We start from the raw sequence: 142,542 nt of genomic DNA on the forward strand, positions 1-142,542 counted from the left end.
CAAAATATCTTTTGTTTATATGATTGTGACTTTTTTCCCAGCTCTTGGTACTTTAAGGCAAACATAATTCTTCATGCCTAGCAGGTGTGCAGTCTTATTCCATCTGCATTCTGTTTTTTTCTTTTTCTTTTTTATTTCTAATTTGTGAGTTAAAAGGTGGCTGTTTCTCTGTGCAGAGTAAAAAGACATTTGGATAACAACCTGCAGCTGTTAAAAAAAAAAAAAAGATTATGTACCTCTGGAAAAAAAAAAAAAAGAGGGACATAATTCCCTGTTGCTTCTTCCACACCATTGTGAAAAACCCTTGCAGCTCTAGCATTAATAATTTTGTCTCAGCATTCATAGCTCTTCTGTATGTGGATGCTGAAAAGTACATCAAATCTCATACTGTCTGTTGGCACTAGCACTGGCTGAGTCTGTCTCAGAATCTGTTTCCTTTTGGGGCAAATTATTAGGTAATGCTGTAATGACTCAGTATTGCTTCTAAAGATTTGCTAGCTTTGAAGGAAGAAAAATTATAGGGATTTAATCCATTCAGTCACTTGAAGCATCAATATTATTCCTAAACATTAGGATATTTCATGAATACCAAACAGGATAAGCTTTGCAGCCTCATTGAATTGCTGGAGAGCACAAGGCTAACGATGCTGAGGTCTGTCACCACAGTGCTGAAGAGGTGCTTTCAAGGTGTCCCTGCTCCTGCTGCTTCATCAAGTCTTCAGCATTAAGAGGAGACTGGTCACCTAAATTTTCTTGGAAACCAAAAGCTCCAAATACAGAGTGCCCCTCAGCTACCAACCACAATGTAGCTCATCTCTTCTGAACTAATGAATTCTCAGTGAAATGCCATCCTCGTGTTCATTAGTGTTGCAGATTACTTTGAATCGAAACTCCCTACTGTATTTGCTTTGCACAAATACTACTACTTTGCCTAGACAAGACTGAAAGTATAGCAATCTAGCAGAGTGAGGAATGACCTTGTAGGTAGCAAGCATGAATTGGCCTCTCCAGTAAAAACATTGATCAAAAAACTGTTCTTTCATGGCCATAACTTCAGTTTCATTGTATATGTTGTGTATATCTTTTTGGTTTTTGTTTTGTTTGTTCGTTCGTTCGTTTGTTCGTTTGTTTTAGGGTGGTGAGCGAAGCAAGAAGCAGCAATTTGTCTAGTTCTGGGATTTTAACTCAGAATTTACCAATAACTAACTGGAACAGCCACCCAGGATGAAGGCTTTTTGGAAGCTCTTGCTTTACATTATATTTCTCAGTAAAGCAACATCTTGCTACGGCACATGAGAGCCCTGGTTTTATATATCTACAAATATTTAAAAATCTTCTAATCTGCCACTAAAACTTCTGTGCACATCATGACCCATCTCTAACGCCCCCCCCCCCAAAAAAAAAAAAAGTTATGTAAAAGGTGGGTACTCTTTTCTCAAAACCCTTCTGAGCTCTGTACATGTGGTTGTGCACTTGAATCAGTGTGCACATCTTTATGGCCTCCAGATCACACCTTAATAAAGACTTGGAAAAAACCTCCAGTTTCACTTCAGTTGTCTCCATGCGATAGGAAGAAGGTGAATGGGAGGTCACAGAGAGTCAGCCTGGTAAAATGCCCTAGCAAAGGATTTTCAAAATTTTGTATACAACATGCCTTTGATTCAAAGCAAAACTAACTGTCCTTCTTAAATATTTGTGCATGCCAGGGAAAAGTATTCCTTTCCTTGTTTCAGCAAAATGGACTTAATGACCATCTCTAAGTCCTTTTCAATTATATTCTATTTCGACGGTTAAATGACTTTACTAAATTACTTCTACATCAGGTGTTTTCTGTACTTGTAATTTCACAAATTGGATTCCTATCTCCTCGTGGCATTTTCTATCTAAATATTTTTTTCATGTCCATTAACAAGATTAGCTGACATGTGAGACTGAAAAAAACAATTGCAGCTGGCCAGTGCTGTGTATCTGTAGAAGAGTCTTAGAATTCACTTTCAAAAGTAAAAGGTAAGAACTGCTAACTCAGCTGCTCTTTTGTTCTCTAACAGTTACCAGGCATCCCATAATGTTAAAAAAAAAAAAATCACCTTTTTTTCCAGTCTATAGCACTCCTTTTGAAGGTTGCTACAGGCACGGCTGTCTAAAGTGTTACTCAAGTATTCATCACAAATCTACAAGATCTTAAACCTTAATAGCTGCTCTAGGGGAGAGAAGCTGCACTGGGAATAGAATTGCTTTGGGGCAACGAAGGTCAGAATTTTGGAGAAGGATTTGCAAATTTGTACATAATTTCAAGGGCATCCATCCATTTGGCGTGTTGTTTCCCAGCTAATGTCTTGATATGGGGAAAACACTGCAGGAAGGGCTCTGTTTCTGGGGTAGCGTGGGTAATAATCCTCTTCCCCTCCCAGTCTGACTCACTGATCATTCTCTTACATTTTGACAGTTGAATGAAGAGCATCCTTGTACAGAAGTGAGCATCCCTTTACAGAAGTGAGAAATCTGTAATTGGAAAAGAGTAAGCCGAGTGAGAAGTTGATTTACAAACTGCAGCATTTTTACTGTCCTGTTATTAGTACAGTTTCCTTCTCCACTAATGGGGTCAGAGCCATAGCAACATATTTCCTAGACAATTCTCTCCTTCGTCTGCATACTGGATGTTTCCACGACTTTGGAAGAAGTTCCTATAGCCCAAGAAGGAAGTCCCCGGTCCTTGGTCTCCTGATGGGTCCCATCTGTATGGGATGCTGCCCAGCAGTAGTTTCTGACACTTCTTCTGCTTGTAGGGAAATCAGTGTATTGCATTTTTTTCTGCTTTTGCATACTTGTGGGATTTGGGACTGTTACAAGGACTCATTTTAGCATTGTGCGAGAAGGTAGTCTCCCGTGAAAAGAATGTTGAAGTTACTGATTTTTTATCAGCTGTACATACGTAAGGACTAGTTAATAGCTAGCTAAGCCATGAAAAGCCAGCATGGGCTTCTGGCCAAGCTGCACCTGTTTTGGAACATAGCTCTAAAGGTATATATGGGAACTACCTGATCTATAACAAGTAGTGTATGAGTCCCAGGTCTAATTTACAGCAATTTTAAGAGGGATGGTTAATGGAAAAATCTCTTGATCTGTGTTATTTTTATTAATGCCTTAACTGAAATGTTAAAGTTGCTGCGGAGCCTTAGGTGGTGATTCATCTGAATGCAGCTGAATAATGCATCTTTTGCAGGAGTTTCCAGTTGAGGCACTTAGTGATGGTATGTCTGGAATCTCTCCGCTCCCTCCTCTCTAAAGGTTTGAAGGACAAATAATTCTGCTCCCCACCCTTTTCTGTAACCTAGCAAATACAGTGCATCCATTGTGCTGGCCAGAGGATCCAGACTAACAATAACATATTTGTTAACTGGGTTTATATATTACTGTGTTGTCTTGTTTTGTTTTTTTCCTATAAATGCTCAAATCAAGGGTAAACCTGTTGTGCTGTGCTGCCTATGAATGAAACCTGGGAGATTTTTTTTATTTTCAAGATAAAAGCCACACTGGATTTCTTTGGCCAGCAGAATCTTGCTGCCTCGGAGACACTTTAATCACAGGGACAACTGTCAGTTTCCCTGACCCGAGTTCTCTGTACAATGAGTAAGTCTGTGCTCCATGTCAGGTACCCTCATTCTCGTGGTGAAAGTCTGAAATAATGGGAACTGGGGGTAGACACGGAGCAGGCATACCCAGCAGCAAAATGATGGAGCTGGGAGAAGAGAGCAGAAGAACAATTTAATGTTCCTTTACCGTATTCTAATAGGGAGGCTCAAACCCTTGATGATACCTTAAATAATTGCTATAGATGTCATCTGGGGTTCCTTTACATGTGAACAAGCAGTCTGCACCTTGCCTCAAAGAGCCTGAAATGGGTGTATACCTAATACTTGCATAGCTTTCCAGGACAGGCCTGGAAACTTTAAAAAGTGCTGCATGCTCTTGTGTGAATGTGTCCTTAAAGCAGAGCAGGTCAGTGCAGCTTGCTGGCACCCCATTGTGCTCTGAGCAGGGTACCAAGAGGACAGGGCCTCTGGTTGGTGACGTGCAGGCTTGAGAAGGAAGAGAGGATAAAAATCCATGCACCAAAACATTCTCAGCTTCAAAAATCAGTTTTAATGTGAACAGACAAACTCAAGAAGGTGGCATCAGGCTTCTGCCCTCACAGCATAGATTTCTGACTGTGAGATTTCTGTGTGATTCCCTGAAAATATTAAAAGCCAGACAGATTGAGTATATTTCCCTCTTGAAAGAGACAGGCTTTTCATTCTTGTGCTTTCCTTGCACTGCTCCTTTGGAAGAAGCATGTATCACAGAATCCCAGAGTGGCTGAGGTTGGCAGAGCCCTCTGGAGGCCACCTGCTCCAACCCCTGCTCCAGCAGGGCCACCAGGAGCAGGCTGTCCAGGAGCACATCCAGGTGGCTTTTGAAGGTCTCCAAGGATGGAGACTCCACAGCCTCTCTGGGCAAACTGTGCCAGTGCTCTGACAGCTGCACAGAGATAAGTGCTTCCTGATGCTCAGATGGAAGTGCAACCAATTGCATATTAGCTTCTGCATCATGGTACAAGGTAATTTCAGAACCCTGAAATATAGCAAACAAAAAATCTGCATCATGAGACTCACGTTTTAACTTCAGCAATGAAGAAAGAGATGGTAACTCAACTTCTGCATGGATCCTAGATCGTCTTCTAAACTCCTGCACCTGGGTGCATCTTCAAAGAGGTGCAGGTGGTGTCCTGCATTACTTCTGCAGCCACCCAGCAGAGGAGGCCTGAACACAGGAAGAAGCTAACTGAGCTGCAAGCAGACTTGTCAAACAGGTGATAAGCTTTCCCTTGAAGAAAGGGCTAGGGTGTCAACCTCTGCAGTAATTTTAAAACTACTGTGTCGTTTTTAATGATTCTGCAAACTAACATTTAAAACCCTTGCATCACAAACATAAGAATCACTTTACTGTGCATGTTTTGTTAGAAGTGAATGGCTCAGACACACCACTAGAGGGAATAGTTTATCTGTCTTTCAAGTGAGTATGACACGGGCTCTAAGTAGCTGGGCATGGAGGATTTTTGAGGAGGAAATAAGGGTCTTTAATTCTAGTTACAAGAACACTGGAAAAAACAGGACTCCATTTCCAGAAACTCTGTTTAAAACTTAAAGTTAGTACTAATTCTAGGGGAGCAATCCAAATGTTTTGAACATGAAATAGTGTTCTGCAACTTCAGTAGCTTACTGACAAGCTAAATGAACTTTTGTGGTCTAACAGAGACTGCAAACCTCTCATGAAACCATGTTTTTCTTTAGTAAATGTCTAATTGCCTTTCTTGCTTGTTTACTTGCTTTCTTCCTTTCTTTTTGCTTCCATATACACAGTTTTCCTGTTGATGTTTACATACACATGCACATCTATACCTATGCCTCTGCATACATATGCTTTGCATATTTGCAGACATGCACGTGTATATACACAGCAGAGAAGAAACAGTCTAGGAGGTTCCTGGAGTGTGTGGAAGACAACTTCCTGACACAGCTGGTGAGTAAGCCAAGGTCACTCACACTGGGCCTTTTACTTGCGAACAGAGGACTTGTGGGTGATGTGAAGGTTGGAAGCTGTCCTGGGCATAGTGATCATGAAATAAAAGCTTTCAGTTCCTGGAAAAGTAAGGATGGGGGTTATCAGAACTGCTACCTGGGACTTCCAGAAGGCAGACTGTCCTGTTTAGGAGACAATATCCCTTGGGAAGCATTCCTGAAGGGTAAAGGAGCCCAGGAAGGCAGAGGCTCAAATTCAACAAAGCTAAGTGCTGGGCACTGCACTTGGGGCACAACAACCCCATGCAGCGCTACAGGCTGGAGGAAGAGTGGCTGGAAAGCTGCCTGGTGGAAAGGGACCTGGAGGTATTGGTCGATAGCTGGCTGAACGTGAGCCAGCAGTGTGCCCAGGTGGCCAAAAAGGCCAAGGGCATCCTGGCTTGTATCAGGAATAGTGCAGCCAGCAGGAGCAGGGAGGTGATCGTCCCCTTGTACTCTGCTCTGGTGAGGCCGCACCTCGAGTGCTGTGTTCAGCTTTGGACCCCTCACTACAAGAAGGATATCAAGGTGCTCGAGCGAGTCCAGAGCAGGGCTATGAAGCTGGTGAAGGGCCTGGAGCACAAGTCCTGTGAGGAGTGGCTGAGGGAACTGGGGTTGTTTAGTCTGGGGAAGAGGAGGCTCAGGGGAGACCTCATTGCTCTCTACAGGTACCTGAAAGTGTGGGGAGCTGGGGGTCAGCCTCTTCTCACAGATAACTAGTGATAGGGCTAGAGGGAATGGCCTCAAGTTGCGCCAGGGGAGGTTCAGGTTGGAAATGAGGAGACATTTCTTCTCAGAAGGAGCAATCAGGCATTGGAACGGGTTGCCCAGGGAGGTGGTGGCGTCACCGTCCCTGGAGGTATTCAAAAGCCGTGCAGATGTGGTGCTTGGGGACACGGTGGACCTGTCAGCGCAACGTTAGATTGGACTTGATGCCATAACGACCTTTCCCACCCAGACGGCTCCGTGCTTCCACAAGCACCGCACGCCCCCAGACCCCCCCTTACACCTCCCCGCGGCCCGGGCCCGCCCCGGGGCGGTTCCGTGTCCATGGGAACGGACGGCGGCTGGGCCCGGCTGGAGGCAGCCCCAGTTCGCGGCGGGGCCGGGTGATGGGGGCGAGACCGGGGCTTTGGGGTTTGGGCTTTGGGGGTGAGGTGGCGGCATGGGGAGCAGCCCGAGAAGCGGCGGCGGGAGGCGGGTGGGAGGCCCCGGGCTGGCCCCAGTCGCGGCGGAGAGCTGCGTTGTTGTTATAACCCGCCTTCGCTTTCCTCCCTGTCCCTGCTGCTTTAGGTCAAGTGCTCGCCGCTTGGAACTGCCCTCAGGCCTCTGCAGCCCGCCGGTGGCCGAAAACAGGAGGCCGCAGAAGGCTGTGGTATAAATGTCCCCCCTGCCCGCCGTGGTGCGGGGGGAGCAGGGCGCTGAAAAGAGTGGTGAGAAGTCATATAAGCCCGTTAGGGTGGTGTCTGACCGCTATGTCTGGCGAACTGACCGAAGGAATCATAAAGATCATCATTCGCGAAGTAGGACAAGAATGTGCTGCCAAGGGACAGGCTGTTTCTGAAACCTTGGTAGCTTTCATGGTAAGAGCAAGTGGAATGTTGTAGGGTTTTCATGAATCCAGCTGGGCGTTTTTCCAGTCACGTTCAGGTTCTGTTATGGTCAATAAAATCTCTCTCCCTATATATTGCTAAAGAAGCATATGGAATTTCCAAACCTGGCTGCTTTTAGCTTGGCAGTTCAAACCTTCTTTCAAGGCTTGCATGATGCAGGATCTTAAATTTTACATAATGTAAGTAATTCCCCCAAAGTTGCTGACGCTACCCAGAATGAATGATCATACAATCATAGAATCATAAAATAGCTCGGGTTGGAAAGGACCTTAAAGATCACCCAGTTCCAACCCCCCTGCCATGGGCAGGGACACCTCCCACCAGAACAGGTTGCCCAAAGCCCCATCCAGCCTGGCCTTGAACACCTCCAGGGATGGGGCATCCACAGCTTCTCCGGGCAACCTGAGCCAGGGCCTCACCACCCTCTGAGTGAAGAATTTCCTTGTAACGTCTAATCTAAATCTCCCTTCTTTTAGTTTAAAACTATTTCCTCTTGTCCTGTCATTATCTGACTGAGAAAAAAGTTGCTCTCCATCTTTTTTATAAGCCCCCTGTAAGTATTGAAAAGCTGCAGTGAGGTCACCCCAGAGCCTTCTCTTCTCCAGGCTGAACATCCCCAGCTCTCTCAGCCTTTCTTCATAGGAGAGGTGCTCTAGCCCTCTGACCGACTTCACGGCCCTCCTCTGGACCCATTATGATGTGAAGCAAGGGCATAAATCTTTCTCTGGTGTTAAAAATCAATAAACTTCAAATATCAACTTCATGTCAGGGTGCCAAAGCTGGAATGGCTACAGCTGAGGCTTTCAGGAGTGACTTTAATTTTGAAATGTCTCAGTTTCTGATTGTCCACATTAAGAAGTTATAAATGGGCGTTCAGTGATATTCAATATGGGGTCTTAGCAACCTCAGAAAGTATTTCATTTGTTTGAAATGCCATGACTGTGAACTTAAGGCCCTGAAAAGGCTGTAGGTCCTGAGCCTTGGGACTTTTGTGAACTCAGAGCAGGAGTTCTCCCTCATTTTTCTTCCATAGGCAGATAAACCACTTTTTATTTTTTTCTTTCTAAAGTGCAAATGAGGATTGTTTCTGAGCTTTAATAACGTTTCTTCTACCTCTTTCATAAATGAACAAAAAGGTATAATACCATAGGTGGTTCATTGCAACAGATATATTTATTCCTTGTGTATTTATTCCTCTTCCATCTATTTTGATGTTTGGTTTTTTTTTCTGTGTTTAGGTAGGGCTGGGTTTTGTAAATGGGTTTAATATGGGTTTAATATTTGGAGGAACTAGACTGGATCCCACTAGAAATGAAATAGAATCAATCTTTATGTTGTCCTTGGTGGACAACTGTTCAACTATTAATATCCTAAAAAACATTATACACTTTGGCATTTCTTCTTATAAGACGCAGCACCAGTGCAAAATATAGTCTGAATGCACGTGCAGAAAGATGGAGCTAGTTCTTTATTGATGTTGTAAGAATCAGCTCTTGATAAACTTGTATAGGAATATAAATGGTTCACAGCAATACTGTTAAGATGTTTTGTTTGTTTGCTTGTTTTTAAATAGCTAAAGGTTAACACTGTGTCTTTAAAAATACATGAGTTCAAAAGCAGTGTTAATCAAACATGAAAATTTTCATCAGATAAAAACTTATGTGGCTAGCAAGATAGCATAAATACCATTTGCAAGCATGCAAATATTTCCCTGTATGCAGAACAATATGATTTTTTTTATCCAAAGGGCAAACATTTATACTGATGCATACAACACCAACATAGAAGTCTGTAAACAAACATAATGGATTGCTATAAAATTTCGCTTAGAAAAATATATTTCCAGGACATTTTTAAAGGAGCTATATTTAAAATGTTCTTTTCAAAGTATTTCTTTACAAATAGATTTTTTTTCCACTTATGTCTGAGAAACGAAATTGAAACTAGCAACACCAGTGAAATAGACTGACTTTGTTTCATTATCAAAGATTGAAATGGAACTAAAGAATAGTAAAAATTATATTTGTTTTTAAAATTTTATCCAGTAATTATTTGCACAATTGAATAATATGAAGTATATTAGTGATCTACAGATAACAAAATTTGCAAATTCCCACTTTGAATTATAATTCTGTCATAGTTCCTTCTGTGCAGTAAATGTATAAATAATTTTCTTCTGCCTTGTGTTCCCTAAACGTTGGACCCAGTCACTGTGAACAGTTGCTCCTGCAAAGCTGTTCACTCTATCTGGAGGTCTCACAGGTATGTGGCATTCTGGCTTGCTGCAAAGAAGGGTGATTACAGGAACACGAGTTGTTGATAAATCACAAGGGGAAGTGAAGTTAACATTAAAAGACTTAAGTTTTAATTATTTCCTCTTAAAGCTGAGGAAACAGTGTCTATACCAGAGATTTTTCAGAACTTAAAAGGCTAACTGCAAAGAGTATATGCTGAGATATAAACTAATAGCTTGCTTTTGTCAATTTCTAGGTGAAAGCTGTTGTTCTGGATCCGAGAAATGAATTTAATGTGGATCAAATCCTTACAAAAAAAGATGTGCAAAATCTTACCCAGGTAATTTTGACATGATGGTGAGTGTCAGTACTTAGCTAAGACCATACCATTATTTGCTACCTGTTCCTGTACCTATAATGCCATTTTATTTTGATACCAACACTTACAAAACTCTAATGATACTTTATTATCACAGCTCTGTAGCTAAAGACTGGAATATGTGTTCTTGCATTTTAGTAAATGCCTTATACTTCATAGTATTTATTGCATGTCTAGAGAATGAAGGGAAGGGGCTCTGCTGCTGTTATGAAACCTGTCATATAGCCATGAACAGTACAGAAGGTTCTCAAGTAATTAGAAAGAATCCACTTTTCTGTCTCTCTTCTTAGCTTTGTGTTACCAGACTGCTTGACACAACAAACCCATCGCTGAGCACAATTAAGATGCAAGTTTACTTTGATATGAACTATGCAAACCGAGGTAATTTCAATACAAATAAATGTTTTAATAGAAGAAGATGAATCTGAGTTTAGGTTTTTATGATCTCTCTGTAGGGCTAATACTGATTCCCGTTAAATGACTGTTGGCAGCAAAGCAAAATAAAAATCCCTGGAAAGATGTAGTATACAGGAGTACAGTGTTTCAGTATGGATATTATAGGGAAAAAATGTGCACTGCATTTGAGAGTACATTCATCTCCTCCTGTCTGAGAGACTTATTGAACTTATTAGATCGTTTTGGAACAATTCTGTTTTCAGGCGCACAAGCTAGCTCTCTTCAGCAAGAAAAGCTTGGGCTGCACCTGCATATCTGAAAAAGAAACACTAACCAGAACTTCACTGGTATCTGAAAGAGAACCTCTTGTTCTATCAATATTGATAATTAAGAGAGATGAGTTACCTTGAACAACCACAGTTTTAACCAAGTCTGTTTTGGTCTCATCAGTGGTAACTTCATATGGTCTCGAAGTGGGAATGTGGAAGTGGAAGCAAAGTGAGATGGGGTTACAGTCTCTGCTCTGACTGTAAATTCAGACCTCAGTGGGACAGTGAGGACTGGCTGGGACACAGAAAACACAGGTCAGGCGTAGACAAAAAGTAGATATTTGAGGTGGCAGGGGGCATCATGAAAGTGTTTTCTTGTTAGCATATATTTAAAACAAAAATTATCAGAATTAGGCTCCAAAGCCTTCTGGACTCCACAAGCTCAATAACTCCAGTAAAAGGACTTCTGAGATCTTGGGTAGTGTTCAGAGTTGGGTGTGTAACTTTAGGGTGTATGCGTGTGTGTTTTAGGTATTCTGGGTCCTACTGCAATCAGGGGAGCCCAGAAAGCCAAAGTTGCTGCTTTAAGTCGGCCTGGATATTTCTCTGGCCTCTACTGACTGATGCTAGTTGTACTAATGGTTAACTCCACTGCTGTTAATTATAAAGGTATGGTGCTCTGAACATCCCTTCCACATACCTGTGCTTCAGAAACCTTAAAGTGGTAATGACTTGCACCCTCTGTATAAGCCAAATTCCAAAGAATTTAGACATCACTTTGTAACTGCCCTTCTTTCTTAGCTGAATTACTCAGAGAGCAGCATCGTGTTCTGGAGGGAAGGTTGGCTCCTCTGGTCAGAGATATCACAGACAGCCGTCCTTGCGTGCAAGATGAAATGATGAAAGTGTATCAAATGATGGTTAGCTACATGCTGCTGAGCTCTGGCCTGGGATCCCCAACAGATATTGAGGTTGTCAGGGAGGTAACAGGTCAGTAAACTCCCAGTTTTGAGATTGGACTTTTCTTACTGAAAAATAAAAGGTTACCTTCTGTTTGCTGGTCTTTAGATATAGATGTGGTAAATCGTGATGAATGCTTGCTGCCCAAACTGTCACTGCTCAACCTTGAAGTCTAAATTTCCCGTAATTTCTACTTTCTGCAGTTGTTGTTCAGGAGAGGTCATTTTTGCTTGCTTAAACGTTTTATTTTCCGATTCCTCATATTGAGGGCTTTCTCACCTTTTGTAATGGTTCTAGCTGCCTTGCAGAGTATATTCCCCCAGACAGCACTGGTTGCCTTCATCTCGCTCAGTAAGAAGGATAAAGAGCAACAGCTGAAAAATCTCTCCATGCTAGTCACAGGGATTCGATTGTTCAACAAGGAGTGTGGGAAAGGAGGAAAGGGTATTGATGACCGTAAGTATACAACTGCCTTTGGGTTGTGAATTCCCAAGTAATTGTTCCTGGCCTTCTGTGCTGGAGTGGCTCCAATAATATCCTGTCTCCCTAGATAAAACAGCTTTGACCCCGGTTCTGTAAACATGGAGGAAATGTACATATTTAGTATTTGGTTATAGGTTTCCATGTAGGCTGCTACTATTTTGCTAAAAGAGAATCCGGTGTGGTTTATGTAGAAGGATTATATGTATTAACTTGATGCACTGATTTACCTCAGCATAACTTGTTCCCTGATCCTTGGCCATTAAGTGAATTAAACGTGTAACATTTGCCTTAAAAAGCAGATAATTAAGATCTTGAAAGAACACTGTCAATCCAATTACAATCTTCTGTTGAGCAAGTGTAATGAGAATTCTTAAAAGTTGCTGGAGCATTATCTGTATTCTGATAATCTAGAGTAACCCCTTCAGATTCTTAACATGTTCTCAAAAATCTTCCAGGTTTTGAATCCTTCTGCTTGTTTAATGGTAAGAAATGTCGGTTGGTATCCTGGAATTTTTTCAAAAGCTATGTTCAGAGTAGGGCAAGACTTTCCTTTGTTACTTGTATTTTACAGATGGGGAAAGTGAGAAATAGAAATTATGCTGATTGCCTAAAGACTCACAGGAAACCCACGTCAGTGTTAGCAACTGAGTTGCATCTATTATAAAGCAAGTTTTCTCACAGTCCTTGACTTGACTGTTATATTTCCACACCTATAATTCTGACTGTTTGGAACAACTTGACTAGTAAGTCAGGTGGTTGAATCTATACACAAACAGTTGGGAATATAAGGATAGAGGTTAGAACTAAAAATTCTGTTGGGACATTGCTGTGCCCTAATACTTCACTGTAACCATTCGCTAATGATTAAAATCACTCTTTTTGTATGTATCTCGTTTATTCTATATTACCAGTGCCAGCCATTCTGAATGAAGCCATTCCATCAGCTACACGGACTGTTGAAGACAGTCTTAATACTTGCCATGTGCGAGCCCACTGTTACACAGCCTTGTTGGAATCCATGCATGAAGATCAGCAGAGACACAGGCAGCTTAGTTCTTTCCAACTAAAAGAAGCACTGTTCAATGTGAGACAATACGAGGCCTTCCTCTGCATCCTTATGGTGAGACAACATCTTGCTGGGTTTAAAAAAAAAAAGATTCAGAAATCACTGAAATCAGATTTTTCGCAGAATATGAGAACCTATATAACCTGTTATGCAGAGCTTTGTACCTAACTTGCTGGGGTTTGCTACTGTCAGACAAAAGACAAAATTAATAAATTGCTTGCTTCAGTGTGACTGTACTTCCATTTCATTTCTGGAACTTTCCTTTTTGGAGAGGTTTAATTTCATCACCAAAGATCTAAAAAAGTAGGGCCTTTCTTGGTTGTGTACTGATACTCAATCTGCTTAGATGTTGTGTAGATGATTGGAGGATATAAAGTGGGGTTCTGCAATAAAATATCTAGTAAGAAAAGCCAGGTTACCTGAAATAACAGATCTCTTCATATCTGGATAGAATTGAAGAAGTGTAATGGGAATATTTGTTTCTATTAAAAGCTGTCCCCCAAAAGAGACATGAAAGAAAAATTCTTGTTCAATCCATAAATCGTCTCAATTTTAGGCTGTAGACATCCTTAACATATAGGGAGTCATCAGAAGTCTTAAGAACACAATTTAAATTCCTGACATTTGTTTTGCTTACGAAGACCTTTTTATTTGTCTTTATTTGTCTTTTAAGAATTGCTGGGTTATGTTACAACAATTATGTTACTCTTCTGTACATCATAAAGCTTGAGAAAATGTTTCTCTTCAATATATTTTTAAAATTTCGATTCATTTCAAAAGTGTTGAGGTTTTATGTAAAAATTTCTAGTATTTGTTTGAGAGAAGTGCCTGGTCTTGTACCTGAACACTCAAGAAAAAAAATTATTTTGTTGAAAGTTAGGGTTAATTTTATTCTTTAAAATAGTTGAACAAAGAGATCAACATAAATATTTGTTACTAAATATTTCATTTTTTGACTCTCATACTTCTTACCTGAAGTACATTCTCTTTGCAGTCTGATGCAATTACAGGTGCTCAAGAAGTTGAAAAGATGAATGTGCAGTTTACAACAACAATGGAGCAGTTAAAAAACACAGTTCAGAATAAGGTTTCTGTAGATACCAAAGAAGTTTTTGTAAGTATTTTGAATGGAAAGCTTATTTGTTTTTAGTTGTAAAAAGAAAAAATAATGATAATACTTTACAGGTGTGTTTTTGCATAGTTTGCTTTAAGAAAAAGGCTGCATTATTTTCTCTTTCATAACAGCACTCCTGGTAGTTTTTCAAGGGGTGACTAAACTATCAGACTTGATCTCAAGGTACAAGGAAAGCAAGGTACAAAATGGAGGGAAGGAATTAAATACTATTTTTCTCTAAGTGTCTTGGGTTGCTTGTCGGTATTTGTAGAATTACAGTGATATTTTCCTGTTTTGTTTAAGTATTCTCTCCTGTTTCCTGCAGAAACTGTTAGAACATGTTGATAACAGCACATCAGAATGTGATTGCTTTGAAATCCTTTCAGATAGCAATTCCTGCAATTACAGTATGGCTCCTTGGTAACATTTTTCTAAAGATATTGGATTACTGTGATATGGATTTCAGTCTCTTCGCCCTTCCTAGTAATTGCTGAATCCATTGGCCAGTTTCAGTTGAACTTGTCAGAGCCCAGAGCTCTCAGAATATGTCATTTTCTGCAAGTTCTCTGAAAAATAAGTAATTGGACAGACACAATTAGAGCCCCTTTAAGGGCTCTGCAGTGGGAATGCCACAGTTACGTGTCCAGCCAGCCGTCTGGGCAGTGAGCAGACACGTACGTATGTCTGTGCAATCCATGTTCTGTACTTGGTTGGTGGTTACAGGACATGGGAGGAAGAGAGAATGAGTGATGTGAACTGTAAGCATTTAAAGAAGGTGCCTCCTTACACCATGAAAACCTGGGATTAGTGTGATGGCATGATAAAAAGGATATGGGAGAGAAATACGTCAGAAAGTAGGCTTCCATAAATTTGCTTTTCTTGGAAGAGCTCCTTACTTTGTGTGATGTGCCTACCATTTTAATTCCGCGTAGGGAGCTGCTGAACTAGCATGCCCTTTATACATATGGTAGGTTTTATTTCATCCTTCAGAACAAATAATTAGAAAGCAAAACAAAGCTTGATGTGGAGGAGGGAGGAGGGAAGATCATGCCCCATCTACTTACTCAGAGTATTTTTTGCACTTCCTTTGAGGGTATCTGTGCTGGAAACTCATGGCAATGGCACTTTGAGGTACATCTCAGGTGTGATCTGACACTTCAGCTTATGTTTGCTTGTGATTTTATAAGCCTGATGTTCTTGTTTGGAGGACATTTACCTTGCTCACTGAGCTGCTTAAAGCAGTTTTTTTCTCTCCTTCTGTATCTTCATGAGGCTTAAGTGCCTGATACACACTTTAGTATAGTGATAAAGACAGAGGGAAGAGATGAGTAGGCTTTTCTCAGAGGCATGTGAGAGAAGAAATCCCAGTTTAGGTTCTTTGACTTCCTCAGGAAAAGCCTGTTTCTTCCCCGGGATGATGGAAGGAGCCTAGGAAGATTCAGTTCACTGATCTGAATTTAACCTTTCTGAATACGCATTACCCTTCTCCCTAGAAGCTGTCTGCTCTTGGCTGCTTCCTGGACTGTATTTGTACCAAGCCTTTGTTTTAGTAAACATAGTAGATTTCATTAATACTCTTTTAATCCTTTTTTTTTTTTTCTAGTAAGAATGGTTTTGGTCTTGCTTCCTTTCCTTTCGTTTCTTCAATTTTTGTACCCATAACTTTTCCACAGCATTAGAGATGCTGATGAATTCCAGAGCTAACTCTTTTGACCATTCATGTAATAATGTTGGGAACATAAAATACAGTGCTGTTGGCATGCATTTCAGATTTGTTGAGCCTCTTCCCGTAAATGCTGTGTACTTAAAGGCAACAGGGTGCATTTAATATCACTATAATTAAGCATTTATACTCAAAGCTGAGGATCTTCTTTGGTAGGTGAGTACACGTTTATGTCAGCATTGATGCTGGGAATGGCAGCTTCCAGTTTTGTCCTAAACCCTGCACCTCTCCGAGGCTGGATGTAGGTGCCTGGACCTGTGTGATGGGAATTCCACTTTCAAATCCCCAGGCTTCCCCTGGGGTTTTGGGGTGCTGAAGGCCTTGTAGGTCAGCTTTGTTCCTATTAGGGATTGTTGTGCACAGCATTGGGGTTATGTTGCAGACATAAAACAATTCTAGACTTCAGATAGTTTTCTTTATTTTATAGCCTCTCTTTGTTGCAATTTATAACGTGTGGGCTGGATTTCAGAATGAGATACTACTCCTGAGCTTTCTCACAAATATGACTAACAATCTGCAACAGTTCTTGGAAACACAATCACAGCTTTTTCCTGAGGAAGTGCTGACATCTCTTCTTGAAGGAGTGACTGTGAAGAGTGATGAGGAAAGGATAAGAGAAACCATGGGTACTGAAAGTTGCTATTTTTTGTTTGTTTTCTTTAACATCTCAAGATGTTACGATTTAAATTTTACATACAGAAGGAACTACACACTGATTTTTTAATAATTAAAATCTCCACTGTAAATTAAAATGCAGCCTTTGTAGTGTGTGGATTTATTTTTCATGTACAGTTTGGGCTCTAATATATAAAACTAAAATATTTCTGGTGGCTATAAACATGCCTTATAAAAATTCAGAATTGTCAGAAGAAAGAATACTTCTAAGATATTTTTTTAAGTTTCTTAAGTTTATGACTTCTTACACCTTTCAGAACTTCTGAAGTGAATGGAGGAATAAAAAGAGCTAAATAATGGGGCTTTATTTTTTTGCTGGAAGTGTGTTTCTGTAAAGATGCTGTCCCTAATAACCACGTTGTACTCAAGGAGATTTATAATGTGTGAGTGGGTGAAACCAGAATGGGACCATATGATATTACCTTCCTCTTTTGTCCTGTTTCCAAAGAAAACTAATGCTTTTAACAAAGGATCCTGAGGACTGACTTTTCAGTCCTTCAGGACTGGTTCCTTAAGATCTTTTCTAAGGTAGGTCTGAAGTTTGAGAAGATAATAGTAATCAGGTTATCCTGTAACATGGTTATATTGTAAACATCAGATGTTTTGTTAATGAAATCCTTCCTTTGTTAAATCATTTCTTAGGAACAAGAGTAAACGTTTCTGATTTCGAGAACCAAGAATGGCTTTTTCCAGAGACTACTGCTGATTTTGATCAGTTGCTAATCCAGTACCGTGGTTTCTGTGCACATGCAATTGGTGTAAAAGGCCTCACCCTTCCAGGTATGCTTTGTAGTTAGATCTTCTCCTTACTTCACGTGTACACAAGTACAAGAGGAGATGTGAAGATGTTCTGAATGCGTCCTCTTTTTTGTCAAAACTGGAGTACTGTAATTTCATGTGTGTAATTTTCACTCCCAGATAAACTTATTTCCCCCGTTGAAGTATTTTTCTTTAAAAAATACCAGATGAACTGCCCAAAATAGAAGGTAGGAGGGCTTCAAGAGAAAGTAGGCATGAACAAGCAGAGGCAGAGACGAAATGGGTTGGACAAATGTTTCCTTCTGCTATTTGTGCATCTGTATAACCTACACTGCAACTGAATGCAGGTTTGTTTATTGTTAATGTGTTTTCATACAGTCATCTGTAAATGGTCCTTCCTTCTATTTTGTGTATCTGTGTGCTGAAACACACCCGTTCATGCCTACATCATACATGCCTACATACATACTTAAGCAGTGGATATAAAATACCAAAAGTCTTCTCTGAATAGAATAGTGCAAAATTGCACTTGGTGGTCAACTAATGGTAGGATTTTATTTGGTCTGATATAGGATCATTTTTCTTGAAATCAAGTCTTATTTCAAATTTTTCTATTTTCTGTCTTCCAGTGTTTTATAGAACCTATCCATATAGAACTATTTTAAACCTACAGGAGGCTGGGAGGAAAATGTGGCCGCTTCTTGGCATTATTAAAAAAAAGTGTATGTTTTAATGGCATTGTAAATATATTACATTTACTTAGTATTGTGCATGAGAACAGCTGTCCTGGGTTAGACTGAAGGTCTCTCTAGTCTTGCTTCTGATCATGAGAAATCATGTAGGAATGGTCCTTCCTTCATCATATCCTTCCCTGTTCTAGCAGTCAGTAGTTATGGGATTACTTCAGATAAATGTTGTGTTTTCACCTTTCTGTTCAATAGTCACTGATAGAGGTTTTTCATTTATCTAATTGCTTTTTGAATCCATTCAGAGTTCGCCATGGGATATTCTGATAGTTAAAAGTCCCACAATTGTAATTATGTATAATATGAAAAAATACCTCTTTCTGAGCTGGATTTAAGCTCTGGCTTGGTAATTTCATCACAGCTCATGCTTTTTCTATTAGGAAAATCAGCAAACAGTCATTTATATATCAGAACTTCTGCATGCAATTCATGGTTTTCTAATCCTGAATCGTGTTATTTCTCTTTGGTTGCTTCTTTTTAATACTGGAGACAACTATTTCTTTAACCCTTCCTTCTGTGAAGAGTATTTAAAGCCTCTGATAACTCCCAGCTCACTTCATTTTAATTTTTTTATTTTAATGGGTTGAAACAAAATGTACTATAGCAAACATAGCATATAGGGTTTTATGTTTTTTTTCTTCCCCCCGTTTGTGTCCTACTAATTCCTGACGTTATTTGAGCATTTCTTGATTGCCACTGAATAGTGCTATTTAATATCTTCAAGGCACTGTCTGTGATAATTCTAAGTCTTTCCTAGACAATGGCAGCTGAAAGAGTCATTCATTGTATGTGAGCTCAATTTATGTTTTCCTCAGTAAGTTATTTTGCCATTATTGAGTTTTAATTTTCTCTGTTAATTTGTTGTCCAGCTTCTCAGCTGCCTTCGCATAATTTCAGTGTTATGCCCCTTGGTATAAATTGATTGCTGATCTGCAATCTGGTATTTGTTGGAGATTATAGGGGAAACATTTCTGGATATGGACGTTTGTTTTTATGCTTTTGCTGTAGGTGTTCTCACAAACATGGAGTCTAATCTAGATTAAGGTATACTGGATGTAAACTGATCAAAAGCAGTTGTATTGGCCTAAAGGAATATACTTTTCTGTATTTAAAAAGTATTTCAGGGCTGACTTGAGGGAAACATTTTTAATCAAGATCATATGTCTTTTGTATTGGATATCAAACTGTTTACTATTTTATTTTGTTTCTGTTTTGTTTTGTTTTGTTTCCCTAGGAAATCCTGCTATTGGAATTTTGAAGCACAAGGACAGATGCTATGTGTTCAGTTCCAAAGAATCTGCATACATTTTTGCTCAAGATCCAGATACGTTCATTCAGCTGAACATAGAAAAAGCAAAAGAACATGCAGAGTTAATTCATCTGCTCGAGCTTCACCATCAGTTTGAATACCTTGCTCCATACACACAGGTACACATCGCTCCTGCCTCTTGCTGAACAGCTGTCGGATCACTGGTTGATCTGTCCTTTCCAGAACATAAAGAGAACAGACGATACCCGGGAGTATAATAATCTGCCTATCATACAGAACATCTGATGGTCCGTCTCTTCCAGACCTTTGTGGTGTAGATAGCAGCATAAGGGGAAAATGTTTCTTCTCGCTTTGTCTCTTCCTAGGAGAGTATGTAGAGCCAAAGGATTATGGCAGTGATGAAAACTGCTCATCCTTATCCTGGGAAGATCTCGTGTCTGATGTTTCTTTTCCCCATTATTGCAAAACTAGCTTAAAGGGACAGTAAGTAGATATAATAGAAGATGAACCAGACTAGAGCATTAACTAGAGCTTTAGCTCAGGAGTTCATCAGCATGTGCTGGATGAGCAAGTAGTGATATCTGGGGACAGGATTTATGGAATGTATTGCAGAACGAAAGGGGGCTCGTTAATAATGAATGTGACAGTGCTACAATGTGAAATCCAAAGGCTTGATTTTGATGTGTAGATTTTCTCTGTGACACATTGTGAATTCTAAATCCCTAGCTATGCAAAGTACGTAGTCTTGAACTGACCCTCGGTGAGAAAGATATGGTTTATATCCTACCTCTGGCAGAGATGTAGGCATTTCTCCTGATTATTATTTATGATTTTTAGTCTGTTCACGAAGATGAGATGCCTGCCTCATAAAATACTGCCTATGGAGGTGGGATCCCTTTTTTATCAAAGTCCAATGATTAAGCACTTACCCAGGACGGGGGAGTCTGAAATTCAGCTGTGGCATCTGCCTAAAGGGTTTTCTGTCAGAAATTAAATTAAACAAATTCTGACTGGTTTCTTTTCTTTATAGCGGGTTCAGGGGAACAAAAATATTGTTGAACGTAAAAATCGTTACCTGCTTGCAATTTACAGGTTTGCAGGTTTCTATTTGCTTTTAAGAACACGCGTATCCATATTCTGTCTTTGATGCCTGTATTCTCCTCATTAATGCCTTGCTTGTTGGCTTTTTTCCCTCTATCCAGGCAAGAAGTGCAGACAAACGTTTGATGAAACCAACCACAAAATGTGACAGCAGCACTCAAACTGATACTCACATCTTGCCTCCGTCTATTGTGAGGTCCTATGAATGGAATGAGTGGGAACTGAGAAGAAAAGCTATAAAATTGGTTTGTATTGTTACTACCAGATTTTCACGTGTCAGATAACAAAGTTCAGACTAAATTATTACAAAGTATTGTACTTTGCAGCATGAGTCTAAACTTACCCAAAGATGCATGCCTTTGTTACAACTGATCCAATCAGTTTTTTCCCCATTTTTTGAGCAGTGCTTCCACTGCTAAGTCTATTCATTCTTAATTTTTCAGTTGCCTTCTTTAAGTGATAAGTTTAATGATTAGCACTGAATTTTAAAGTTGTTTCTCTACACTCAAATTTAACAGTTTGAAGATATTGCTATATAAATTGTTTTTTATATTTTTTATTATTATTATTTGGTTTTAAACGGGGTTGCAGAAGGGTTTGTATCAAGCACAACTTTATTGCAAGATGAACAATTTATATTAATGTCAACGTCAAGTAAGAGGAGAAACAATGTAGTAACTGGCAGGCAGAACAGTTAGGAATACCTTTGAATGTGGTTCACCCTGCAGAAGCTTTCTTTGAACAAACTTATCCACCCCTGGAAGAAATCAAAGCATGAGGCTTTTTTCTTTTTTTGGCATAGTGAAGTAGTTTTCATTTTATCTTGAATCCTCACGTTTGCTAAAACCAACTCATTGGGTTTTATTTGAAAGTGAAATTCCCCTCTTTCATGTACGACCAATCCAGATATGTAAGAAACAGAGCAAATAGCTTTTCTGTTGTATATGTAACCCAGAGGAAATGGTTGTTATATATAAATCATGATGATTTGCTGTTGGATTGGAAATCACAGTCCCACAGAGGGTTGGCGACATACATAAAAGCTTCTAAAGTAACAGCGTATATTTAAAAAGCTGCTTACTAGGAGCTTTTCTTTTCCCAGCACATGCGGTTGTTAAGGTATAGCACTCGATTTTCACAATTCAATCAAAATGAACTTGTTTGTGTAGGTAATGTTGCAGTTACCAACAATAACTGGACACAGAATGCTGCAGGGAGGTGGGGTTTGGTTTGTTTTTGTGAACAGATGCATATGGAGGCCTGTGGTCTGCTGTGAGGCCTGTTTCTTTTCTGTCCTTCTTCTCGCCATGAACTTTCTAACATTATAAAAGGAAACCAAAATTTTTAGAGTGGGATTTTTGACAGTATTAGCTGGTTTACAAAGGCTTGTAAGCAATAGGTGTTAATGAGGTATATAAAAAGAAGCCAAGTGGCCTAGCTTAAAGCCTCACTTTGCTTCTCTAATGGACAGAAGTACATAAATAAGTGCTAAGACGTGTTCAGTGGTTATGCTTATCTTTAGCATAAGCAAAGGTGTATGTTTTCTAAGAGTTGAGCTTGAAGAGTTTACAAGCAATTTTGTAGCTCGTTAGTTTGAAATGTTTAGAGACAAAGTACTCGGGGTGTCTTAACATCAGCTGTCTGTATGGGAGATTGGCGATGCGGAGTTGAAACAAAAAATACAAGGCACGTGCAAAAGCATTTGTCTGTACCGACTATGCTGAATTTGTAATATGGAGCTGATAAAACATTTAGAGCCAAAGTGCTGAAATAACAGACGCAGCTTACCAATGCATCAGTAAATTTGATGCTATTAGGGGGGCAACGGACATATTTGCAGGTTTTCACAGAGTCACAGACTTGTAGGGGTTGGAAGGGTACAGGATAAGCTCAGAGGCCTTGGGTTTCTTTTCTGTTGTTTATACTTAGCCAGAAAACTTGAAGTATTAAAATAGGACTTTTTAAGAAGACTTATTTGATGTTAGCAGTAAAATTTTCAGCTCACATTTGCTTCTCTGTACAAGCATACAGTATTCCTTGCAATGGCACTCACTCAGCATTCACTCATTTTAATTGTCAGCAAAACCCTTTATTGGGGGGAAAAAAAAAAAAAGGAAAATAAGTAACAAAATACTCTTTCTTTCCATCACATCTTTTCTGTAAATTCATTATTGTTTTTTCTGTATTTTCCTGTGACACAGTGCGTAAGATTCAGTTGTAGATTAAGATACCAAACTATGTCTACATGTAGGTACTTAAACTTCCATTACAGTCAGTATTGATCTAACTAGTGGAGTCTGGAGAGTGTTTTGGCTTATCCTAATATGAACACCCAATTTCAGGCCAACTTAATCACTCCACAGACTTGGACTTCAGACTCCAGTTACGGGACTGCACACTGGGGACTTCCTCACTTACATGTATGGGTCAGAATCCCACCACATGAGACTGTATTTTGTGTATTTCAGTGATAACGTTATGTCAATACAATTTAAAGTGGTTTGTGTCATTGCTGACATAGAAGAAGGAACATACATTTTGTTGTTTTAAGTGCTCACTTGGTAATATTAACACTTCATAAGTGCTTTTGTTGTATCTACAGCAATTGCTATGATTAAAGAGAGCTTTATTATTACTATCATAAATTACCTATCTTGTGCCACTTGCCAAGGGGCTAACAAGTAATGTCTTGAAAGAAGGCATTTTTTCCTTTTATGTGATACTCTGTGACACCAACCACCAAATCTCATCATGTTTGGTAGAAACCAAAGGCTAGATCCTGTAGTTTAGTTGTCCACAATGTTTGGGATCCTCAGATTTGTTTTAGGTTGCAGATACCAGGAGATTAATCCGCCTTCCATCACATTCAGTGAACTTTCCAGTTGATTGAAATAAATCTGAAACATTGGCAGAGCTTAACATGAAAATCACATTTCATTCTAACAAAACAAAGTCTTCAGCATTTAACAAAATTTGAAGCACAGTTACCAAAGAAAAACATGGAAACAACAGGAGCCTGACTTAAAATTTTAAAATTCTGGGGCTGCATACGATTTTGTTCACAGATTCTGTTAGTTTCAGGGGATAGTTTCAATGAATTTAGGGTAGGATGAAGTGTGCAGCGTTGCAGGTTTGTGAAGCCCACAGAGGTACAATATGTAAATGCAGAGTGTGTAACACCTAAGTGCTAAAATGTTCAAACAAAATTTTGCTTAATGTGATTCTTTCTGTGTCTTTAGGCCAATTTGCGTCGCAAATTAACTCATGCCATGCAGACTGATCTCAGCCATCTGAGAAGGGAGAACTCCACCCAAGTGTACTTGCCAAAAGATGTCAGCACCCAGACTAAGCATGATAACTCAAGCAATGTACCCAGACCACAGGTTTTCTTGGCAGGCCTCCGAGGAGGATCATCTGCTGCTACTCATATGGTCAAAGTGGACTTAACAAGACCAATAGATGAAACCTAATTGAAAAGGAGAAACCTAAAGAAATATACTAAATACATACAAAAATCCCAACATATATCTGAATCAAGTTACCAAAAAATTTTACTATGTCTGATTCCAGGAGCAGTTGACTAATTTCATTTGTCTTACTTGCTAGGGCTGCTAAATGGCATTAAGTGATAGAAATGATGAGCCTGAAACACACAGAGTTTAAAAAGCAATTTAGAGTGAAGATGTGCCTGAAAACTTAACTTAAACTAACATTTAAATGTGTAGTGTGGGTCAGGGATTTTCTTGATCTTGTAATACAATGACTGCTTGCTGAAACACTACCATTAAGAGACGTGGCTTTGGTACATGAAAAGCATAACGTTAGACTCATCGCTTTTATGAGATGCAGGGCCCATCCTGCAGCTCCTACAGAGGCATAATTCTCATTGGTATGAAGTAAAACCGATCCCTAGAGAGTCATCCAGATGTCACAGATCTGCCCACAGAGCATAATTGTCCAGAAGGTAAAACCAGCAAGATGAAATGGGTTTAGGTTCTTGGGCCTGTCCATTCATGCTGCTGCTAATGTCTTTCCAAGTAATGGGCCTTATGAGCAGAGGCTAGGGCAGGGGGCTGAATCTGTCTGGGATGGCTCTGGCAGCCATTTGAGGTCTCCAATAATTTGTGTTCATTGGCTAAAACGTGTGCTTACCAGCACACAGCAAACAGTAGGAACTTCAGGCATGTTTTTAAAGCATTATTTCACTTGTGTTTAAAAAAAACTAAAGCACAACAGGAACAGGTTTTTATCTCTATTTCATTGCAGCACTGAAATATGTGCCAGGTCTGTTAAGCTCAACAGCAGCTATTATTTCTCTTTGTGAAAAGCTGAATCACTTGAGTTTTAAAATCTTCTCAGACAAAGTAGGGAATACATTAAAACAGAGATGCTTTTCACAACAACAAAAAGCTCCACCAGTTACTTTCTGCAAATTATCCTGATGCACCTGTGTGACTGCATGGGATTGGCTAAGGTTTTTAACTCTCCTTTTGGTCAGGTGCGCCATGGTGCATCATGGTTTCCTAGGCCATTGTTATACCAGCTTGTGATAATGAAGCGTGGAGATTCGAGCTGCTACGTGACTTTTCTGTGGCGTTGTGCAGGATAACATTCTCTTTTTGTTTAACTGTCCAAGGTGTACTTGGCTTCACTTCTTAAAGTTAAACATCTGGGACTAATCCACAAGGTATTACCAAAAATAATCAAAAAAAAAAAAAAAAGATCAGAAGGGGAGTGCATATAAAACTTAGATAAACTATTTCTACTAGCTGATTTCTCCCTTTTGTAAAAAAAAAAAAAAAAAAAAAAAAATCAGTAGCAGCCAGATATGCTGCTCCTCCAGGTTTTTCAACGATGAGCTGGCACTGATTTTCAGATTTATTAATGAATACATGAGTGCTATTAATTGCAGCTTTTTTAATTCAGAGAAGGTATCCTGTTGATGGTAAATGCAGTGCTTTTTGTTCTGTACATTTTTATCATCATTTGCTTTGAACCTTTTATGTTAAAGTTCTTACCTTGAATCAATGAGCTGGTATTTTGAGAATATATAAATACACTTATATAAAAGAAAACTGATGAGTGAAAATTGTTTTCATTCTTTTACATTTGTGGAAGCTATGGCAGTATTGTGAAATAGTGGGGAATACGACTGTAATTTCAGATTTGACACAGCAGAAACACGTCAATATGGAAAAGTTTACTACTGGCAGTGACAAAGAGGCGTGTGAGACTGTCCCTTCCTGGGTGTTTACTACCATTAAAATAGTTCAGGAAAAAAAAAAGGAGAGATTATTTTTCAGAATGGCTTTATTCATGTGGGAGGGGTACAATTTGCAGTTCATGCCCATTTGAACTTGAGCTCGTCTTTACTTGAATCTCCCCTTCTTTTCAACAGCTCTTCCTGGTGCAACAGTGAGTGTGCTTATGATGGAAAGATCGTGCAAGACCTAGCCTTGTAGCCAGCAGTTTGGTACTGAAGTGCAGTGTGTGCAGCTATCAGGCTTCAAGGTTATTCAAAGGGTAGCTCATCACAGCACACTGGCACCCTTTGCATTTACAGCTGTTTTTTTTTTGTGTGTGTTTTGATGTTGTTTTTCCTTTAAGATTGTGCTGTTTGGGGAGCACAACAGAGATATGTAGAAAGCAAGAGATACACAGATTGCAGCCTAACAGTTCACTCGAATTCCTTAAGCTTTACTCCATAATTTGCATGCATAAATTCAGTCATTGAAATCACGTGGTGGCTGCTGCACAGATTATAATATCGCTCCATTTCCACGTCCTTCAAACCTCCTCAGCCTCCAAAGCAATGCATCTAACACAGCCTCTCTCCTCCTCAGTGCGCTGTTTAGTCGTAGGCAGCCGCTACCTGGTGAGGCCCCCTGGGACCTGAACGAAGTCTCCACGCTGTGTCTGCTGCAGACCCAGGGGGGCTTTTCAATGTTTTCCCTCTTGCCATCATTGCAGAGCAACAAACTAGCTGGGTAGAGGTTATGAGGGGAAGAAAATGTGTAACAGTGTATACGTTCAGTAAGTACAAATTAGAAAACACGGTTCACAGTGTAATAGGAACATTCCTAAAACCACTGTCTTGTCCTGGTGTGGGCTTCCCTCTTGCCATAACCTTGGTGGAGAGGGCCCTGCCACATGCCTTGCAGCATCCAGTCCTCATTTTGGTGCTTTCCTTCCACCTCAGGACGAAAAGGGATGCGCTGGTGTGAGGTGATGGAGTCCAGTGGGCACGGGTGCTTCATTTGCCTGTCTGCACTTGGCACCAGTGGGACCGCACCTCACGTGCTGTGTTCAGTTCTGGGCCCCCCACCACAAGAAGAACACTGAGTTACTTGAACAAGAGATCTGGTGACGGGACTAGAAAACAAGGGTTACGAGGAAGGAACTGGGGCTGCTTGGTCTGGAAAAGAGGAGGCTGAGGGGAGACCTCATCGCTCTGTGCCACTGCCTGGAAGCAGGTTGTAGCGAGGAGGGTGTCGGTCTCTTTTCTCAGGTGACAGGACAGGAGGCAACGACGGCCTCGTGCTGTGCCAGGGGACGCTTGGCTTGGGCACAGGGAGAATTTCCTCACCGAGAGGCTGCCGGGCACTGCCGCGGGCTGCCCGGGAGGTGGTGGGGTCCCACCCCGCAGGTATTTCAGAGCCGTGTGGCGTGGCACTGAGGGACGTGGTTTGGGGTGGATTTGGCCATTAGGTGGTGGTTGGGCTGGATGCTCCCGAGGTCTGTGAGGTGATTAATTTTCTTATTTTTCATCCCGTTACCCGGGAAGCGAGGTAAGCGAGCCCTTCCTTCAGCCTAGCGCTGCCTCCCCCGACACGCTTCACACACTTCCCACCACCGTGCTCGAGGCGGGTGCCTGCTACGGCGCTTTTCGTTTATTTATTTTATCATTTAAGGCACCAAAGCGGCCAACGAGCCGGGAACCCCCCCCCCGCCACCACCGCTCCTCCCGCCCTCTCCGGGAGGACGCTCGGGGCGAGGCGCTGCTCCGACTCGATGGTGAAACGCGGAAGCGGGGCGCGGGGCGCTCTAGGCCGGCTCTGCGCTCTCTATGGTGCGATGGGACCGGCACCATGTCGGCTGCGAGGGGTGAGCGCGGCTCGGGGACGGGACGGGACGGGACGGGACGGGACGTGGGGGGGGGCAGCCCCAGCCCGCCCCCGCCGCCTGCGCTCCCCCCCCGCTCCCGCTGCGGTGGGCGCGTCTGGCTGGCGGAGGGGGGCGCGGCGGCGGGCGCGACCACCGCGGGCGCGGGGGGGAGAAGGGGGTGGAGGTGAGGTCGTGTGGGGAGGGGGAGCTGTGAGGGCGCCTGAGGCGGGTGGAGGCGGGCCGCCATCTTGGGGACCCCCGGGGGCTGCCATTTTGGGGCGGGGGCTGCCCTTTGGGGGCCCTTTGCTGAGTGGGGGCACGCAGCTCTTCCCTTTTTATGAGTGGTTGTCATAGGCAAAAATTTAATTTTATATAGCACTGCTTTGACTTAACATCTTACAGGCTTAAAAAATGTAAATCCCCACAGTTGCACTAATGCTGCTGTGGTGCTAACAACCACTGCTAGGAAGCACGTTTTTGTTACATACATGTCTATATCTGTTTCCTCGATTCACCTGATTTAAATAAAGCTGGGCTGGGTTAATTTTACCTCCCAGTTATGCCCTGAAATTCCCCCTGCCCCCCTCCCCTAACACAAGTCTAACTTAATTTAAAACCATCTGACAGCTGCAAGTCACTTCTAAGCGTCGTTACTCCAAAAACTAATTGGCTCTGCCTTTTAAACGTGGTTACTGACGTGGGTGAGATGTTATCTGTAAGGAAGCACTAATTTATGTGATTAGAGGAGCAGGAGGTATTAACCGTACCTTGCAGTAGCGTTATGCAAGAGAAGGCAGCGCTGGCTGGAAAGAAAAATGAACCAAAACATCGCTTGCACTGGATTCAGCAATTCATTCCCATATTAAATGAACAAAGTTATTACAAAACTGCCCGGCGCTCATCTGTTAGCTCATCTCCTAATCAGCAAAGGAACATAAACTTATCCTAAAGAAATGCAGCTTAATTGATACATTCAGAACATGATGGATGATGCCCCAAAAGATGCTGCAGAAAGACCAGCGTGCACCCATCGGGTGCCGTATTTAACAAGGATATTTTACTGCCACTAGTCCTGGGACAAGCCAGCTCCTAAACTGTGCAGAATAGCATCGGTCCAGGCCAGAACCATTACCAGAATTGCAACAGTGGTAGGAGTAGAGAAGATGCAGGGGCTGCACGGATGGTAGGTAGTCCTTGTATGGTTCAATTTACTCAAATAGACATAACCTTTCTACAGTGAATAATTTTTCAGGAAAGCCCTTTGTGTGAAGTCACTGTTCTGAGCAAACTTCTCATACTAACTTTGCTGGAAAATAAGGCTGAGAAAAATGCTGCCTTATTTATCAAGATTTGCAAGATGGATTCCCTGCCTTGCTGGTACTGAACACTTCCCCTCTCTTTGTTCCTACTAGACTGCCAGTGCTCTTCGTGCCAGATTTCAGTGTAGTATGTGGAGAGGACAGGCTGCCGTTCCAGAGTAAGCACATACTGTCACCTTAAGGGTAGGAAAGCACAGAAAGACAAATATTAGTGTATGGGTAGTTTTTCTAGAACAAAGGATTGCTATTAGGGCAAGAGGATGGCTTTTTGTCAAAGATCTGGAGCTTTTGTACAGTCTTTTTTGAGAAGAGATTTTAAGATTTATCTTAGACTTTTTATATGAAACATTTCACAATGCTGAAATTATTGTACGCTGCTGCAGTAGCCTTTGGCACGGTTCTGTGGCTGTAGGACACCCTGTTTCAGTTCTTAAATTAAAGTGAAGGGCATGCTAAGTTGATATCTTGTTTTCTTTCAGAAAATGTCAGCTTACTGTTCAAGTTGTACTGCCTCACTGTGATGACCCTGGTTGCTGCAACATACACAGTAGCGCTGCGGTACACGAGGACAGTGCAGACAGAACTCTACTTTTCTACTACAGCCGTGTGCATCACCGAAGTTATGAAGTTATTCTTGAGTGTGGGCATCTTGGCTAAGTAAGTATGGGAATGCTAATCAGCATTTTGGAAATGAATCCCCACTTTTAACCTCACGCTCTCAGTTACTGAAGTGCAGATAGGTGTGAGGGCATGGCTGGGTACGCAGGCTGCAGAAGAGTCGTTTTAGTGCGGGTTAGAGCTTGTGAGTCCTCATCTGAAACTACTTTGTAAACAGCTCGATATTCAGGTGTGTCCTTTCTGCATATTTTCTGTATTCATATGCCTTGGAATAGGCTCAAAGTGTCAGCATGGGTTATCTACAGCGTTTTGAGTCTTTTAGAGTATTGGCGTAGGTGAAAGCCTGACTGAGCCGAGTTATATACAATTGTAATGTTCCTACATGTAAATTTTCCCAAACAATGTTATGGAAAGACATTTTGCTGTCTCCAGTATCCCAGGGAGTCAAAGCTGAGACCCTCTGGTAACCATGAGAATTTCTGTAATCCCACTTTGCCACCAAGAACTGTAATTCAAATCCAGGCGTGAGCATCTGAAGAAGTAGTGAGGCTGTCAATCTGCTGTCTTACCTCTCGGTTTCCCTGTGCTACACCCGTCTTTGGAAGGGCCTTTATTCTCTGGATTCTTCCAAAGCCCAGTTCTTGCTGTTTTGGTAGAATTTGTTCTTTCAGGATCTCTGTGTGTCTTTGTGGCTTTTTATACATCAGAAGGCCGTCTGTTTTGTGCTAGAGGACTGTGAAGTCACATGGTGTGCCTCTTTTTCTTTTTTATCAGATCTTTTCTTCTTAACATCAAAATGGTGGTTTAGTTGCTTTAGAAATGAACCAGTATTTGAATTTGTAGGGCCACTGTGGCAACCAGCCTTCTGTTTAACTTTCATTAAAAATGGCGCTGTGGTTCTCACAAGGTTGTGGAAAGCGCAGATCTTGACCCAGTCTGCTTTCTGGAGACGTCAGCAGCCCACGTTTCTGAACAGTGAAGGGTCTGTGGGTGGGATTTGGTAACTTCCCACATTTGTGGGACCGAGACTGCCCATAGCCTACCAGAGGGGTGTAGTTCCAGCAGGGTAAGCGGTGGGTCTGTAACACTGTGTTTCCTTGGAATTGCAAATGGTCTTTTCTGACTGAAATAATTAAAAAGGCAGTTGCTTTTGTCTCAGGAGTTTTTTAGGACATCCCCGCACTGCCAAAAATCTGTGTAACCTGCTACCTGGCCCTTGCCAGTAGTCAGCAGTGGATGCTTAGAAGCAAGAGGGCAAGCACAGGCTCCCCTTCCCTTGCTTGGTGGCAGATGCTCACGGTTTCCCAGCCTGGAGGCTGCGTGCGTACTGTGGCTGTAGCTCCTAATGATTCTGCCCTCTGCAAGACTGTGCAGGTTCCTTTTGAATTGTTAGTCCCTGTTGTGCCTGTGAAATGAGTTCTGCAATATAATTACACGGTATATATGGAAAAAGTGCTTCTTTTATGAACACTTTCCTTAGCAATTTCACTGTATTCTGTCATCGTGTATTGAAAAACATCATGAATAACCTTTCCCTCTTCGGATTTACCACTCTTGTTTTCACATCTCTGCAGATCCTTTTTTTTTTTTTTTTTTCACCACTCATTTCTTTCCTAAGCCAGGAGTCTTATCTAATTTTTTTCTGAGATCATCCTAGTGCCCTTCTCAACAGCTTTGCCAGTATTACTGCATTCCTTGTGAAACAGGATCCAGAGCTGCATGCAGCATTCAAGGTGTGAACGTGCTGTGGCATTATGCTGAGAGGTAACGGTGCAGAAAGCACCTGGCTGGGTGTCAGTTCCTCTCCTAAGGATCCCTGACAGCTCTTTTCTCTGAGCACAGCTGAGCCTCGAGCTGACGTGCGGGAAAGCTGTTCGCATCCTCTTCCCAAGTGCCTAGAACTAGTTTAGAGATGGTTGCTCTCTTTTGGGTTTGTCATCTCCTATGGTTATTTCACTTTTTTTGACAATTGAGTTTTGTTTGCCACTTAAAATGGGATTGATCTTACCTGCTGAGCTTTTTGAAGGTTAAAATATCTATTCTGATCCGGTCAGCTTTTAAAAAACTTAAGGAGTTGTTTTCTCCATAGTTAAGGGAGAGAGATGGGCACCACCAGACAGCATTCATCAGGCCTTGCTCACTCCTTTTGGGTAGGATGTCTCACGTGCTGGTGGGTCTGGAGGCCGTCCTTTGCTGCCCGGATAACTGAGCTGTTTCTCAGGTGGCAGAAGACCTGGTGAGTTCTGCTGGGTGTAGCGAGGGACCCTTTCAGCAACGACTGAAAGTTTTCTTTTGGACACCACATATAATTCAGTATAATCAGCACATTTTGCCAGTATCCTAGTAATCTTCCATTTTAGATCACTTATGAATAGGGCAAACAGTGCGAGTTCCAGCGTGGTTTTCCTGCAGCGTCTGCCTGACGGCTTCCTCCAGTTTTAGACTTCTATCCTGCCAAGGCAAGGTGCCTTTGTAGCTTAATAGCCTGTTAAAAAATAAAATACAATCATTTGTTCACTACGGTTGGATACGTTTCACTACCTTTTCTTTTTGAAGCAGCCAGTACCGATTACTACAACATACAGGATACTGAAGTATGACACTCGGGCTGTTCCGGCTGCAGAATTTGTTTTCTTGCACATTCTTCTGTTACGCCTTCATTGTGTTTACCTTTTGGGTTTCTCCTGCAAAGCATATTGAATGAGTGAATGAATGCCAGAAGATTTCCTTTCCAAAAGGAAGGTTACAATAGTTGAAGCTGTGTAATTATTTATTCAGCCGTACTGTTACGGGAAAAGACTCAACTTCTCATATTTATTTGAAGTCCAGCTCGCCATTTGGCAATTACGACATCCAGATTCTTAGATGGTACATAATTTCTTAGCAATGGGTAAAGAAAAGTTCGTTTGCAAACTCCAGTTTTAACTTTGGCTTTTTTAACAAATGAGTTGCAGAACTGATTCTTATTGGTATCCATCAACTGTTCAGACCAATGTAGAAACAGAATATATTTTTAAGTCAAATGTAGATTTTAAGTCAAATGTAGATAAACATCAAGAATGCTGAATTCAAGCTAAATGTTTTTTTTATTTTCTTACTTATTTTGCTGTGTATGTCTGGGCAGCTTATTTTGCAGTATAAGCTATACACAGAAGCTTGTTCTTAAATTCTTCTCCGCATAGACGTGCCCTTTGTGCTGACTTCAGCTTTCAGTTAGAGATTCCTGATAAGTATGTGCTTCAGAAAGCGAATCCCCCCCAAAGATGAACTACCGTATGCTACATCTTCTTCTCAAAAGCTGAAGTGAAAGTGCTGCCTACTGGGCAGCTGTTACTCTTCACTGCTGAACGCCATGCCTGAATCAGAGCGGGCACCAGCAGCTCCTGCTGCTCTGATGTCACTTTGGACATGCGATCAGCTAAGTCACTGGGCGTCTTTTGGGACAGAAGCAGGTATAGTCTAAGTATTAATTTCTTGTTCAACAGCCTACCTTAGTATTGACAGATAGAAGCCATTACTATATGATATCTTCTGACTTCTTAGTATCACAGAGTAGAGCTCTCTCTGTAAGTGCTAATTATATTTACAATCTTGAAATCTGGAAGAGCAGCACTTTAGTACAGCTGTACCTGGGTTATTACCGGGTGCTCAGAGTTTTCTTCTGCATCTTATCTCCCAATGCCAGGCAATAAAAGTTCTTTGGAAAATAAGTTCTTTGGAGAATAAATAAACCGACAACTTTGCCTGTAATGTCAGTGACTCATAATGCTTCGTGCAATTAGCCGTAGTGCACTGGCATGAACTCTTCCCCCTCCTTGTTCTACAAACTTTAAGTGCTGCTTGTCTGTCAATTTTTGTATCGGTGGTTGTCCCATGGCCAGACACGTCTTGCAAAAGACAGCTCTGTGATGTGCTCAGTGTCAGCAAGTCTGTCCCACACGAAGTTTCCCCGAAAGTTTGGAAGGAGCTTGCAAGTGACCTCGCTTGTGCAGTGGGAGTGCAGGAAATCACGCTCACCTCTCTTCAGAAACTGTATGGCCCCAACACTGTCCTTTGCAGCTGCGCCGTTACAGGAAAATGACAAAAGAATCCCTTGGTGCTGCCTGCATAACGACTGCTCCAGCCTAGCTCTCACTTAAAAGGAGGTATAGCCTTGGTGCCAGGCAGGGAGGAGGGAAACTTAAAAGGATTTTTGGAGGATAGAGCTCGTAAATCTTTGAAGAGGCAAATTTTAAGAACCTGGAGCAGAGTCGGGGGTTCATCAAGAATGGAGAATATGCAGGAGTGAGGTGGTTGATGAAGGAGCCTGGGACAGAGAGGGTGCTAATTCTGCATAGTAGGAGTTTGGGGCAGGTAGATGATGTACGTTTGTAGGAAGAAAGGATTTGGGATGTGGGTGAAACGTGGGAAGTTGATTTCATGGGGCGCTGCAGAGGATGTGAGCCTTTTGTTTGTATGGGTGTGCAAGGGAAGCAAAAGGAGCGTTAAATTTAAGAACAGTACAAGGATGCAAGTCGAGAGGCTTGTGGCATAGCTGGGAGGGGACGGGAGTGATTTTGGGTGTTGGTGTTTGTCCATGGCCAATGAGAGGAGAATGGAAAGGGGCAATGTGGTACCTGGGAACAGCTGGGACGGGGGCTGGAGGGCCTGAGCAGCAGCAACAAGGAAGCAAGAAAAGTCATAGTGGTGTGTGAGTAACAAGGGAGAACCCATGGTGCAGAGGCCAGCTTTTAATCAGCTGAGGAACGAGCCCTAGAAGGGGGCAGCAGCAAGAAGTGACACGTTTCCATTGCCGGCTCTCGCGCACGCTGTAATTGCATGAAGGAGGCTTGTGAAGGTGCAAGGCAATGGGGAGCCAGCACACGTCCTGCCTGAGCAATTCGCGTGTCCTGGTGCAGGTCTGGCTTCTCCCTCTGCATAAGCCAGAAGAGGAGCCCAAGGCTGGCTGAGGAATGGCAGCTGCTTCAGATTTAGCAGAGTGCAAGGGTACAATCTTCTTTTTGGCTGTACTGTGAGGTCCGTTTTAAAGTGGATGTGGAAAACCACAGGCAGTTGCCATCACACACAAATATTAATAGCCCCTACAAAAAGGGGGGACACCCTTCTGACCCACTGCCTGCATACTTGGACACTTATTCCACCATTTACAGTGTTCATTGTTGTTGTTGAAGTCGTTATGCATTAATTCATTTAACCTCCTGATTCCGGAACGTTGTCTTCACGTTTGGGGATTTCTACTTGTTGATAACATCACTGATTTTTCCCACTAATTTTCTCCTATAATGAGCAGAAGGTAAGATGATTACTAAGAACAATTTTTCAGCCATCCCAACAGATTTGTTGATTTGTTTTCTGTTTCCAAATATCAGCTCAGGGCGGTCCCCAGTTACATTACTACTTTATTTTGCAGAGAATCTGGAAGTCTGGCAAGGCTAATAACATCTCTAAAAGAAAATGTATTTGGAAGTCCCAAGGAATTGCTAAAATTAAGTGTTCCATCTTTGGTGTATGCTCTCCAAAACAATATGGCTTTCGTGGCTCTTAGCAACTTGGATGCAGCAGTCTACCAGGTAATGCCCGTTTTTGTAAGTAACTGATCTGCAAATATATTTCTCTTCACAGTTTCACGAGGCGTGCATGTTAGCTCTCTGTTTGCCCAGCGCGGAGTAGTGTTAAAAGGCGAGCGATGCTTTGTTACGTTCAAGGCACACGCTGCTGTAGTGCTGTTTTTCTGAGCTGACCTGCTCGTTGCCAGTCATTTCCAGTTCACGTGGTTGGCACTGGAAATGGTACAACGCCCCCAGGTTCTGTAGGGAATCGACAAATATAAAATTTCATTTGTCGCTCTGTAGTTGAATTTTCTGTTTGCTTGTTTTGGAGGAATTTGTACGAGCACATATTCTCGTCTTTAGGTGACGTACCAGTTGAAGATCCCCTGCACAGCTCTGTGTACAGTCCTAATGCTAAAGCGTACCCTTAGCAAACTGCAGTGGTTCTCGGTCTTCATGCTGTGTGGTGGTGTTACGCTCGTGCAGTGGGAGCCTGCTCAGGCTACCAAAGTACAGGTAAGAGTTTCCATTTTGCCATTTCTCGAGGAATAAACTGCCTTATACTTTATATTTCACTTCACAGCATCTTGGAATTAAGGTAGTAACTCATAGCTTCCGCCCGGCAGTATCCATTTCCTCTTTCCGACCACCTCATCTACAACACAAACACTGGCTCGATCGTTTGTGTTCGGATTTGTTGTATACCAGTGCAGACAGGCTTGCAGCCTTGCTCCAGTCTTGCTTGTTTGGCAATCTTACCGACTGCCACAATCAGTATCAATTACTGTAGAGGTCTCAGTCGCTCTGATGGCAAGGCACCATCAGGGGAGTATCTGAGTAACGTATTGGTGCCAGCACTTGGCCCTGGCAGCGCTGTAACTGCTGGAGCAGGGAGCCTGGGATCGAAGCCCTCGTGGAATTAGGAGTGAAACTGCAGTGCCTTGTGCGGGGGTGTGTCATTTAAACGCACCCGACAGAGACGGTGACCTAATCCCCTTCTAGGCAGAAACAAGTGTCTTCTGTTTCTCAGGTCTCAGCTGCTGGTTGTCAGCCTTAGTGGGAAGGGCAGTGCGTGCAGTTGTGCAGCCTGGGCACAGCCACGTAACCGTGCCTCCGAGCACCACGGGGATTGTAAAAATACACGTGGAAAATGAAACGCCACGGTTAACTTGTCACGACTACGCCGAGCTAATCTGCAGGGCAGCTCTAGCAAATCAAATCTGTACTGTAATGAAATGCTAACACTTGTGATGTACTTAATGAAATAGCTCTGGGATGGGTTTTTGTAAATGACTGCCGTGTTGTATCCTTTTTAACACAATGGTCGATGTTGCAGGTGGAGCAGAATCCATGGCTAGGGTTTGGAGCGATTGCCGTAGCTGTATTATGTTCAGGATTCGCAGGTAAAGTATTATTTCCACATGCAGTTCATACCGAAATGACTGATATTTCACGGCGTTTAAAACAGAAAGTTCTCTGTTACGTACCTTCTGCGCTGATAGGACGCTGGGAATGGCATCGTCTGCATGACCTGCACTTCACATTGATGGGACACGTGGGAGCGGCACAAAGCTGTGCCAGGGGAGGTTCAGACCGGACGTTAGGAAACATTTTGTTACCATCAGGGCGGTCAAACACCGGAACAGGCTTCCCAGCGGGGTGGCTGATGCCCCAGGCCTGTCAGTGCTCAAGGGGCACTTGGACAACGCCCTCGTTAATGCGCTGTAACTCTTGGTTAGCCCTGCAGTGGTCAGGCGGTGGGACGTGCTGGTCTGTGTAGTTAGTGCCCTGCCAACTGAACTGTTCAATTCTGTGCTATTCATTAGCTATCTTTGTTGATTAGAAGATAAATGAGGACTTTATCCCCTCTGCCTGTAATTACCTTATGCTTGCAGTAATTATAAACCAGATTCGTGATATGATTGCTCCAGTTGTAAAAACAAATGGCTAGGAGCACGTACTGTTGGTTTTATGTGATGCAACGTGGAAGGCTGTTTTGCAAGTGGAGGAGCCTTTCAAATGCTTAGAATAATGTGAAGGGAACCTCCATAATGACTCGGTCAGTGCAACTAATTCACGTCCCTCAATTTTATAAGTTGATTTTACAGTGAATAGCTCTGTTATGGTGATCGAATGAAAAATTTGCCTTTTTTTTTAAAGGGGAACTGAGCTTCTCACCTAATTCTTGTGGCAGCTCAGCCCCAAAACACACACTGCCGTAGTCATAGGTGGTCAGTCTCCCCCTGCATCTCAGTTAGTATGGGAGAAAGGAAGCTGAGTAGCAGGAAGCCTCGATAAGCTGTGTGATGCTTTTGTTATGTTACGTTAGTTTCAAGCAGCATTTCCTCTCAAGAGTAGTTTTTCTGTGGCTTCCGGAGGAGGAGACCAGGATTGGAGGACAAATGAGCTGGTGCTAAGAAATAAGGAAATGCAATTACTACTTTATTTGAAATTTGGCTCACAGGAGCATATTTTCCTGGCTGTAAATTGGATTCTTCCCTCTCCCTCTGTAAGAAAAGGTGTTATCACTGACCTCTGGTGCCGTACAATCATCTTGTGCTGTGCATACGCGCTTGTTACTCGTGGAAACCATTCTAGCTAGTAGGTGGGAAAAGGAGGAGGGTTAGGTTCTTGTTTGGTGTCTTTCCACTGAAATGGGCATTTTGAATTAGAAACAGTAAATAAGACTTTGTAGATCTCAAGCAACTTTTCCTGGAAGGTTCAAAACTTACTGATGTCCATAGATGCTCCCAAGCCATGAGACAACGTACAGCACTCACAGTGAAGCCTTCAGAGCCTCCTAATGCTCTCATGATGTGGGTGGATAGCTCTGCCCCTGCAAATTCTGACCTTTTAAAGGGCTGGTGAGGGCTGCTCTAGAGGATTCAGAGACCCATACGGCTTTCTTCTGCAGCAAAAGGGATTGCAGTTGGGGTGTTTCCTCCCAGTGATTCCTCGCTGACAGCCGTAGCTTTGAGGCAGCTGGGAAGACAGGGGATTTCATCCACGCAGCTCCTTGTGCCCTTGGGGCTTTACATGTTGAAAACATAAGTCCTATTCAGACTCCTTTCCTCTTTCTACTTCCTTCCCCCATCCACAATATGAATAAGTTATTTTTGGCATTAAACCTTCAATTTCTGGACTGACCATATTAAATGTTTTATATTATTCAGCAAAGGACAAGAACACGTAACTTTTTGGACCTCAGAAATGGAAAAAAGCTTTCTTCAAACTCCTTATCCTGTGATAATTTGCAAAGGTTTGGGGGCACAACAATGCTTATAAAAGTGTTTTAGACAAATACATAATGGCAGAGCCCTTGTGACTTGAAACATTACTAAAGAATAATTTCCCCTAAACAGTACACATTCTTTCCTACATCTTGCCTAGCATAGTGATTTTTATGCATTTTCAGAACTGACAGCATCATGTCATTGGCCTACTTTCTGTTTTCTTAGTTTATAAATAGTTTATAAATATGGGTCATGCTCAGCCAAGTTTCTGGTAAATTGATTATATCTGCTTGTGCTCTGTGGGTCTTCTCAGCGGGCACAAAGCTCGAGATAGGCTGTTGTGGGTTCTTTTAAGCACTACAGTCATTAACAAGACTAGTTTTTCGTTTATATTGTTGATTAAACTTTTAAAATAGTTTTCATATACAACAATATCGTATTCCCTTGTTTGCTTTTATAATTTAAACACCTGAAATATAAACGTGTCCTCTAGGTAATTGATTCACCATACGTACTCACTATACTGTATTATAAATTATAAATTGCATTTTTCATGAGTAAAAGAGTCAACTCAGTCATTTCAGGAGGAAGAATGGATGTCTAGGGTGTCTAACCCATAGGTCTTTTCGCTGTGCTTTGTCACTTCGTGTACCTTTCCCTTATCTTATGAAGGATCTTGGGCAACGTTAATGAGCAATAAACATTTAATCAGTAGCACTCATGCCAGGAAGTGTGGTCACGCAACTCTTCTCACACAAATGGCTGAGATGTCTGAATCCTGTGAAACGTCTCTGTTTTGAACTGCAGAGGAAATTCCAGATATGAGCAGAGCCCTGGGAGCAGTAGTTAGAGGCAGCTAGCGGTGGCCTTGTCAAACAGAGGCCGTTGAGTCTGACATACACCTCCTGAGTCACGAAAAAGTAGATGTGGAATTTCAGAAATGCAGGATGTAAGGGTAAAACATGCTGGTCAGCGTGGCACCGTGAAAAAGAGCTTTAGATTAGCATGAATTCGTTTTCCTCAAAAACAGTTTGCAGTTTCAATTAGCGGAAAGCATAGGTTTTGGTTCGCTTTTGTAATCTTTGAAGCTGTGATTTTCAGAACGTCTGCGCTCTGAACTCAAGGTTTCCAAAGGAATTCTCAGTCCCTGTACTGAGGTAACAAAGTTCCCCTTTTGTGGGAGGCTGGATTTTGTTGCTGTTATTTGATTTCGTTTTGTTTTCTTCATGTGTTTTTTTTTTCACTGCTAATTATCCTGATGGAGGAACAAATCATTCTGCACCGTACCGAAATGCATAAATAGTGTCCTGGGGATAAAATACCAGGTGCCAAGGTGAAATGCTTTTTTTCTGGTGTAAATTGCACAGGAGAAACTGTGTTGGTATCAGAAGTCCGGGAAAACTAAACAGAAATGAGGAATAGTTTAACAGTGAAGCTCATCAACAACTGAAACGACTGTAAAGAGAAACAGAATCTATTTTTGATGTTATGTACACCTTAAAATGATTCTGCCCCAGAAGACTTACATTAACGGGATGTGTTGTTGGGATTTCTGCATTGGGAACTTATGTGAAGTGTACAGTTCTGTGAGATGAGAGGATTCCAGTAGTCTTGTCTGGTTTTAGAACACCATGAGCTGGGAATCACTAAAGTTGATGCCTTGTTCATCTTATAAAAAAAACTTTCTTTTTTCTTTTTTTAGGAGTTTATTTTGAGAAGGTATTAAAGAGTTCAGATACATCCTTGTGGGTGAGGAATATTCAGATGTACTTATCGGGGATTGCGGTGACTTTATTTGGTGTGTACGTGTCAGATGGAGCCCAGGTACTCGAGAAAGGGTTTTTCTACGGCTATACACACTACGTCTGGTTTGTCATCTGTAAGTATCTCCTGGTTTTATGGTCATGTTACGTTGTTTCGCTTTTTTTTAACTTTTGGTGTAACTGGTTGTGTGAACCTACAAATACAGTCTGACCCACTGTTGCTTACTGTAAGAGTTTTTTTAATACTGTTTTCTTGAAAATTTATAGTTTATTCAACTTAAAATTGTGCTGAAAGAGTAGTCCAAATAACTGAGCAGCAGGTAGAGCATCTTTAAATGAGTCATAACTGATCTACTAGATGCCTTTGTAGACGTGCCACTTTGATAGATACTGTGTTAAATCACCAATCAGGATGATGTAGCCCAAACAAGGAGTGGGGTAAAATGCATGGCTCTAAAGAGTAACCTCCTGCACCTTTACTAACAGACACGTGCTGTCTGCTTTCCAGTTCTCGCCAGCGTAGGCGGCCTCTACACGTCTGTTGTCGTGAAGTACACGGATAACATTATGAAAGGCTTTTCTGCAGCAGCAGCCATTGTTCTTTCTACTGTGGCATCGGTCATCCTCTTTGGCCTCCAGTTAAGTAAGTGCCTTTTCGCCGTCTGATTTGACTGTAGGTGCAGGTTTCCGTCCTTGTTAGCAGACTGTACACCAAGGCAAGCACTCGTGCCTCCTTTGAATGTTTCTGGTTTTAACTTAGTCTTCTCCAGGAGCGCTGTGCATTAACGTATAATGTATGTTGTGTTCCGTAAGGTACCCGACGATCCTCTGCTTTCACAGGCATTCATGATTTGGTCTTTTAGAGGCATCCTGTAACTTCACAGGGAAAGGTTCTTTCCGGTTTAAACAGCTTACTAATTTACACAGCTCTGCTCACGAATCACTTCCTAATGCAGTTCAGGCTGCAAATTGATAGAGCTGTTTATCTGAGAGAGCAGTCAGTAAGTTACCCTTTCTTGCTGGTTTTAGTGCAGCCAGTGCCAAATTAATTCCTCACCTATTTCTGCAAGGGCTTCACCACCTCCTGTTAGGCTATACCTGCTGCTGCCTTCCCGCTCGCTGTGCCCAGCGATGCACGAGAGCGCATCCCGCAGCAACCGGGTGAATACTTCTGAGAGGAAATAGCAAACTGCTGTGGGCTGTGTCCTACAGCCACGAAGGATTTTCTCCCTGATCAGCCATGTATCTGATAAAGTATTCAATAACTCCTGCTCAGTCCTTTGCTATGGTTTTTGACTTTTCCACCATACTCATAATTGAGAGTTGGTATGGTATAATGGTTCTGATTTGGTGTAGCGAGGTGAAACTTAACAGAGGTTTGCATAAGAAGAAAACCATCACAAGCTGAAAAAGAGGGCCTGAAATCAAGTGATGAAAACCAACTGGTTTTAAAAACTCACCTGGGCTGAATGGTTTCCTGCTGTTTGACACAAATCAAACCTGGACTGCTGATCTTTCTGTGAAAGCCTCGCTAATAGTATTTCTCAAGTGTGTCTAAATTTGAAAAGGCAAACAAAGTGTGCTATCACAGGCTATGCTATCACATCCACTGTGTCTTTACCTTAGGTTTATTGTAACGTAGGCCTGTCAGAGCGCATCTGGAACTGCAGAAGGTGTTTCACACTTGATTTTCTGACCGTCAGCACATTTTTGTGATATGAAACTAGCTGAAATGCTGTGGGGATTGTAAATGCTCAGGAGTTTTCAGTGACAGAGTATGATTTCAGATTCTGTGAATTAAGAACAGCTTGTTGTCCTGTTTACTTTTGAGTAATGTTAAGACTGTCTGTCAGACATCATCATCATTTATGTAGCTCAGTCTTCTGAAGGTGGTTTCTTTTACAAAGGTGTTTATTTTGAACTGTTTGTTCCCTTTCAGCTACTACCTTTTCTGTGGGTGCTTTCCTGGTGTGTATTTCTATTTACTTCTATGGATTACCTCGGCAAGACACCACAAAAATCCAGCCAGCGGAGACGAAGAGCTCAAAAGAGAGACTTGATACTGTGTGACCTTGTCTTCAAAAATGGACAGACAAGGAAAAAATGGACTTTCAGAACTTTAAAACTGCATTTTAAAAAAAATTAGCCTTAGCTAGTTGTGAAATGGTTTAAGTGGGATAAACTGAAACCAGAAGTTCTTTCTTTTTTACACGTGAAGTTACCTGAGGTTGCTGCTGAGGCTCCGTTACTGCCAGGAGCTGGATGGGTATTTCACTGAAGGCATTACTCAGTCGTGATGGAAAATGAAGAGTCCCATTTACAAGGAAAAGAGAATGAAGGAACTGAACACTCAACTGTATATAATGTACATAACGGAGGGAAAGTGGGTTCTTATTGTGTATTTGATAAACCGTCTTGCCCTTTGAGGGCAAAAAATGCCCCAAAGCTTCAAAAAAATCTATTAAAAAGGGCAACTACGGCCAGCATTTTCTCTTAAACCACTTGGCAATTGCAGTTTGATTAACCACGGGGAGAGTTTCTCTTCCAAGTAATACAGATCAGATGAACAGAGTATTTTGCTAGTCTTTTTGTGATGGTTTAGCAGTATTTTTTTCCTCTATGCACTCAAGTCTCACTTGTCAGCCACACCTCCACCAGTAATAAGTACGCTTCAAGCATCATTTACCTGGAAGCGATTAGAAGTAACACTTGCTGCTGGGGTTAAAAATTCATAATGAAAAACTAGTGTTTCTGTTAAGTTGTAGATTCTTTTACTTTTCAATTTTGTTTTCCACTTGCTGTAGCTGGTGGAGAGCTGTCCTATTCCTTTACAAGTTTTGTTAAACAAATTCCCATTGTGCAGGGAGAGACAGGTATTTTGTACTTGTATCTCCAGCTTGGTATGAATAAGCCAAATCAAAGTGTTGGACCAGAGAATGTTTATCGTTACACTTTTTCTCTAAACCTTTTTATGCTGGAGAACAGTTCCTGTAATGCACGTTAGGCTTCGATTTAATTAGAGTGCCAACTGTAACATTCTCTCCCTGCCTCCGAGGCATCGCTCAGTTCAACCCTTCCAGAAAATGCAACTGCATTTAGGGAAAACTGACTTTGGGGCATTTGTTTAAATCCACAGTGGAGTCAAAAATCTGACTTAGATTTATATCTCGTTTAAATTCCTTCAGACCTGAGCTACCTAGCTGGATTTTACTTCAGGTTGGGGCATATTACGGCAGTAACAAGCTGCTTACATTTGGTTCCAGTGGGAGTGGATGCTCCTCTGTGCCTTTTGCCAGCTGTTCTGTGCACCTAGGATGGAGCACGTCACCAAAGTGCCAAGGCTTTGGTGGCAGGGGCCACTGTCAGCCATTTCAGAGGCTGGCACTGCTACCTGCGCTGATGTGACGCTCCACCTCTCTTCAGCAGCGTTGTGGCTCTGAAATTGCCAGGCAGCGCCTGCCGCATGGGGCTGCTGAGGGAGTGCCGTGGTTCCTGTTCCACCAGCTGAGCAGCAAACCTACCTTCTCCTTCGTCATCGGGTCAGCATAACAGAGGAACAGGATTCGACAGATTTGGCAGTTGGTCTTGGTGAATGAAGGTGGGAATGCGATACGACACACAAAAGAAAAGGGCAGGGTCTGACTAATTGAGTGTGTTCCCATACACCGCGCACCTGTCCTGCCATGAGGCTAAACAAACACACAAGGGCAACGCAGGAAGGGACTTTCATTGCTTAGGGCAGTGCAGTGTAATTCCCCTCCCTCTACCGAAAGGATGTGTGATGTTTACAAAGGTAAATACAGGAGAGTTGCCGTTTATGGGAACTACCAAGGACACTAGTGTCTTAAATACACTGCTACTGTCTGGGAGAAAGTAATTACGGCAGCCGTGGCACCCCCACATGGCTGTGCCATACATGCTCTTCTGCACTAAAAACCTTCAAGAGCAGAGTTTCCAGACTGCATTAACAATGACTGACAGGAGAGTATTTACATTCCCTTGAAAAATACCTTTTTACTAGGAGATCTGACATCGCATACAGCTGTTACATCCGCGTTACGGGGGTAATGCCAAGAAGTTTCATCCCGCTGGCTAGAACAGAGCGTGCAGCTCGAAAGAGACAGAGCCTTGCCTGGAAAACAAGAGTAGGGGTCAGCTTACAGTGCTGCTGCAGAACAGGCTGTAGCAGCGAGGAGCAGCCTGTTAGAGGTGAGAACACCGTGTGCAGCCTCTGTCCCCACGCGCAGCCTTGGGATTCTGACACACACACACAGTCAGTAACACCCCGGTGTGAACTGGCAGCGTTCACACCAGCTGTCGATGGCCCTTCTAGCGTCAAAGGGACACTTTTGGGTCTGCAAAGGGAAGCTGGGAAGAGGGGCCCAGCCCAGACTAAAAGTGGCATTTATACATTAAAAAAAAAAAACGCAGCAAAAGAAAACCCACAGCCTCATGGCAGCAACCAGAGGGGATGCTCACAAAACAGCCAGCAACTACTGAAAAGTAAAAACCATCCGTGCACCATAGTGGCAGCACAGGCTGTTAGAGGCCAAGAAGGCTGCTAAAATCCCTCCTCTCACTAGGCATGGATTGGAGGCTGTCAGGGAACTCGACTCTAGGCTGCCCTGAAAATTTCACTCTTGTCAGTTCCATGACTGGCTGGTTGGGAAAGGCTCACTCCAAAAAAAGTAGCTTTTGAAAGCTATCACTCTAAGATGGGAAGGTTTTTTTTTTTTACAGGCTAAGGAACTGAAATGCTCCTTGTAGCTTGAAGTGTCTTTGTTTTCTACAAGAATGCATGGAACCATCCTCAAAGGCAGGAAAACGTACAGCAACTAAGCTTGGCTACAGCGTGGAGCTTCATCAAGTCCACAGCACTGTCTCCCCCCCCCCCCACACCACAGCTCTACGTTTAACTATGACTTCTTGCTGAAATCATATAGGTACCTGCTTTTAAAATAGATGAAAGAACATAAAGGCAGTGCAATTATAGCATTTATGGAGCAGTTAAAGGGGCAAACATTGCCTGGGAGATTAGTAGCAAATAATTTGCGTCAATTTGGAACTGCACATCAACAGCTGTCAGCCTTGCTGCTTTAGCCAGAATGGCAATTTAGACAACTTGGGCTATGTAGGTGGCAAGAGGGAGGAGAGAAATTCAGTTATCTCCTAATTCTCTGTCTTCCCACATAACCACTAAAGGAAAACTGTCAGAAACTAACCAGCAAGTTACAGACTTAAATATTTCCTTTAAAAGTTCAGAAGGAAAGGTGATGAGAGGAAAGGGGGGGGGGGGGGCTTGTTTTTGTTTGGAGCAGTTTTCCTTATGGTGTTGTGTTCCAGGAAGATGAGGCAGAGCCACGAGCAGCAGCTCCTGCCCTCCTGGCGTGGTGTCACCCTGCGGGACCGCCTGCCTGCTGGCTCGTAAGCCTGCGGGGGCACGTTCTGCAAATCCTGGCAAAGCCCCGACAGGTCGCCCTTCCAAACACCCTACGCATGCTCCTGCCCCGTAACAGCACCGTAACAGCGCCGTGCCATACCTGGGCGAGTTCAGGTGCGCTGCCTTTCACGGGAAGGGTTTTATGCGCCACAGCTGCAAGATGGCTGAAACGGAAAAGGTGGTGAGAAGGAGCAAATCGAGCAAATCGCTCTACAAGAGCGGTGCTACAGGCTACGGAAAGCAGCAGAACTGGAAAAGCCCCCACAGCAGCATGCCACAGTGTTATTTTCTACAGCCTCTCTCACCTGGCTGAGGGAGGTCATGGCTTTCTGGAGCCTGCGTGTTGTCCGGGCATACCATCAACAGCTTGGTGCTTGTAAAAATATCAGCCTCTCCCCCAGTCCCCAACAAAGCAGATCTGGAAAGACCTTTGAGAGCCACGCAGCCTGTCACTGCCAAGGTGCATAAAGCCTTACACAATTTTTTCTGACTTGTTAAAGCCTTGCCCGTACACAGACTGTACAGCTTCCTCCAGCAAGTCTACTCCAGAGCTTCAGTGTCCTGACCCAGGTCCCTAGGGGGACCCTCCCTACAGAGGCTGCATGCCCAGTTTGTCTTTGTGCCATCCATCTCAACACATAGGCTGAGATCAGTGGCTAAAAGGTTTTTTGACAATCTAGCTAAAATTTTGAGATTTGAGAGCATGTTATCAGCTCAAATCTCCTCTTAGAGATGCGGTTAGTCTGTTATGATTTTGGTTTCAGGCACTGGGTTACAGTCAAAGGATTCTTCTTGAAAGCAGTTAGTTTCTCAGAAGGCTCCTAACTCCTTTTTTCCTGGTTCCAACCTTCATCTCCACTACTTATGCTATCATTTGCTATCCCACTTTATATTTTTTCTGCTCCAGAGAGGTCCCATCAATTTACATCTTCCCACAATTTTTCTCTTCAAAGCAGTGCAGATTTAGGGCTGCAAAGCCAGCTTGGGAAGACAGGCACTGCCTGTCCCTACTGGAGGAGGATGCCGGTATCAGCAATCGTCTTACCAAAGTGTGAGGAGGTAGCTGACTATGTGCTTGGGTTGCAGATCCTGAGAAGATCTATACAGGACCTCATCATACCTGTGAAGAAAGAAAACAACCGCTTGGTGTAAAAGTGGTAAAGTGTCCTCAGATACAAGGCTCAGACTTACTGAAATCAGAACAAACACAACTGCAGAATTGACAGAAATAGTCTTCTGAACCAGACCTAAGCCATGTAATTAGCACACAATTGATTATTTCTTCCTCGTTCACTTCTTGTTGGAAAGAGATAGCTTCTGCTCCTCGTCATGCAAACACTGTAGACTGCAGAGCTCAGAGAGGCACACGATAGCAAAGAGAACACAAAAGCTATATTTGCTCCTGGAACATTATGTCTGGTTTTACATTTCAACAGTAATTGTAAGTTCCTAGGAGCAAAAAACATGTATTAAATAACCAAGGCAGACAAAATAGTCCCTTAGATGCTGCCTTTAATAAATGCAGCTTAGAATTTTAAGTTGCTAAAGGGAATTTTGTAACATTAGAAAAGACAAAAACAAAGTGGGTTTACATAATCCTGGAATAAAACAGACTTATGTAAGACAGTATTCAACTGGAAAATACAAGCAGATTCATGGAGACCCATGGTTTTATTTCACGGGTTCTGCTGTCTGCTCGTGCCTCTTTTTCACAACACCTAGCAAGTTGCCCAGACCTCTCAGGCCGAACAGATTTCGAAGTGGGGAGTGGACCTCCTGGTCTTTGCTTAGCTTCCAAGCCCATCCCCACCATCATGGCCACGCTGACCTTCCTGGGATCTTCCTTTAACAGACAGTTTTAGGGGAACTGTGGAGTGAGCTCTGGTAACAAAGGCTTGTGTAAGAGCAATAGCACGAGGGAGGGAGTGCTGCCCATCCCTTTGTGGGGAAGTTAGACAAACATCTCTTCTCGTGTGCATTCAGAGGCTCACCTTGGCCAGCGTGCCCCAGGTGGCTACAGTTCAAACAGGGAAGGTTGCTGTCTTTATACCCTTTGCAACAGAGGTGAGACAATCAGGGGAACCTGTGCGTTGTCACAGTTAAGGTCCCAGCAGCTGCTGGCTCCTTGGAGGCAGCAACAAAAGGTATAACGAAATTAATATTAATTTCAAAAAAACTACCAGAAAGCTATTCACAAAGCTTCCTGAAACAACAAAGTTGGTATCAAATAAGGAGCCCTTCTTCTGATAGCAATCTCGTTGCTCCATGAAGCTGGTGTTTCAGTATTGGCCTATCACAACTTGGTTGATTATTTTACCAGTTAATTAAATCAATTTCTTGCAGGGGTACACATGCTGCCTTCGATCTACTATTCATTGGTCTGGAAAGTTAATGATATTCAGAACTGGCCAGCTCATTTTAAGGGCAAATGTTTGGTAGTTTTTCAAACAGCAGAACCAGAGCCATGGGAGGCAGGCTTCTGACAGCTCAGGCGTGTTTATCATGGAACTTTTCAAGAAGAATCTACTCTGGGCAACTCACAAGGAGGACAATCATAACTGTTATTCCTGAAATCACAACATATTCAACTGTGAATTTGTTAGCCACCAACTGCCTGGCCTAATTGACAGCCTAAATATAGCTTCCTGCTGGAAGTAAAGGCCCCAGATGTTTCATACAGGTTCCATATGCTACTTGGATGAACTCAAAGGCATTTACAACAAGCAGACCTGAAGCTCTCTAAAAATAAGAGCCCTGCAGGGGAGCAACAACCTCTATTTGAAAATGGATGCACACCTGGGATGCAGCAGTCCCTGCAAAGTACCCTGAAATATATTAACCCTGTCAGTTTTCACACACAAGATGGGCAGCTATGCACAAACCTGATAAAGACCAAGAAAAAAACACATGGTTTTTATGTGAAATACAATTTCACTGGGTAAGTAAGATACCATTGGCCTTACCTGGAAGGCTACTGTTGCAGTCATTATGATCCAACAGACAAGCTGTTGCCCAAAATAGCCACTTTTCTCTTATGACTGTGCAATCTGTGTGTCCTCAACAGGCTGGCAGCAAATCAAAACATTTATTTTAAGGGAACTGGTATTTGCCAAGAAAACCGGACAAACCTGAGAAGATGCTGAAGAACAGACATGGCATCTGGCTCTTGCAAGCACGAGGCATTAACGTCAGTTAGCTGCTCATTCCCATGCATCTGTTCTAAACTAAAATGTAAGAATCAAAAACAAATGCTGAATGAAAAACCCTTGTTAGCAAAGATGAACAAGAAAAACAACAATTTGTATTGTGAAGAAGAAAGGACAGGGTATCTTTTATTCGAGCTGAACGAAATCAATCCAAGATAAAAAAAAAATGTAAAATCTGCTACACATTTGGTACCAACAAGTTTAAAAAGGGACTGGCCAAAAAAAAAAAAAAAGTTTAAGTTCTGTAACTTGGTGTATTTTATAAGTACTGGCACTTCAGTTTGCACATGACTTTCCTTAATCCTCATGCCATCATTCTTCATCACTGACACCAACCACAGACAAAGGCTGTAGCTAGAACTGTGAAAGTACAGGGACTGTTTAGCTCAGCCCTATAGAAATGAGAAGGAAATTTAATTTTAATTGTCTTGCTCTTCTGGGAAGTCCTGGCAATTCCTATTGTAAACTCACACCCCTGCTGAAAGAGTGAACATGTGCCTTATTTAGGGAAGGAGTTAACACTACTACTTAACGCTACTGTTAATAAAGCGGTTAGTTAATAAGGTTAAAGTAAGTGTCAAACTGTACTTCTGTATACAAATATTCCTCTTACCTGTGGAGTCTGGCATGGGTGTACTGCAAGAATACGCCTGTATCTCCACGACTTTGAAGAGCTCGATCCCAGCTAAACTGATAATCAGATGACAGAAGGCCTCGGAAGTCCTGGAACAGTAACTTAACGTTACCCAAATATGGATCTCCATCTCAATTTATAAGTTTGCATTGAAGATGCAAACATGTCTGGAAGTAGCTCAGGCTCACCTGAATTATCAGTGCAGCGAGACCAACCTTCTCTGCTGTCTCCATAGGGTCTTCTACCTCTTTGGTTGCTGAAAAGGAACAGAGAAAAAGAAATTTCAAGTCCATAACAGTATAAAGACTTGCTCAGACTTCGAGATGTCAGTAAACCATGAGATCTTTCAGAACTGTGAGACAGCAAAACAGAAATTGTCAGGATGCATACGGCAAATCCAAGACAGAAATCTTTCTTCAAATTGAAGATACAGCTGTTTCAGACATGCTTTTTCCCACTTCCTCTGTTTAATACAGATTTTAAGGCTGGCTTATTACACCAGTCTAGACTACACTGAATTCCTCTTTGTAATTCAAACAGCCAATCTGTAAAAACAGGGAGAGAATGACAGAGGCGTTCAGCTTTTGTTTAAAAACTCCAAGTGATAGGAAGGCTTAAACAGTCAAAGACAAATTGTTCCAATGACTAATAGAGCACTCGGATGCACATTTGTGGAGTATTCATGCCTTCCCCCATAGACATCTAAACTGGCTACACTCAGAGAACCTGAGCTGGGTGCTCCAATTTCACTTTTAAGCCGCAGGAGGAGACCAGTGCTGTCTGCACATGCAATCACAGAATCACTTAGATTAGGAGGCACCTCCAAAGTCTGCCTAGTCCACAGTCCAACTCCCCTGCTCAGGCAGGGGCAGCTAGAGCAGCCTGCCAGGGCTGTGCCCAGACAGGTTTCAAGCATCTTCCCAGATGCAGACTGCATAACCTCTCGACAACCTGCTCCAGCACCCAGTCGCCCTCACAGCAGGGAGGTGTTTCCTGATGTTCAGATGGAGCCTCCCGTGTTTCAGTTTGTGCCCACTGGCTCCTTCTCTGTCACTGGGCACCACCGAAAAAACCCTTCAGCGAGCGGTGGTGGTTGAGGTCATTCCTTCCCAGATGCCAAACTTCACAATTCCTTTTGCTGAACTTCACAAATCTCTTCTCTGCCCTTTCCTCCAGCCTGCCCATGTCCCTCTGAGTGGCCAGCCACTATTTCCAGTTCTGCATCATCTGTAAACTTGCTGAGTGTGCACTGTCCCATCATTCAGGTCATTAACGAGGAAGTTAAACAGCATTGGCTCTAGTACTGGCCCCTGGGGTACATCACTAGCGATGGATCTCCAGCTGAACAACCACCCTCTGGGTGGGGCTATTCAGCCAGCTTTCAATCCATCTCACTGTCTGTTTGTCCAGCCCAAACTTCATCAGCTTGTCTATGAGGATCTTACAGGAGACAGTGTCAGAAGTCTAACTAAAATTAAGGTGAACAACACCCAGTGCTCTCCCCTCATTCTCCAAGTCACTTCATTATAGAAGGCTACCTCGTTGGGTAAGCACAATTTCCCCTTTGTAAATCTGTGCTGACTGCTTCTGATAATCATTCTCTCCTTCATACTTCTGAAAATGGACTCCAGGATTAGTTGTCCCCAGGGACTAATGTAAGGCTGACAAGCCTGTAGTTAACTGGATCCTCCTTCTTGAAGACAGGATGGACATTTGCTTTCTTCTAGTCCTTGGGAACCTCTTCTGATCATGAAGACCTTTCAGAGATGATCAAGAGTGGCTTCAGACTGGCATCAGCCAGCTCCCTCAGCGCTCATAAGTGCAGCCCATCGGGCCCCTGTTCACTTATGGTGCACAGTTCAGTCCGTTTAAATGCTCCTTAACCTGATCCTCCTCCTCCAAGGGCAAGTATTCCTTCCTTCAGACTTTGCCTCTGGCCTCCGGGACTTAGGTTTCCTGAAAGCACATCTCAACAGAAAAAAGCAAGGTGAAGAAGGTACTGAGTACCTCAGATGGGTGAAGGCAATGTGGGACATCTAAGTTACAAGCCTAAAACTGGTGTGTGAATAACACTTTCATTGCAGTTCATCTAAATTCACATTCTTTCACTGGACGTTATTAGTTCTTTGAATAAAACCACTTTCCTACAAGGAATCTTCTTCCTGAGTAGACATGACAAGAGCCTCTCCAAAGCTCTTCTAATTAAATACACTGAACTTACGTCTATCGTTACAAAACCTAATTCATCTAGAAGAGTCTAAGAGCTGTGTCCAGCTTTTTTGCAACTTGGTAATATTCTTCAGCAGTATGCTGCTGTGTACAGAAATTCACCAAAGGGTCAATTTCATTTCCCCTCTCACAGGGAAGGTCACAGGGCCAAGCTGGTGCTCTTGTTCATCAGAAGCACAGTGACCTTGCCTGCATAACAGCACTCCAAATGCTGGATCTTCAGGGAAATCAATGACTTGTGCTTGGACTTACAAGCTCGCCTAGTGAAAAAGGGATCTTTCTGATATACATCACCCTTCTAAAGCTATTTTTAAACTCAGATCACAATGCTCTCTATCAGAGTCTCCTCCTCCCCTCTTCCAGTTTCTCTGCTGGATAGAAAGGAGGATTCTTGCGGTCTTTACAAGGCAAATCTGCTCCACTTTAGCCAGGAACAAGTACAATTTTTGATAGTGGCATATGTGGTTTATTACATTTGCCAAGTTCAGCTTATGATTTGCTGTCCCAGATGATCTCCCACTGACAGCTGAAGATGCAGAACTGAGATGTTATCTTAAAGCACCACTTAAGTGGAATCAGTTTTGCAGCGCAGTTTTAATACACTTAGATTCCTGTCTTTTGCTTTCCTATTTCTTCGTGCCAGGTCAGCAAAGCCAACAGAGAGAACTTTGACAAGGTCATACTACTCATATCATTGTTATTTACAAAATTTAGAAAGTACTAAATTTTAAAAGTGTGGGGGCAAAGAAATGTCAGACAAAGCCATCTAAGACAGAGTTGTGCAGCCACGGAAGTTGGCATTAGAGAGAGGATTTTCGTGGACAGCAGGGTTACTGAGATGAGTAGAAAGAAAAAGGATGCCAATAATGGAAACTTCAGTAGCGGAAGACCTGTGTGAAGCTAATAGCAAAGAAAGTTTATACAAGAGTATTTAACTAACGAGCTTCAATTCCATATAGGCATGATTTTTAAAGCTAGCATTGGTTGTTAGATGCCCAGCCCCAGCAATCTTTCAGTGACAGCCTGGCATCTTGATACCACACGCAAATGTGTAATATCTACCACTGTGCATCCACTCTTCAAACACTGAAGGCATTGCTATGAGTAAGGGATTTATGATTCCTAATTTAGGAAAGGGGAAGCAAGGCAGGAATTCAAACACAAGGGGAAAAAGTTTCACAAGCGCAGGTAGGATTTAGGATCTAACTGATCTAATGGATAAACTCTGGGGAATGCTGCGGTGCCATCTGAACACATCACTTCCTTTGGCTGTTCGTCTGCTCACTGCTTGTGCAATGGAACATGTGCTGTACCTCTGCCATGTCAGTTCAGTCCGGCATAAAAATAAGCTGGCTTTGCACTCAGCTGTAATAGTGACCTTTAAACTGAAGCTCTGAGATCCGTTCCTCTCTGCAGTAAAACTGACTTCAATAGATGGTCACCCTTCTGTCATTCCACCCACCTCCCTCCTCTTTGTCTGCTCTTCAAGCAAAATTACCTGGTTTACAAAAGCTGAAGAAGCAGAGAAAGGATGCACACTAAGTTGATCACTGATTCAATTTAGCACGCAACTCTAGAAAGCACAGGAGGGGGGCAGCATTTCCCTGGGAACTGCTTGCATCATTATTTGCTTCCAGAGAAAACACCACCACAGCCTCAGGTACAGGTAGATGTCCCCTTCAGCTGACTGCTGCAGACCTGTGACCTCCTGGGGAATCCGGAAACAGTCCTGAGGCTGGGAGGATGACAAGACAGTAGCTGCAGACAAGGTACGGTCAATCGTGCCAGAGAAAACTGTCAGAGTTACAAATCCTTTGGATGAAATCTATTGTTCCCTGAACTCCAGCCCCAACTCTTACTATTGACTAGTCTGCCCCTCCAGAAAAAGCAATCAATGGCTGTCCCCCAAGGGCAAGTACATCCTCTCCAATGCAAGAGCATGATGAAATAATTTCTCTGAATGTTAAGATCTGCAAATCTGTAATTTAGGGAAGTTCACAGAGTCACAAAGGATTTTTTTGTTTGTTTGTTTGTTTGAGCTACGGTAGATGGGAAAAGCACACAGGTCAGAGCATATCGCTATGATTAGTCTGATTCAGGGGAAGGTAAGAGACAGAAAAAGACGACCACTTTCTGATCAACAAGGAACATCAAAAGAAATGAATAAGACCTGAAATAGCTAACTTTTTGCAGAAGCCATGTTTTGTAACATCCTCGAACGAACTTCATCTAAAACATCTTCCAGGAAAATAACTTCTCCTCTCCGCGTCTTCATCCCTTGAACTAGTCCAAAGGACACATGCTGGCACCTGTGTTAAAAAGCAGCAGGACCTAAAATTACATTTTAATCAACAGAAATGTTTGCAGGGTTTGTTTAGAGCTGGGTTCTGACCAGGAAACAGCAGTAACAGCTGAATAAATAGTGTTCCAATGTGGGAAGCTTGGAGATATTATCAGTAACTCTCATTTCAGCAACCAAAACTTCATACATATTATATAATGAGAAAATTATGAGCAGAACTATGATAACCTGCTCATTTGTGTGCTCTTGGGAACCTCTCTTGCTACTAGCTTTAGTCCAAAGGGCTCAACGCAATAAATTGATGAGAGGCAGGATGTAGACAGATCAAATTACTGTGGCAACACAAACCTGTTAATAAGATTAGAGAGGGAGTCATAATAATGCTATTGTGGCCACATTAAACTAAAAGTGTAATTAATCATCACTAATAATAAAACATTCACTGCTTCTGCTCACACTAATCCCAAGCATTATCCTGGATCCATAACCTAAGGTAATTTTAGTGCAACTTTAAGGACTGTGGAAGGAGGCAGGCTAAATTCCTGAAGGCTAAAATCCTATATTTAACTGCAAAAGACATGCGGCCTGTCAGAGAGGAATATGATTTAGTCTGCAGATCCGTTATTGACCTTTGCTCAGCTTGCTAACAAGGTCGGTAATCAAAATGAGTAACAGTGGGGATACGTTTCCCTGCAATAGATATTTCAGGCCTGGAGCATGATTCAAACTCAGATTCAGATCAGTCCTAAAATATCATACTTCACAAAGCAATACTTTAACAAGTGATCATACAACATCCCAGAAGCTATGCCATAAAGTCTCTGAAAGACTATTTTCCTTTCTCTCATTTTTATATCAAGCAGCTACGAAAGACCCCAAAGAGTGGCAGACAAGATTACTGGGTTTTGCGTCCTGAACACATGGTGATATCTCCACTTGCAAGGAAAGCAGGAGTAGGCTTACAGAATGAAATGGTTGGTGCTGAGGACCTGAGCCCACATTGCACACAACTCGGGGGGGTTTGTTTTCTTATTTTTCCTCCTTGTTGAACTAGTATTAATTGGGTTCTACAGGCCAAAAGTCTGCTTGGACTCTGCAGTTCAATAGTTGCTCACCTGTAGCAGATCTTATAGCTTAAGTTTCATCCAAAATGTATACATGAGGTGCTACAGCATGGTGGTGGGTGAGCACAATCAGGATTCAAAAGTGCCCCCCACTGAAATTCCACTGTACATATTCTCATTCTTCGACTCTGCCCCCCTCTACCACCCAAAAAAGTACATAACCAAAATTCATAAATACGTACCTTTCAGCCCAGTCGTAGTCCATGAGCTTCAGTATTTGGAACAAATGTTGAAAGTGAGTACTTTGACTTTTATCTGTCTAAAGAACAGAATTGGTGCATAATAGAAAACACTTCAGGTTAGATAAGAATTAGCTGTTAACACACACAGCACCATTGATGCTGTGCCAATAAATCACTACAAACAGAATTAAGACCTGCAAAGACAGACAATACTTGAAAACTGTAACAGCTGAAATATGTGGCAACACGATTTTGCATTGTTACAAAAGAAATAATCTCTTTTAAAAAATGATTATTCCTAGGTCATGGATGCAAAGCCATGAACTGAACTGAAACCTTGCTGTTCTCTAGTTTCATGTTATGTTACTTGCCCATCAGATTAAATGCCTCTATTTTCAATTCAGAGCCTTGCTGCTCTTGATACGTTCCCATGTTTTACATCACCAGACTTCAAGGTTCCTTTAACATGGGAAGAGAAGCCTTCTTGAAGTCTGTCAGTGATATAACGACATAATGATACCACTATCAATGATGTACCTGCATAGCCTAACATGGCTCCTAGTGAAAGCCAAAAGGCTTTCTTTCTGCAGACAAAACTCTCTGTCTCCAGAATTCACTAGTTTCTATTGTCTGCTGTGTGGCTTGTGGAGCTTTCACGTACATAATTAAAATAAATAAATAAAGCACAAAGGATAACATTTTCATATTAATGATGCATCTGTGCTCTCTTCCACTTCCAGTTCTTCTCTCCTATGACTTAAGGCAGTTTCCGATGAAGTTTCTGTATGTCTAGCAAGGATCTTTACAAGTATTCTAGCCACAACTGTCGCTACAAAGTTCATTTTTCTACCTAGTTGCTTTGTCTACACCACTAAAAGTCTTCTTTATCCCTCCCTAAAACCCAAGACTGACAAGACTGCTGAGATAATTCAATAACCAGTATTTCCTTATTTGTTTGGCATTCCAAGACAGGGAGTGAGCAGTGGGTGAGGTGCTTATCTGTGTTTTTTTCTCAGCTCTACCACTGCATGAAGCCTAAAGCACCTGCTTCCTCTTTCACAGTTCCTCATAACTTGTTCAGCTCCTATGCATCACCTCTCCCCTGCAGATTCACAAGCAAGGCTAATAAATAAATGGGCAGTGGTGGTTTCAAACAAGTCCTTCCAAGATCTTTTCTATGCACCTCACGTATGGGAAAAGCTCTCAGTACATGAAACAAAGCAAGATCTCTCTTGCTAAAAGATCTCACAATAAATTTTATGAAGTTTAGATTAGGGGCAGCTAACTGTACTGGCCAATGCTGCCTTGCTGTTTCCTCTGCTCCACACTAGGTCTGAATTCAATTCTACTCTCCTGTTTTATGAGACATTATACGTTCTGTGACAGCAACTACTTTTGTTTTCTGTGTACAAGAGCATGTCCCTTACCACTTGGACCATCATCACAGCATTTAAAAGCCTCTTTGAAGGGCTGCAGCCTTCTGTTTACAATCAAAAGATGCCCCTAAATTACACATGTCCAAATGTAATCTTAGTGGTTAGCTTTACGGGAGAAGTTTGCTGTCTGACAGTGGGGATTATGTTTTATTTTTCATATATAAGAGTTTTTCATCTCCTGTTTTGAGTACAACATTCAGCTGAAATTTTCTCACATTTTTAATAAGTGTCATGCATTTGATAATGTTTTGAATGTTTTGCTCAAATCGCTGCATTTCTATGAAATAAGTAGGATTATTTTACTATAAATCACTGATTTACAGCTTTACAACTAATAAACCAATGTAATGTTCTTTTAAACAAGTTGACCTAATGAAAACAAAAATTCAGTTATTCCAATTCAGCTGTGAGCAACCTGTTAATATGAGACTATTGTTTCCACACACGTTAAGCTAATGGAGTGAGCTAATGTGCTCACTCCATTAGCTTAACATTCAGCGCACATCCTGATTTGTGCAAAATACCCAGTAATTTTCTTTCTAATTGTTCCTTCTCCCTTGGTCCCCACTAGCTCATGGTATAACAAGTACAAATAGAGATAATTACCTCGCTACATGAACTAGCAGGAAGCTTCCTTAACTCCTAATGAATTGCACTTTCACAGCCACACTGCTCTTTGATGCCAGTGAATCTAGTGTGTCCTAGCCAGCAGAGGCAAAAAAAACCACACTACCACCAAACCAACCAACCAAAATAAAACAACAACAAAAACCTGTTCTACGATCACATGTTGGAATGACAAGCTAGCAGAAATTTTCTGAAGACTGAAAATAAAAGGAGAAATGTGACTTAATGAAAAGTTGCACTTAAACCACGTTGGTATTTACTTTTATGTTTATTGATTTCTCCCTCAAATCATGGTATTTGTAACATTATATTGGCTTTTGAAAAAACTGTACCAGACAAAATACACAGGCGTTATCACATCACAAAGAACATGCCAGAATGTGTATGTTTTTTTCCACAGGTCATTAATTGACTGTTTATTGGTCATAACAGAACACGATTTTCAAAACTTTTTTTTCTAAATGTGGAAAAAAAGAACATTTAAAAGCATCACATGATCCATCCTTGTTGGTTATGAAGCAAAAAAAAAAAGAGTCCCACATAATTGAGAAGATACAGCTTATTACTGATACTGCTGGAATTGTTAAAAAGCAAAACAACCAAGCACAGAAATAGAAGAAGGCTCCCTGCCTACAACTGCTTTGTTCAGATTGATTAAACAGTATTTCATGTATAATTTCTAACATAATGAAATTGAGGCACTGTTCAAAACTGTATGAATTTACATCACAGATAACATATCAGGACTTTAGAATAAATCTAGATTCATTTTAGAACATTAATTTATAATATTACAACCCCTTATAACACTAAAAGCTTTTTCTGACTTGTTTAAATATTAATTACAACATTTATATAGAAAATATAATGTCAATTGAATAAAGGTTTCTTTAAAACAAATTAAAATGAATTTTTAAAACAGAGAATAGCTGTTTTAAAACAGAGAATAATTTTTCAACCATTCTGTGGGTCATGAACTGAAACAGAACCAAGAAATACTGCCAGATTGAGGCATAGCTTCTGGGCAATGAGGACAGTCTATGTTACTGCCAAAAACACCACGTGCCTAAGTTGTATTTGGGAGCAAGAGATTCCCCTGGATTATTGGAGAGAGTCGGGCTCAAAGTGTTCATGAATCTAGAATTACTTACCACATAAATCATAGTATCACAGCTATGCTTGTTCATTCGGTCTATGGCAGCAGCAAGATCTCTGAAAGAGATAGTAAGAAACTATTTGGACTTTCACTCAAACTAAACAAGCCTCATTATTTGCCACTTCAGAAAATTACCTACTCTTATGAAGGAGAGAGGAGTGCCATATTGGAGCAAAAAAAGAGGACATCTGTGCTTTGTTCACAACATGCACTTGAATTGTTTTTTTTAAACCACTGGCTATGAAAATTACTGAGGAACAGAATTTATTTTATGGACAGAACAAGTCTGGTCTCTGGGCTTGGCCATGCTTTGCCATGCTTTGCACCTGGTCAGTACAATCTGTCCTGTCTTCTCCTTAAACTCCATTACTAACTTTTCTGGGTGAGGGGCTCTCTCTTCTGTGCATATGCAAGTGTTTGCAGGTCTGTGTGTCAGTCATGGAATTGAGGACTACATCTCATATGGGCCATGTATCTGTGGTGCCAGCAACTGAAGAGGCTGGAGTAAATGCACGTATGTCCACCTGTGATTGGCAGCAGACATCAAGTTGAACTACCCAGCAGGTAGGTGAAGTGCCCTCAGGGCCAGGTTAAGTGTGTGTCTTCTAGGTTGAGGTACCAAAGGAGATGGCTACTGGAGATAACAAGAGGTCCACGCCAACTACCAGACTGTGGGGCTGGGGTGTTGACTGAGAGACCCGTCTGTATACATGGCGGCCTCTGTGTAGGAGGCAACAGAAGAAAGTGAGGATCTAGGGCCAGCTGACAGATGGACCACATATCTAAGCCCAGTTACTGGAGGAATCCAACGTGGGTGTGTCTGTACAAGCGACTGGAGCTGTATTATGGCCCTTGCGGGCTCATGTGCCCAGGTGCCAGTGAGTGGGGAGACCTGGGGATCAGGGGCCAGCTAATGGGCAGACTGTCTGAGCTCAGCTGCTGGAGGGATCTATATTGTACATGTATACTCTGTACATATAATACATATATTTTATACACATAAGTAGTATACATACCACATACGTACATTTATGTTCATACATATATATGTGTACAATATGTGTATGTGTATGCTTATTTCTTCACACTGACAGAATTTCATCCCCAGAGAAGGGCACAAAATGAGATCAACAGTGCTGTCTGCATCTGAGTACTGAGTGGTTTTGTTTGTGTTGGTCTGTTTGGTTGGTCCCATGTATGTGTTTTTTGTGTGTGTGTGTGTTTGTGTGCCTACTGGGAACACATGCTCAGCCTCACTACTGGTTGGACCCATGGGCATGGAACTGTGGCAGCCTTGTCTCTGTCAGGCTCTGGAATTCAGCAGCTACCTGACGTGCAGGATTGATTGCAGCCCCTAATACTCTTCTCCTGAAAAAATGTACAGTTTATCCCGAGGGCTAGACATCTGATGATCTGATTTACATTACTGGCCCAAATAAGCTTTTAAGACTTCCCTATCAAAATATCCAAGAGGAATTTTACTGATGAGACGGGAGAAAAACAGTGATAAAATTGATGGTACAGTGCTGGTGGTCCACTGAGTCAATGAAGACACGGTTGAACAAGCCATTTTCTTCTGCATCACACTGTAAATAAACATTTTAAGCAAGGCTTTTTCTAAAACATTCATTTGTCAAGTGTTTATGAGATGAAGAGATCTTGGCTTTGTTTTCAAAGCTAGTAGCTGGAGAAAGTATTATCACTTATGGAAAGGGGAGATTTACTAACAGATTGGTTAAGGGAACTAAAAATATTTAAAAGCAGTTGTTTTTCCCAAGTCATTTTCGTCCCATCATAGTTACATTGCTAGTTCCAGTTACAATTACTCATTAGTCAATATGTTCCACCGCAAAAATAAAAAGCTTCAAAATCTGTACTATCTGTTATAAATGTGCTCATGCATAAGAGTTTTCTGGCAAAATAAAACCTAATAAACACAGATGAACTCACTTGCCTTGTTATATAAAGAGATGTCCCATCACTACGCATGACTGTGGAATACAACGAGAGGTCTTTCTTTTCTGAAAGATCCACAACTCCTGTCCCTTTTCTGTAAGTTGAGAGAAAAGGCTGAAGTAAATGCAGTCCAGATTCAAAATACAGGTAAACTTCAGGTAAGACAGAAACAAACCAGAAGGCCTCTTGTCATATGACACCATTCACTCTGAACAATCTTGATCTTTCCTTGAATGACTGCCTCCTAGAAGTCTTGTCAAAGACCATTCCTCTAAGCTTGCCGTCACCACTGGTGATGTCAGAGAACCACCTCCTCATATTCTGGTACATTCTGTGAATATAGTTTTCCTCCCCATTCAGCCAGGCAGCACACAGAAGCAAGGATCTCATCTGACTCTCCTTGTTAATTGACACATGCAACTACCAAACTAATCAACAGCTGAAAAGGCCATTAGGAACTGACTGCTGTCATTGCACCTGATTTGTCATGGCCAGGCTTCAGTGTTAGTGACAAAAAAGGCAAACATTTTTTTTTTCTATGATTGCACAAGCCCTGTTGGTTTTCTATTAGAACAGCTGTTGAAACCATATAAAGAAAACACTTTCCTGTAGGTTTCATACACACTGCGGTCATCTTATCTTTTAACTGAAATGTTAAATAAACCACACCAATAGACTGAATAACCAGGTCATACATTGTTTTCTGAAGGAGTCCTTTATCCTCCAACATCCTTAGAACTTCCTGGGATTTCTCTTGATAAAATGATTCTCCAGAATACTCATCAAAGTGGACTCCTAGACGCTGAAAGGATCCCAGAATATGAAAGAAGAGAAACATTGTTAGATTGCGGCCAATCATTTCTTCCAATTAAGTCAGATCACAGATCTGTGCCATGGGTCAGAGAGCAAAAACGGATTTTATTCCAGGAAATGTCACTTCATTGTTAAAAGGAAAATACATTTGGATTTTGATATAATCAATTTCTGCATTAGAATTAATCTCCCTGAGCTGAATACAATGTTAGATATAATGTTAGAGAAATTAGGAGTAAACTGGAGAGAGCGATTAGTATGGAAGTTCTGGGGTATGTAATTAACTTGCTGTGCTAGAGGTGAAACCAGTGGACTACAGTTACCTGGCCCTGAAGCCAATCCGATTTTAAAGGATTTAAAGGAGGAAAAAAAAAAAGCAGGAACTGCTCACAAACTTTGCTGAGCACACAGAAATCACCATTGCTAGGAAGGCTGAAAGTACACCTAGGAGAACCTGGATGACTAACTGCCGAAACAGGGTGAAATATAATATAATAGTACGAGGGACAAGGTTTTAATTGAGGACAAGAAAAGCTATCAGTCCATCCTCTACATACTTATTGGTTTGAAAAGGAATTGGGAGAGCGAGATCTAGCTGTATCCACCATCATGTGATGGATGATGAGTAACCATCACGATGCAGTTGCATACTCAGCCCAACACTCCATTCACCCTAACAGGTCAGGTTCCCACTAGAATTATCAAGGCTGTGCCTCACTTAGGAGACTTAACTTAGGGTGCTAGGCACGAATCCAGTGATATCTTTCAGGGATGAAATTAAAGAACAGTGAGGTTATCTGGATTATTGAGGGTAGGGCAAGCCACTCCTCTTTTAACTTTGCAAAACAAGGCTGAAAGAAGACAGGTCTGTAAATACATCACAAGGAGGGGGATGGAAAAGTGCTGTTTGAAGTAAAGAATCATGCTAGCAGAGGGCAGTTGCATAAAACTAATCACAAACTCCTCGAAACTGGAAGTTAGAAAAAAAATAAATGACCAAGCACTTCAAAATCAGGCGGCCACTCCAGAATCTTATTGCAAGAACGTAGGAAAGAGAAACACTAGCTAGTTTTCAGATGGATTCAGGTGGTTCTGGAGCAAGACTATGTCCTATTAATACCAAGAGACTGAGTTCAGTGACAGGAGGTTTATTTCCACTCCCTTTTCACAAATTCATAGCACTGATTTTTTGGTTGATACTGCATACTTCTCCCATGAAACAGTGGACACCAGCTCCATTCTTGAGATTACAGTATACAACAGATGGCTGTATGTTAGTTCAACTCTACCTACGGAGTACTTATGCACTGATTACTATTGTAATCTCCTGCTGCTATAATTTCTTTCACTCGATTTAATGTGTGACATACACAACTCCACATTATCACATCAGACTGGAAATGTGAAAACAGAGTTATCTCCCAATAAAATTTATAACGTGGAAACTTAAATTTAGTGGGTTGTTGCTGACTTCAAACGTGAAGCAAATCCGAACAATATTTGGCTAACACTGGTTTGCATTGTTGCTCAGTGCCATACTCCTGGCTTTAGGGCTCCTGAGAATGGAGGATTAGTCAACAGTCCAATTAGATGGACCCCATTAAATAAAACGTGTCTAGGTTGCAAGCAACTAAAGTGACTCTCTGCTTGGATGCTAAATCAACTACCATGCTTTTTCCAAACAGAACAGAGCATAACCTGGCATATTTAGAAACATCTTCCCCTCGACAGTGTGAAGTTTACGAGAAAGGCAATGAATCCACAACATTACTTCAGCCTCTATTCTTAAGTCGCAGTCTCTTGGATGAAAAGGTGCTGTCAATTATATTGATGGACCAACAGATAAAAGGAGACCATTTTACTAGCAACACATAAAAAGCAATGGATTATTTGTACCTTATAAATTCGGATGTATTCTTCAATGCTGAAGCCTCTAAATTGTTTCCAAAGTGACAACGTCTGTTCATCATGTTCCTCCAGTTTTCTAAAGAAATCTGCAGCCAGCTTTTTTATGTTTTCATCTTCTGCTGCTTTGTTAATCTGCACATAAACCTAAAACATAATGGCACTGAAATTGTTGAAGAAATATAATGCTCCCCTCAAATAAAGTTCTACAAGAACAAGACAAACAGACTCAAAGGTGACATTTTTAATGTCAAAGATTTTAAAGCTGTGTTAAAGGAACACATTTCCTATTTAAAGGATGAATGACTAGTCTAAACTCCAATAGGAAAATGTGCAGCTAGCTTATCTTGAAACAAGACTAATGTCATAATTTTTTACTGCTGTTGCTACCAGTGTCTTCATAACCTTGAAACAACCACAGCAGCAGAATATGGAAGAAATAATTTGCATGAAGGGGAAACCATCACACACTTTTAAACCAGAGGCTTTTCTTCAGAGGACCACAAAGTTGATACTTTGCACTGCCTAGAAATTAGATGGCAATTGGAAAAAAAAAATCAAACCAAACCAACAACAATAACAAAACCAGTTCTGATCCAAAAGCCACATGCTTATATTACTCTGTATCCACACTAACACTTGCTGCCTCTCTGTGGCTGGAGTCAAGCATACGAATGTCAACACCTGACTAGAAACACACGTGCACTAGCAGTTTGCTAGAAGTACTACTAAATCTTAGCCAATCTTACCAAGGTACACCAAAATTGGCTCTCCTGTTCATAAACAAATTCCTTTGCATATAAAGGCCAAATATTTCACCAGACAGTGATTCTCTTCTCTCCATGTGTCATAATTTGAAAGCTCACTGAAAAGTTTTTAAAAAGTTATAGTATTATGTAAAAATAATTAAATTAACCAGTATAAATACACTGTGTATACACAGTGTATAAATACACTGTGTATTTAGACCCGAAGAGTTCTATGTGGATTAACTTTCAAGTCTTTGTAAGAGAGTTTTGATCCCCAAATCACTGCAATCTTGATAATATAAACTTCACTCTTGCAATGTTCAAACGAGTTTGCCAGGAATACCTTGCTCGAATGGGTCCGCCTATAACAAAAAGCTTTCACAGCAAAACTCTTGAACTTTTCCCCTTCCTTTCATGTCCCAAGATTTTTAGAGTATTGCTGACAAGCCTCAAAGATTAATGTTTGCTTAGTTCTGCCACAAAAAAAAAGGAACTTGAAGTAGAGGAAAAATTCTACCCTGTCCAAGAACAATGCTCCCCCTCCCACGAACAATGGCTTCACACACTCTGTCTAACCCCTTCCCCATCTCTGATGCTGTAGAGCAAAAATAATGCAAAAGACATATTTGAATCTGACTCTTGGCCAAAATAGGAGGTGTAAAGCTATTTGGAAAGGTACATTCATCCACATATTTATTTATACAGAGACTGTGCCATGGAAATTTTTAAAGTTCATTTTAACTATAGGAAAGATTGGTTTCATACAACAGCAGAAAAACACCCCTTTAAAACATGCCTCTGTATTTGATACAATCCATGAATACAGCTGAACAAACAGTTAAAAATAGGGAATATTTGAGAACTGTAATGTGGTCTCAAACAACTACTGCTTTAGAATCTTATAGCTCAACTGAACACTGTTCACTAAATCTAAAGATAATTTTTTAAGGTCCTAAGGCCTACATGCTGCTGCAACAGATTATATTCTAAAGCTTTAATGCAAAATTCAAGTAGTCAAATTTTAAATCCTAAGAATGGACTGAAATTGTAAATAAAAATTAAATAAGATATGTCAATGCATAACCACAAGAACCTGATTACTACTTTCTGTCTCTGGAAATCGGTCCTAAGGCTCTAAAACACATCCATGCTACTAAGCTATCAATTTTCTTGAGCAGACTTCATGGGTGAGGGAACGAGTAAACAAAACACTCCTATGTCAGAGAGGCTGGCAAACTCAGAAGAAGCTATTCTGCCACATAAACAACCTGCCTAATATGTATTCAGTTGTACAGTGCCCAAGCATTCAACCACACTTTGTTCCTTTGCCAGTAAACAGGTTTATGTGAAAGAGTTAACCTGACGTACTGCCTAAACACCAGCATTAGCAATTGTTCCCACATTCAGCTCGGAAAGTAAAGTGTAATTCAGCTTTGTAACAGGAGGACAGCATCACACAGGAACCTCGAGAAAGCCCCATTAACACGTGAAATTTTTCTTTTAAAGGATGAGGCCAGGGACATCAGCCATTCCATAAACGTCCATCTATCCTTGTGGCCGTTGGATTTGTACAGCACACACTGTCAACCAAAGATAACTTAAAAGTATCAAAAGATTCACAAAAGCCTTTTTGGTTTGTTTGTTTGTTCGCCTATTGCATTGTTTGAAACAAGAAGTAACATATGAACTGGTAAAAAGGAAGAAATAAATACTAACTTGCATGTTGTTATGCATATTTGGATGGAGCAAACCAACATCCAAAATCATATTAGTTCTGTCATAATTTAACAAGTATTGTTTTTACAGTCTATATGGACAGTCCAGGGAGTTTGTTTGTCCCCGACACATGGAAATGCAAACTGTGACACTTGCACTGTGCCAAGGCAGGCATGGTGGGCAACCAAGAGAGCACCCTCCTGCAATTAAACAGCTTTCCCTACTGTTAGAAGGCTTTTCATTAACGCCTGCCAACAGAAATTGCACCTTCTAATGGTCCTGGCTCTTTCACACAGTTGAGAGAAAGAGCAATCTGCAGAGCTGGAACAGCGTTCTGAAAAGTGACGGTCACTTCTCCTTACCTGTATATATGCTAAGGCTCCACAGTAGCTACAAAACACCTCAAAGATAATCTTCCCCCAACCATAGTGAATTGTGTACTGAGCAATGGAAATGAAATGTTACTGTTCTAAAATATGAGCAACAAGAACATTTTTATACCACATATGCCACTTCTTTCAGTGTAACTGAACACAGCTTTGGTAACCAGCACACAACAACGTTAGACGTCAGACTTCATTCCCACTGCAGTCACCAAAGTTGAGCTCAGCAGTCATCGCTGTTGAGTTAGGACAGCTGATACCAGTCAAGCTGTGGCAGTAACAGCACCCAATGCAACCTGAGGACCCATTCAATTCCCTCCCTTAGGGGATGTATTTTTCAGTGTAATGAAACCTGTCCATGCTGTCACGGGCACCTCTCTCTCAATTAAGTCATTAAAATACAACATGAGTTGCACAAGTCCCTCATGACCCTGCAGAGGCACCATCCTGTACAAAACTGACAGTGAAGTTAAATGGATTATCCTCTGAAGTACCCAAATGGTCTTCTCTGAACTTACCTCGAAAAGGTGTTGTAAAGGACTGGATTTGAGCTTTTCTTTATCGCCAAACTGTTGGAAACCAACACCCAGTAAACCTTGAAAACAATTAAATACAGAGTTAGACAATAGCCCAGCCCAGAGTGTATTGTTTTGCTGATTAAGTTGTTTTAATAAGCAAGCCCTGTCTTAGCACTCTATGTAGTAAGACAAATTGCCTATGTATCTAAACAATATAGTAAGTGCATGCTATAAACACAGACCAAAAGCATAGCCTTTTATTCTGCTGTATGAAAAAAGCTTTAACAGCTAGACTTTAGTATGAAATACAATGTCAACTTTTCAATTCCTCATAAATGGAATTTGTTTCTAGACTTGCAGATAAAGTTATATTTTACACAGCAACCAGCTGAAAACACAAAGCCATACAGGGGAAACCGTCCAGCAAACAGAATAATCAACCCCCTTGTTTGGCTTCCTCCCTTAGCAGCATTATCATTTCAAGGACAGTAGAAACTGGGACACAACGCGGTATTTCACATACCACTCATGCAATACTTTGAAGGGAGCTTTTTGCTAAATGCTGAGAATGTGCAGCTTTTCTTCACTTTATCTGATTTGGCTTCAGCGCTTTCTGAAAGCCATCTGAAAGGGCAAGAAATTTAAACCCCAGTCTTATTGTCTAAGTCAAGAGAGCCCATTAATTCATTCTGTAATCTAGCGATATTAACCCCATAGTCTCTTAGATTATCTGAAGCTGCTTTTAAGGTCATCTCTTCCTTCTGAGCTAACAAGGACCTGGACTGATATAAAGACAGCATCTGAGGAATGCGGGCACCCCTTTGAAAAGCCCTCTGCAGCTAAACAAACAGCGCTATCTCAAGAACTTCCCTCCTGAAAACAGCGACTGCGACAGAGGCTGTAGCAGATTTAGATACGAAACACGAGTTAGAGTTTAGGAAATAAAATGTGTCTGATCCTATTGAAAGGGTGTTACTTTAAAGATAGCTTGTTCTATGGGCTATCACAGCTTGATTTCTTAACGATCTCTCCCAGATATTAGTGTACCTACACACCCCAGTTCTCAGTGCTGGTTTCACAGTCCAACCCCCAGCAAGACTTCCAGTTTTCATTCAACCCAAACACATCCTTCCACACGTCCCTGTCTTCTCCTAAATATTTGTTATACTCCCCAATTACTGGCAAGATGTAGCATGTGTTGGGACTGATTTTGACTTAGGTGTGCTGACTGGTGAGCTGACAGGCCGAGCTCAGAAGTTAACTCCCTCTCCCTGAAGGCACTACATTGTATTTCTGCCCCTACACATCCGCCAACTGTCACAGAACTAGAAGAACTTTGTTCTCCGAGATATTTTTTGTCAGATCTGGCTGAGGTTGCCCAATGCATTCAGAATTTATTAGGAGCAGAGTGTCAGGAAGATGGATGGACTGACAAACAGAACGACTGCCTAAAATTTGTTACCTGAAGAAACCTGCCCCAAAACTGCTTAAAGCTTGAGGTCTTCTCTGCCATTTTTCAGCAAAATACATTTTCAATTATTATATTTTAGAGCCTTCAACAATAGCAGTTGTAATGGAAATGCTGACAGATTGTTAATTATAGCACCGCTTCTGGGAAAGGACTAATACTAATATTCCTATGCTATAATTCTGTGAAGCATGACTGTATTATTTGTTATAAAGCCTGTCACATATTTGAGCTGAGCCAGCCCAAATAAAGAAGGGAGCACCCATCTGGAAAGCTACAGTTGGGACTGCTTTGTCAAAAGTGTGATTTTTAACAGCTGTGCTCTGGACAACAGGTACATAGGTAAATAACACAGAGTCATCTTTATTCTTTCTAGAAACTTTGTATTAAAGTTCCCGATATTCAGACTGGTGAGTACAATTTATCTTCAAAGAGTGAACGAGATCAGCTGAGACGCCCTTTGCCTTTTGCATTTGATTGCTTAATTGCCATTGCCACATTCATTATACAAGTGCTGGTGATAAAAATAAAGTCTATGGGGTAAAAATGGATGAAATATGTAATGATGAAATTTATTTAATTTTATGTAAACTCATTCTGCATTCAATTCTTATGAAACAAATCCTAAGTAAAGTGAAACTCTGCTATAAACTATGGTTTGACCAGAAACACGATCAGAACAAACAAGCTGGGGAGGAAACAATTTGACAAAGGGAAAAAAAAAGAAAATAAATTCTATTACTGCTCTTGCAGTCATAAGAATATTTTACCAAACTGTCTACAACTCAGGAATTTACTCTAGAAGAAGAATGGATAGAACTGAATACCTTTTAGGTACATTATCAATACTGCTGAATGTGAATACATAAATAGAGTAAAAGTAGGATATTTCTGCTAAATTTTTAGCCTAGTTTTACTCACAGTTGATTAATTGAAATCCCCAAAAGCAGTCGAACCAGCTCAACTGACAGGGGCAGTATAAGGGCCGGAAAGCAAAAATGACTGCTTAACAGACATTTCACTTTGTGTTTGGCAATTAAAATAAATATAAATGCTGTTTTCGGACCCCACTACAAAAGCTGTGTGGCAGTTCTATAGTTTCCATGAGTGTTCCAGTTTTCAAGAAGGAGGAAATGGGCATGGCTGTATTTCTTTTTTCTTCCTAAAAATAGGTCAGAATCAGCTTTAAGGTGGGGGGATTAGAAAAGAAATGGAGAATTTAGATAAAACTTAAAATGCAAGATTAACAACAGAAACCAACAAAATTGTGAATCCTATGGATGGGTCAACTGCCATATGTGGATAGTATTTACTGGCCTAGCAAGCAGACACAAATGGACTCTAGTCAGGGAATAAATATCAACCATGCGGGACTGCATGAGAGGATCTCTCAGTCCTCACTTACCTGATGGACATTTCAGAGGAGGTAGCAGTGTGTATGTACGTGCAAGCAAATGCACATGCAGGCAAGATTGACAGTCTTCTAAGAACTACTCACTTGCATGTTCTCCACCTATACACCTCTCTTTTGCTACATTTTAATGGTAAACTGAATATTTTGGGGTAAGCTTTGCGATACCTTTAATAATATAAACACTCTAGGCTTCAACCTACCAAAATGCAGTTGCTAAACAAGTTGGTTATACTCTGTGAATAACGAACTTGTTTCCATAGGGAAAAACAACAAAAAATATATAAAGACACACACAAAGACAATTAAATACAAGAATATAACTTCTTTTTTCCCCAAACAATCGTTCTATTGTTATGCATACAGGTGTGGCATAGCTAAGTTAACAAAACTTACTCTCCCACTATTCCTATTACCTATGCAAAATCTGAATAAGGAGGACAGTAGTTTCACCACAGACATGCAACAGATACGGTAATATGTATTTATGTTGTATGGAGGCCGCAGCAGTAGCCTGTTCAGATACTAGAGCACCACAACTACAACCACCATACTCAAAATATTTCTCCTGTGCATTAAACATAAACCTCAAACAACACATAGGTAATCTGAGAGCTACTGAGGAACCGTTGGGCAAATTTCCTCTTGTATTTCTTGCACGGTAGTATACGTCATACTGTTGATGAATCACTCTGGATTGCTTTGTTTTTGTCTTAAGGAGACTAACGACACATTACATGCATGTTAACACAATACTGCTCTCTATGAGCCCAGTATGAATCTAATGTGTCTGCAAAAACTTAAGTTGGAAACCCCGACCACATTATACAGTTGAAAAGGGAACAGGAGAAACAAATATCGAAACATACCAAACTGCATGCCCCAGTCACCAAGGTAATTTATTCTTGTTACTTCATGTCCCAGTGCAACTTTGAGATTTGCTATAAAATTCCCTGGTAAGGAATCAAAATTGGTGTTATTATGCAAAGTTGTAGGTCAACCTCAACAGATCAATTTTATGGTTTTGTCATATTCAAAAGGAAAAGGAAAAGCAAATCAGTCAGGTGAACTACTCCACACAATGTGCTAAAATACTTCCAAACTTAAAGCTATAATCTTTTGAGCAGGAAAAAAGCAGCTTTGCATTTGAGAGGTGCCATAATGTGTCTCATGCAGATCCATATGTTTGTGTCACTGTTGTCTGTGCATGCACATTCTGGAAAGTACATGAATATAAAAAACACTTATGTCCATAAGGAGTCATGTACGACTTCTCGTATATTCACAAATATGTGTTAGCATCCATAATTCCCTTCTCAAAGCCAGGAAATCTCATACCAGGAAGTTAAGCAAGTACTGAAATTCACAAACTGCTGTTAACTGTGAAGTTAAACGGAGAGCTCCAAGTCCTTGAACAGTACTGAACACTTAACACACTGTGTGTCTGATATGGTCCAAACTTACCACATCACATAAGAACATCTTGGTTCTAATTGTTATTACAACAAAAACCCTTCATCTTTCTCCTGAGCTTAGCTGCAGCATAGAATTACAAAGAAGAAATACATGCAACCAAGAAATAAGTGCAACCCTTCCCCTATTCTTCTGTGCTTCAAGGGTACCTTTTCATTACAATACTGATATCAAAGGTTGCAAAAAGCTTTCTCTTTTTCTTTTATTGTAACACCATACTACAGTTTGCAGTCACTTTCCATTCCTACTCCCTGTCATCAATTCATTCTGTTTCTATTGGATAAGCATCCGTTTACAGAATTATTTTCAATTTTTTTTATAACAAAGGGTCCAGAAATGAAACAAACAGCCAAAAATATGTAAGGCCACCCAACCATCAGTCCACGAAGAGGCAGATTTATTAATTTTATGTAACTGATAATTATACACGATACATTAGTATAACTAAAAATAATGCATTATTAGCTCAACAGAAGCTGTAGGGTCTTCAGCTAATAACCTACAAGTTTTAATGAGACAGGGCAAAAGAAGGGAGAAATAATGTTTTCCATATGCTATTAGAATACTGCACAAGAAACTACTTAATTATTCCATGACAAATGACAGCAACTGTGTCAGTAATAGTAGCATAAAGGAATTAACATATAAAAGCAAATGTCTTGCAAGACAACCACCAAGACATAACTATCTGCTCTACAGTCCAGCACAAATCATAAATTTGAAATTCAAAGGACTTTCATAACACCTCAATGAAAACTGCCCTGGGTGTCTTTGTGGAACAATTTTAAAGTACTTCATTTAATGTTCACAGTCATAAAACTATATTATGTGTGACTTAATAAATCTGCCAGCAACACACCATGCTCTTTTCTTCACTGTATAATGAGCAAAAGGCTTTTAATTAGCAAGTCAGGCCTGACACAGCCACTCCACTAGAGGAGTGAAAGGTTAGCAGAATTCCCCCGTCAAGTGAATCATGAAGACAAAGAAGTCCTTTTAGGACACAGACTGAAACGTATACTCACCTATTATTGTGGAACGCAAGTGTCCTATGTGAAACTTTTTGGCAATGTTAGGGGAGCTGTAACAAATTTCCACAAATAACATTTGTTCAATGTACAAGACTGCCAGATCACCAAGTCAGAAGTATTCAACTCATTAGTACAGCAGAAGAACTGTAATTAAACCACAACTTTCAACTTGCCCTTGCAATTCTCTGATTAGTTTCCTTTCCAAGTAGTAGATCTCCCTATCAAACCAACATTTCCTCTCATAGCAGCCAGCAGCCAGTGTTAAAGAAAAAAAGAAAAAAAACACCAAAGAACCGCCCAATATCCAACTATACGAGTGATAAAGGACTTACACTGCTGTCTCACTTTTCATATATTTTGGACGTAAGAATCATGTTCTTCAGACCTTTATTAGAGGTAAATCTGGTACCAGAACAGGTAACTTTGTATACCAGAATCAGTAACTAAAATCACATTTTCTACTAACAGGGTCCTCTTCAAAGCTTGTAAATGGCATATCGTTATGCAAAAACAACAAAAAAAATCCACACCTCTAACGCTGTTTTATAATGTGAACAAATGTTTTGTTTAGTTTGTTGTTTGTATTTTAGTTCACTTTAAGCTTACAATAGTGGAATACTATTAATCTGTCTTAAGCATTCACTTGAAAAATACTACAAAATAGTTGAAGTAGATCTTTACAGATCTTTATCAGCAAAAGGAAAAAGGAACACTGTGCCCACAACTGTTTTCTCTCAAAAACAAAATTCAATTTCAGCTATGAACATCCACCCTCCAAATTAAAGGCATGTGCTGACTTTCTGACTAAGGAAGCCTACACAAAGAGAATAGGTGAACAATGTTATTATTTTTTTTCCAATACGTAAAGTGATCCATGTCAACCACTTTTCTTTCCATGAGCAGGTGACCACAAACAAAATAGATACTGGCCAGAAGTTCTGGGGCCAGCAATTGAGAAGATTTAGCAAGGTAAATGCCTGGCTGCTCTAGCAAGTCAAGGATGAAGGTAGTGAGGACAGCTAAGTAACAGCTTTGGAAACCCAAGTGGAAGAAGAAGTGCATTACTGGCTGAAAATTCAGATGATGTCTCTTGATAACAAGATAAAAGAAGCCTACTTAAATACTGAATGCTATTATGCACTAAAGGAGAACGAGGCATGAACTCTTCAAACACCAAAAATACATTCTGGAAAAAGCCTCAATTCCCTAAATAAAACTTATACCCTCAATTCCCTAAATAAAACTTATACTCTACTTGGCAAATATATCAGAGTATTAAATACAGATGAATGTAATACCATAAATACGGTTTAACTTCACAGGCACCGCACATTATGGCAATGAATATCAATCAGCAGACAAGGCTGTATTTCAAAGGACTCATTGCGAGTGCTTACCTGAACTCAATCACTGCCTTCTGTCTAGGCACCAGCGAGAAAAGTTCACTTTTTATTCCGTATTCTGAGCCATCTTTCAACACCTGCTGCAGCACAGTCTAAAGCACGGGGAAGATAAAATGAAGGAAAATAAGTATCAACAGAAAATGTGATCAGGAAAACCATCCACCAACCACACAAGAGTGATCCCACAGCCGGTTTTCACATTACCAGTTAGATGGCTGGTCTGCCAAGAAAACAAGGTATCACGTGCAGATGGAAATGCCATTAACTTTTGAAAGCTGCACTGGATCAATTAAATAAGTTAGACAAATTGTAAGCAGAGATTTTAGTGAAAATCTAAGCTGATTTTGGTAAAAACTTAAAAGTAGAAAGTGTAGATCTCATTAAAACTATTAAGTTACACAACATGTAATTGCTGGAGAGTCACCCAGAGGTAATCAGTAAGCAGGAAAGGAAAGTCAGCCCAAGAATGTGGGTAGAACAGTAACCTCATGTAAAATAAAGGTGTTCTCATGTAAATAGGACTCTTACCTTATTCTGACCAGGACCCTTGCCATGCCTAATTCAGGTAACACATTTTAAAATAACAGCTATCTTGTAGAACTAGACCATAGATTTTGATCAAAGACTGGGAGATGAGAGAATTTATTTCATTGTGCAGCCAGATGTTCTCAGCAGGCTTTTTTTTTTCCTGAATTAAAAAGAAAAGCTACACAGCATACCTCTGAACTTCTTCAAAAGTGCCTCCTTCCCATGAATAAATCTTATCAAGGCACACTTTGAGGAATTTGGAGTGAAATTTCTATGAGTCCTGTCCTAGATCCAAAGTTTTTGTCAATGCGTGAATGCAAAGGACACCCACTGCACACAGCACAACCCAGTCCAACCCTTAGGGACACGTCAGATCTCCCACACACTCCTTGTGACTGAGGCCTGCAAGAAATCCAATGTGCTATAATTGCACGAGCATTACTGTGCTTATGCTGGTCACCTCAACAGCACATGAACACATTGTTATTTTCAGGAAATCTGACACAGAAGTTCAGGATTTCTAGCCTTCATGATTAGCACTAAAGCCAGCCTAAGGGACAAAACTGCAGAATCCTCTCCATCAGTTCACTGCGGGTAGACTAAAACAACAGCTTATGGGAGATACCTTATGGTCTGATCATTCTGAATAATAATGGGATACATACACACAAACCGGTGGTTTAAGTGAAGGAAAACCTGACAAAAGAGGCTTAGCTATTTCTGATTTCAGCAATACGAATGCTTTCATTGTTCTTTCTAGAACATGAGGCAGACTAACATCTCTAGCTTTTTCCAGTTGCTTTACATCACTGCCCGCTGTATTTCTTCATCAATCTTTTTTTAGGAATAGCATCTGCCTAATGTTCTTTTCCTTTCTTATTGGATGAGAGTACGTATATACAATGTGGAAACAGAAAAACAGGAGACTTTTGCAAGAATTTAAGCCTCCTCAGAATCATCAAGGCACTTAACTCCAAAACAGGAAGAAAAACAACAACCCACAACACTCACATTCTACTAAGACTGCTAGATTTTCCTAGGCATCAAAAGCCAGCTTGCTTTCTACTCCTCTAGCGCCAAGGAAAGCCAACTATTCAGACCTCACGTGTCTAAACACCCCTTCTTCCACCTGCGAATCTGTAAGAATGGCTTGTACAAAAGCATGCCTACTTTGAAAGCATGGAGACTGTCTAAAATTCCTTAAAATATTTCCTCAACAGCTTGAATGTAGTTTGTGGAAAGAGGAATCCTATGCTTAGATTATCAGTACTGCAATCATACAGCAAGGTAAGCCCCTGTACACACCCTGTATTCTTCAGTTTATCACAGTGATGCCAATACACTACAAAACCTAATACACGAAGCTGTAAGTCTCGGACAAACTTCCTGAACATAGTACAGGCCTCTGGCAATGTGAACTGAAGTGGAAATCTCATTCCATTCAGTGGAAAGTTGTTTGTTTGATTTTATTTTTCCTGAAGTCACCTTAAAACAATTCTGCAGCAGAAATAGCAGCTGTAGAAAAAAGGAACTATGCCTGTAGAGAAACCTTTAATGCTGTTTTCATTATGGCATCTTAGAAGGTAAGCCAGACACACACACAAATCCTCAAATTTACCATAGCCTTATTCTCCTTATTAGTGAAAGTCACAGCTAGGTCTGATCTCCTCCTCTCTCCTCAGTGATATAATGCAAAATTCTGTGTTCTAATCCCACATTTCTTCCAGCAAAATTCTACTAGGCCAGACACATAGTTTTGCTTGACTCATTATTCTGATTAAAATCCCTACGACAAAGCACCTTGTCAAATCCTGCCCATGAACACAATTTAACACCAACACTATTCTTTCAGTGAATAGTCAGGTGTTATGTTCTTATCATGATGGATTACAGATAGTTAATGAGAATTTAAGGAGATGTTTCGAGGCAATAAATAAAGCAGCCAATTGATAGGAATGCCTAGCTATTAGCAGTTCACAAGGCGACCTATCATTCAGGAGAAGATGATAACAAGCCTAAGAGACTCGCTCAGTGGAAGCCCTGTTAGGAAGAGAGCTTCACCAGCATTAGGTAAGATCTGATTTTCTGCCCAAATCACACGTGGCTCATTTTCTAAGACCACAATGTTGTTTCCACAAAAGCTGCTTAGATTAATGCCTTGAACACCACCACAAAGTAGCTTGCAACCCAAGTTAGTTCAGCTGGCTTAGCAGGGCTTTCATTCACTCCCCAGTCGAACAGCACCAGCCAGCCACCTATCCTAAGGGAAGTCCTTGAAAATAATCCGGACTGAGTGCAACCGAACCACTACTCTTATGGACTGAGTGGTATCTTCCTTTCACTAAGTTACTGGTTTAAAAAATTAAGATTTCAATTCCAGTCAGATTGGACTTTGCAGAATTTTTGGCAGCAAAGTATGTAACGGTAGATTTGAAGTCAAGTACTTTTATTTCAGGTATCTTTCTACCATCCTTCTTTATTTTAAACAAGAGTTTATATGCAAGACCAAAATTTTGAGCTGTGTACTTCAGAAACACAAAGAACATGTGAAAACTGCCTTTTAGAGCAGAAACATTCAAGAAAAAGAAGAGTATGGTTGTAACTGAAGGATAGATGCATTGTTTCCTCAAGAGGATAAACTTCCCTGAGCCTCATTCCCAATTCTAGACCAACCTAACAAAGCAGCATCAGGAATCCTTGAGGAGAATTTATGCAAAAAAAGCAGATATGTATAGAAAATATCAAAGACTATGGTTAAGTATTTTATAGTTTTACATTGAGGAATTTATCGAGGAACCTTAACACACATGAAATATACTCACCTTTGCCAGTAATTCCCTGTTTATCGTAAAGTTCACTGTTCCTGGACCAGTGCTGATTTCACTCACTACAGCATCACATTTTAGCTATAAGAACAAAATAGAACAGTAACTCTCTATGAAAACAGGTAAATTAGGAAATTTTAATTCAATTCACTCAAAATATTAATTTAATCCACTACAAATATTAAATGCTATTTATCTGATTGGAAACAATCACAGATCATTTAATCCATCCTGTTGAAAAAAGGATGACTTTATTATTTCTAATCCATGCTTACTAGCTCTGAACACATCTCACTCTGAAATGTCACACGTTTGTTTTGCTTCAGTCCTTGCATGTGTCCAGGCTGTTTTCTTTTGGCTGTGAGCAGCAGATGATCTCTTTGTATGCACAAAGGCTGAGATGCATTTGACAGCTTCACAGTGTATGTGACAACACAAAAAAAATAAAGATCCACGTCTTAAAGAAAATCTGAGACAAGTTTTGGACTGCTGTTTCTTGAAGTTCCTGACTTGAACTACAATACCTTGCAGCAGCCAGTGATACAAAATAAAGATGTTAAAGGTTCATATATTAAAGATTCCATTTACAATTTTCAGAAGGCTCATGTTTTGAAAATTCTGAAGCTGTAAGGAATGTTTAAGCAGCTCTAATGTCAACCTCCTCTTTACACAGATTTTGGTCTCTTTACAGGTTGAGAGTTTTGGCTTCGTTTTCACTAAAGTAGCTTCCTTTCATAGACAGGACATTTTCTCAAAATACAAAAACAAACAAAAAACAGAGGATAACTTGGTCATCTTATAACTTGGTCATCTTATAACTTGGTCTTTGAGAGAGACAAGCTACACGCTCCTTCTGGAGCGCATCATGATGAAGAAGAAGTTCTAGCCCCATTCTAGGTCTTGTAGTTAGATCCTACCTCAAACAGGAGTAATTACTGTTAGCCTGTAAGTTCTTTATCCTTAACAATCTCCAATAACAACAAATGCCATTGTTTATTCATAAGCTACATGAAAGAAATATTTCTTATACTGACTCTGAATTTCCCTCCTCTTTGTTTTACTGAAGGCCCATTTTACCCATGTTATGGGGCAGATATAAATCAGAAATTCCCACTGCACTTTCTCCATACTGTTTGTTCTGCTAAACATTTTCTACATAATCTGTCACTACTATCTCAGTGTTTTTCAACTCTCTTTAATATGAGAGCTTATTTGTCCTCTCCATAGCTCTATCAACCTTTCCTCCAAGTACTTTACGGTTCTTTAGTAACCAGATCTCCTCATGCCTGTGGCTTGGATCAGAATGCCATATCAGAATATCCTATAAAGGCATAAAAAGAAAAAAAAGTTCCCCCTCAGCCAAGAACTAACAGTTGAAAGATTAAGCAAGAAGCAGCCACCCAGATCAAATCAAAAGCCAACAGAAACAAGACAATTACAACCTTTGTGACAGACAAATCTCAGCATATCTTAGCATATTGTTCCATTTGGCAACACAGTGCCTTATTATTTTGGCTACTTTAGTTAATGGGAACTATTTCAGTCTTTTCTGCCTAACCTAAATATCTGTATTTCAAACATTGTGACCAATTTCCTCTTCAGTGACTAAGAGCATGCTACTGAAACTCGAGGTACTCTATCAACTGTTTATCATGACAAACACTGATCACTGCCTACGTTTCCCTGTCTCACTGCTAATTTTTGATATTATGGTCATATTTTGCATATTTGTATTTCTATACTGCTTATCTTTGTGGATGACATGATCAGTCTAAGCAAATTATAATAAACGCATTGCCTTTATCCAATATTCAACAGAAATGATTCTAAGAGATTAGAGTGGTTTTTTTTCCTTTTCCTCCTTTTTTTTTTTTTCTCCTTTGGTTAACCAGCGTGGTGTATTCAATTTCTGAGCTTATACTGATGGTCTGCTCTTTTCTACTGTTACATCTGCTTTGCTGTCTAAAGATGTGAGGCTTGGTGGCCAAGATTTATTTAATGAGCCAGAACCAATAAAAGAGAAAGACACATTTGTAGCTTTCTAATCACTGGTAACAGCATTTGTTTTTGAAGTGACAGACTAGACACAGGGAAAAGAATTGCTACCATGATGTTACAGTCACGGGAACAGAATGCCCACAGAGGCCGTTAAATCCTTGGAGGCTTATAAAACCACAGTGGATTTCAAAAGTCCTGAGCAAACTCATCCAAAAGCCCTCAAAAACCTGCTTTGAGGAGGAGACTGAAACAAATCACTTCCTGAGGCCCTTTCCAACTTACATTATTCTATGATGCTAGATCATCTTAAAGTTGTTTCAGAACTTTTGGTTGTACATCTGTGCACCATCAGCTCTTCCTCTGCCTGAGTCAGAATATTCATGTGCTACAAAAATGGGTCCAAAGTATGGTTCTCTTCAACACCTCAGCAGTGAAGAATGAAATGAGGAAATAGTTTAGCTTCTCAGTAATATTCTAATTCTTTTTATTCGTCCTTTTTAACTCCTGATCATATAGCAACCCTACTGATTCTCTCTCAAATTTGTTCTGAGGCAGATGAAGCACCTTTTTTACACTTTTATTATTTGACCTACTGCCTCTTTGCACCTAACATTGCCACTACTTCTTAGTTTATACTCCTCTTCATCAGCACCAGTAACACTTTTTTAGATTTTGAAGGATTTTTTTCATCTCTAATGATCCCTCAAAACCTAGCATCATCTTTCTGGTCCCTCTTTCAACCCTATACATACCAACTTCTCTGAATTTTTCTTCTCTTCCATGTACCTTTTTTTTCTTCAAGGTTTGTGTCACTTCTGTATATCTTGTTTTGCCTGTTACTTCTTTTTTATTACAGTAGCTATCCTTAATGACTCAGCCACTGCCATTTCCCATGGCCTGAAATGGCCATGAAAACATTGCTGTTCTAAGAAACCTCAATTTCAAAAAGTTAGTCAGTTAGTTCAAAGTCTGGCCTGTTTGACCCACAGGTTAAATTTCTCCATTGTGATTTTAGTGTTGGATTTTGCCATCTTTAATTTCTCAGGCCACTACATACTCAATTTTTTCCTCTAGTTTTGGTCAACAGTACGGACCACAGCATAGCTTTTAGGCAGTGCCTCCTAACTCACAAATATTACTTGTTCTCAAACTATTTTAAAACAACAATTTCACAAAAAAATTAACTAAAACTGCTCCTCCGGTTACCTGTGAAGACTCTGTGGGTGAGTGACAATGGGTGCAGTCATTAAACTACTCTGATCCAGAGAGATGTTTGAAGAAAGAATATGATTTTCTTTACGATGCCTGTTACATTCCTCGTCTGTAAGTTCATTACTGCATCAAATACATGGAATTAACGTATTAGCATACCTTCTCAGCTAGCTTCTGAGCTTGAAGCTGAAGATCTTGTGCTAAACAATCACCAGAATGATTTTCTAGAACAGAAGCAATAGAAAGCTGGAAATCAGCAACATGCCTGAAAAAAAAAAAAAAAGAACAGATGAAAATCAGGGAAAAAAGTGTTGAAAGGACATGGAGATTTGACAAATCCAAGCTGACTCTGCATATGGCAAGTCTAATTGGCAAGCATAAGCCAGTTGCAGGTACCCAAAAGTTAGCTATGTTTAGAAAGCTGCAGTAGAAAGCTAAATATTACCTTCGCTCTAATACAACTGTAAAATACATACGGTGAAATCACCATCTCACAGTAAAAAAATGTTATACTCATGAATAAAAGTAGTTTATCTGCCAAAATTACTACACCTCTTAAGTATGACAGGGAAAAAAATCTGTAACTTCACATTGGTACTAAGCAGTTTCACATTTAGTTCATTTATTAATACTGAAACATTTACCATTCAAGTGGTGCATATTATTTATATTTTTGAAGCAATTATATTTGCGTTAAGCTTGCTTCAAAAAATAGAGTGGTTTAATTAGATTTAGGTATCTTCTTATAATTGGACCAGTATATTAGCTTAGGTTTGCTTTTCTGTATTTCTTTTTCCCTGAAGTCCTATTAAGCCATTGTACTAAGAAACACAACCAAAAATAATATAACATGACAAAATATTGTAAAATAAAGTGCAATCACTACCGTTTTTTGGAGACAGGAACTGCAGATATGGACTTTATTAGATTTTCTGGTGGTAGATCCAAAACTTTCGAGAGCTAAATTTGAAATAAAGAACAAAGTGGCTTAAGTGAAAAAGATTCAGGAAAAGTATTGCTCCCTGTTTAAATACCTGTGAGGGATTTTCAAGTAAATTTCCTCTCGGGGAAAGAAAGTAAATAATTATGAAGTACTTTAAGCTTGCTGTTTTCCAATTTGCAACACGAATGCAGGGAATAGTAAAGGAACCTTAGAAAAGGAAAAAAAAAAAAAGCCAAGGCAAAACATCATGAACAGGTTCTTTATTTCACAGGATAACGTTTTATTTATTTATTTATTTATTTATATCCTCCAGCCCCTGCACGCTACTACCGGCCCGCCCCCCCCCACCTTGGCTGACCCAGGCCCCCCCCCAGCCGTTAGGGGTGGGCGGGCCAACGAAGCCCGCGCCGATCCCCTTGGCAACCGGCCCTACCACCTGCCACCTCCGGGAGGGGGGGACCCGGCTGAGGGCTCAAACCGGGCGGCTCCGCTTTCGGCACAGCCCCGCTCGGGGCTACGGAAGGACGGGCTGGGAGGGTTACCTGGGTGGCGATGCTCCTCCGGAAGGCGCAAGCTGCCATGACCGGGCCGCGAAGCGGGAGGTCAGCACCGCCCCTTGCCCCCGCCCGCCGCTTTCCGCCCGCCCTGTCAACGCCGCGCTGCCCCGCACTGCGCATGCGCCTTCTTTTGCCTCCCCTCTCCTCAGGGCCGTGTGGCCGTTACCTCACGGAGCCGTTAGCGGGGGGGGGGGAGGGGGCGACATGAGTGTGGGCTCCGTCTCCAAGGTGAGGGGGGGGGGGGGGGTCGCGTTTGATGTCGTTTAAGCGTTACATTTGTGTGATTTTTTTGTTTTTTGTTTTGAAAGCTTACGTTTGGTCCACGGCCAGGGGCGCCGGGGCGGTAGCGAGGAGGGAACGTTTGCCAGAGCGCTTCGCTTAAAATGTGGTACAGCACCGCGCTGTGTGGTGTCTTGCTTGGTTATATCGCGGGCAGCAGCAGTTGGCCACAGCACGCAGGGATGTGTTTTATCCTAGGAAAACTCCCTCCCCTCGTGTTATTTTCCACTGAATCCTGACGTGTGTCTGGGTTCTTCAGTGTGCAGGTGACCGTGCTTTAAGGGGGACGTGGAACTGCTTACAACCAAAGTTAAAATTGAATCTAGGAAGAGTGGGTTTCCCTTTTAAAAATGTTGCTTTTAAGTATTTGAGCAGTGAAAGGTCCTTCCGTTGTGTCCTGTGTCTTATATGTAATACTTGGTAGTTTTACATACTCATCTCTGCTGCATTGAATGTAAAACATTCAATAATATTTGTAGTTCATTAGACTTAAGTATGTATCCTTTCTTCTTACATCTATGTGTTTTATACAGTTCTTTTCATAGAATCACAGAATGGTTTGGATTGGAAGAGGCCTTAAAGCCCATCCAGTCCCACCCCCCTGCCATGGGCAGGGACACCTCCCACCAGGCCAGGTTGCCCAAAGCCCCATCCAGCCTGGCCTTGAGCACCTCCAGGGATGGGGCATCCACAGCTTCTCTGGGCAACCTGTGCCAGGGTCTCGCCACCCCCTGAGTAATTTGGGCCAATTTCAGTTGTCTTCTCATGAATTACTGTTCTGACTTACTATGTGTAAGGCAGCATAAATAAGTCTGTGTCAAAGCTTTTTGTAGTGGAATTGTTCCACAGCATTTAGGGTACGGACAACGCAGCTGGACAACTTTTGTCCAGCTATTTTTAGATGGTTTTTAATATGTAGTAAAATGGAAAGTATCTGAGAACTTTTCCAATTCCTAAGGCAGTTTTTCAGAGGGGGACAACAATAGGTATCAGTGTTTGACTTCAGATTCTTATTTGGATCAGAAGGGAAATAACATGTCTGAAGATACCCAACAATCTAGTGTCTGTAATCAAAATTGAGCACCTTTCTAGAGTTTTACTTTTATTAGATCATTCTTACGCTGGTGGCTGAACTGTCTCAGTTTGAGTTCAATAATCTTTGCTTATGCAAGCGTCTCTGTGGGAAATACTGGATTGAATCAGTCTGTTTAAATACCTTGAACATTTGTGTTTTTGCTTCGCTCTTGCTGTGGCACGAGAACCTCACAGCAAGAGCTGGGGAAAGTGTACGATTGCTGGAATAAAGGAAATTGCAAAAAGTAGATGAGTATTGATTTGGGAGAATGATGGGGGAGAAATTTCAGGTTTTCTACAGGAAATTGAAAAAATCTCCCAGAATTCAAAGCTTAGTACTTGCATTTGATTTCATCCTTCTTGGTGATGAATCAAATCTAACTGTGAGATGACTTCTATCTGGAGGACTTCTGGAGGCAGGGTTTTTATTTATCTGAACCTTTTCCAACTATTTGTCATTCTGCTTTTATCTGTCTTTACTTTTCTATTCTGGGATGGACTTGTTGTCCTCTGCAGTTGCAGGGTGTCATTGGCTTTTGGATCACCTCTGCTGTGCATCCCAGCCTCTTGCTTTGCTTTTAACTGAATCTGTATCGAGGAAACTATTGATATGTCCCCAGGGAATCATTTCCTCTTAATTTTAAATCTGTTGAATGAAGGTACATGAGGAGTTCAACGATTCCTCTCGCTGCTGTTCTACCTGATGGATGAATTGAAGAACATAATGGAAGGGTGATAAAAGTTCCTCACAGATATTCTGGAATACTGTTTCCACTGCTTTTCTAGCTTGAAACAGGAAAATAAAAGCACAACTAATGGTATCCTTAAGATGCTGGCAATTAGGTTAAATTGTTGATGGAACACTGCGGTTAAAGGAGAATAAAATGGCCTTAGGAGTCACAGTCAGATTGATGCTCATTTTGAAGTTATATTTTTCTTGTTATTCTCCAGGGCTGCTTTGTTTTTAAACCAAGTCCCAAGAAGAGAAAGGTGTCTCAAAAAACAGGTTAGTGCATTTTGATGTATGTTGCTGTGCTTTGGGAGGGTTAATCCTGGAAGCTTCAGTTCTGATTGAATTCTGTTGTAGCTGTGTGAGGATTTCAGTTGCTCCTTGATGTCAGTATTTCTGAAAATTCATTTCTTCAGAAGTAGTAGGTTAGTGTAAATGTTTTTTTCATCTCCAGCAATCAAGAATGTATAGCTGGCCTTTGTCTTTGCATTTTTATTTTTTTTTTACAAGAGAACTCTCCATGCTGCCATAAATTGTTAACTGACAAACCATCTATCTGAAGAGTCTGAATGAGCCACTTTTAAGCTGTGGGAGTCAGAAATTATATCCATTCATAATTCTTACCCTGTTTGGGTAGTTTTTCTTCTTTTCCTTGAACAACTTTGGCAGAAGCCATTTGTGAACATCCCTTGGCTTGTGTTTACTAACATTTGTTGTTATATTTACTTTCTTTTCTCCAGTCCAAAAGGCATGTATACAAGTCTCTGGGCATTTGAGGAAGACCAAATGGGACAGACTGTTATTGAAGCCATAAGTAAGGCTGCTCAAATAGTTGCTGTTTGAAAGTTGGTCAGGGAACGAACTGTTCTTATTCCAAGGTTACAGTTTTTCGGCAGGGACAGAGCTGTCAAAAAGTGTGACAGTTCGAAAATACATATTTTTTAAAAAAAGGTGGAGGGGAAAGTAATAAGGCTTTGGAAGTCATCACAGACTCCTTCATTACCAGAGGGACTTACATCAGCACCTGCTTTAAAATTAATTCCAAATTATTTTTTTCTGTGAGAGTTGGCACATCTGTGGCTCAGGGAACGAGAGGTAGGCAGGTTCAATCCAGTCTGTCATTGCAAGATAAATAAACTAACAACCAAGACCTATGCACTTAAACCACGTTGGAATTTCACCCTGTACTGAACAGTATGTTTTTGCAAGATTTATAAATCATGGTTGGAAAAATGTGTTGCTCCACTTAGCACATACTTTGTCACAGAAAAATGAATTTGACTGGGCTATTCTGAAAAGAGAAGCAGAAGGGAGCTGGTTTGACTGCTAACAGCAGTTGATTCAAATGGTATTCTAAATAAACGTGACTTTGATGTGCATATGTTGCATTTGGAAGGCCAAACCTGACAAATGTGAAGTTTCAGGTGGGGTTGATAATACCACCTCACAAAGGCCTTCTGTGCACATTTGCACATACAGTTTCAGGTCTGGTAGTATAGAAAGAATATTATTCTTTGGAATAATAACTGTGGTGGCTGGATTGTCTTTAACTCAAAGCCTGCGTCATCAAAGTGTGTTATGTATTTATGTGATTTTTCTTAGGGATACAAATGAGATGATAGCTCAGGGCAGACGAGGAAAACAGAAGATTAGGTGGGGATGGGTGTTGTTCATCATTTACAGTGAAGTTTTTTTTAGTGATATGAAAGATTAAATGTGCTCCTCATGTGGTTCTTTAGAGGTCAGACCACAGCTGATGCTCCCTTGGATGGCTTAGCAAATGGACCTTGTAATCAAACTTCATATTTGCATGTCTTTAGAAAAATTTAGCTGTTATGTTCAACGTTGCCTTGTAGCAAGCAACAGGTAACAACAGGCTGTTTACTTCACCTTCAGCCTTTGTGTTCTTCCACGTAGTGTTAGTGAAGCCTTAAAAGCTACAGCAGCTGGGAGTAAGGCGTGGGTATGCTGGGAGCAGGACAGTTGCAAACCTGTGCTATTTTATTTTATGAAATGTAGACTGTGTGAAGGTGGGAGGAAAAACAAGAAAAATGTCACTCAGACTTGTTTCTGTTCAGGCTCCTATTTCACTTTCAACTCTGTCCTTCTTGTTAGGAAGCTGGTAGAGAGTTTCTGTACTCATATCTGTGAGCTAGAGGAGCACCTGGGAAGCCAGATGCATTCAAAAATGTGCCAAGACATGGTGTTACTAAAATGGAGCTGATTTTTGAAGGATTCATGGCTTTTATGGCTCAGATATGTTTTTTCTCATTTTCTTCTTTGTGAACAGCTCACATAGAAGTGAGAGGCAGCTTAGAGATGATTCAAAAATACAGGCTTGGTTTGTGCTTAAAAGTTTTGCTGGGATAGTTATGGTAGTTAAGATTATGTATTTAAAAAAATAATCTGTATTTCAAGTAACCTAACAGTCCTTTCCCAGTATACCTGTTTTGTTTTTTTTTTTTTTCTGGAAGCTGGTATTACTGCATCTTTCCAGGAAGACAGAAAGGATTTTTATGCACATGTTTGTGCAAGCCTTTGTGGTTCTTATCAGACTGTTATAGTGAAGGAGGATTGAATATTTAATAGGGGAAACAGACCCACAAAACTTTCTGAAGCAAGGGGAAGATATATACCTATATATTAATATTGATAGTGTGTGTGTGTGTGTATGTACTTTGTGAAGCAAGGGAAAGATGTAATTAATATTTTATATATATATATATATGTATACACATATACATACACATATGTATACACACAGATATAAATATATGTAATAATAATGGCTTTTTGCCCTGATTTAGCCTTTAGCTCATCTGGGACTTGAGGTAGAAGCCAGCTCTTTGACTGAAGGCTGTATAGCTGGGCAATAGATTCTGCTTATTCCCTCACTTCTTCTACCAGATACCAGCAGTTAATTAACTGGCTAAGAGAAAAGTCATCTCCCTTATACCTATATAGATATATCTGCTGTATCTGTCTATATAGATATCTTTATCCATAGGTGTTCTTGCTTCAGTTGGGTACTTTGCTTTCTTCTCAAGAAAAAATGATTTGTTTTAATAATATTTGTCTTTCCCTTTGCTTTCTAGCTGACTACTTCAGGGAAGGAAACAGTGATTCAGAGGATAGCGAGTTACGGTTTGCTACTTGTCAGTCATTATGGAAACAGGTGAAATTGGAAACAGAGGTGGGTCTTGCACCTAATACTAAAGCATTTATAACAGTGCTGCTTGCTTCTTTGTTTTTGGAGGTCTCTTTTTACACACTTAAAAGAACAATTTGTTAAAGCAATAAAAGGGCCAGAAATACTGACCAAGACTGAAATGCTTTTCTAGTGTACGAAATTAAAAAAAATAAAAAATATCCATCAGTTACATATTACTTCTTACCACAGAACTACATGCTTTTGATGCTTTAAGCTGCTTCTTCTAAGCTTATGTTTTAACTAATTGACCTTCTTATTATTAATTCCTGGCATACTTTTTTTTATTATTATTTTTTTCCTCTATCTCCAATTCTATTCTGTGTGTGCCAGCCCTCTGAGGACTTCAGGCTGCTTTTGACCTCAGTGTTACAGAACTCATAGCGGCCCAAGATTCACAGTGGATTTATGAGAATACAACTGCATGGATGTCAAATAGTGAAAGATAAGGCTGCAAGCTGAATCTGTTGCGCTAGTACCGACAGTGTCAGTGGGTTTGTCTGGTGGGGATGGGAGTTAATTTCATACTGAACTGTGGCCTCCTAATTGTTGTGTAGTAGATGGCATGCTGTTGTTGTGTCTGAGTAGCCAGCTGGCTTGTATTATAGCATGAATAATTGCTTCCGTACAGCAGGGATTTCCTCCTCTATTCGGTGTCAAGGATTCTGGGCAAGTATTCCGTATTCCTCTGCCTGCTATTGGGTATTAAACATTATGAGTTTTTTTTTTTCCCCAAGTTTGTTTTGGGATATACAGTAGGAGCCAGCTGGATGGAGCTTGTAATCTGGACCTGTGGGCTAAACTCGTAAATTCCTCTAATTCTGTTTCTACTGTTCCATGATCCAGCTCACTTGGACTCGTCAGCACACTTTTCAAACCATAACAACCAGGGTGCGCAAAGCAGCGTGCAGCACCACAGCGCTGATCGTAATAAATAGAAGCTTTTGGAGGTGTATTTGGTATCATCCTACTAGCTGCTTCAGCCTGACAGGTTAGCCACCAGCACTGGCAGAACCTGCCTTGTCAGTTACACAGTGAGGCTAGAGGGACAATGACATCTGTAGCCACTTCTGGAAAACCTTTTCTTGTCTTCTTACTTTGGCATGGTGTTGTCAAGGCTTTTGAAACAATGCTTCTAGATAGCCAGCAGTGGCTGCAGGATTTTCAGGTTGATGAAGTGTTTTTTCCTAGTGCTCTGCAAATATTTGTCCAAGAACAGCCAGCACAACCCATCATGGTAAAAGCCTCCCTTAACTACTTAGAAGCACAGAGCCGTTGCCGTCTGGAAAATCATTATTCTTTCCTGTCCTAAATATTCTGCTGTTGGTTGTGGTGTGTTTTTTAATGCTGCTAGAAGTTCACCAAATATTTTGGCTCTTCTTTCAGCTCCGGATGGACGACAGTTCATCTCTACATTGACAAATTGGCATTGGCCTTGCCTTAGTTTGCTTTACCCAATAGCAGATTATCTGCAGTTATTTTTGATGCTATACGTAGAATTTTCTAGGTAGCTGAGGGCTTTATCCAGTCAGGATTTTATTTCTTTTGCACTTTGAAACTCTGGTGTAGCAAACACAATCCATGGTAGAATACCTGAGAAGTGTAGGGCTTGCTGGTTTGGACTCTTATTCTAGGGCTTCTAGTAGCGCACTAAGGGTAGGATGTTCACTGAAGTGTTTGCCAGGATGTGCTACCTGACATTTTTGTGTCAAGCTATGTGCTTGTGTTGGTCTCTTTTCAGTTCTCTGAAACCTATCTGAGGTGTTGAATACTGAAGTGGATTTGACTTCCAAGTACTTTGTTGTGGAACACTCTTGGCCTTTGTATGTGTATCACAAACTGCGCTGCAGTGGTGGCATTTGGTGATGACATCCTCTCAGGCTCCTCACAACGTGAAAATCTGGCAGAAGTAGTGCAGGAATTATGCTCTTGTCCTTGATTTTTTTTTTTTGCATGTGATTTTTTTACCTCTTTTGTTCCAGTATTGCAGGATATCCTGGGTTTGACCCCTGCTTTCAGCAGTGGTCTTGCAAATATTCTTGTTGCGATACATCTCATCAAGAGCTTTCGGAAACATTCCCTTCTTGTAAGGTCACAAATTTGAGGTGTTACACCAGGCTTCAGGTTAGAAACACAAGTCCCAAGTGCAGGGCTGTAACGTGGTGATTTTAGCTCTAAGGTGCAAATAATAGTTTTCAGACCACACGTGGCAAAACCTTGCTGGGTGTTAGTGTTGTAACAGGGGTTGAACTGCCAGTTCAATTTTTCAACTTTTGTTTCAAAGTTTCCAGAGTAGTGTCATACAAGTAAATGAGTTGGTCACTTGAGATGCAGAGCAGCCTAAAATACTTGGTGGAAAACTACCAGAATAGTGCAAATAATGAAGCTATTTTCACAGAAGGCGACTGATGGATTTAAGAAAGCTAAGCAAGGATGTAGTGGTATGGCAAACTGAATTCCCATCTTCACGAACTCACAGTGAAAGAAATAGTAGAAACTGGAACTATGCAACGTGAGGACTCAGAATCTTATTAGATGGGCTTAGTGATCAGAAGCTCAAGGCCTGATGGATTTTGAAGCAGAAGCTCTGATGATTGTTATGGGATGAATAGTAATGGAGAAGCTCTTATGATGCTGTTATAAAGCTGATGGCATAAACTGTACTTTTTGAAATGTCATGTTACAGTTTTTTCTCAGTTGCCATAGAATTTACCTGGTATGAGTTCAGAGGCAGACAATCAATGTCAAAAAGAAGAATATTTTTGAATAAGTAGAGGGTGAAGAGATTGAGATCATTTTGCGTGTGTTTTGTCAGTTTATCAGTACTCTACAAAGTGTGCGATAGGAACTCTTCTGTACAATAGAAATGGAGCTCAGATTTTTGAGGAGGCATCATATGCAACATCCTGGAGATGTGTTCTTAACTCTTCTGGTAGTTCTCTCAGCAGCTAGAAACAACCTTTGCGGCTTCATTTAAAATCAAGTTCACAGCTGGGTGTGGCACTTGTCATTCCTAAGAAATCTTGATCATGATTTTATTGGGAATAGGGGCTTAATTTTCATCAACCTTCCAGGGTATGTACTGATAATTCTGAACTTCAGAGCACATTTTTGGCTGTTCTACAATAACCCTTCTGATAGATTAGAGACAGATTTTCAAAGACACATACATAATAAAAGAAATACAAAACGTTTCCAGTATATATCTGCGTTTAAAAGTTGTTTCTCCCACTGCCCTTCTCTCACCTTGCAGTATATTCTGGTATGAAGATCATCCTGAAGGGCAAAAGGCAGTGTAGCAAATGAGGCAGTTGCATGGTTTAGTATTTTTTTTTTTCTGTAATGCTTTGTTTCATTATTTTATTTCTTCTTTCAGTTTGAATTAAATTTGAAGGACCTGAGTGTTTGTTCTCATACGGATCTCTCAGAAAAAAAAACACAGGAGTTTTTTAACCCAGGAGGGAATAATAGAAGTTTTTATAAACATTCATTATATTCCTTCTCTGTCACTTATGCTTTGCCTGTGTGTTTTTGTCTCCTCCTTTAAAGGCTGTGGTGTGATTGGTGTGATAACACAGTTAAGCTCATTTGCTGTAAAAGTTATTGTTGAGACATTAGACCAGAAGTTCCAAGATGGGAAACGTCTGTGTTTTCCACATAGTGAATAAACTGGCAAGTTTATAATTCACCAAAAAACAACAGCAAAAACGGCAAAAATACCCCACTAGTGTTACATTAGATGTTGCACTGGAGTTTTAAGGGTTAAATCCAACACAGGGAAAGGGTAGGAAAATGAAGATATTCTGGTGTTTCCACATTTCTATAAATAAAAACTCTCTGCTTGTTTACAGCAAATAGAGGAAGATTTGAATACGCAGTTATTTGATAACCTCGTGAGTTTTTTGAGGAGGTCTCATTCCGAGTTCAAAGAGAAGACAGCAGAATGGAATTGTCGGATGAAGTCCAGAGAAATCCCTACTGCAGCTCTTGTCTTAGGTAACTTTTTTAAGATGCATTCTGTTATGTCCATTTGCTCTCTTACAGAGACTTTCAAGTTGATACAGAGATCAAAGAAATTGTATTGCTGATTTCCAGCAATTAGTGTGAGCAGCATCAGCTTTCAAAAATGTTAACAGAAGAGATTGGGCTGGGAAAAGGAAGAAAGATCTGACCTGCTTCCCTTTTGTCTGTGTACTTAGTTGTGCAATAAGGAACACCTTCCTTAGAGGTGCATCTTAGACAACTGGTCATGATTTTGTTCCCCCCCCGCCCCGATGCCATGGAGATGTTTTGATTCTGTCCTCATTTTTGGCACTAATTTCCTTGCTGGTTTCTGCGACTAACCATGGGATTATACAGCCTCTGTTTTTCTGATAAATGTTAATGAGTTGATTCTTGCAATGCATCTTTTCATGTAGTTTTCTACATGAAAAGCATCATTATCTTGGAAAAGGAGCAGAGGGTGAGAAAAAATAGCCGACGGTTTTAGTATTGAAGTTCTGAAGTCTTTTTTTTGGTTCAAATGTTTTAACTAAACCTGAACCTGGTTCAGGGCAACCTGACTATGTTTTCACTGGATCATGTTAGGTAACCTAAAATTAGGCCTGTGCTGCAGAATTATTGTGTGAACAGTAACAGAGCCTGGAAGGTTAATCTTTTGTATGTAGCAGAAAGTTCCTGCTTTGAATATTTCTGGAAGAAGCAGTGAATTGCCCTCTGGAGAGACTTTTTCTTTCTTTCTTTGACTAAGAATGTTCACAAAGGCAGTAAAAATTGAGTGGTTCATAATAAATTCAGAATGTATTTCATTGAAACTCAGTAATTTCTCCCCTTATATAAGCCCCATGAGGATCCACGTCTCAGGTGTCTGCACTGCTGCTTTTCTAGAGAAAGCAAATTTCATCTTTTTGTCTCCAGTGCTTAGATGACTGTGAATGTCTTCTGCGGTTATGAGCGGCAGGGAAGTTAGAAAAACAATCCCTGCAGGTTTGTACCCGTGAGAAATCTTCCATAGAAAAATAAGGCAAAGTACTACATGAGCCATCTTTACAGTGATTCCCTGTTCCTTTCAGTTGGCTAGTATGAATATGCACGTTTAATCTTGTGCTAGTTTTTCATCTTACCTCATAGATGGTGTGATGCTTTTCATTCCTTCCTTGAATATTTGTGGTAGCTTCTGTTTTATTGTCCACTGTTCAGTTTATCATTCAGTCACTGTGGTCACAAGTCACAGCAAAATGCACTTAATTTGTCTTTCTTCTAGGTGTAAATGTTACAGATCATGACTTGACTTTCAGAAGTCTCTCAGAAGTCCTTCAGAATAGAGTTACTCCTTATGTAGCCTTGCTGCAGGCCAAAGATTGCCCAGGTAAATACTGCAGTGTCTTTGCTTCTTCATCTGAGTAAGTTGTCAGCTAACTAGTTTTTGCCCCAAAGGTAAGAATAATAGGGTGGAGAGATATTGAACGCCTCCTAAAGATTTGTTCAATCCCATGTTAACATCACAGTAAAGCATACTGTGTTTTAAGAGGTGTACAGTTCTGTTGTTCAGTTCTGTTAAAGACAGTGAAGGTTGAAATAAATTGTTGTAGTATGAATGTCAAGAGCGTGTTGTTTTGTGTATTGCATGTCGATACTGAAGGTTGGCTTTCCCCTTTTTTGATCAGATCATGTATGTATGCATTTCATTTTTTTTTAACTGCTTAATTGCACAGAAGAAATGGGTAGAAAAAAAAATCCCCTGCTCTTTATTTAAATATAAAAGGTTATTTAAATAAAAAGGTTTAAATCACTCACAGCAGCATCCCCAGAGCTATTGATTGGCCTTTTCATTTATTTTTAGGCCACTCTGATAGCATTTGTGGAGTTCAGGAAAGGTACAAGGTCACCATCTTAACTTGAATTGTTGCTATCTAGGCAACTTCATAGGATACGTTTTACTGCATTAACAACATTCATGCCATGAATACTTTGAAGCACTATGGAGCGTGAGATGTGCATTCTGGAGCGAGGAGGAGAATAATTAGAAAAGTGAAAAATAATAACTTGGGGAAATTTCTTAGAGCATGAGTTGGGGAAGCTCTAAGATTCTAGGCATCTAACTGAATATCTTTATTGTCTGTCTAAAAACGTGTTGTGAAGGCATAAAAAACCTGATGCAGAAGCTCTTGGGGCAGCTGATGAACTGCTATGTAGATGTGGACTCATCAGAGGAAGACAACTATGTACAGACTTCCCAGAACAGAATACGTTGTTCAATGACTTCTCTAATCACCTGGTATGAAAGTGTAACAAAGGTATGATTTTGGTTTTCATATCAGCAGTTTACAAAAATGTCTGACCTTTAGATTCTTCTAAAAAGGACATTGAATACCTCAAATTTATATGGAGAAGTGAAAAAATGGGAAAAGTTAGCTTTTCATTTAACGCTAAGAAATGACTGAGACTGAGGTGATTTGAAAGTAAATCTGTAACAGATGTGGAGTTAGTTTCTGATGAGGTATGAATGTCAGCATTCTGAAAATCGGCTAAAGTACTATTTTATGATATGTTTACATGGGAACCAGAAGCTTAAAATGCAGTATCAACTTCATACCAGATGCTATTCTCCCAGCAGCGCTGAGATCTTTTGCTTGTTAAAACAAAACTTCAAGAAAGAACAGGGGGAGAGGCACTATTTTAGTGCTGTATGTCGTCATGTTTATCATCATGTTATCATCATGTTATTAGTGGCGGTATGGCATCTGCAACCCATACTGTGTTGAAAAGCAGTGACAAAATAACTGTAAATAGTTTTTATCCTTGTATTTAATAAAGCTAATGATGTTTTATTCAAGTATTTTCTTCTGTCATGAATAAAAGCTAGAACTGATTTTGTGAGCAGTGTGTTAAATAAAAGTTTAATGAGTACCTGCAGTTTTTATTACTGTGTAAATGTATAGAAAATGGGCAACTTCCAGGTACCCAACTAAAATCTTTTTCCTCAATCCCAACACACTTTTACTGGTTCTGTCCCACAGAGCTGTCCTTGTTGAATGTATTGTTGTTTGTTTAGCTTTTAAAAATGTATTTATTCTTTGCACTTCCTGCTATGCAGGACAGAAAGAAGAAAATTTGCGGTTCTAGATGCTTGTAATATGTACAATTGTAGCAAAATACGTACGAAATATGTACAAAAAAAAGGTCAGCCACGTCACTTTGGAGCATTATAACATTGTACACATGTGATTCAATCTTTTTATTTTACTGTTTATTAATGTATAACCATTGTCTTTAAAGAAAACAGATTTTGAGACTCCAAGCAAAAAAAGAACTTCTTCCAGACACTGGCAGTCTCCTCCAGTTGTGGTTATCTTCAAAGATATGGAAAGTTTCACCACAAAAGTACTTCAAGACTTCATAGTTATCAGCAGGTAATGTGACTTGAAGTTTTGTTCTTCCACTCTGTTACCCATTTTCTACTGGCAACTGTTTAGAACTGCAGGGGGGGTTGAACTAGATGATCTTCAGAGGTCCCTTCCAACCTCGGCCATTCTGTGATCTGTGATACTGGTGTAAACTGTTTAAAGGTTTCTAGCTTGCTAATAGAAGTGATAGAAATTCTCTGGTTTTATATAGTTTCTATGTTGACCAGGATATGTAATGAGTAACTGACTACTTCAGGTGCTTCTGTCCTTCCTTACTACTGTTTTCCTTAATATCATCTCCAGCATTTCAATCAATAACCCCTGCTACTCTCTAAAAAGAGCATCTTCTGTTCAGTTACAGTAGGATCAGGGCTGCAGCTGTAGAGTTAATTCAGTTGCAGCATGAACATCTGACATCACCTCTAAAAATGGCTAAGCAGTTTCACTTGCTGTGAGGCCTGCAATAAAATTTTTTGCTACTTTAAATCTGGCAGATGGGTTCTCTGGGGAACATTTCAAGATGTAAAAACAGAAATCATAATCGTCTCAAAATAATTAGGCTGTAGGGCAGGGGAAGATGAGGTTTTAATAGCTTTTTAAGTGTTATGCTTTATTTTGGTTTTTGTAGCAAGGATAGATACCTCATCATGAGCATATGGAATGCAGTGGAGTGTAGTTCAGGTCTGTCACAGTCTACTATTTGCAAATAAATTTTTAAAGTAGACTGTATTTTGTGTCGTTAAGGCTCCCCCCTCCCTTTTATGTTTAACTCTATAGGATGGACTTTTTAGGAGTTAGAGAAATGAAATAATTGTGGGGTGACAGCTGAAAGGTCAAAAAGTGTGGCTGTGGTAACAACAAAGAGAAAATGAATAAATTGTCCATTTTAACCTAGAAGGGATTTAAGATAGCAGAATTTGTATCTGCTTGAAACTGCAATTAAAAAAAAAAAAAGGAATATAATGTTGAAATAATACTGAAAATACTGTACTAATGCTGTTCCCAGTGACTACAGCATTCGGTCCTGGCTATCAGTTCTCAAAGCATATACTAAAAAAAACTATCTGTAGGAGATGGAATCTGGAGAAGTTGAATTTTTTTTTTTTAAAGTACAATGGGAAGATAGAACTTCAGAGAGGTTTCATATTTATTTTGCTGTTACTAAGTTGTTTAAAATTTGTAAATGTTCTTGCGACTGTTAGCTGTTCAAAGTCTATTCTCGTTTTTCTTTATTTCTTTGGAAAAAAATCAAATGCTAAGATTCAGTTCTCTGAATATAACTTTTTGGGAAGATAGGGTCAGTGCAATACTATAACTGAAAATGCTTTTTATGCTGCTTCCTGAAATTTGAATCATAAAATATAATTTAATTTGGTTTTCTGCTTTAAGGCTTTAAGTAGCTTCCTTTTTTTTCCCCTTTTACTCCTCATCAAAACTTCTGGTTTACTGGCAACAAATCTTTTAATTTGTCCTTTTCTTGCAGGTAAGTCATTTGAGCTCAGTGCTGTAGTAGTAATAGAATGTGTTTGATTTATGATTTTCTATAATGTAACTATTATGTTTTTTCTCCCCTCCCCACCCCATGATCTAGTCAGCATATCCGTGAATTACCTCTAGTACTGGTTTTTGGAATCGCTACATCTCCAATGATTATCCACAGCTTACTTCCTCACTCTGTTTCCTCTCTGCTGTGCATAGAGCTTTTCCAGTCCCTTTCCTGTAAGGAGCACCTGTCTACTATAATTGACAAGGTAATTCCCTTTCTAAATAGGAGTGTGTGTATTCAAGAACAGTGTATGTGTGTGGCCTCTACAAGCAAGTTTTTCTGAAGCTTTTGGAATGGAATCTGTTCCTGAGCTGTCAGTTTTGGAAATATCTACTCGTAACTGCAGAGCAGCTTATTAATACCAAGAGCTTCCTCTCTACATTGATAAACACCTGCTTTCATCTTTGATTTACGTTGACACCTGTGCATGCATACTGGTACAATTACAGTTTGACATTCCCACATCTTCATTAGACTAGTGCTTTGATCCAAGTTTGGCTTTGTTCAGAAAAGGATAGCCTTTAAAACAAATCTAAAAAATGAGCTCAGCTTTAATTCTGCCACTTGTCAAAAATTAGCAGAGTTATCCAACAGTTATTCATACAGACGCTTTGCCTTTGTGATTTTTGGTGTAAAACTTTTTGCAGGATTTTTGAACATGCTGGAAGTAGTGACATCCTTGGTTGTTACAGAGATCTGTTTTTTTACTGTTTGTTACTTAAAAAATAATGCAAAAACAACCTTAAGCTAAAACTAACTTCAAACATTGCTTATTAGTAAAAGGAACTTAGAAAAATGGGGTGTAATAATAAACTGAAAGTGTTTGCACAGGTATTTGTTCTAGTAGAAATACAGTTTTTACAAGTTGGCAGTGTATTTAGTATCTCATTTAGTTGCATGTTAACATATGCTGAGAGTTGTATTAAATTGTACTTACAAATTTTGCTAAATTGAATTCAGGAAAGAATTTCTCCTATGGCTACATTTTCCTTTTTGTCTCCCTTAGGTTCTTTTAACAACCCAGTTTCCACTTAAACTGAGTGAGAAAGTTCTGCAGGTTCTCATCAACATATTCTTGTACCATGATTTTTCTGTCCAGAATTTTATCAAAGGCTTTCAGGTAGGTGATGGTAACAAGATCTCAAATAATGGGTGCTGAAAATGAAGTCTTATTACTAGACATTGAAAAGATTGTTTTGGATCCTGTTCTTGCTGTCACTGAAGTGAATGAAAAAAATGCCCTTTGAAAACATCCTGGTTCTGTGAACAGGTGGGTGTTTCTCTGCTAAAGTTTTAAAGAAAAACTTTTAGGGCCACGTATAAGGAAGCATTTAAAAATCACTTTATTAGCTTATTTTGCCACAAAAGAAAGGTATATTTAAAAGTTGAACTTAAAAAGGTGACCTGCCTTAATGGGGAGGAAAGGCGTCTGTATTGCTGTAGGTTAAATTGTGGCTTGACACCTCTGGCAGAACTCTCCAGTTGGATGTGTATTAAGTTGCTGTTCTGTTCCTCTGCACCAGGTTCTTGGGCTGTGAACAGAATTTGTCATGGTGTGAGTAGGCTACACCAGTATCTCTTCCTCGCTTCCCGCTGGAACTCTTCTGGAATAATTTCTGAATGCACACTGCTTACCTTTACAGAGAAATAGGAGCTGTAGGACCACTTGCTTTGTGCCTCAGAGTAGGTGGTTCTTGTGCTCCAAGTAGCTGTGCAGCAATTGAAGAGTTACCCTCTTGGAAGGCAAAGTGGAAGACTTTATAAAGTTTACTAAAAATTAATAATTAAAAAAAAAGTCCATGCAGAGTATTTTTTTTATTGGCTTATGTTTGTATCTAGATGTATTTCCACGTCTGAGTCTCTGTGTAGCTCTTCTGGATTGTGGACTAGAGTTTTCTGAGGAATCTTTCAATGCAGGATTGTGAAATTGTGTTTCTTTTTTGATTGGTGCCACAAAGGAACCTGTTAGTAAAACTTGCTATTTTACAGTCCTACACATTGAGAGTGTGTTGGGTTCCTTGATTTTTAAGATTCAGTGATTGCCCGTGGCTTGGAGAAGTATCCCTGCAGTAGTGCCCATTCTTTCAGACAGACCTATGCGGGCTTCTGTATATTTCAATTCCTCTTATTTGAAAGAGTCACCATAATTTAATGATTCCCCACTGGCCTGATGCGGAAGTACAAGTCCTAGCCGTCACAGGGTATGGCTGTGTCTTTGTGCTTTAAAATACTCAAGTAAAGTGCAAAGAAGCAATTTCAGATCAGATTTCCTAAGTGATTTTACAAGGGACGACCGCCTGATGTTAACATTTCTGACAGGAAGTGTCTTTCCCCTTTCGTTTTAGTTTTAAATGGTTTTGGTGAGGTGGTTTGTTCGTCTGTTTTCTTGTGTTTTTTAAGACTGGATGTGATTGAGATACGCTGCTAGGCCATGATACTAGGAATATTCAGCACAGATGAAATCAATGATAGAGCATAATTTATTTGTGCATAGTAAGAACTTAGCAGCGTCTTTTTGTCTACGTGAAACAGAAAATGAAGTGAGAACATGTGATAAGTTTGCTTATATATTGCAGTTGCTTTTCATATCTTTAAATGTACTCTGTTATTTATGAACATTAGAGCTGAATATGTAACCTGAAGAATGCAGTAATTTCCATAAATGAATAGAAAATATTTGACAGGCTATAGTTATGGCTTTGCAAGAGGGGGAAACAATGAGGTACCGCATATGAATAGCGCACAGAGCAAAAAGGTAGTTACATGACTGTATTTAAAACTGAATAATCAGTGTAGTGTAGTGACGTGACTTGCGGAATATATATGAACTGTAATGAATTTTTTTAAAGGAGTGCCATTACTACCATTATAGAGTATGCACTGTAGGGATAAGAAAGCCTTAAAAGGTAGATACAGCAGGGAGGATGAATTTTATTAATGTCACTGGTTCTTGCTTTCTTTTTCAGCTCTGCATTGTGGAGCACTTCTATACCCAGCCTCTTAGTGTACTGTGTTGCCATCAGGGAGAATTAAAGAAGAGAATAAATTCTTTATCACATAATCAGTGTGAAAACATTCGAAGGCTGCCCTCTTTTAGAAGGTAAGAGGGGGAAATAAATTTTGGGACACTCACATATTTAGTCAGCATTGGAAAAGAAAAAAGGAATCTATAAACTTAACTGATAACTGTAGGCTACTTGAGCGTATGTTTGTATAGCAAAGGTAAATTCATCAAAAGGAGGACAGTTCCAAATATTTTCAGGAACCCTTTATCATCTGGTATGGAGAGTACAGCTTCTGTGGTTTGCAGTCTGTTGCATCACTTGGACTTTTTTTTTCCTCTTGTACTTAATACAGAAACGAGCTATTATGACAAGTTACCATAAATCACTTCTCAACTTGTTAAGCTGATATGGAGCATAATCTCTAGGGTTTAGTTGTGGCTTTTCAACTTGCTGTGATCTGGCTGTCCCTTTTTGAATCTTTTCAAGTAAATTCTTATATTAGCATAAACGTTTTGAAGTTTTTAACCTTATAACCTTTTAAGCACAGTTTACATCATAATTTTTGTGCTTCCGTTTTTCCTTGCCATACAGGTACGTGGAAAATCAAGCATCAGAGAAGCAGATTGCACTGCTGACAACAGACAATTTCTTAAAGGTAAAATTTTAAGAATGCCTTTGGAGAGCAAAAAGTAACTTTCCAAATGTATTGGCGTATCTGGAAGATGATAAATTACATGATTAGGATGTATACATCTGTATAACATTTTTTGTACAGTGCATACTGTGCTTCATATCTAGTAATGGAGAATGAGAATCCACAAGTCATAACTCCAAATCTCTAGGCTTGCTGGGTATACCTTTATAAAAAGCTGCACAGCTTTTCTTATATCACCTTTTAGCTATGTGTAGAAATCAGAGTGCTTAAAAAGAAGGTTGCAAGGTTTATTTATGGCCTGGTCTTCTAATGCTTACTCAAACTGAGAGTGCAATGGTTGAAGAACGAGTAAGTAATCTTAGAGGTTACTTCATAAGCTCTTACCCTTCCACAGTCTCTGATTGAACTCAGTAGGGCAGACTGGGTCCCAAGGTGCACATTCACACCAGATGTTGTACAGGATTAAAACTTTGTTGCATGCTTATCTGGAGGTTTGTCAAGTGATTAAAATCAGGCTACTGCTATTTGTGAGCACTTTAGGAATTCATCATACAGTGAAAGAGAAGTGTGTTTGTAATTTTCATTAGCTGAACCACTCCCTGTAAATGCATTGCTGAGGATAAAGCATTCTCTTAACTTCATCTCAGGTATAGCTAACCTGTCAGACAAATGGTACAACCAGAGATAAAGCTAGTATTATGTGAGCAGCCTGATCTAGTGGGAGGTGTCCCTGCCCATGGCAGGGGGCTTGGAACTGGATGATCTTTAAGGTCCTTTCCAACCCAAACTGTTCCATGATTCTGTTAATGTATCCTAGCAGGTCTTCCTGGTCTTTTAGAACTTTTCAGATGTGAAGAACATTGTTAATGGTTGGAAGAGAGCAAACAAATTTGTGCGTGCAATGCGATTCTAGTAGTCAAGGCCAGAGATGATTTATATGGGATTTTATGATCTGTAGTCTTCAGTGTCAAAAATAGCCTAAGCTATTGCTGTTTCTTTGCTGTTTATTCACACCTCAGCAGATGTGCCAGCACAACAGCTTGCATGACTGCACTATGAATATAATCAGAGAAACAATCCAACTTAAAGTAACCTGACCAAAAAAAAAAAAACACACCCCAAAAATGTGGATTTGTTTCTGCAGAATAATTTCCCCAACCTGTTCTCTCTGCAGGTGCATAAATGCTTCTGTTGAAATAACAGGAATGAAAGAAGGAAGGAGTGGAAATGAGCAGCAGTGGCTGTTTCTTTAAACAAACACCATTTAATGGGCTGCTACTTTAAATTTTAATATCCATCAGTATGTTTAATAAGTATAACGTACCCCTTATTTTGTAAGTCTATCCCCACCATGGAAGTTTGGGGAGAAGAAAGCTGGAATTCTTGTGCATATGATGCTTCCAACCAATTGTACCTTAAGGCGCTAGTTCTAATCTCTGCTATAGCAGTAGGACTGTTACTGCATTGCCAAGCTGGTAGCGTTACCTGCTTGGGAAGGAAAGACCCTGCTTTTGCATTGATAAGCTTTTGCATAGATTTGTTCTGTATGCCTGTACATATTCTTGACCTACAATATCATTTCTAACTTTGGAAATACTTTTGAAGATGTTACGGTTGTTCTTCATACAAATTTACTGTTCACGTTCAGGGCTAGGTAAGCTTGCCGTTCAGGCTTATCAGCCAAACTTGCAATATCCTGTGTCAGCTGCTATTTGCTTTCCATGTTGTTACCACTTTTTTTTTTTTTTAGTAACTATGGGAGGAGTTCCACCTATTTAGAATAATCTGGGGTTAAATGCATTCTCTCTTGGCAGTTTTACATCCTAATTAATTACAATGTTGTCTGAAAGTGTTCATGGCAAATTTTATTTGAAATTATGTAAATATGTCGATCTATATGGAAAGAATGTTGCATGGCCTTCTGATATTGTTTTCAACCTCTTCTAAAGCAGAAATAGGGAGGGAAACTGACTGTCTTTCCACTCTGTTATTTGGCAAAATACATAGTCTTACTGCATTTTAATTTATGTAACCTCATCGGTTTTGATCTGAGAAACCAGATGAGGGGAGTATAGATGCTATAATGCTCTCAGTTTGAGGGAATAAGATTGATTTAGCAGCATTAAACAGAACTTGTTTCCTTCTCTCAGCTTTTTTATGGTGAAGATTTATTTTTTTAATGATCCTGCTTAGAATTTAACTACAAACTTATAAATGTCTGTCTTAGGGACTTGGTATGACTTGGAAGTTGTTTAAATGATTGTTAAACCAATGACCCTTAAATTTTAATAGATAAAAAGTTTATGGAGAGAAACATCTTAATGCTTTTTATCATCTCAAACCTTTTTTAACATTGGAAAGCTCTCTGCAGCACTAAGTATCTTCGTTACTTTTCAGCCTGCAGTATGATACTCACATCTTTCCATTTCAGTCTTCCTTATATTGCCAGCAGCACATAACTTTTTTGGTTTTGTTTGTTTGGTTTGTTATTATTGTTGTGGGTTTTTTTGTTTTATTTTATGTTTGATATCTGTATTTTCAGCTTAACTTTAGTGAATTTCAGTGGTTTGTGTGTGTTTTTTTTCTTTGTTTTGTTTTTGTTGTTTTGTTTTTTTTCCTCTCCATTTGGAATAGTATGTTCAGAGTTGATGGAAATGGTACTAAAAATGTAGACAGCCCTGTTTTTGTCTTTTGATCTTTGACTGAAGTCAGATGAGAGAAGATTTTTTGATTCATGAACTTAAATGTAATGAGCCTAAAATACTTAAATACAGCTACCAGAAATTGCTAGTAGGATTTTCCAGAAGCCTTGTATATCCTTCCAAGGGAAGCCAGTGATAATGAGGTGCAATCTGGTAAATTCAATAGCAGCAGTTCATAATTTCTTTTTCCTAATACATGATTTATTTTTTCTGAAGATCTCAATCTATGAATAAGCAAGACAACTTAAGAGTGCGTAGAAGCAACAACTCTAGAACATTTTTCTGTGAAATTTTCTTTTTATGTATACCTCACTAGTAAAAACAGGAACCACCCATAATGTAAGAAATATATTTTTAAATATACTTGTAATATAAAAATGCAAATAATAAAGATTTGAATAAAATTAGCTATATAATTTCTCAGTGCATATTAAAAGTATAGTCCTGTTCGTTGTGAGATGACACGCCAAACAACAGCTAAATATAGTTACAAATGATAAGATGATAATGCTAATCAATAACAACTCTTCAGTGAGATGGAAGAGGAAAGTGAAGTTTATGCAGTGTGATTGCAGCAAACTGTTGAAATAAAACTTTTCTGCATGGTGGTCTTAATTTAACGCTGGGGATTTGTCACAGCACACCAGAATGTCAAAACCCCAGAGTCATTTTAAGTACTTCGTGAGAGTTTTAAACAAATGATTGTCAGAATGACTTATAAAGCAATTATTCTGTCACTGTAGGAAACAGCACAGAGGTTGCTGGAGGACCTGAATGTTTACCATGAAAATTATTTTCCAGTTCTGCGATGTCTTCATGTTTTCACATCTTCTCTCCCAAAGTATCCTTTGGGCAAGCAGGTGAGGTACTGTTATTCCATTTTAGTGAAGCGTGTTTTGTTGTTTCACGGTATGACATCTGAACAAGTGTTTATTCTTTCTCAATATGTTCTTTTCTGCTGGTTTGCCCTCTACTTCCCAAATGGAGGCATTCTTTCTTGCTGTGGGCAGAGAGGAACAGCATGGGTTTTCTTTAGTGCTGGGGATGATACTTCATCAGTCAGCAGGAAGGAGTTTGTAGGAGGAGGCAGATGGACAGATCAGCAAGAGACTTGGCAGGTTGACTTTCCCACATCTGGAACGCTCTGTATGTATTGCGGACAATGTGTACTCTTCTACCACCTAGAAGAGTCAAATTCAGAGGATGAGACTGAGTTCTAACAACCTGTACAAAAAATGATAGCAAGGGAACAGTGATAATGGCTCTTAATAGCCATATTGCTCTAATGTCATTAAATCTACCTTCTCATGCTAAGCGATTTCTTCTTCCATTAAAAAAATAATGTATTCTGTGTGTGTGCATTTGTCTGTTAGTTCTCAGTCTGTTACACACTGTTATTAGAGTCTGGCCCTAACTACGAAATTGGATTGAACTGTCCCAGTATTTGAGATTTAAGAGATGTTTTAGCCAGGGCATTTGATTCAAGTTCCTCTCTGATCTCTGCAGTTACCTGGTGCAGAGCGATATATATATATAGACTCTGGCAGGTTAGTTGTGTAAGGTAATAAATAATCTCAATTTCTGTTGCGGTCATTCTGCATCTCTGAGAAACAAGCTCCGAAGGATTTACATATTACTTTGAAAAGATTGTTGTAGGAGTTCCCCACGGCTTCGCTTATAAAAAAACAAAACAAAAAAAAAACAACAACAAAAAAACAAAACAAAACAAAAACACGTTATTCTTTCTTTATCTTCTGCATAACAGATCAGGGAGCTGCACTGTGCATGTTTGGAAAACCGTGTGTGGGAGACAGAGGAGTATGAGTCATTTCTTCAGCTAGCAAGGTGACTTTTTCCTTTCCATTTTGTTTTAATACCAGTGTACACATATAGAATATCAGTCATCTGTTATCCTAGAACTTAAAGCTGAGGATGTTACCTGTTTGGAAGCTTTGCAGCTAGTTGTGGGGTTGTTTGCAAGTATAATGGCTTTTTTCATTTTCTTTTCCTACCGTTTTCTGTGAAACTCAGCCAGATTCTAAAAACTTCTTAGGCCCTGTGTAATTATGCCAAAGCCATCAAGGTGCCTTTGTGTGAATGAGAACATAAGTTGGACTTTGTCTTTTAAAGTATGATTGTGTTAGAAATTCTTTCAGTATGTTATTGTGCTGTGTTTTTGAAGGCCTTCTTATTAACAGTTGATCAATGAAGTTGTTAGTTTTAGCTTGTCTAAGTTGTGACCCGTTCTGAAAAAAGAGAATCTGTTCCAAATGAGTAGTCGACGCCTTTCTTATTTCTTATTTACTGCTTTTTTCCTTTTCGTAAACATTTCTACCAGTTTGTACAGGGATTGTGCTAATTTTTTTTGTGCTGTTGTGAGCTTAGGATTTTAGGAGAGCCTGTTTAAAATAGAAAAGTCACCTAAGGCAATTTTCATAATAGAAAACCTTTCAGTTGCAGTGTTGCAGCTACTGACTTCTAAACATGCTTTATCATGGCAAATGACTGTTTCCTGATAGCTGCATTCATTCAAATAATGCATTGTTTCTGTCACACAAGGAGCTGATACAACACTTGTTACCATAACTGCCTCTGCAAGAGCCTCTGGCCTTGTGAGGTTTGATGTCTGACAGGAAAACTGAATAGAAAAACCATGTCAGTGTTGGGTGGAGGGTTGCTGTCTGGGCTCATAAGAAACATTCTCTCCATACTGTACCTTCGCCATACTGAGTTTCTCTCCCACACCACCACTTTTCTCTATTTTTATTCTCATCCCTTTGAAAGGATTACTTGCTTGAGTTGTCATCTCTGCAGTCATTCCTTCTTAATTCTTTTCTGACTCTCTGGAATCCTGACAGCACTCAATCACTTATCAGCCCGTGTCTACAAATGTGTCATTGTGCTTTCCTGTACTGTCTATTCTGTAATCTCTAGTAACTCATGGTCATTTTTTCCTCTCCCTTTTCTCCTCCTATATTTAATTTGTTTTCCTCCACTCTGAATTCATCTGCCTCTTAGTTGATACTACCATCAGATTCTGGCTTGCTCCCTCTTTATTCTTACCAGTTCATCTCCCTCATTCTGTTTCTCTCATCCTGGCACCCACTGTGAAATACCACTCCTCAGGGTAGAATAGATAACACCAGGTAGAAAATAAAAGGTAGAATAGAAATAGCAGTGATCAGGGTTATTGCTTTCACAAATTATTATTTTTTTCTAATTCAGGAATTCTGTCATTTTCTTAACTCCTTCAACGTGATTCCTTAAAATACTTAGAATTCTAGCTGTGATTGTATTTTTTTTAGCTTTTTCTTTAACTCCCTTCTCTGTTTTACGCTTATTTTCTCATTTCTGATTTTTTTTTTTTTGCATAGTATTATGCTGCTATCTTTTAGAAGAAAATGATAAAATGTGATCTTTGTACTTCTACTCACAATCTCCCCCTCACCTTCCTATGCTCGCCTGTGGAAATTATTGACTGTTCTGTAATATCTCTGCTTTCCCAGGGGCCCTGCCACCTATTGATATTCCGTATGTTCACCCTTCCATTATTCTTTTTGATATTTTCTGGAGCGCATCTCTTTTCATTTAGGAAGTAAAAATTGAGAAATTTTTGATCAGCTTATTTCTCAATTTGCAACATGATCTCACTTTTGCTCTTCATAAATTGTTTGAATGAAGGGTTTTCAGTTACCCTGAGTTCCTTTTTCGTGCTTTTGTTTAGTTGGTTTTCTCTGCTTCAGCTTTTTCTTGGACTGCTTTTATCCCTCCTATTCAGCTGAAAGTGCTTTCCTCAAAACTAATGTTTCAGGTGATCTAACTTTAGCAATCTGGGAAGTAGTTATTCTATGTAAAGCTAGTTTTCTAGAGCCCAGAAAATATCATGGGGAGAGGGAGAGTGTGTGAGGTTTAGCAAGTAATTAGTCCAATCAGAAGAGAGATAATGAAGAGATGTTGGAGTATGTCTTGCTTCATTGATTTTGGGGAGCTAACTGGTTTGGACATCTGGCCAAGATTTTAAGTGACAAAACTTTTTGAGGACAGTCTGACCTATCTTCTGTCTTGATACTGTATTCTGCTTTTGCCTTCTAATCGTTGATGTCACTGGGCACATACTGCTTGCTGCTCATCACAGTCCTGCCCTTCCATGTCATTTTGTTGTTCACCTGTTATCCCTTCTTCAGATGATCCTTGCTTCAGCATTCTGAGGGAGTTTCTGTGGACTTCATCCTGGCTTCCTTTCTTCTCTTTCATAACTCATCTCTGAGTAATAAGAGACATTTATTGGATGTCTCTGGATGATCTTCCTTTCTTAATAGCTTTCTCTGATACCTGGAATACCTTGCAGTAATCTCAGGCACAAAAAAGGCTGAAAGGGATCCTTTTCTGTTTCCCAATACATAATAACCATATAACCATTCTTTTGCCTGTTGTTTGGGACTCATAGCCCAGATAAGTTCTCCTCTAGGCTCTTGTGTCCAAGACGCTTCTAGAACTTGCAGGTTCTTTCTGAATAATACTTCTAAAATAAATGAATGGAAAAGAACATCTACTCTCAGATTTGTAAATCTTGTCATACTCTCTTCATCTTACATGCTTAACTATTGCAGTGTTTTCTCATGACTGGAAGAAGGCTGTCTTGTTTATTCATTATCCTTTGTAAGACATTAAATATTTTCTACTCTTCTGTGGTCAAGGTCACCCTTTCTTTTTGTTAGCTCCTGCTCCTTTTCTATACAAAATTAATGTATCCGAAAGCAACTGTTGACTTGCAAAAATCCATAACCATAAATCAGATACAAATCAACTGCCAATCAGAAGCTACAGCGTGAATTGCGATTGTCCTTCCAGACATCGACAAAGCCACCCTAGACTCTTACACGCGCATCCTTGAAACTCTGAGACAATGTTTAGGTAGCCGACAGGAGACCTACTCCCCTCGTTTCATTGCTTTGGTATGGTCCCTTCTTTGTGTATCTGTGTTTTTGCTGTCTTCTGCAATCCTTAAAACTGTTAGCATCTTTGTTTTGTGCTTCTTAAAGATGAAGCAAAAGCACAAGAATGAGCTGAGTAGGGCTGTTAGTAACCGCAGCTATTACGAATGTGAGATAGTTCAGAACCATTGGGTGTGTCGATTGGAATCTCTTGCGCTGCATGAAAAAAGTGATGTGAATGCATGTGAAAAGATACTGGCTTGGGGCAATGACTGATTCTGGAGTTCACTTAAATTGCTTTGATAACTTGTGAATGAAACTGAGCATTGAAATGGTGACGTGTATAAAATACCCTAATAAATAAATAAAACTAAGTAAATGCTAGGCTGGAGGTTGGACTAGATGATCTCAAGAGGTCCCTTCCAACGTAAGCGAATCTGTGATTCTAGGAGTGGCTAGATTCATACCAATTAAATACAGAAGGCAGTAATTTAAATTTAGTTTGAGAACTCATTCTGAGTCACAGAGAGTAATGGATTTTTTTGGATGTGTGAATATATACTTACCTGAAAATTACAACTCTATGTACCTAGTCAGTCTTTTAGGTAGAGTAGAAGGAAAGCTTTCCTTGCCAGTTCTTGGGGGGTGGGGAAAGAAAAAAACTGAAGGACATCTATCCAAGTTGAACTGTTGTGGTTTTATTTGTTTGTTTCTCTTAATGACAGCAAGAAAAGTTACAGCGAGACTGAATGCTTGAAATCTTGGAGGCTTTCTCTTTTAAAATGATTTTTTTCAAATTACCATTTTTTTTCCAGCTAAGGACATTGAAAGATGTTTCATCGTTCTGTGTCAACAATTATGTCTTTTAGGATGTTGAATAAGTGTGATTTGGTAGCCATGCTTCAAAAATGTGTGGAAATTCTTATGTCATCTCCTGTAAAGGAGTTTGATAAGACAGTAGAGAAGTTGAAGGAGTTCTTGACCCAGTTTCAGAAACTAGAAGGTGGGTGTGCATTATCATACGTTCCTTTGCAGATTATATTGAAGCTGTTCTATAATGGGACAAATGGGTATCATTTGCTGTGATATATCCTCTTACTGTACCAAGTTGTCAAATATTTCAGGATTGTTTTTAAATACACGGACACAAATATGCCATTTATGTTTTATTGGTTTGTGGTTCATGCTTTTCTATAATGGAAGAGTGATGTAAGATAAGAAATTGGACAGATCAGCAAACATTACTCACTAGATCTGTCATATGTGTATTCTGAGCATTTTACCAGATGTTGCAATCATTAAAAACATTTAACAAGTAAAAACAGATTTTGAAAGATAAGTAGAAGCAGGCTTCTTTATGACAGAGTATTTAATCCAGATATAGATATTTCTATATTTTGTATAGATGTTATTTTATCCATACCTTCAGTTAGATTCGTATGAAAGCTAGGACACCCACTGTCAGTTGTCCTGGCGCTGCTGACGTGCTGTAGCCTGTCAAGTCCCAGTATTTGGTTATTCACGGTACGAGGACGTATTGGAAGCTTTAGTAAGGGAAATGAGTAGCAGTTTTCTGTCCTTCAGAGGCCATATTCCATCTGAAATGGGAATATGACGCATTCCAGCACTCTTCTGGAATAGGAACTGGGTTCTTTCCTTGAGCTATGAAGAAGTGTTTCCCCGCGTTTCCCTTCGGAAGGTGAAGTGGTTACCATCTGGTCACTTTTATGTATACTAAACCAAGGTCATTGTCAGTTGTGGTTGCTACCTTCCATTTAGACGAGCAGTGAATAAGTCACCAGACTAAAATTAATTAAAGTAGATGTGCCAATGCTCTAGGGTTACTGGGGGGTTGCTTAAAAGAATTGGTTCTTGTCTGTGCCTTGCATTTGTGAAAAAATACAGTACTGTCGGGGCTGTGGTACAGGAATGTGGTGATCCCTTTGAAGAGGATGTATTTGTCACTGAAGGTACTGGCACTGAAGGATCTGAACTACATTGGAAGGTTCATCTAATTTGGAAAAGAAAAATTAAAGGGAAACACATTAAAATGCAGTCTTCCAGAAGTATTGGATAAAATATTAGGACTTTTACCTTGAGGGAATAAATCAAATCAAATCAAAACGGGAAAAAAAAATCAAGGAATTCAGGGACATGCAGAACTTTAAAACAAAGAAGGCAGTATTTATTTCAAATATTGATTTGAAGAAGTTTTTAACACAAAGAAAGTCTAATGAGTCCGTGAATGATCCTTGTTTTCAAAAAGGATTTAAGCTGTAATGAAAAAGCAAGAGTTGGGCAATTAAAATAAGCCTTAAATGAATAGATTGCTGAGTTAGGTGACTTCTTCCTGGATGTTTCTGGTAGTGTTGATCTTTAGCAGAAGTGTTCAGAAGTCTGCCAAAAATACTAAGTACCCAAATCTCCCTCAGAGCCTTTACAGTGAATGGATAGCCCAAAATGTTTTGTTGTTGGTGGTGTGTTTTTTAAAAACAGTCCATCTTCTTAAGACTTCCTAATGAATTGGAAAATAGCAAAACATGAAGCTTGAGGAAAGAAAACATGTTCAGTCTATTTTGAGCAGAAGGATTTGATTTTAAAATACCTCAAGTTAACTGTATCAGTGGAGAGAGGAAGTTCTCTGTTTTTGAAATCTTTAACAAAATGCAAATAGTAGATAAAATTCCAGTGAGCTAGATATTAAGTCTCTGCTGCTCATTCACATGGAGGTCTTTTAAAAGCATTTTTGCTTTGGCTTTGCTCTGATAGCATCAGTTTGGGTTTTTTTGTTTGTTTGTTTTACTTTTTCAGAAGAAAGAATGAATTGGCAAATGTATTAGTGAATGTATTGGGGTATTAGCGAATGTGTTGGGAAAAGGTCTTCCAGGACTTGTGCAGTGTGTGCTTGTGTATGTGTGCTGTTGACACTGAGTGTTGGAGGAAAAAAAAGAGGTTGTTTTTAAATGTACATTTTAATGATCACTTCAGTTCTTAGTACTGTTTCTGAAATTTTAGGGCAGAGTTACTTGATACCGTGGGCCTGAGCATTTTCATAACTTTCAATAAAAATTGAAGTTACTAGTTTTAGCTAGTCAGCTTTCTTTCTCCAGAACTGAGAATTGCTAAAAATGGATCAGCACTGCAAGATATTGATCAAATCAAGATTCTGTAACACTGAAACTTGGCATCAGTCTGCAGTCCTGCCCTATTCACTGATGTGTGTCGAAACACCAACTATAGAAGATAATTTTGTTGCCGTTTTCTGTTAGATCTTTTCTGTTCATACTAAGGGAATTACAGTGATGATTTTTAATGATGTTGACATCTCCTCAGAGGGCAGTAAAATATATCAGCTCATTCTACGTAGGTCACCAGAAAGCTTTTATGGATCATGATTGTTACTGCTGGTCAGAGCTTTACCTGTGATCTGTAGGTGAAATCTCCCTTTTGTTCTAGTAGCAGAAGCTTGCCAAGAACGAGATGAGTCCGTATCGTCACAAAAGGAGCTCCAGAAGAAGACAGACCTTTATCATCTTCAGAAGGTTAGGCCTGCATAGGCTTTACGGACTAATTCCTTCACTGAATCGCTCTTAAGATGTATTTGTCCATGGTTAGGTCTTCCCTGCTTTCTGGAGCTCTGCCTAACAGTTCCGTATAAGTAACTTTTCTTAAAAATGAACGAATAGTAACAGTTATGTATGTCAGACCTACCTAATGAATAGAAAATAATAGTAAATATCTGTCATAAACTAGGATTTTGAAGTGCAAAATAGTTTGTATTTTTGGGTCGAACTTGTAAATTACATTCTGCCCAACCCATATTTCTTCAAGCTTGAGGCTTGAAGAATTAACCTAACTCCTTACAAATACAAGAACTGAATACACTGGCTTAAATAAAAATAGCTGCACGATCACAGTTAGGATCATCATTAGTGAAGACATGCCAGCAAAAATTAATTATACATGTTCAACATACACATTGTTTTCTCCAGAGAATAATTACTTCCCAGGTAGTTTTATGCACCACTTTTTCTTTTTTAAAGACTTTGTTGGAGTTGAAGGAATCAAGGCGGTCTAAGAAACTGACAAAGTTTGAAATGCTTCGTTTTGAAGTTGTTGACTATATAGACAGTGTTGTAAGGTGAGCTTTTCTATTTTATACTCCTGCGTTAGTTCGCATCATAAGTTAAAACGGAAAGTTTGCTAACAAGTTAACATGGGAATAAGTCTTGTCAAAATTATGTCTTAGTCCCTGTGGTATGAAGCACGCTTTTTTTTTTTCCCCTTTCTTACTCTTCCTTTGAGCACTCTGAAAAAAATAATATTACCTGTTTTCCATAGGTTAGAAGTAATTGGCACATAAACTGACAAACTTATTTTGTCTACAGAGTGAAGTTGAGGGGAGGGCTGGGTGTATGTTATGAAAGTCAAGAGTTTTTACTCTAATCTTCGCTGATCTGTTCTATTTATGAAACTATAGATGCCAAGTGTGATATCCTAGCAATTTTCGGCAAGTAAGGCATAGCAAATAGGGTGCTGGAGGCAGCTTTGTAGATGAAAATGGAAAGGCTTGGGGTGTGTGGGGTAAGAGGTGAAGGCACTTGTTAACTGTGCAGCCTTAGTGAAGGGAGGTGGCAGGTTGAAAGCCTGCTGGTGGCATGGGTGGGGGAAGAGAAGCTAACAGAAGTGTCAAAAAAAAAAAAAAAAAAAGCTTCAAATATGAAGATAGAGATGGCCTCAAGATGGATCAGTAAGATTTGTGGAGTAGAGTACCTAGCTGGTGTTAGCATTTATGCCCGTATTTTTCAGTTTGTCTCTGGCCCAGCTAGAATTCCAAGTTAAATCCATCAGATGCAGAGTTGATAACTATTGACTTCCCTGCTTAAAATTGATTTCATCCCTTTTCATCTTTTTTTTGGGGGGGAGATTTGTCAGTACTGGTTGAAATACTTTGTTGTAGTCTCTGACTGCAGTAAAGTTGTGTTGTTTTCCCTTAAGGTAAAGCTTGTATCTCCCTTCCTCGCCCCGTACCTCATGTTGCTTTTTCAGAAATTACCTTGTTCCTGCAGACCACAAGACGCTGCATGAGATAGTGTATTTCAACACAGCCAGTGTTCTTCGTGAGCACTTGAACGCTGCCCCACGGGTTGCACTTCACACAGCTCTGAATAACCCATACTCCTACCTGAAGGTAAGAAACGAGTGAGTTGTTTGCAGAGCTGGAGTAGTTTCTGAAGGCTGTACACGAGGATGATGTTAAAGTCTTAGTTTTGCTGTTTCATGAAGCTTGGCACACACTCAGATGTTTTGCAGAGAACCAGCACGTCAGTGTTGATAAGCAACTGGGGACTTTGCTAAGAGCTAGGGAATCTGGCTGGCTGAAATAAAGAGGCTGATTATGGAAAGAGTTTTATATGGGAAAGCTGTTTTCCAGAGCCTGTTCTAGTTGTGATCTTTTCTTCTATAGATGTAGCAAAGTCATTTTGTCCCCCATTATGAATGGGAGGACTGTGTCCAAGGGAAAAAATAGCGTCGGGGGCTTTTTCCAGAGACCTGCTTTGCAGTGCTGGTGCTGAGCCCTCACTGTGTAGGCTTGCTGTAAGGTGAAGGCATAGTGAGGAAATTTACAATAGCTTAAAGACAAACATATTTAAAGGAGTCCTTTTCTTTTTACATTAATTTCAATATTTGTTGTGTATTGACATCCTGTCTTTTCTAAGCCCAAGAAAAGAATTTTCATTGATTCTGCTAGTGAACCTGACCTTTTTCTAGAGAAGAAAACCAGCCTTTTTCCCAGTTCGTTCATGTATCAAATTCACGGGATGACCAAAAGAAAGGAGAAGCACACAATTTGGAGCAGGAGTGAACATACATTTCTCTGGTTTATCCTTGATTATAGCATATAGAATATAGATCATAGCATATAGAATATATATGCTACTTGGAGTTATCCTTGCGCCTTGACATTTCTCTTTAAAAAGTATGATCACAGCTTTGAAAAAGACATTGGTTATAGGTGTATCTGTGTGTTTATGTGGTACTTGAATCAGAGCCAACACTTAATTACCAGAAACCAAACTCAATAAAGATCAGTCTTTGAAATCCACAGCCCAGTTTGCGTTGGGTTTGTTTGGCACCGTGCCTCTATCTGAATGAGGGTTTTGCTGTGTGCGGGACTTTTTCTAAAATTGCTTGGTCTTACTTGTGAAAATGGCAGTTAGCAAGTGGGCTACCACTGAGGAAACCTAATATGAATATCACTAACTTATGCCGTAGAAAAACCTGTAAAGATTAGGCAAGCTAGCGAAATCTAGCTGCTAATGTGTTGAATGAGTAGTCTCTTTGATGAGCTGACAGGACTTAAAGTCCTCTGTCATCCTGCACTTTGTTCTTTGACGTACTTCAACATGTTTTTGATGTTTGAGTAAATTGTGGAGGTTTTGACATAGTTTCTAGTAGCAGCAGTATTGGCTGAGTACCTTGCTTAGCATTTTTAACCCCCGTGAGTCAAATATTTTTCTTGATTGTACCTATGAATTTTGTATGGCTTATATTTCCCTGGGATGTGACCAGAGCAAAGTTCTCTAGAGCTGTTCCTACCGGAAGACTAGGACAGAAGAGGATCTGCTTCAGTGGAGTAATAGGAAATGATTAATAATGTGATGCATTTCTTACAGGAGTCTAGTGCAGTTATTTATTTAGCTAAATACGAACCAAAGAGCATACTTATCCTGAAAAGCCAATGCACACACAAAAAAGTACAATTCTGTTTTCGTTGATCCCATGAAAATACAGCAAGTTGTAACCTGGAATCAGCAAGTCACTGCTTAGGGTCGTATCAGCTCAAGGAAATACAATTTCTGGATCTTCCCAGAGTTTAGATGGTCATGCAAATTTTGTTCTTGACCTTGGGGTAGAAAGGGCGTTTTTTTTCACATTGATCTCAAGGAATGAGCCCTGCTGCATCCTGCCTCTCAGTCTAGTTTCCTTCCAGGGACAACTTGGGTGCTGCAGCCTCAGGGAGCTGAGGTTTCCCCGCACGCAGCAGCAGCTCCCTCATGGTAAAGATGCTTGTGTGAGGTTTAGCTATGTATTAATTTCTACAGATGAGCCTGTTCCAGTTGTGTCCTTCTTGGTTTGGGTAACTAATCAGGCCTTAAATATGAGGAATTGTTAAGTTGAAGCACCTTGCCGTGTCTTGGGCAGCTCTGGCATCTTGCTTCCATGGAAAAGAAGGGCATGGTCCAGGTGCCTCTTCCTTTCTTCCCAGTAGATCTGCTCTGGTGCTTGCTGGATGCTCTCCTAAGCCAATTCAGGTTTTGAACTGACAAGCTTTAGGCTGGTATTAAAAACAAAATCTGAAAGATCAGAATTCAGTGCAAAGCATCCAGCAGCGCCAGAGTTAGCACCAAGGCGAGTGGTAGGAAGCCACAGAGTTAAGAGCAGTAGCAGAGAGGAAAAGAAGTGTAGGGCAACCCCCGTGGGTAGTGGTGAGCCACTAGGTCACCCAGAAGGTGTAACTCCACCTCTGCTAGTTGGTAACACAGTAATAGGGTTGGACTTGATGATCTGAGAGGTCTTTTCCAACCCTAATGATTCTGATTCCTTAATTGAAACTATGACAGTATGAATTAGTCGAGTAAATTGATGTCTGGGCTGTAACATTTTTTGAGGTTTTAGCCGTGTTACTGAATTTATCTGGAGATAAATGATACCTAATTAATGAACCGATACCTAATTAATGTCATTAACCTGTGCTTTTGTGTTCTTTGTACAGAATACATAAACTTGAAAATTGTTAGGCTTTCTGAAAATTGTGAAAAGTCTCCTGCGTGCTGGAGTCCATACTGAATCTGAGCCTCACAAATTGCAGGAACTGAGATAGATAAAATGTAAGCTAAAGATTCCTGAGCAAAGTTGTGGGTTTTGCCCAACCTTCTTTCCTATCTTGAAAAGCTTTTATTTATGAAGCTATCTGTGCTAGGGCTTTATAGACTTCCCAAGTCTGGCATGTGGGTTGGCGTATTTTTACTGCCATATAAGAGCATTTTAGCAAAAATTTTTAGGAACTGAAAGGAATGATCCATAGTTGTTTTATTAGAGGAGCTGGCTTCTTAGAGTATGTGAAACTGAAAACTGAATAAAATTATGAACTGAGGTGAAATGTCATAAATTTCTGCAGCCATGCAGAGACTTTCTTCTAGCTCTAGTGGTTTTTGGGTTTTGTTTTTCTTTTAATCACAAAGTAAATGGTTTGGTGCTGATGACCTGGATTTCCTGACATACAGAACAGTTTGTGAGAAATCAGACTTTTGCCTTTATAGGTGTTGAGTTTCAAGCCAGAGAAATGATTGTAACATTTCAAAGATAAAACTCTGAGATAAAAGAAACAATTTTGGTTTTTAGCCCACGTGACAGACTTTTGCTAAGACTTTCCTTTCTGAGGGGGGATGAGGGCCTTACACAGTAAGGCCTGAGATTAATCATGATAGGTTTCTTTTCCTGAATCCATAGAACAGAGTATTTCTCTCTAGAGAAATAGGAAAAAGCCCAAGCAGATCATCATTTGAATAGAGAATGCCTAAGTGGAAAAGATGGTAGAAGGAACACAAGGAGTGAAGTAGCTAGGAGAGTTGTGGTTTTTTTTGTGTGTGTGTTTTGTTATTTTTGTTCTGTTTATTTTTTTGCACCATCAGCTTAGCACTGAACACACAAACAGTAAACATTTGGTTAAAATACTTACCATGCGAATTTCCTGGTGCAATGTTGTATCCAGCCTTATAGATTGTTGAGGATTTAAAAACTGATTGAGGTTACTGCCTTTGTCTTTCATCAGAGTCAAGCTTTGAGAAGCGATGGAGGAAGCATTTCTAATAAAGCCCCTGACATATGCATAGTCTACAAGCTTCATTTGGAATGCGGCAGATTAATCAATCTCGTTGATTGGTTAGAGGTATGTAACGATGCAAGCAGTGCCTCCAGCTGCTCTCAGTATTTTCCTGATTTACCTCTTTGCTGTGTGTTTGCTTTTCTGTTGTGCCCCTCAACAACAAACTCATTGCCTGCCTCAGTCCCTCCTGCACAAGAACACGGTGTCTCCAGATCACCAGCCCACAGAGTCCTCCCTCCCGACTGCTGTGAATCATTTATTTCCAGCATTGTTACTCTGTGGTGAAATTCTTCTCTGTTTCATGTTTGCAGATCAGACGTTACGCTTCACAAAGCTACCTTTTTCCCCTTTAGGTATTTTACGACACTTTCAGGGAAACAGGGAAGTGCTACCACTGAAGAGTGGGGCTTTGGGGCAGAATGCTTATGCTAGGGAAGAGCAAAGCTTCAAGCTTGATACCCTGTCTCATACCATGACCAAAAGGGAGTGTAAAAAGAGAATGTGCATCAATATGATACATTCTCTGAATACTTCCCAACAGCCATGTTTTAGTTCTACTATTTCCTAATCTGGAATGTTTTCTTTGTATTTTGTTAAGTCTAACTGGATTACATTAGCAGTGCAAGTTTTCAGGAACCACAGCAGCTTGTGGGAAAGAACTGTTGAGCTTCGCTACATGCAGTGGGGAGAACACTCCTCTTGCTTGTTCTGAATGTGCTTCATTTGCTGCTGCCTTGTTGGTGTATTGGAAGAGAAAGTGGACCTCAGATCTCTATCCAGCCTCCTGATGTCACTCAATTTTATAGATCTCTCTACAGCCAGCTTAATGTTTCCAGATGGTTTACAGTCTCGCTTTCTGTATTTTTTTCTGAGAATGGGTCAGGAACCAGAAGTGTATTTAGAATTTAAAATGTAGTCATGAGTTCAGGGAGTCACATTCTTTCATTGTGTTCCTTCCGTGGTAATATGTAACCTTGCTTGCTCTCTGGATTGCTGTGAAACTGACATTGTCACAGAGTTACCATTCCGAGATCTCATTCCCCCTGAGTGACAGTGATTAGCTCAGAGCTCGTTATTTTATATGCAGCTCTGCCTGTTCATGAAATGTGTTAGATCTGTGCTGCTTTTCCCTTTCTAGGCTTTCTCAACTGTGGTGACGGCAGTTGAGGGACCAAATGCAGATGCACCTTCCTCAGACCAGGTGGATGATGTTATCCAGTATCCTTTCTCACTTCGGTCTTAAAATTTATTTGACATTCAAATGCTTATGGGATGAGTGAACCAAGATTTTTAAAATGCAGCTTTTTGTGTGCTGATAACTAATTCCAGGAAAAATAAGACAAGTGGTTCAAGCAGTCTTTATGTACTATATGTGCAAAGTCACGGAAACGGATCCTGTGAAATAGTTGGGCTGGGGGTGGTGAGGTAAGGGAGCAGCTTTTGTCCAGAGGAACATTTTGGATCTGAAATAGAAGCAACAGAGCTTGAAACAAGATGAAGCAGCTGTTCTGAGTTAAATCATCTGAGAGTTGGTACATCTGCTTATGCAGGGGGAGAGCATTACTGAGGAAGAGAGAGGACAGTTGTGACCTAGAGAGGAGATGGAAAGAGTTGGTAGTTTATTATTATGGGGACGACTGAAGCATTAGCAGAGGAAATGCTTATGAAGCAGTATCTCTGCAGAAACCGTGCGTTCTGCTACCTCAGAGCTGAGGCTCCTAGTTTGCCCAAAACATCCGTCCTGATTCTGCAGATCTTGCTTAAGAGGATCTGAAGGACGAGCGTTGGAACCAAAACTCATGGCTACAGCAGTAGTGCTGCCCCAGGGGTGAACAGCTGTATGAGAAGCTTAACTACAGGGCAAGTATGTGTATGTGGTGATACTATGCCACTATACCTCTGCTGTTTTATGAACACCCCCCCCAAAAAAAAAAATTCTATGCAAGTATCTATCTCCCCATTTGCTTGTTAATGGATCTGAAAGTGGAAATTCTTCTGAGAGACATAAAATTGGTATCTTTGTAGGTTTAAAGCTTCTCTTCGTATGAAAAGGCAGGCTTCCTTTGCCACATTGTTTTCAGGTAGCAAAAAGAAACACTGATTAGATTATTTCTGCTTCTCTAGGCCAGGTATGATCTGTCCTCGTTTCCAACAGTTTTAGTGTGCAACACAATGTTTTGTGTAATCAATGCTTACCATAACTTAGCAATCTTCTCCTCTGAGAGATGGTGGTGTCCCTGTTGATTATCGTCATTAAAAGTGTATTTGGTTTCCTTGACTGACATGTCCAGCGCTCGTTTTATTCGAGCAGTTTCTGAACTGGAACTCCTGGGTTTCATAAAGCCTAGCAAGCAGAAAACCGATCACGTGGCAAGGTTGACATGGGGAGGCTGTTAATGTGCCACCAGAACCTTAATAAAGCTGTTCTTTGTAATGTTGTGCAATGGCTGTGTTCCCACTAAACTAGTCTTAACTAACTTAGCATGCTGAGTCCAAGTCAAGTCAAGGATGACTGAATGCTGAGATACATCCCCAGTGCCTGGAGGAACTTCAATAACAATGTTGTTTTTTAACACTCTGCCTCCATGTTATAATGCGCTGCTCTATTGCTGCTTGTGTTCCAAATACTGTACCAGTGTGCCAGTTGTAATCATCTTTGATGTGTAATACTTAACGCTATCCTGATACGATTCAGGATGCCAAGCCAAAATGAGAACAGTGGATGTGTCAGCTGCAGAAGTGATGAAGCAGCATTATTAACTTGCTCACGATCTGATAGGATTTGAATCATCAGTGTAAAATGCCTTCCACGTCCTTGAAGTACAGATTTAAGTATGCTAAGGAAGACAATAAGCTCCTGTGCTTGGCAGCTGCTGCGTGTTCTTCAAAGCAGAACTAGTCCTAGCACCCTGAAAAACTTGATCGTGAAGCAGAGAAAGGGACAGTATTTCTGAAGATAGAGAGTTAGTTTCTCTGAGAAGAGCAAAAGCAAACTTTGAATCGTTCCCTTTTTATAGTGAGGATAAGTACTAGCAGGCTTAGCTGTTGGGAATTTGTGTCAACAAAGGCCAAATGAGACTATAGCGCTCACATGCATTGGAGGAAGACAGTAAAATCCACGTCTAAGGTATACACCATCTTTTTGTTGAGGATTTGTATTGTGCACAAGCAAAAGAAACAGCTCAGTGAGAATAACTGTTGGCTGAGAGCATGGAAGCACTGCTTATTTGACAGCTCTCCAGTTCATGACACTGCATCAACGAGCACACCAGTAGAGGCAGTACTACCAGTAAGAAAGAAGTCTTTTCTTCGCCCCTCAAGAGCTACCCTGCCCATCTAATGCATCAGGCTTCATCTTCACCCAGTTTGGGCAGCGAATTTGTTTTCCAACCATGAAAGAGGCCGTGAGAACCAAGGGGGAAAGCCGCCTTTCCCTCCAGCACAGCGTGTCTGCTCTATGTTGATAAACTGGCCCCTGGGCTGCGGCTCATGCACTGCAGCCGTGGGGTGGAGGCCTCAGGTCAGCCTTATCACCTAGCGCCGGGCTGCACTGCAACAGAAAAGCATTTAGACTTTGTGCTGGGTGGGAATGACTTAATTTATTGTGAAAGACTGTGTTTACCACCAAAGAAAACCTCCCAGACTTCCTCAGCTGAGTGCCTTCACTTTCCTTTGGTTGGAGACTTTTAAGCACTGCTCCCAGCGCAAACATCCAGCTGTAACGAGAAGCCAGATGCTCCCACTTAGCTGCAGTGGTACTTCAGCCTTCCTACTCAAAACAGCTGATAATGATGGCCCAGAGCCCTCTCTGAAGTTTGTACCACATAAGTAAAACAGAGCCCTACAAGGGCAGGATAAGTCCTATTACAAAAAGCTGGAAGTTAACAAGCTATTTACCCAGGAGTTTGTTTTAAATACCCTCAGAGACTACGACTCATGTATTTTCCAGTCATTCTAACTGCAGAGACAAAAGAAATGCTTCCTGCTGTATGTATGCTCTAAATGATGTCAAGCAAATTAAAAGGTTGAGGAAGATGAGCTTATCAGCTTCTACTGCTTAAACACGCAACTTGGGAAATGCAACAAGAACTCTGAACAGTAAGTTTTAGGATCTCACTGGAGCAGCTGCTGACATTCCTCTCTTCCACCCAAGACACGGGTATAAACAAACTCAACTGTGCTTCATTCCAGAGATCAAGCCAGGGGCATCTACATGTGCTCCACAGTCTTTGTATGTCCAAGATTTCCAAGAAGCAGAGAGGAAAGACTTAATTTCAGGAGAAGAATGCTGCATAGGCTTTCTCTGTTCTGAACCTGACCTGTTTATTTTACAAATAGGCTTGAAAAACCAAAGTGAGCAGCAAAACAGCCAAATGTCTCACTGATCAGCAAGAGGACAAGCAGCCAAATGTCCCTCACACCTGTCCTCAGCCACCTCCTGCAGTCTCCCATCCCCTAACATGACCCGATCCAAGATCTGACCACATAATCTCTCAGACCTTTTAAGGGTTGGAATATTTGGGAACAAAGAGAAGCAAGCTTTAACAGTATGTGATGTTTAACCACAAAGTGAGCTGGCAATATGACATAAAAAGTAAACAGCCAAATTAATAGTTAATGGCTGTTTCTTCCCTGTAATGACAACATGAATTGTGAACCTTAAAGTCACCTAAGCTTGCTATACTATTTATGGTTTCTTGGGATCAAATCCTTCAGTACTTGGCACTTCATAAAACTGAAAGATGCATAAAAGGGAAAAAGATGGCTAAAATTACGTAAGGAGTAATACGTAATTTCATTTCCTTCTGCAAGGAGGGTTGGACATTTAAAAAAAATGCACAACATTTGCAAGGCGTATCCAGTTTGTGCAGAGGCTGGTTTCATAGTCTGCATCTCAGCCGCCTACAGAGAATTTAACTGCTAAATTTTGCACCAACATCAGGAAGAGCAGAGATGCTACAGCTGTGGAACTGTCACCTTGAAGAAAATCCTGCTGCTTGGGGTCTAGGGCTTCTCTCAATATATTTTACTATTGTTTGCTGTAAATATTCCATATTCACCCTCGTATATCCTAGCTGAAATGCATACAGGAAGAGTGGAATCGATCATATATATGAAGTTTAAAAATTTAGTTTCTACAGTTGTCTGCAGAGTAGTAGCACGTTCTGCAGACACTCCAGGAAACCTTCCCTGTGTGCAGTGTTTGTGAAAAGCAAGGCCAAAGATAGCACTGCGATACCAGATCTGAAACTAACAGCGCAAAGCCACGCTCACCTCTGAACCAGTGACCGTACTGTGTTCTTCGACACCCTCATCTGTCAACAAAACCGTGGCCCAAAGTTAAACCTGAAAGTCAGTTCGAAGAATTTAGTGTTTTTCTCTGTTATTCTATATGAAGTATTTTGTTCTTGATACCTTTACTGGTTTCCAACAACAAGAACTTGAGAGTTTTTAAGAGAAACTAAGAGATCCATGGAGCCGACTACAACAGCAAATATAATCTGGTGTTAAAGGCAAACATTCATCTTCACGTTTCATCTCATTACTTCCATGCAAAGGTCACAAGCACTGGTTCACAACAAGAGCATGAACTCTTAATATTTTTCCAGCTTAAATGTTTTTCTTCCCCACTGCAGAATCACGCAGATAAATCCTTCCCAATTCCCAACTGAGGACTGGAGAGAATCCTTCACAAAACACAGCCTCTAACAAACAGAATCTGGTAATGGTCTTGCTGTGTAAGAGTGCTTGAGCAGATCTCAAGCATCAGCACACAAGATTGCTCGAATCTCCTTCCTTTTCAATCTTGAAAAATGCTGAAGAACCTCATGGTTGTATGCTTTCCTATCTAGACGAAAATCAACACAGAAAGTACGTGCTGCTTTTTCAGTTTACAGTAACCATCATCTGCTTGAAAAGAATTTAAGCGTCACTATCTTAAAAACAGGTTAACCAAGATCTTCGGTTTCAGTCTGTAAAGTTGCAGTCAATTGTCCTCAGTTTGCTTTGCTTTTGGACTGCAGTTATACACAAATTGCAAAATCATCAACAAAAGCTCTGGAAACCACAAAATGCAGTGCCAAGAATACACTAATTGTTGAGTCTTACCCCATTTCTGCTTTACCCTAAGCCCTCCAAAACACCTCTGAAAAGATTCTCTGAAGCAGGTGTTGTGTTTTTTTTAAGCACCAGCCTACTTCCTCACAGAACCCAAGATTTCCTTTGTTTTTTGGTTTTTTTTCCCCAACAGTAATCAAGCAACCAACCATTTTCCCACTGAAGAGTAAGCTACCTGCTAAAACAAGCCTTTCATGTGACAGCCATCGCATCAGATATTAATCACTGAGATTAGAGAAAGAGCCAGTCTGAAGTCAAACAACAAGCAGCAGGTAAAAAAAAAAAATTTTTTCAAAGAATGCAACCTCATTTTCAAAACAGGCACAAATTAGGCATACCACAGCTGTGAGGCATAAGCACCCATGGTGGCATTAATCAGCCAGAGGACTGTTTACTATGCATTAATTTGGAGCAGCACAGGAATGACTGGGTGCTAACATGACATCACTTCTTATTTATAATAACTCTTAATATCCTGAAGGATAAGATAAGCTGAGACAGAGAGGCAATCACAATGGCTGGTATTTTAATTCTACTCCTACCTCCAATTATCAGTTAGGCACATACTCTTTCCTATCAAGCCAGAACAAAGATCTCCTGGAACATGGGAGATACGGGAGATGCATCAGGAGGCTGGAATCTGGGTAGTGGTCCACCCAGAAGCAAGGGTTTTCCTGCCCTCAACAAGTTAACACCAGGAGAAGGCCCTAAAACAACCAAGAAGGAGCAGGGCTGAGAACCCCGAGGCAGACAGAAGTTAGTAGAACCTCGATAGTGTTGTCTGCAGGACTGGAAGACCCACAAGAGCAGTCTGGCAGAGAGCTCTGACATTCTGAAATACGGTTAAGAAGAATCCAAATATTAAGGTCAGGCAGGCTTCAGGAAAGCATGCAGAAAATCCTCAGAGAGCGTGGCTACGTGCGTAATTCTGGACTCGCACCACTACCGAGGGAATGGAAGTTCACTAAGAGCTAGAACTCGCATGGCTCCTCTGAAATCATAACCAACAGCACGAGCCAGTTAATGCACAGATCTACCAGGCTCCATTACATTTCAACTGGAACTTCCCCACTAATTTGAAGTGGTACAAAGATCCACTGCACACACACGTCCACTTAAGCAGAAGTTGACATTAGGTAAGTTAATTTAGAGAACAGTTTAATCGAAGGATTAGTTTAAAACTGCCTTTAAGTCCCCAAAGCAGATAATCCGAGTCATGTGATGAGCAATACTCCTACCCGTGGCACACAGCTCTGGAATTACCATGTAGTAACGTTTCAGTCGTTCGTGCTGTGACTCAGAATTACACAGACAACAGCAGCCACCACTTACACAGCAGTTTGGAAACAGCTGAGCGTATCTAACAACAAACTCCTAGGCCCAGAACGCAGAGGTTGCACGCCTTCAGCTCTTCCAACACCTAGGTAGCTGCAGCTTGTGGTGCAAGCACCTGCTCTAGCTTAGGAACAGACTTCCTTTGATGTGTCACTTAAATCTGAAGGAAGACACGCACAGCTGTTTCCAGTCAGCCACAGCAAGTTAAATCAGTATTTTGTCAGCGTCGCAAACATGCTTCCCTAACTGAAACAATACATCCAATCTAAGAAGCATTTCTTAGCCTCTGAAGAATTATGTGAGGTTTCCATCCACTTCCTTTCCTAAAATTCTGACCCACCCACTACTGCTAGTAAATACATTTTTCATTTAAACACTCAGATTTAAGTTTATTCATACACAGCAAAAGTTCCACCTGCATATTAAAAACAAACAGATTAGAAGTAAATGTTTTATTCTTCCAACTAAATTCCAGTACTACAAGGGCAGTAAAACAATGATACACTGAAAAATTGCAGCAATAAACATTTGTTAAAGACTGATAGAATAAATAAAAACTACAAAAATGAGAAATCATATAAACCCATTCTTAACCCCCAAAAAAGTCATGGAATACAGAAATGCCCTCCTTCACTATTTCACAGGCAGTACTGTGGGCTATTTGCTTAAAATTGTCCTGGGATTACATTCTAATTTAACTGTGATTACAGCTCTGTTGTAGTGCACAGTTATGAAAACCACACTAACTTCAGTCAGAAGTGTCATTCTACATTTTTATTTACACAACCAGTGAAGGGCAACTTCTAGAACACCAGCTTTAATCCTTTACTTTTTCAAACTTATTAACATAAGAAGCCAAATTGTAATGATACAGCAAATGAGGCCACTGGTATTATTACAGGTAGCAAAGGTCCACATCCAGGTGGTACTGACATCAGGGAGCACTCCAAAACCAGTTGCTGCATAAGAGTGGTTGCCACTGACAAAAGCTTGAAATAACCTGTGTTCACAGGGGGAAAAAATATGGCATTGCTGCAAGTCATTACTGGGACAGCTTGCAACAATAAAACGGGGTGTATAGGGCAGCCCACATATGCTGAAAATATGATTCATGAAACGTCTGAAAAAAAGAAAAAAAACAAGAGTTAATGATGAAGGTAACAAAAGGCAGGGCTATCACAAACCTGGTACAGCAATATCAAAACCTTTTTCAGAATCAAAAACCAGCACGTAATGGGTGACAGCTCTGCATGTTTTAAAACCAAAGCTGCATTTTACCGCACATCTTCCTTTCAACCTCGGCTCTCCATACTACCAACATGAAGAATTTTTGCCTTGGGTCCTAGTCGAAGCTTAACAATGAACAAAGGCCATTTAAACTATTGAACGTTTGGTAATCCAATGCTGCTACAGGAACTGGAAGAAATAGATACTCACAACTGGCAGGCTGTTCTCCATATCGTCGCATGATTTGATCATGCGTGAACTTCACAAATGCGTCGTATTGTTCTGCAAGCATGAAGCATTAGAAGTGTGAGTCTATTAAGTTTAACTCAGGCTGAAAAATATTCAAGGCTACTTTTTATACCATATAAATCATATCAATTAAACACACATCCACTAACAGCAGTTTTAAGTGACTCTGCACAGTTCATAGCTGCCATTTCTCTTCCATCCCCTATGAACGATGCAGCATGTCCCCTTAATTAAAGAATTTCCCTTAGAAAAACAGTAATATTATCAAAGATAACTATATTGCACATACACAAAGACCTCGATACACCCAGTACATGCTAAGTGTCAGAATCTGTTATTTTGAAGTAACTGAGGATGCTCATTTCACAGATGCTAAGAAGGGCAGAGCAGTTCAGCAAACACAGCATTATGGTCAGTGCTAGGGCTGGAAATGTAACTTCTCTCTGCTCTTGCCACTACCAGATGTAGAGCCAAATTAGTTTAATGGTATGGAAACAAAGTAGTACAGGAAAGGGACTTGCTACAAAGTTAGAAACTCTTTTTGGTGACTAGCCGAACATGAAAAGCAAATGGCAAACTAAAAAGATGAGATGCTAAGTGACTAGCACTTCACTAATCCCAGCCACGGAAGTAGCCACACTAGGAGACACACAGCTGACTTGTGGACTGCATGAAAACAGCCACTGCGTGATCTGAAATGAAATTTAGGTATCAAACATTCGTTTAGCTTTGGACTAAACACTGTTGTTTCCTAGATAGATTATTTCTATACACGCATACATACACTCACAATATTTTATTCAGCTTTAATACTGCACTCATCAGCAGGATATCACCTTTCAGAATTAGGAAATTGAACAAGGAGAGTAATATCTACCAGATGCCGCTCCTCTCCATTCCCCTTCCTCCCTTGTGGAAAAATACATGTGCAGCAATGTGGGGTGTTCTGAGAAAAGGGCAAGGTCAAAGAAGGCAATCTTCAACCAAAAATGCAGTTACATTGGTAGTGGTTCCTAGTCCCACAGGTTTGCCCCATTAAAGTCCCCATCCTCTTGCAGGGATGAGCTTCACCTTTGAAGTAAACAGCGTATCAGTAATCAGCAAGTAGTGCAGCAGCCGCAGCAGCCCCAAGTACGGACCTGACTCAGTGATCTAAGGACATTCATCCTTGCCTGAACGGGCCCAGTGTCATGGCAGCCAGTTCCCCTCTGCCCACAAGCAGAACCTCTGTTTCAGTGCAGTTCTGATTGATGGCTTTGCAGCAGCCATGTGAGGATCTTAGCCAAACAACAAAATAACACAAAGAGCAGACTGAAGGATTTGTTGCCCAGAAACCATTTCCAAAAACAACAGCAACCAGAACTTTTCCTAAAAGTTATGTATTAAAGGCCAGAAACCATCCTGCAACCTTTCTTCCTTAATGGTTTAAGTCAACATAGACAGCCACTTTTGTAGTGTCATCTTTGTTAACAGTATGGCTTTGGCAATTTAAAGAATCCACGGTTACTAAAAATCCCCCTTCTTGTGGCACTCAGCTTGAGGAAGTTAAGCAATCCAAAGGCAAGAGTGATCTAAACTGAACTGTTTGAAAACTGAAGTGAACAACTGTAAAGATACTTGCCCAGCTGGAATCCCGCACCATACATTCTAACAATTTAAGTCAAAAGATGGCCATTTACCCTACATACAAATGTTATTGCTATACTCTAACTACTCTATAACTTGAACCACAGTAATAAAGAGCTATTTTTCACAAGCAGATTCTAGAACAGCTTTCAAGCTAAGGTTTCACGGAGCCCCTTGCACTCCCTCCTCTGGTTTTCCAATCTGCAAAGGATTTTGCAATCCCAACTTTATGCTAACACAGAGGTTTTGAGTAACAGACAGAAAGGGAAATCAGGGCATTACAGTGATCTGAGTTTTCCATTCATCAAACGCTAACTCTGTATGAAAGGCAACTCTGCTCACAAAGAACACGGCAGAGAGGGAAAAAAGGCAGTATCTGGCTAACTACTTACAAGAAAACTGTGATTCAGACAGGAAACAAGGAAAATACCTGAGATCCAAGCATTCAGTTAAGTCACTTGAAAGAAGCTATTCAATTAAGATCTGTTACAGAATTTCCAGTTACATTTCCACTGATTTCACTAGCCTGTAAGAAGGAGTATCACCTTACTGCACAAAGTTTAGAAAAGCATATAGTCACTGTCAGCAGAAAAATGTTACTGGACGCCTAAGGAAGGAATTAGTCTAAATTCTTTTGGCAGTCTCTCTTTCTAAATTCCTATATAAAACCAAAAATTTACTAACAGCTTGATATATGGGATGCAGTAACTTGACCTCTTTCAGCAATGACCCTAAGAACAAATACACCTCATCTCATCTCACTGTAAGCTGCCCCATGCCCCCAGCAGAAGCCACCCCTCCTTCCTAAATGACTTTCAGACTGACACAAAGAGCACATGCAAGAACTTGCCAGAAGGGTTCCTGCTGTAAAGAACTACAGAAAATGTCAGAAAACATCTGGGGCAAATCTACAAACATATCTGCTCTTCAACTGGTTACGATGATCACTGTTAACCGAAATATGCTTTAAGAGAACACAAGAAGTGACCCAATTCCTAACACATAAATTAGAAGAAGAAAACTCTACAGAATCCTAGTTCATCAGTCTGAAGCAGGTTAAAAAGAAAACTGTAGAAATGGAACATTAGGCCCAAATAAAATTAAGTATTTAAGGCTAATTATGTATTAAAGAAATGTAGATTTAAGAGGGACTTAGAACTATGCCAGTTTTTATAGAGCAGTGGCGGACCAGCAAGCACAGAACATGAACACGGGCTCAGGTGCAGAGACAATACTGTCATGGGCAACCCACAACCCTGACACAAGCCTGGTGACCTCCTGTGTGGGCATACCCACAGAAGGTTTTACTCCCATACCTGGACAGACTTACAAACTTTAATCCTGATGTGTGTTCAGGTGGGATGCAGAACAGTGGCGGGTGGGTATTTAAAAGCAGGTTTGCTGCCAAAGAGTGCACTCAGAAGGTTTTCACTAACCACTAAGTATTAAATTAGACACCAAATCACATTGTGAAGGCACCTACCTCTGAACGCACCAGAATTTAGGTGCTCAGACATTACCAAAATGCTTAGAAGTAGATGACAACGACAACTAAAGAAAGGTCCTTTTTTCAGTGCTGACATTAACATGATCCTTAACAAAATGTAAGTTGGCATCAGGCACCAAAAATATCAGTTGAGTGGTAGGAAATACAAGAATTCAACACACAGGATCAGAAATGCATCTCAACTACTGATGCTCAAGCAGCAACCAAACTACTCCACTGGCAGCAGCGTAATGTAAGTAACTGGGAAGAGAAAGGGAAATCTTAGGTACTGTCTTCTTGCCAAATTCCAGAAAAAGGAAGTCAGTTCCCAAGCAGGAAAAAAAAAGTCCTTCACAAAGAGCTCTTAAGCCAGTAAAATAGAACGTCTTTCTGGCAAAAAAACATGAAGAGGAAATGATCAATTCAAACACGATAGCAAGAGAAAATTCTATCTGAAATAAAACCTCTGTTTCCACTGATTGGTAATACCCAGGAGTCACAGTTTCTATCCAAGGCAGCACAAAAGAGAAAATCCTATCAAAGAGACTACGCATATTTTTTTCTGTCCCATATACAATCTCATTCCTTAATCAGATTAGGTCAGAAAAAAACACAGCATATCACAAAAATGAGAAAAGAATTACAATTCTGAACTCATCCTAGCACATTATTTTGAACTATAAAATACCTGCAAGTTTTGTGGTCAAAATTTCTTCATACTCTTCACGGATTTTCTCTTCACGCTCTTTCAGCAAACGTTCACAGATCATTCCAACTTGTCTGAGAGTAAACAGAGGCTGTTCTTTTTTCAATGGTGATGATGCTGCAGATGAAGTACCTAAGAAAATATTTGGGTGCACCAGTTTATCACTTGTGAGTAGTTCTGAACCAGTATCATAATCAGTTTTCTTCACGTCTTTTACGTTAAAGAAACTTTACAAAACATTTGGAGAAAGGTTTGTGTCATTTGAACACTTCTAATTAAAGTAAAATTTAACTGAACACTCAAAAGGAAGACATCTGTGATTGATGATACGCATCAGTATCAAAACACCAGGAGTGTTGTTCCACAATGTTACACAAATGGCCATTGCCACTTACATTCAAGCTTCCATTTAGTATTAAAATTGTAGCATATTTTTGCAAAGACAGCTGCTCCACTAAAGCCTATTATAAGATCAGCTGCAGGGTAAGCAGGATGGTCTCTTGAAAACCTTAAAAGCTTTGCGTCCCACTGACTGCTAAAATGAGAAGGTACAATCTTCCAGATCAATGCTAGTATTGCCCAAAAAAGAATAAGTGATGAGAAAGTACCATAAAGCACAAGACAACTAGGGCAAATTATTGACTCAGAATCCGAAAACATAGTGAAAATTACACAGAATTTTCTGGGTACCTGGCAAAGCTGGTCCAGTAAGGAGAAATGCATGTGGCTGTGCATCAGTAGAACAACAAGGATCTGTCTGCTGGAAGCTATTTTCTAAGTGTCTCCTCTTCTGCATGCGTTTGTACTCCTGTTTTATGTTGTACAGAATTTGTTCTAGAAGAAAAACAACAGAAGAATTAAAAGGCTAAAATAATTACACTTCAGAATTTCACTTAAATTTATTTCCACTCAAACACCAAATACTGTAGATGTCTAACAGATGATAAGAGCTAGACTCTTAAAAACATGTCCTGCAAAAACAACGTTTTACCTAAGACGCAAGCCAAATAATGAAACTTAACCAAAAGGAAGGTAACTCCAGACCGTTTTCACAAGGAAAACACTAGCAAAGTATGCTGTTAGTTAAGGTCAAACATCTGTGCCAGAATACTGCTAACAAAAATTAACAGCAGAACTTTAAAATTTAGGAACCATCAACTGTACGACACACATGGTAAAAAATAAGCTGTAGAACTTCCGCTGGCATTCATCACCTTCCCTCCAAACGTTTCATCTGCAATCACCTTTCTCCTCCACACACCATGGTTGTCGTTCACAGAGCTAAGGGGAACAGAAGACTCCAGAATAACACATCTCCAAGAAATACCACTCCTCCCTGTACAGTTACTGGCACACAGGCAGCAAAGCAGAGAGGGAAACAATTTAGACAAAGTATTTCTAAAACAACTACAACTTAAAACCTCCAAGAACTGGAAACTGACAGGCAAAATACGAATGTATTCCTCAACATTTTTTCATAGCCCCAGATCTATTCAAATAAACCCTGTGGATGGATCAATAGCCTATTTTAAATTAAGTACGGCAATTTATAGGTCAGCATTTGATCGCACCGTGAAAAATACAGCAGGTGCTTTCAATAACCTCATTTCCATTGAGATGAGAAATGACAAGGAAAAAACAATCCTTACAATAAAACTATCAGGCCTGTATGCTTTCTCTCAAATTCCACGTGACAAAAAGCTCTCAGGAACATCAGTGCCCTGAACGGATATCCCCTGGCTATGTCAAATATTTAAAAAATGCATTCCTCTCCCTCACCTTCCAGGGGACCTTCACAGAAAGAGACCTCCAAAGACTTCTTCCTTATGACAATTCTTGAACACTCAAATACATTTTGAAAAACCATTTCCCTAAGCAATCAGCTTCCATTGAGACTGAGCTTCTAAGCTTCTGGCAGACAGCTTTCCAAAGCTCACATACACACAAATCAGCATCGTCGTGTCAGAGTTACAAAGGACTCCACTCGGTTCCTTCCTGCTTCTGTTCATTTTACCAATACTGTTGAAATTTCTCTACCAAATTTCAGTGTTTGAGAACAGAAAGTTCTTGAGGTTCCATATTTGCACATTTCCTAGTAAGCCACCAGCTGAAGCAGGTTAACTTCAGCAGACAGCTTTTTCAGTTGGTGGCTGAAGCCTATGCTAGCGCAAGCAGAAGCAAACATTTGCCAATTCCTAGTTCAGAGGTTGAACGATTGTGGTGGGTCTCCAATTCCATAAATCAATCCAGGAGCTTCCAGATTATTAGAGAGGAAACCATCTCCACTCAACAGAAATATCAGCGCCTTCTCAGCAAAGGAGCTTGTTTGGATTTTGTTCGTTGGTGAAAAGCCCTGCAATTTCTACCTTGTCAGTCCCATGCCTACAGTGCTTGAACAATTTTCAATCTCCTACATGGGGAACAGTAACTTTGCTGAAAGAAACAGCAGCTGCAGAAGACATAATAAAGAAATACAATCAGGAAATGAAGGAAAGTGAGGAAGTGGGGGAAGAAACGCACTCAAGGCTGGCTGGAGAATTTATACTTCTTGTAGGACATATACATATATATACACCTCCACTGTGGTACAGAAATACATAAATCAGGTTAAACCAAGACAAAGGTAGGCTTCCAAAACGAAGCAGAATCCCATGCAGGATTTGTCTTATGCATACACACTGCATCAGACATTCGGAGGCGGCGCTGCAATGTTTTACTTAGCAGCATGATGGCCACAAAACAGTACTTTTCCTCATAATCCTGTGCTGCTCTAGCTAAAGAGATAGTGCTTAATTGTGAGCAAGAAGCGAGTCAGCTCCTAAGATAACATCTGTCCTAAAGCATGTCCACACTGCAAGGACACACGCTGTATTTACATCAACAGACAAACGCAACACGCCACGTGCAGCCTTCACTATGACTACGTGGTCTCGGGCAGGCTTTCCAAATTCTGTATGTAAGCCAAATTTGGGGTGTAACTACTTAGATAGAAATCTTCTAACTCTTCTTAATATTATAGTTATGCAGAAATATTTTCGAACCAGATGAACCTCCAAATTTGTTAAGAAAAAAAAAAAAGCTGAACAGACTCTGGTCACTGGATAAAACCACAGACAGGAGTTAAAGCAACAATCATCTGCTAGGTTCCTTCCAGCCCTAACAATCTCTGCAAATCAAACAGAAAACAATTCAGAGAAAACGTAAAAATGACAGGCAGAAAAAAAGGACCAAAAGCAAGATATACAAGCAGGGAAAAAAAAAAAATCATGTACTGACTTTAGGAAAACAGTTTCAACTGGGACAGGAAATGAAGGGCTGTGCACCAAGGATACACAATTCTATTCAAAATTATATTGAATTGCAGGCACAGAAATCTCAATGGTACTAGACTAATTTCACCTACTTCTAATTTGGCAATACTTTTTTTTTTTTTTTTTAAAAAAAAACTCGCTTTCTTCTAATCTTGCACTGACAATCAAAAGCCTTAAGAAAAGCTTCTGACAGGCACACTGGGACAGCACTCCCCCCTTTAATAAAAAGCTGCTTTGATGGCTTGCACAGCTGTAACTTCAGGGAAAGGGCTAAAACTAAACAAATATGGGAGGGAGCAGGGAACTATGTAGAAATGACAATGCACTGCCTGCACTGCAAACAGCCACCAGGAGAAAAAGGCTGGAAGTTGAAGTCCTGGCCGCACACGTGAGCATGCCGTTAAGCTCTTTGGGTTACCAGCACCCCTATATTTGGTCTAATGGGGGGATTTAAAGTCCTGCTGGTCAGCATGTAGAGCAGGACTACAGAGCGCTGCGAGCACAGGCAAGCGACTGAGAATGACTCAGGCTTCCCCATTTGTGACATGGAGACCAAGATGCAAAAAGTGCTCCTTTAACTCACCATCAAGCCATTCAATCTGGACTAGTAATACTTCAAATTACGCAGGCACATTTTTGCAGCAGCCAGGACCACATCTGTATATTCTTTATTAACATACAGTGGCATAAAACCCAACTTCAAGCTAAACTTCAAGCTAAATGACTTCACTGCAAAGTGTAAATTTGCAAACATTTACAGCCAATTTCAAATGAAAATTAAACAACAAATCCAAGTCACTAAGACACTGGATTAAAACTGGCCTAGATTTGATCTGTATTACACTTGTTTGTAAAAACATTTTAAGTAACTATTAAAGGATGCAACTGTTAATACATTATTTTTAGAAAAGCGTAAAAGAGCTAGAGTATGTCCAAATTCACAGAGGTAACAAAGACAACACACATTTATTCACGTTCTTAATTTGCATTTATGTTTATAGAAGTGAACGAAACATTCTGGATTTGCCAGAGTGCATTTACACAAGCACTACCTAAAGTAAGTGTAAACCATGATTATGACCTTAAAATTTATTTAACTGAACCTAGCAGGGTAAGAGTAGTTGTTGAATGCATCAAGCCACTTTCAGCATTTACCGTTTTGCTTAAAAAAATCCAGTCAAATATGTCCAATGAATAAACATTTTCTTTAAAAGAGTTTTTATAGTGCATCAGTACATGAAAGCAGCCATGAAATCCTAAGGCAGTGAGAACCAAGCAACTTCTGAACAGTATCTACAAAGCAGACGTCGAAGTGTCAAGCCCTTTAAAACTCTGGCCTAGTTAAACGAAGTTTAAAAATTAGCAGATCTCATTCTCCAACCTACTTTGGATTCCAGAAAACCTTCCTGCCTTTTCGCATTCAGTTTCTTCACTTCCTTCACTTCCAGTTAGCTGTACCTACTCTCTCTGCACTGACAACTAAATTAAAGCATTCATTTAACTGGTGTCAAAGACAGGACAGGTTTGCTCCTTAAGTATGAAGGCCCAAACTGTCTTTTTCAACAATGACATGCATTTCAATTAGCAAATTTCTTTATACGTAGAAATCTAGAATCTGAAAGTGTACTAATTAGAGAAAACCTAAATTTAAGCAAGCTTCTCTAAGACTGTAAAACTGAAGTGAGAACTTGAATCATATGTACTGGAATTCATTAGGTATTCTAAATAACACTTGCATCCATCTTATTGGTGGTGAAGTTCAAGCCAGGTATTGTGTTTCATGCAGCAATGTTATGCATGAGACGATAGAAGGCACATATTTAATACAATCAGACCTACATCACGGTGGCCTACCTTTGGTTTCATTTTAACTTCATCATATCCCCCGTGCTCAGTGTTTCCTACAGACTAGGGGTAGCTCGGAAAGCGCAAAGACAGCTACAGGAAACCCCGGGCAGAGGGGCTGAAAGTGAAAACCAGGCCTGCTGAATGTAGGGCAGCAGAAAGCCAAGCTTCTAACACACTGAAATGAAGCGGCACTCCTAAGTGACGCTCCCAATTCGAGATGACTGTGGATGCCAGCGGTTACGCAAGACCGAACCGTGCGTCCCCTTCTTCTAACCCTCATTTAGAAGGCCAGGTTCAATGCCAGGACAAAGAAAGGTAAGACTGCTGTGGTCGCCATGACTGCGCAAGGCACGGGGGATTTGGCTACATACACCTGAACTTAATGAAATGCACAGATACTCCTTCTCATCTGGAGTGCTGTCTGCTAGGATCATCATGTGAAGTATCTTTGTTCATGAAATCTTGCATTCGGGTGACGGATGGCACTCACCCAAGCCTTCTTTCCAAATCTGAGCTATGATTCAGGGAAACAGAATTACACATTTACGTTGCTTTCGCACGCAACAAAGAGAGGTGAAAACCTGAAGGGGCAATTCAGAATTCACATTTGACAACTGAAATACGATCTGTCACACTGATGCATTACCAAGCCAAATATTTACTTCCTGGGAGTGATGTCTACTTCTCACTTCCTTTAATTCATGACAAAAAGACGAGAAATTATTTTTTTCCAAAGTTGTCATCTAATTACTTCATCCTGACCTGTAATTACCCAGAAATTATGTACAAGGGAAGCAGCAGTTCAATTTGAAAAGGTAATAAGGCAAACAATTATTTTCTCCATTTTAATAACCTCTTATCAACTACAAAAGTGCTGATTGTTTCCCCTGAAGGATTTTTCTTTTTTGGCTTGATTTTCAAACCGGCAGTCTCGCATCTCAGTTCCCAGCTTCTCTCGTTTAGCTGAAGGAAATGTTGGCAGAACAAGGAGGTAGGTGACTCAATAGGCTGAAATCAGAGCAGCAGTTTTCCTGCCCTGAAATGGAACCTGAAGCTCAGGTTTCAGTTTGCAGTGTCACCGTTCAACATGTGCATTCGGACCTGAACCGTGCCTGAGATTTCTTCTAAGCAAATCTGTCGAGCGCTATCCCCACGTCAGCAGCTCACATCTTAAGGGCATTCGGCTCCCTCTGAAGCAAAACCACTGTCCTACTTCAGATCCGTCTCCCTTACTCAGCATTTAGTTGCTGCTACCACATTCCTAATTTTGATCTCCCCACCACATTACTGACACACAAAATCGATTTGAAGCAGCTTGTTGCCCGCCCCTAAGGACAGCCCTGCCGCAGAGCAGTGGGTTAACAGCATTCCTCACTTTTTTTTTTTTTTTTTATCTCCTCATACAGAGCGTCCACAGACACAGCACAGAAATTAAAACGGTCCAGATACTCCTCTTCCCGCTTTGGTCACAGACATCCATCACTCCGGCTGAGTTTCTTAATTAGGCATGGTGTGTTAGGCTTCAGTAATCAAATGTATACTTTTGGAAATCACGTTCATCTCAGAGAAGCACTCTCCAAGACAGAAAACCCTGTAACGGGTACGTGCTGACAGTTCACAGCCAGCGTCTCCGGCTCCAGAAGCAGCTCGTGGCGGGTCCTGCGGCACACGACCGGCTGCCTCGCGAGATCCAATTACTCGGCTGCTCAGCCTGATGAAGGTTCTGGTTCTGCCACAGCGAGCCGGCTGCTCACGCAGCCGTTAGCTCATCCCGCCAACGTGCTATTTCAGGAAATCCCAGCTCTCCTGATCAAGGGGTTGAGCAATGAAAAATAAATCAAGCAATGCAAAATATATTAGATACAGCAATTAGATCTTTCTCTTCGCACACAAAAAAATGTCACGTTGCATTTATCAGGCTTGCCACTGAAATGAAAAAACTGCTCCTACATTTTATGACATCTAAGTCCAAGGGTACTTAACATTTATAGACACCACAGGCATCTATACAGAAATTTCTCAAATAAATTAAATGATCAAGACCAGATGCAGCCGTTATGATCCTTCCCCCTGCCCCCCCCCCCATTTTTTTTTAGGGGATGGGAATGTTTTGTTTTTCAAATCCTGATGGTTTCTGCAAAACTAGAGCACAATGAGAAGCCTGGCATCTTGCCACGGTAATTTAGCAATAAATACACATGCCGATAAATCTTAACAAAACAGAAATTAGGCAGAAAGAGATGCTGCAGGACCTACACTCCTCATTGCGAAGCTGCTACGTTTGTTCGTCTAAAGTGCAAACCTGGACGTGGCCACTGCCCGACCAAAAGTTTCAGAGAGAAGTCCCTCTAAGTTTGCTCAAGAGGACGACCGAAAGGTCATGGGAGGACACTATGGGGCAGGCCAACTGCTCTTCCTACTCAAAGAGTTCAAAGTCATTTTCTTGCCTAACTTTGAAAATTAGTGCTAATTAGTCCACTTTTTCAGATTATTCTGTGAAAGACAAAGGCCTTGTATTTAAGACGTTCAACTATTTTCTGTTTGTAAATATTTGGTCATCTCCCAGAAGGCAGGCTCTTCCAAACCCCTCTCTTTGCCATCTCCAACCAGAGACGTTTGCTAAGAGGCTGCCATTAAAGCAGCAAACACCAATTATGCCCGCCCATTCCTAAGCAGCGCATAACTTCGGGAGTTTCCATACACTCTCAGATTTTTGACATTATCTCCGCTTGGCTTTCGGCCAGTGACCCGAGGTGAAGACTATTCTCAATAACCCCACCCATACAGTTTTTGGTTTGCAACACCAGTGAGTTACTGGGGAAACGTTCAAGCAGATGAACGTTTCAGATGGAGAGAAGCGTTGCGCACACAGATGCAAGAGCTTGCTTGGGGATTTTTAAGAGATTTCACAAACTGTTTTTAAATTCAACATTCTTCTGGATTCTACAAGGTTCTGGCTGCAACTTAACCTCTGATTTTGAAATAGTAGTAGGCAAGAAAGCTGCTGGGCTGGGTTTGTCTTCTTAGCTACTGTGTATCACGGACGAGATTTCAACTCCTGCCAGCATTATCCCCTCTCACCCTCGGGCCGGATGGTTTTATTTGGACTGCATTTCCCACTGCAGCTTCTGTCTCGGAAATACCCAGACAGGCAGGCTTCCTAAAACCGACCTGTGCTTTTAATTCAAGAAAGGACTTGAATGTCATTTATTCATATATTTATATGAACTATATTTTATAGTAAATATTTTATTCATATGTTTACAAAATCTTCTTGCCCAGAACGCAATCTTTCTTCGTGGTAAAACTGCGAATAGCAGTTCTAAACCAGATCCTCCGTCAGAGAATACAAAAAATACCACCACTTCTGCCCTTCAGCTGCTGAAATTTAGCAGCTTGAAACCAAGACTGTGTACTCCCTCAGGACTTCCCCGGGAACAGAACACATACAGTGCATCACCCAGACGTCCCGACCCAGTCCCCTCCTTACCAAGTCCGCCCACTCGGCCGTACTCCTGTGATACCGCAGCGCACACCCAAGAGACCTGCCGAGGAAGATCTTCAACGCCCTCAGTAACATCAGGAGCTGCCTTCCTGTCTCGCCCAGTGTGTCACCAGAGTCTCACCTATAGCCAGAATTTGCACCGAAGTAAAACTCATCTGTAGGATCCGACCAGGAGAAAACTCCTCAGAAGAGACACTGCTGCAGGATCAGGGCCTCCTCACGTCAGGCAACTACGGATGGGTGCTGCTCACGACAAGCTTACTTTTCAGAAGATAATTCTAGATGCAAACAATGCTATCCAAAAATTACCAAACGCACTCACAGAGTATGCTTAAGTAAGCATAAGGTCAATTCCACAGAAAACATAGATGGTGAAGCCACAATTACAGCTTGGCTGCCAAATTCATTGAGAAACTGGAAGTGACCTAACAGCTGTTCAAATAACCACAAAATATTAAAGTACTCTTGTGAGAGATAAATTTCATCATGAATAAGCCTTCCCTGTCTCGAGCAGACTTATCGTTTATTTGTCTGCGAGCACTCCACAAAGACAGCTGTTTTCTCATCTGACTGCCCACACTGTGTTTGTGGTTCTCAGCCCCCCCCCAATCAATTCGTATTCTGCTTCCAGATAATTCGTTCCTGAAATGATTAACCATGTGCTAAGCAGTTCTGGTGCTGATAAGTTAAACAGTACCACGACACGGTATTAGGTTGAAAAAAACACTTTAACATGAAGTTAAAATGAAGTACTGGCATCTGGCTTTATATCCACACCTCTGGTTTCATACCAACATAATTTTCCTTAAATAAAATTCAGACAGATACCTTTTAAGTGTCGGTAATCTTAGTATTACAGCTACACCCTGAGAAAACCATAAGTGAAGTCAACTGAATTCTGACTATTGTTACTGAATTTCTCAATATAAAACCGAACAAAACAGTGACTCAGTTGGGAACACTTTGAAAATCAGACTGGAATTCTTTTCAGACAGAGGGCAAGATTTATCTGACCCAAATGGAGACATTTGCATCAGAAATGGTCACATAAATTCATTTTACAGTCAACGGGAAGCAATACATATTTCTAAAGTAGGCTTTGCCTCAACCCCAGGCAGAGCTCTAGAACAAACCATCTATTTCTTCCAACTGACTATCAAGAATACCACAAATTATTAGGTCAGATGTACATTTACAAAATTAGATTGGATGAATCCCGCAAAATCTCTGTGGCCCCTTTAAAATGATCAGCTCTATTTTGTCCGCTGATGGCTGAAATAAAATACACCCAACGTCATTATACTCCTAAATTCAACCAAAAGGAAAAAGCAAGCAAGCTCCTTTACGGTGACATTTGCACTAGCACTGCATAAAGGTTTTTTTTTTTTTCCTTGTAACAGAAACCAGAGGGAGCTTTTACACAAAAGCCATGTAAATGCGCCCAACTTGCAAACACATCCAGCTTTGCTCAGGATCATTTGGTGCTGAAAGAGGCATTTGATTCAGTGCCCTCCACTTTTCACTACTTTATATGATGCCTTCTATAAAACATCCTCGTCAGTGCAGAACCACCTTTTCGCATGGATTACAACCTCCATCTCTAATTTTTTCAAGAGAGGCCTGTATCTGCTCAAGTTCAGTAGCAATTTAGTTTTTAAGGGCCTCAATCATTAAGATAGGAATGGAGGCATTACCTCAAATACTGCTGCAGCTATAATCTCTGCTGAAAATTGTATTGATTTGTCTCCTTTCAGCAATACACATGTACTGGCCAGACAATATTTATATTAAATATTCATAACCTAAGCTTTCCAAATCCCAAAGAAACAAGCCAAAATAAATCATAGCTATGAAGCAACGCTTATCTTCTAGAAAGAATCAAACGATTTCTGATGTGAAAGATCTATCTCAAAGCATGTATAATGCCTCACTGTACCGGGGAGTGCAATCCATCACAGCTCTCATCCCAGACCGCTGACTCATTCAAGATCTTTTCCTAGAGGTTCAAAAAATATCAACGCGCTGATGCCAAGTGTAAGTACTTTGTATGCCCTCTATACACTTCCCTCCGAGCAAATTTTTTTTTGTAAAGCCATAAAGGAAAAGAAGTGTTCTACTGTACAGCTTTCAGAACTAAGAATACAGAAACGAGGGACATGGAGGAGATGACAATCTGAAAACGCATTCAAACTTACTGCCTGGTCAACACTGGCAGTTATCCGGGGCAAACTTCTGTACAGAAGGGCGTAATGAATGCAACAGCAGAAGGAATTCTATTGTAACAATTACAGAGGGCTTTTTCCTGCACACAAAGGACACAGACCTACACCTCATCACTGCAACCACTCATGGCTGCAAGCATAAACGTTCTTAAGTGCATTACTGGAAGCCACCCACTAGACTAACCATAGGAAGGGCCAATCAGTCCTGCGTGCCCAGCCAAGATTCATTCCTTTCTTCTCTTCGTACTCATTGGTAAAACGAACTCGGTTGATTTTTAATTGACACAATTACACAAGCCGACCTGAAGCTTTCAAGGCCACCAGTTGAATCATCCCTCGCACGTTAAGCACGGGGAAGGGTTTCGTTCTCGCCCAGTGTCTCCGAGAGACGAGGAGACTGCTTGATCCCATTTTATCTGCCCTAAAGGCAACTCTCACACCAGCACACAATCGCTCCCATCGCTCCCTTTTCGTAGGAAACTCGAAGGATGCCGCAGGATGGGTGATCCGGGACGGCAACGCACCTTATGGGGCTGGAAGCGGAATCCCCCCTTTGTTTTATCTGCTTTTGCCTTTTCCCACTGGCGTTTTGCGGGTGATTGATGACAGGCCGCCCTCCCTCCCTCCCTCCCTCCCTCCCTCGCTCCCTCCCTCCCACTCCCCCGCCGTCTGGGCACGGCGAGAAGGTGCCGCGCCTCGCCTCGGGCCCCCGGGAACGGCCACAACGCTCCCGGGGGGGGGGGGGGGGGGGGGAGGGGTCCCAAACCCAGCGGAATCCCCCAAGGAACGGGCACGCCCCCCCCCCCCCCCCCCACGCCCAACCCGCCCCGCCGGCAGCCCCGGCCCCGCCGCCCCCCGGCATTTCCGCAGTCCTCGCCCCTGCGGCTCTCCCGGCCACAGCCAGGCACCCGTGGAAGAGGAGGGGAAAAAAAAAAAAAAAAAAAAAGAGCCGTAATTACCAAAAATAAATAAATAAATAAAGCACAACCCTCCCTGCCGAGCCCCCCCCAGCCTCGGCACCGGCTCAAGCCTCCCCCCAACCCCACGCCACCCCCCCCCCCCCCCCTTTTCGGCTCCCTTTCCCCAGCCCCCCCCACCCCAAAACGCCCCCCCCCCGACCCCTTTCCCCAGCCGCCCGCGCCGCCCCCCTCCTTCCTCGCCGTCCCTCCTCCCCCTCTGCTGCTGCAAACGGCCATTTCTATTGTGTCTCTCCCCGCCGCCGCCGTGCCAAGCCGAGCAGGGATCGCCCCCCCCCCCCCCCAGCCCAACCCAACCCAACCCAACCCCCGGCTGCGACACAAAATGGCCGGAGGGGGGGCGCCGCGCCCACCCCAGCCTCCCCTTCCCCCCCCCCCCAAAAAAATAAAACCAACCCCAAACCCCGCGGGGGGGGGGGGGGGGGGGGGGTGTCTCCCGAGCACGGCGAGCCCCTCACCTGTGGTGAGCCGGGACGACACCTCTCCGAAGGGCGAGGGCTCCATGCGCAGGTATTTCTGCGGGGAGGCGGCGGCGAAGGACGAGGAGGAGGAGGAGGAGGCGGCGGCCGAGGCCGGCGCTGACAATGGCGCACATCGCCTCCGCTTCGGCGACGCCGGGCTGAGCAGCGGGTCGAAATCCAGAGTCCTTTTCAACGTGGCGCCGCAAGCCATGGCGCCGGGCGGCCGCCGAGGGGGCTCGCAGCGACGGGCAGGGGGCGCGGAGGCGGCCGGCCCTGCCCTGAGGCGCCTTCCCCGCGCTGCGCGGCGGGCGGGAGGCAGGGACAAGGGGGGGCGGCCGCGTCAGGGCCCTCCGCCGCCTCCCTCTCGGCCTCTCCCCGGGCCCCCCCGCGGCTCGGGCTCGGGCTCGGCCGGGCGCCCTCCCCTCGCTCTCTCTGCGGCCGCCCTGCCCCGGCGGCGCCCGATACCGGCCGCGAAAGGCGGCGGGGGGCCGGGCGGGTGTCGGGGTGCGGGGCCGGGCCCGCTCAGCCGGCCCTCGGCCGCCGATGACGAGCGATGGCGGCGGGGCCCGGGCGGCGGCGGCGGCGGCGCTCCCCTCCGTGCCTCCCGCACCAGCAAGATGGCGTCAATAACAACGCCGCGGATTCAAAAAGCAGCCCGCCGCACCGCGCCTGCGCTCCCCGCCGCTGGGGGCCGGAGGAGGAGGGTCATGGGAGGTCTAGTCCGCGCCCGCCCTCCCCGCCGCTCCGCACAATAGCGGAGGCGGACTACAAGACTACAAATCCCGGCGTACCCTGCGCCGGGCTTCCGGGGTGCCGGTTTAAATCCCCCTTCGGCGGGGATGGCGGTGCCGGCCTCGAGATGGCGGCGCCCCGGGGGAGCAGCGCTGCCCGGGGGGAGCCCTCAGAGGGGCCGGGCCGGGCCGCCCGCTCTCCGCCTTTATTCCGCTTACTATTCCGCTAACAGCGCTTGTGTGCCCCGAAATAAGGGCAGGGTGCGGGCAGCAGCCCCCCAGGAGCATAGAGCAGTCAGCCCAAGCTGAGGAAGGGCTTAATTAGTCCCTAATAATGGCTTAAACGCAGCCCTGTGTCTGTGGTGGCACCGTGGCCGTGTGGTGATGTGTGCAATTCTAGAATTCTAGTGTAACTGAGGCGTTAAACGCTGGGGTGACCTGGCAGAGCCTTTCTGCAACAAAAATAGAAATAGTGATTAATAACTTGCGTTCTCCGGGACGGAGAAGTTCACAACAACGTTGGGACAATTAGGAGACGGTCTCCTCAGGTTTACCTGGCTTGCCTTGGCCTAAAACCAGTTACGGAAAATAGCAAAATCTATCTAGCTGTTATCTTTGCCCCTGTGGAGGGAATACTTGGAATGCTTCCTTAGGAAGGAGGATGCTGAAGAGCTTTTCTAAAGCAAAGACAAGTCCTGGTTCTCCATAGCAAGGCTGAGGAAACGCACTGATGTTGTTAGTGTTGTAATTGTCCTCCTATTACTATACCGGTATAACTCCTTCTGTAGATGCTCTTCTTAGGAATAATGATGGCTGTTTTTCCATTCATTTAATTCTTAATTTCCATTGCATTTCCCTTAGCAGATAAGTTTCCCTATGGTCATGCAATAGTCTTAAGTATTCTTACCAAAGTGTTTCTCCCAGGAAGGCTGAGGCAAAGCTGTTCTTACAAACTTTGAATTAAGCAAACCTTGCATGTCTCCCAGCATGTGTATGAGGCACTTGCTCAGGCCAAGAGCACTTTGAGCCCACACAGGGCTGACACAGCAACTTCTGCCATCATCTGTTTGCTGAGAAGTGCCTGCGTTTGGGTGCAATATCGAAAAAGTTGACCTC

At 40.9% G+C, this 142,542-nt stretch overlaps 5 protein-coding genes across 13 annotated transcripts; 3 read left to right on the forward strand and 2 right to left on the reverse strand.

Annotated features, from left to right (window-relative positions):
• Positions 1 to 5,428: 5,428 nt before the first annotated feature.
• CFAP206 (cilia and flagella associated protein 206) lies at positions 5,429 to 25,400 on the forward strand. 5 transcript variants are annotated; one of them, XM_035559557.2, is made up of 13 exons: positions 5,429 to 5,559; positions 6,891 to 7,180; positions 9,701 to 9,784; positions 10,114 to 10,204; positions 11,290 to 11,478; positions 11,746 to 11,904; positions 12,843 to 13,051; positions 13,992 to 14,111; positions 16,262 to 16,460; positions 17,152 to 17,289; positions 19,249 to 19,442; positions 20,487 to 20,630; positions 23,625 to 25,400. In XM_035559557.2, exons 2-13 carry the CDS (start codon positions 7,073 to 7,075, stop codon positions 23,853 to 23,855), a joined length of 1,866 nt encoding a protein of 621 aa, XP_035415450.1. In that variant the 5' UTR covers positions 5,429 to 5,559; positions 6,891 to 7,072; the 3' UTR covers positions 23,856 to 25,400. The 5 variants fall into 5 exon arrangements, with proteins under 5 accessions (XP_035415450.1, XP_035415449.1, XP_035415451.1 ...); XM_035559556.2 differs by lacking the exon at positions 5,429 to 5,559 and adding an exon at positions 6,637 to 6,706; XM_035559558.2 differs by lacking the exon at positions 5,429 to 5,559 and adding an exon at positions 6,637 to 6,706 and having other exon boundaries at positions 16,358 to 16,460.
• A 1,966-nt stretch (positions 25,401 to 27,366) lies between these two features.
• On the forward strand, positions 27,367 to 42,469 carry SLC35A1 (solute carrier family 35 member A1). Its single transcript, XM_035559451.2, has 8 exons — positions 27,367 to 27,489; positions 29,288 to 29,465; positions 34,837 to 34,996; positions 35,339 to 35,491; positions 36,312 to 36,378; positions 39,911 to 40,087; positions 40,480 to 40,614; positions 41,911 to 42,469. The coding sequence occupies exons 1-8, from the start codon at positions 27,474 to 27,476 to the stop codon at positions 42,039 to 42,041; spliced, it is 1,017 nt and encodes a 338-aa protein (XP_035415344.1). The 5' UTR covers positions 27,367 to 27,473; the 3' UTR covers positions 42,042 to 42,469.
• On the reverse strand, positions 28,324 to 81,260 carry RARS2 (arginyl-tRNA synthetase 2, mitochondrial). 3 transcript variants are annotated; one of them, XM_035559448.2, is made up of 21 exons: positions 81,182 to 81,260; positions 80,583 to 80,656; positions 79,856 to 79,961; positions 76,484 to 76,567; positions 73,128 to 73,225; positions 71,725 to 71,780; positions 70,096 to 70,179; positions 66,348 to 66,424; positions 62,973 to 63,128; positions 60,959 to 61,065; positions 60,262 to 60,357; positions 58,303 to 58,363; positions 55,089 to 55,165; positions 53,665 to 53,789; positions 49,440 to 49,507; positions 49,231 to 49,340; positions 48,540 to 48,635; positions 46,457 to 46,531; positions 45,512 to 45,575; positions 43,982 to 44,103; positions 28,324 to 28,984 (listed from the first exon to the last, which is right to left on the reverse strand). In XM_035559448.2, exons 1-20 carry the CDS (start codon positions 81,218 to 81,220, stop codon positions 44,017 to 44,019), a joined length of 1,740 nt encoding a protein of 579 aa, XP_035415341.1. In that variant the 5' UTR covers positions 81,221 to 81,260; the 3' UTR covers positions 28,324 to 28,984; positions 43,982 to 44,016. The 3 variants fall into 3 exon arrangements, with proteins under 3 accessions (XP_035415341.1, XP_035415343.1, XP_035415340.1); XM_035559450.2 differs by lacking the exon at positions 28,324 to 28,984 and adding an exon at positions 80,731 to 80,846 and having other exon boundaries at positions 43,966 to 44,103; positions 81,182 to 81,231; XM_035559447.2 differs by lacking the exon at positions 28,324 to 28,984 and having other exon boundaries at positions 43,966 to 44,103.
• Positions 81,261 to 81,306: 46 nt separating this feature from the next.
• On the forward strand, positions 81,307 to 118,064 carry ORC3 (origin recognition complex subunit 3). 3 transcript variants are annotated; one of them, XM_035559444.2, is made up of 20 exons: positions 81,307 to 81,424; positions 83,501 to 83,555; positions 86,375 to 86,472; positions 90,339 to 90,483; positions 91,751 to 91,855; positions 92,629 to 92,783; positions 93,766 to 93,899; positions 95,485 to 95,644; positions 96,446 to 96,559; positions 98,406 to 98,539; positions 99,036 to 99,099; positions 102,545 to 102,661; positions 103,567 to 103,646; positions 107,605 to 107,738; positions 110,192 to 110,277; positions 110,779 to 110,876; positions 111,785 to 111,926; positions 115,572 to 115,688; positions 116,764 to 116,843; positions 117,917 to 118,064. In XM_035559444.2, exons 1-20 carry the CDS (start codon positions 81,401 to 81,403, stop codon positions 118,020 to 118,022), a joined length of 2,148 nt encoding a protein of 715 aa, XP_035415337.1. In that variant the 5' UTR covers positions 81,307 to 81,400; the 3' UTR covers positions 118,023 to 118,064. The 3 variants fall into 3 exon arrangements, with proteins under 3 accessions (XP_035415337.1, XP_035415338.1, XP_035415339.1); XM_035559445.2 differs by having other exon boundaries at positions 110,195 to 110,277; XM_035559446.2 differs by lacking the exons at positions 81,307 to 81,424; positions 83,501 to 83,555 and adding an exon at positions 84,023 to 84,093.
• A 5,450-nt stretch (positions 118,065 to 123,514) lies between these two features.
• AKIRIN2 (akirin 2) lies at positions 123,515 to 141,109 on the reverse strand. The gene is made up of 5 exons (XM_035559442.2): positions 140,693 to 141,109; positions 129,062 to 129,205; positions 128,354 to 128,503; positions 124,515 to 124,586; positions 123,515 to 124,197 (listed from the first exon to the last, which is right to left on the reverse strand). The coding sequence occupies exons 1-5, from the start codon at positions 140,904 to 140,906 to the stop codon at positions 124,187 to 124,189; spliced, it is 591 nt and encodes a 196-aa protein (XP_035415335.1). The 5' UTR covers positions 140,907 to 141,109; the 3' UTR covers positions 123,515 to 124,186.
• Positions 141,110 to 142,542: the final 1,433 nt, after the last annotated feature.

The sequence above is a fragment of the Cygnus atratus genome, chromosome 3 (assembly GCF_013377495.2).
Source record: "Cygnus atratus isolate AKBS03 ecotype Queensland, Australia chromosome 3, CAtr_DNAZoo_HiC_assembly, whole genome shotgun sequence".
Classification (NCBI taxonomy): domain Eukaryota; kingdom Metazoa; phylum Chordata; class Aves; order Anseriformes; family Anatidae; genus Cygnus; species Cygnus atratus.

Bases quoted from the DNA above. Each gene is read 5' to 3' on its own strand.
- RARS2 (XM_035559448.2), bottom strand. From the start codon at position 81,220: ATGGCAGCTTGCGCCTTCCGGAGGAGCATCGCCACCCAG. The intron at 73,226-76,483 runs GTGAGTATATTT...CCCGTGCTTTAG, and splicing joins ACAGGGAATTACTGGCAAAG to ACTGTGCTGCAGCAGGTGTT. The intron at 45,576-46,456 runs GTAAGACGATTG...TTTCCGTTTCAG, and splicing joins AGCTACCTCCTCACACTTTG to CCATCTTGCAGCTGTGGCGC.
- ORC3 (XM_035559444.2), top strand. From the start codon at position 81,401: ATGAGTGTGGGCTCCGTCTCCAAG. The intron at 91,856-92,628 runs GTAAATACTGCA...CGTGTTGTGAAG, and splicing joins GCAGGCCAAAGATTGCCCAG to GCATAAAAAACCTGATGCAG. The intron at 103,647-107,604 runs GTGACTTTTTCC...TATGTCTTTTAG, and splicing joins TCATTTCTTCAGCTAGCAAG to GATGTTGAATAAGTGTGATT.
- CFAP206 (XM_035559557.2), top strand. From the start codon at position 7,073: ATGTCTGGCGAACTGACCGAAGGAATCATAAAGATCATCATTCGCGAA. The intron at 10,205-11,289 runs GTAATTTCAATA...CTTCTTTCTTAG, and splicing joins TATGAACTATGCAAACCGAG to CTGAATTACTCAGAGAGCAG. The intron at 13,052-13,991 runs GTGAGACAACAT...TTCTCTTTGCAG, and splicing joins CCTTCCTCTGCATCCTTATG to TCTGATGCAATTACAGGTGC.
- AKIRIN2 (XM_035559442.2), bottom strand. From the start codon at position 140,906: ATGGCTTGCGGCGCCACGTTGAAAAGGACTCTGGATTTCGACCCGCTG. The intron at 129,206-140,692 runs GTGAGGGGCTCG...TTTTTCTTCTAG, and splicing joins GTCGTCCCGGCTCACCACAG to AACAAATTCTGTACAACATA. The intron at 124,587-128,353 runs GTATTTTATAGT...TCATGCTTGCAG, and splicing joins TTTGACCACAAAACTTGCAG to AACAATACGACGCATTTGTG.
- SLC35A1 (XM_035559451.2), top strand. The intron at 40,088-40,479 runs GTAAGTATCTCC...TCTGCTTTCCAG, and splicing joins CTACGTCTGGTTTGTCATCT to TTCTCGCCAGCGTAGGCGGC. The intron at 40,615-41,910 runs GTAAGTGCCTTT...GTTCCCTTTCAG, and splicing joins CCTCTTTGGCCTCCAGTTAA to CTACTACCTTTTCTGTGGGT.